Genomic DNA, 144,179 nt, shown 5'->3' with positions numbered 1-144,179 from the left:
CTAGTGCCTTCAGGTGACTGCTGTACTTGTCCTGCATTTCTGATCCCTACAGTAGGGAAGTCCAGGCTTAGTTTACCACTTTGTAAACTAAGCCGGGACTTCTTCTCTAAGACCACTTTTCTAGTCTTGAGCAAGCCCCACTGGCACAACTGAGACGGTGTTGTATTTCAGCATCAATTTGCTTTGGAGGACAGAAGGCTTCAAAGGTATGTGAAGCAAGTGGTCCACATTTTCCAATCTAGTATTGTCAACAGAGATGGTTGGGGGTGCGACAGGAGTGTTACTGTTTTATTGTTCTATTACTGTACTACTGGTCTTATTTATTTTGATAGATAAATTGATTTTGAGAAAGGGAGAATTATGATAGCCAGACCAAGGTCTGGCAATCATAATTCTCCCTTTCTCCCATAGGCGAGAAAGAGAGCCATAGGCATCCAGAATGCACAGTATGTCCTTTTCTGAACGTGCCACGAGGACATTGTCGTCAGCATACTGCAGCTCGGTTGAGTCAGTACTCAGTCAAACCATCCAGCCGGGGGCAGCGGGTAATGTAGGCTACAGAGGGCTAAGCCTTACCTAAATTTACTGCTGACAATTGTGTACATACAGTAGATATAGTTATATGGTTAATCAATAGAATTCATCAGCAGATTGGTGTGCAGGTTGAATGAGTTGATGAGTGGGCGTGAATATCTAAATGATATAGGAGATTGACAGGGAGGGACCAAGAAACACATGGGAGGAGTAAAGCAATAAACACATGCGCAACCACTCACACCTCATGACAGACAGACAGACAGACAGACAGACAGACAGACAGACAGACAGACAGACAGACAGACAGACAGACAGACAGACAGACAGACAGACAGTCTTAGTTATGGCTAATGCCGAAACCAAAGTGATAATGCTACGATTTACTGAGTAAAACCAGCAGTCTTGCTAGCATGTCACCTGCACATATCAGGCGCAGATGGCCTAGTGTAGTGGTTAAGGCGCAAACCACCATAGGCTCTAATGCCCGAGCCTGACGACCTTTGCTGCGTGTCACTCCCTGTCTCTCTCTTCCTGCTTCCTCACTGTAATATCCAAATAAAGGCAGATATGCCTTGATTATGGTATTATTTTGTGTTATTGTTGCTGCAGCCACCTGGTGACAGCTGTGGATTGTATGGAATCCAGGACCATGGACAGTGCTGTTTGTTGTGTGTCGAGCAGGCGACAAGGGTTCGGTCTTGAAAATGAAGCCAACGTGGAAGTAATGAAAAATGCAAAATAAATGTCATTCTATTGAAGTCAATGGGGGACTTGACTCGACTTTTTTTTTTTACCGTAGTAATATTTTTCATAAAGACTTCAATCGCTAGTTTCGAGTCTTCATCCACACATTATGATATGCGTTTGTGTAAGCTATGGTCCCACTCATTTTAAAATGTATGATAAAGTAGAGTATGCTTTCTGGGCTTGTGATTGGGTTATGCTGAGCGAAGACCCACCCCTCACGCACCCTTACCCACCAATAGCGCACTGGTTGTGGTTGCCATTTTTTGCTTCTTTTTTTTTTTGAAGCCCCACTAGGGCTTCAAAACGGGTCTGTAGAAACCAATGGGTGACGTCACGATCCCTCAGTCCCTTTACAGTCTATGGTGTTGTAGGGACAGATGTGGACTGTATGGAATCCAGAACCATGGACAGCGCTATTTGTTGTGTGTAGGCAGGGGAACAGCTCTGGATTGTATGGAATCCAGAACCACGGACAGTGCTGTTTGTTATAAGGGTGCATGCACTGCACACCCATAGTTAGATTGCTCAAGCGGAGCAGAGCAGAGATTGTCAGACTACGTGTGTAGTCTGTGTCGGCCTACTTTTACTGTGTTGCCTTATTAGCTGTGCGTTATGGTTTGAAGAAGTCAGTGCATCGATATTGCCGTAATGAACATAATAACGTTGTCCATAGTCGTTATAACAAGTATAAAAGTTGGTCAAGCCTTTAGCCTTCCCACTCATCTGCCTCACCCGCGGCCTATAACTGTGTCTGAAATGCAGCATTCTTCTCAGTATCTGCATGTATTTGTCTGGACAGCCAATTGTTTTGGACAGAATCAGCCAGAGGGCCCAACAATTCACAGAACAAAAGCTTTTGTTGAAGTCTATGCGGGCCATATACGTATGATGGTTGTTTTGTTCCCACCTGCCATTTTTCTTGTAGTTATGTAGCAATGAAGCACTCTCTCGCGCTCACTCACACACACACACACACACACAGATGCACACGCTCACGCGCGTACGTCCGTCCTTCCGCACGTCACACTTTCTTTTTGATCTCTCTTCTAATGATGTATGTTTACTTATTTCCGTCGAGCTTTCCCCCACACAGCCTGCCTCTGCTCTCTTTCCTTTGAATTCCTCTGCTTCCTTGTCTCCTCACCTTACTTTACCCTGCTTTTCTTTCTGTCTCCCCTTGTCTCTCTCTCTTTGTCTCTCTCCCTCTTTCTTCCAGGGTGTCGGTGTGCGACGAGGACAAGTTGACGCATAATGAGTTCATTGGGGAGTCACGGATTGCCCTGCGCCGCGTGAAGCCTGACCAGACCAAACACTTTAACATCTGTCTGGAGCACCCACCCCCTGTGAGAGAGAGAGAGAGAGAGAGAGAGAGAGAGAGAGAGAGAGAGAGAGAGAGAGAGAGAGAGAGAGGGAGGGAGGCTGAGAGAGGGAGAGAGAGAGAGGGAGAGGAAGAGGGAGAAGAAGAGGGGAAGAGAGAGAGCGGGCTAGACAAGCAGATGAACAGGCAGCCTAACAGATGGACAGACAGTGAGTAGGTCAGAGACACTGACAGGGCCAAAAGACGTCTAGAAAGTGAGTGCAAAGAGCTGCAACCAGAGAGGCAAGAGCTAAAAGGAGTTTGCACAGAGAATGTGAGAGCTAAAGTGGTCATAATGGGGGAAAACGTGGCAGAGTCTGACATGTGCATCCAATGAGAGGATGAAGGCAGGCGACATGGAGGGAGTACGCAATTGAGACAATGACACTCTTAGAGGTGAAATGCCATGTGCTCGTGTAACGTTGAGGGTTTGAGTCCGACTCATGGCAGAGGTCTCCTCGTGTCACCCTGTCACTCACTGTCTGATCTTGGTCATCTTTGACTGTCGCTGCATTGTCCGACGACGACAACCGATGATTGCCAAAAATAATCGGAGGGAGGAAAAGACAATAAAGCAGGGACAGGGCTGTAGGGTAGAGGGTTAGTGACGTATTGTGAGCTTGCCGATCGGCTATTTTCAGCACACGGCACCAGTGTGGAACTGAGTATAAATTAAGCATAAGGGATAAGAAGACGGGAGAGCGGGGAAGAGGAAAGGCAAAAGTTTAAAATACCTTGTTTTGAGTTTAGTAGACCCTCGGCGTGGTCCTAAGAGGGATCCTTTATTATGGGCGGTGAGTGATGATTCAGATTCCTCTGTAAGCAAGCAGCAAGCTCACAGAACAAGATGACGCCAAGGCAGCTTCATATATAAGCTCTGTGGTTTATTAAACACATAGAGAATATATATAGTACTGGCCACACTAGCAGGAGATATGAGTCATGGAAAAGAGCAGAAAGTAATGAGAAAACAACTCATGCATCTCGTATCATTGTGCATACAGTAGGTGTCAGTGTCCTGATAAAGCAGTGACCATGGCCATACTGTAGTGTCACAACAACAACACAAGTATATCAGTATGCTTACGCAGTTGGGGGTGGATTTACTGGTCAAGCAGATGTCAATCCTAAGATAGGTATAGCATAGCAAACACACAGGGCCATCCTGCAACAAACACTCAACCAGCTCTTATAATAAAGACAGAATGTGCACCGTACCTACAATGCATTCGTCAAATGGACAGGGCTTATATTTTTGCCACATTCAGTTTGTCTCTCTGACTGTTAGAGTAGGATATCTCTAAAAGTTATGTTATTATTTGCATGAAACTTTGTGGAAAAGTTTGTCATTGGGCATGGAATAACTCATTATCTTTTTGACGATTGCTGGTTGACCTCCCCGGGCTATGTCTACTTCTGTCTTTAAAAAAAAGAGAATTCTCCAGACCTTGTGGGGTGTCATCAGACTAGGCTCAGAGCTGCCGACTTGCTGGTCCCCCCGCCACACCCCCCACCCCCGACCACACCACACCCATTTCCAGTTAATCAAATGCCTTCAGAGAGGGCCATGTCCTTGTGGGGCGTCCTTGTAAAAGTATGAAATTGCTACTTTTCCCATAAGGGGATGTGGCAGTTTGTGCCACAACCACCACGACACTCTATGGATAAACTGCCTCCTTGGTGGAGGTCTACACTCGCACATTTCTCTAGATATCTAAAGCCATTACTCAAAAACTATCTCATATATCGAAGCTTATCTACTTCCACATTATTTGAGATTTATTCCACTGCCCTCTAAACAGACGTCTATGATTTTTATGCTTCCTATCATACAATCTGAATACCGGTAGCAGCCCCCATGCGAAAGGGAAAAGGGTAGATTTAGACAGTGGTAAAGCAGAGAAGGTAGAGACGAACAGCAGAGGGACATCAATGGAGAGGGAGAGACAAAGTCTGAGAGATCAGAAGCAAGTGGATTAAAAATAAATGAGCGTGGTGGAGAGTAGGAGGAGATAGATAAGTGAAATAGGGAGGTAGCTTCATGCTGGGGGGGGTTTGTTTTCTATTAGTAAGAGCCATAGAGCGGCTGCTGGTATTAGATTGGCCTATCTCGGTGAGTGGCCTGTTGATGATCAAAAGCTAAAGCCCCTTGTCATCCAATAGACCAGACGCTGTCAGGCCTGTATTGTTCAAAGTAGAATTCTCCCTCAGTTCTCCATTTTATCCCCCCCATGCATTCATCCTTTGCGCACCCCCAGGGCTAATTTATACTTCGGCACACAACCGTGTTGCTCGACAGAAATTGCTAATTTATAAAAAATCTAGTTATTTCCGGCTGATACAGTCGTATGACAAAGTAAGCCCTTACCCTCCTCACACTCTCTGTCCTCCGCATTTCCCCTTAGATAGATACAGTATAGGCCTTTATTGATCCTGCGGGGGAAATTCAGTTGGCATACAGTACCACATTTATATGAAACACAGGACCGATGCAGAAAAAGAGATGCAGCTAGGAAGAACAAATAATAGTTCTAAAAAGAAAGAAAGAAATTAATTAATAATAATAATAATTAAAACAATTAAGAGTAAGCAGGTAGTAATTTCCGGGGATTAGAAATAGAGTAGGCTACTAGAAACAAGGAGATTTAGGAATACTTACCTCCTAGGCCCTCTGCACTTGGACTGCATGGGAATTGAGGGCTGTTGACATGAAGCACTTTAACTAACTATAGCTATAAATATATCGTTTTAAAAATGAAGTGGATGGCAGAGTCCACACCACTACTATAACGACAACGGAGGTGACATACGGACATACGGAGGTGAACAATATAGTTATCGTTTTAGTCATAGTGCTTGGTGTGAATGGTCCTTAGCGTGATGCAGGATTAACAGGTGTCGGAATAAGTGTAGTCAAAGTGCACCAACAGTAAAGCTTATCTCTTTCTGTCCCTTCTTCTTCCTTCCTCCAGCTGTCTTCTCCCTCTGCGATGAGTGCCGCCCTGAGAGGGATATCCTGCTATCTGAGAGAGGTAACGACCGCCGTCCGGCCTGGTCACCTCTGTCTGTCCGGCTACGTGACTCTCCTCTCTGTCTGCCTGACAATCCATTTATCCGGCTGTCCCCCATTTTGACCGGTCCTCCTCGTTCAAATTGTCTACCGCCGGCGTGTCTGTCGCTACGTTCTTTTCAGGTTGTCTGATGTGTCTTGTGATAGCTGGTGTGTGTATACTGTAACTGTCTCTTTTCTCCATCTCACTGTGTTTTAACCACTTTCAACCTGGCGTCCCTATTTTGGGGCGCAGATTTTCCAACAGTTTCAAACAATAGCGGAAAATAGTTGATCTACAAGCTCACGGCGTATCGCACTGCAATGCATTGTGAGGAGGGGTCATCATCCTGCCGGCTTGTGATGGACATTTTCGTCATTATCGGACATTATACTTTTTCTAAATTCTAAATCCTCCTAATGTGCCATAATGTCTAAAACGATAGTGTAGTATTTCTATAGTATAGAAAACCTGGAGAGTGGCAAGTCAGCCACTGTATGCTAGGTGGATACAGGCATCAATGTAGCATGGTACAAGTCTATACCTTGTTGGAGATTTCAATAATTGGGTTTTAATCAAAGATTTGCCATGGACATTGCCATGTCTTGCCACGCATATTTTTGCTGTTTTCTCGTGACATCGTCGTACGACGTATTGCATAGCTTAAGTGGTTGAAATAAATCTTCTGTATCTTTGGCTGTTTTTCTCTCTGTTCCATCTGTCTTGGCCATGTGTCAGCAGCAGTGGTTGTAGCCGTTTGCCTGTTTGTCTCAACCTGCCTAATGAGTTACTTCCTATTGATTTATGGAGGTTTTTTATTGCCCACGTAGTGTAGCTGGTGGGAATTATCCTCACTAAATTATTTTGTCTGAGCGTTAAATTTCAATACAGTATTAATCACACCAGATGGTACATTAGCAATTCATACTGGGTAGCCCAGAGAGAGAGAGAGAGAGAGAGAGAGAGAGAGAGAGAGAGAGAGAGAAAGGAGAGTTGGAAATAAAGAGGGACTAGATGAAGAGAGTGAGGAAGGGGAGAAAAGTGGGGCGTGGAGCCTATCGATCCACTTGTCTTTCTCCACCCTTTTCCTCAAGATAAGACTTAATGAGAGATGGAGAGATAAAAGGAGAAGAGATATTAAACAGAGATTGAAGGGATAGGCACCTTATCCATTCTACATGCATGTGCCAAACATCAGAGTGAAGTAGAGGGTATAATCATATATACTACTTGGCATTTAACTTGTGCCTATGAGACGTAAGTGCCACTGCACCCCTTTTGCCGTGATCAAATTACTAAGACGGCCACCTTGTTATTCGAAGAGGCGCACACGTGAAGTGACAAAAACATCTCGGCATATCAGCGGCACACGGTCACTATAAATAACGCGTACTACGTGTGGCGGTGCCTCTGGCCATGGGGGTGAGTCACGGGGCCTAAGAGAGCATCACTTCCAGTTGCTGCTTCCTTGTCTAGCCTACTTGCATCTGTCACTTTTAATCTGTTCCAGCGCTGCTGCTGGTGCCTGCTGTCAGGTGTTTTGATCACACCGCCATATTGTCTGTGGCACACACACGCGGTGCAGCAGGTCAACCACTTCAATTTTGAAAATAACGCTGAAAACACCCAGTTGAAAATACGTTATTTTTGTCAAGCAACACTTTGTCACCGACACATAATAACCAGGCTTTAAAGGATGACGTTTCCCTTTATCTCTGTGACAGGTCTATACTATAAGACTAGAGTACAGAATTGGGTGTCAGTCGCCTAACGCCTCATTGTTATAATTGATGTTTTTTGGATGTCAATTATCTACATCTCCGAGGCTTTGTGGATGGCAGGAACAAATGAGAGGGCAGATTCACTGTGCTCTGAGGGTCTTTTTTTTATAAATAACTTGAGAGCTGTGAGGGATACTTTTTACTGTTGCCTCTGCTGGGTTGCAGATGGAATCGCAGATCAATCAGAACACTCATAAAGAGTATGTGACAAGCTGTCTTTTCACGGTGGATCAAAACTCCTCCTGTTGTACCGTAATAGTCGCGCCACCTGTTTTGAACTGTGGACAAATCATCTCACAAAGGCGCTTAAGTGGTTGAAACCACCTGCAAAACACCCAACAGCTGCAGAATTATGGAGGAAATGGAGCTTGTTTACTCTCTGCCTTTCTAAACATTACTCGGTTTGTCCTCTTGTACGTTCTCTCTCTCTCTCAGTGGGAGAACGAGCAGCAGACAAGCCTGGAGGAGAGGGGCCGCTTGCTGCTCTGCCTGCAGTACCTCCCCCCGTCCGGTGAGGGCGATCTCCAGGGCGAGGCCAAGGACAGGGCCCGTGGCGGCCTTTGCGTAGGCGTGAAACGCTGTGCCCACCTAGCAGCCATGGATGTCAACGGCTTCTCGGACCCCTATGTTAAAACGTGAGGATACCACATTTTAATGTGAAGGTCATGCTGTTTCATGTGTATTGGTTGAATTTTACATGTGATCATACGAACGTGTCCAAAGCAATAGAACTCCATATGTCTGTATTTTGTGGATTAGGCTGTTTGCACAGCAGCCATATTGGAAAGAAATTGGGCCTCTTCTTACTTCCTTAACAGGTGTTGCCAATAATACTGTCTAATTAAGGCTCTGTTCCATTCTGGTCAAACAGAGTCAGGGTGCTGATGTTGTGCATGTTGGTTCATTGGAAACACCAGTGGGTCTCAAAAGTGTGGTCCAGGGACCCTCATGGTTCCTTCAGGGGGTTCCAAATGGCCCCTTACGGGTGTGTAACTCTGAGAGTGTACAAACCTTACGGGTCCATTCGGTTCCATTTGTACACGCTCAGAGTTATGGGGGTCCTTGAAATTAAAAAGTTTGAGAACCACTGTGCTACACAAAATGGAACAGAGCCTTCATTAGCATCATTGGTAACACCTGTGAAGGAAGTAAGGAAGAGGTCCAATTTCCTTCCAATATGGCTGCTGTGCATACAGCCTATTATGAAATGGTATACTATTTTCCACTGGCAGTAATGAATGCACTCTTAAGACTGATGGGGGCGTTATATCTTTCAAGCCCCATTGCACAGCCATTTCAACATGACCTATCTGGCCCCAATCTCCCTCTCCTCCTTAATAGCTGTGTGGGGCAATTGTTGACCAGTGGCTCCGATTGGACCCATGTGACACCTATTGTTGCTGCTGACCCGGTGATGGATTGGTTTAGGTTAACCCTATAGATTAGAAGTAATGGAGATAGATGAGGGCACCTCCCATGTTGTTGTTGGAAGCCCCGTGTCAAGTATTTTACTCATCTGTCAAAGTAATTACAAACGTATTGACACCCTTCTAAAAGTCTGATAGATTGAAGAACACATCCTCATGTGATCTACTGTTGTTTTGTATTCTAAGCCAATGGTGGTGGTGGTGGTGGACTGCAGGACAAATTGGCACAGGGGACACTGAAATTGCAAAAGTATGACAAATGCTGTGATTCATGGCAGAGAGCTGCTCTGTGCAAAAGAAAGTCTGTTGTCTCTGTGGGGGTGGAAACCTCATATGTCCAAAACTGTTACTTTTCAGGATTCAAATTCAACAGCAGCAAAAGTAGCAGATCCACAAGCTCGGAAGCGCCGCGCTTCGAGCTTGTGGATCTGCTACTTTTGATACTTTTGTGTGACGCTCTGGTATGATCGCGGAGCTAACAGTTAGAATATGGAGATAGTAGGTTTCTGCCCGACAGCAACGATATACAGTATATATATATATATATTATGTGTGGGTGGGGGGGGCAGAGAGGAGGCGGAATGAGACATGTTGAATCCATATATCACATAATCCATACAAATAGGCTGAACCGCCCACCGCTTTAATGTTATCCTGAATGTCGCTGATGACCTCGAGAGGTTGCACCAAGAAGTAAAATGCCATAGAATACATCATGCTTTGGCTCGCGCTTTCTGTACACAGACGCACGCACGCACACACACACACACACACACACACACACACACACACACACACACACACACACACACACACACACACACACACACACACACACACACACACACACACACACACACACACACACACACACACACACACACGTAGAGACATTCTTGGATGAAATATTCCTCAACAGCAGCAATATCAGTAAATCACCCTGTGGTTAAAGAACAAGCGCAGCATACAAATAGATATGCCAATATGTTTGTACTACCCCACCACACGCACACGCGCGCGGACATACACACACGTTTGTATTGCTATACTTGTGAGGATATCAACATTTTAGGATGAATGCTATTTTGTACATTATTTTCTAAAACCGAAATTTGCCGATCTACAAGCTCATAACGTGTCGCAGTGCAGGGCGTTGTGAGCTTGTAGATCTGCTATTTTTGGTGTGTGACACCAACTATAAATCAACCATGGAAACCAGGAAAATTGTCCTCTCACAAGTATAGTAAAACAAGTACACACACACACACACACACACACACACACACACACACACACACACACACACACACACACACACACACACACACACACACACACACACACACACACACACACACACACACACACACACACACACACACAGTGCCTCTCCTCTCGCTGTGTCCCTTAATCTCGTATTCATCCCATTTCTATACAGTCACACTTCCCTACTCTCCTCCCTCTCTCTACCTCTCACTCCCCCCCCACACACACACACACACACACACACACACACACACACACACATCGTCACAGTAAAATCCCTTGTGTTAGGCTACGCTACATTTTGACACTCTGAGTGAAAATAACACATGTCAGTTTTACTGTGGACATGCAGTATAAGACAGTGGTTCTCAACCTTTTCTGGATCAGGGCCCACTTGAAAATCTTGAAAGCGTTCGTGGCCCACCCATCTGACCAATTAACATGACAGGTGGTCAGACGGGTGGGCCAGGTGCATTTTTTATTTTAATGATCAATCAATCACTCAATCAATCAATTGCGTTCCGGCTTGGATCAATATAAATCTTAGTGTTTTACCAATTATTTCGGGGCCCACATGTGCATTATCCTCATGGCCCACCAGGTGGGCCCGGCCCACAGGTTGAGAATCGCCGGTATAAATAAGACTGTAGGCTACAAATTGTTTATTGACGCGTATGCACACATTTTCAATCTCTGACCTTCTGTGGGTAAAAGCTTCCTCCGCAGCTGCTTTGTTGTGTCTGAGAGTGTGTGGGAACATGCAGTGCTGTATGTGCGTACACACTATACGAGCTGTGGGTGGCGGGAGGGAAGTAAATGTGCGAGATTCGCTATGCTCTCACTGTGGCTGTGGCTTAAAAATATCTTGAGAAATGAACCGCTGTGCTGTTAGTGCTATTTGCGTATTTCAGTGTGCCATTTTGCTTGAGGAAGGAACACGCTGTACAAAGGACTCATTTCAGTGATCGTGGATTAAACTATAGGGGTGCAGTGGTTAATCGAACAAATCGATTTGAATGATCATAAATGATGAAAATGATCGATTCATAATCTAGCTGATCTACAACCAGATCTATAAGCTCACAACGTGTGGCAATGAGACACATTGCTAGACACATCTGCTGGTTTCGATTCTCCAAAGTAATTGATAGAATAATCACACTTAATCACTAGAATAATCGATAGCTGCAGTCCTTGATTAAACCTAGATTTGTTTAATCTGTGGTGTTAGAATTGTGGTGCCAATTAGTAAAGAAAAAGAAAAAGAAAAAGAAAACGTGTCGGCCGTCAGCCCTTAACAAAGTGGAAATGGTGATTTGCTGTTTGTACCAGACTTTACTGTGACCTTTGACAACATCTCAATGGTATTGGTCTTTACATTTGGATCAAGAACACTCCATGCAGCACTGCTTTAGGAATGACATTGACAATGAATAGAGTTTTCTGCTCTGTTGCCCATAACTTAATGGTATCACATTCCTCTGTCTCAGGTACCTGAAGCCAGACCTGCAGAAGAAATCCAAGCACAAAACAGTGGTCATAAAAAAGACACTTAACCCAGAGTTTAATGAGGTAGGCAACTGTGTGTGTGTGTGTGTGTGTGTGTGTGTGTGTGTGTGTGTGTGTGTGTGTGTGTGTGTGTGTGTGTGTGTGTGTGTGTGTGTGTGTGTGTGTGTGTGTGTGTGTGTGTGTGTGTGTGTGTGTGTGTGTGTGTGTGTGTGTGTGCGTGTGTGCGCGCGTCTGCATGTGTGCGTCTGCGTGTCCATATCCAAGCATATTTGTGTGTCTAGACCCGAGGGACTTTGAACCCCTCTAGGTTTGCAACAGTGGTATGTTGTATAGGAACAGCTCATTTAGGGCTATAGGCGGTCCACAGAGACACCATACTGTATACCAAGTATCAACACCCATTCTCTTGCCAATTATAACTAACTATAACATTCTCTTGCACAATATTGTTCTTTTTTTGCTCCCTTAGCTATTACGATCTTGACATTCTAGACAAAGGGCTCCCAAAGTAGACATCATTAGTATAACCGTAAATTATACTTCTTCTAGAGAAAATGGCAAACAGTTCCACAAGTAGACTTCACATTAACAGATGCCAGCTTTTATCAAAATAGAATTGAACTTGCAATACAATTTCCCCAAAAATATTTTGGACCTTAGAGCTTAAACCATTAGAAAAAGATTAGGAATAAAAAACATTCCAGACAGATAATTGTCGAGGATTTTTGAGAAGTGAACATTTAATATGAACTCATTTATATACTGTATATAAATAGCTGACAGCTGCCTCCTGCAGCAGCTGAGGATGTGTATCGAGACTCACTTTGATCTCTCCTGTTCTCGTGATCTCCTGTGTGTGTTAAGTTTCCTGCTGCGAGTAGGTTCCTGCTTACCTGCTGTGAGAAGTTTCCTGCTTAGTGCCAGGGGTTCGTGCCGAAGAGGTTAAACTCTGAGTTAAACAAAGGGTTCATGACTATGTAGGAAGCCATTGGGGTAGCTCGTATATAAGCTGAGACCATTCAGTGTTTTGTCTACTCGAGAAAAATACGCTCATACTTTGAAATCTGAATTCTTGTCTTGCCTCATTGTGTATCTATGTTTTTGAGCACCCACCGCAGATTCTGAATTGACAATATATCCAACACCGCCTTAGGAGAGGCCGTGAGCTGTGGCCATGAGCTGTCAGCAGTCTGTATACATTTAGCTAATTAGAAGAAACATCCCACCATTCAAATTGGACATTCTACAATATAAACAATATCATATTTATATACTAACATTGATTAATATATACAATTAATTTAATCTCTTCCATAATTCCAATAATATACAAACCGTGTATTAGGGCCATGGACCCTCATAACTCGAGAGTGTAAAAATGGAACCAAAGACCTGTAAGGGTCCATTGGTTCCATTTGTGCACTCTCAGAGTTACAGACCTGTAAGAGTCCATTTGGTTCCCAACTATCAATTTATCTGGGGACCCCCTCCGACCCCACTTTGATATCCACTGGTGTAGATGGGAAAAGGAGGGGTTTAATTTGTTTAAGAACAGACAGGATAATCAGGGTAATTGATGTGTATTGCACTCTCTTGTTCACGGATGCATTTCTTACAGTACATGTTCTAATGGGTTTTATCTCCGTGTGATAAACCACAAGGACAACGCAGCATGTAAACTACATGAGTGGAGAATCAGGTGATTACTCTTTTGATAGGGAACTGTTTGCCTGTGTGTGGATAAAGTGTTTATTCTTGGAAGTCTTGTGCACAGTTTCCACAGGGGTAATTTCCTCAGTGTTGATTTAACTCTGAGAAGGGTACAAATGTAACCTTACCAAATGGAGCCTTACCGTAAGGGTCCATTAGTACATTTGTACGCTGTCAAAGTTACAAATGGGTATATTCACACATTGAAAATGTTACTGTTCATTGGGGAGAGGGCTGAGACGTTGGGCTGAGGGCTGAGACGGCTACTAAATATAATTATATACAAAATGTGCGTGTTCCCCTGAAGTCTTTAATTGCTGGGCACGAATCTAACCATGCCAGATGTCTCAACAGAGAAGTGATTATCAAAACAAAAGTAATTATATTTATAATTATACAAAACCTGCCAAATAAAGGATGAACTCATTATGGGGTTTAGCTGTCTTGTCTCGATTCTGTCCCTGGCACAAAATATTTTCAGATGGGGGTCTGCTGCAGCCTAATACATATAAGTTTGGGGGTCCTTGACATGAAAAAGGTTAAGAACCACTGCTGTAGAGACTCTAATGATCAGTTGCTACTTAATGTGTAAAATGTTGTTTTGAATGTGATCAGACAGGGAATATTCCTATTTGATTTCTACCAGATGTATTATTCACTAAGGATTCATTATCTTCTGATGCCCAGGTACTGAAGTCCTGTTTGTGTGATCTTAGTACATTTTCATTATCGCTAAATCTATATTTTTCTATATTCTTTTTTTCTTCTTAATTTATTCCTAGTCTCTATTTGTACTATTATATGATTGAATGTGGCAATTCAAATTTTTATTTTTTGTAACCTTTTATTTTGAGGTGGGATGTGTCTTCTAATTAGCTAAATTAGGACGGCGCCCTATTTAGGGACATGCATGTCGTGAACGATGCAAGTTGTTCAACTTATACTGCTATGCGGCACAAATGTTATGCGTTAAGTTCTACCGACGGGTCGGGTTAACCAACCAGGGATTTGTACAGGCTTAGCGACACAAACTTGACGTGACGCCCAATCCGTGAGGCCGACTGTTTGGTTGGCCAATCAGGGAAGCCTATCCATACAATCTCCCGTACACACACACAATAAATTCCGCCTCTTTCACAGACCCGAGCCGACATACAGATATACATTTTCTTTCGTATCTCGGAAACTGTTGGTCTGTCTGAATTACCATTCAGCTCTGCACACCTCAGAGTTATATAAGACACGCACGCCAAGTTTGAGTCTGAGTTCTGCCTGGAACAAATTATGTGTGACTGACAGACACACACAGATTCCATAAATCATACTAGTCCATACCCAGGGATGTGTGCAGTCAAAGTATTAACACACTTTGGGCTATGTGCTGTACAGCAATAGTCGCAAACCTTTTTGTCCCCAAGGACCCCTTCCAATATATTCAATACCATATTCAATGAATATGGTATTCCAATATATTCAATACCATATTCAATGAATATCGTTGCTGTCCGCAGAAACCAGCTAACTCCGTTTTGATGCTTTTGCATTTTTTTCCATAAATCAGGGCCATTGAACACCCTTTATGTCTGTGTGTTGGTAAAAAAATATTTAACCAATGAAAAGCATTAAAAAGCACCTCTGACAAAACTAGCTAACTCCATTGGATCCTCAAACTTTCTGCTAAACCAGCTAAATCCACCGGAGTTTGCTGGTTTTGCTGACTCCAGGCTCCACCCCCTTTTGACCTCCAACCTCATTGTGAGCTTAGAGGTCCATTCAGCTGCTCTTATCAATGATGAACAAAACCTCCAACTCCACACTTTTTTTCATTTCCTGAAAAATGTTAGCTGGTTTCTGCCGGACAGCAGAGATATGCTAATGGTCAATGGTCCGTGTGCAAATGTAGATCTTTTGCTCCAGCCATTGAGGAGAACCGGGCAGAACAAAGAGATTTTGAGGACAGGTTTGAGTGACAGGTTTTGGTGACAGAGGTTTGCAGAATTATAGGAGGATATAATAGATACAACAGTACATACACTGCTGACAGCTCATGGTCCGTGGTCCCTGATTGGCCTCACCTGAGGAGGTGTTGGATATCTGTCTGGAATGTTCTTTGTTTCTCATCTTTACACGATGAAGCTCTCTAATTATGTTTATTTAAAGTTGAAGGACAACATGCAGGAGTTCTTTCTTTAATTGCCTTGGATATTTACTACAGAAACTGAAGGCGTGCACAAGCCTTCACTGTCAATATGAAAATGTAATTTCCAGTGTTAATAACGTCGATGTTCACTCTATGTCACTTCTACATTACAGTTCAGCATAACCAATCGAGACCTTATAATTATATGATTCTGATTTGTTTTATATAAATGCCTTAATGTTTTAAAGATGTTGTTTATAGGTCAGTAAATATATATGAAGACACAAAAACTATACTGTATAAAAGCTTGAAACTTTTAAATGCTTGTATTTATTAGATCCTAAATATTGATACTCAGTACCTCAAGACCACTCTGAACATACTGTAGATGGATAGTCTTTTTTTACTTTTATTTTTCGAAGCTCATGCCTTCTATCAGTGCTGATCTGTTGAAGCAGCATTGACCACGTGACGGACCAATGTATGGATACTGGCTTTTCTCCTTTGTGCGCAGGAGTTCTTCTATGAGATCTCTTTCACAGAGCTTTCCTCCAAGACACTGGAGGTTACTGTATGGGACTATGACCTTGGAAAATCTAATGACTTCATAGGTGAGTTGAGAGTGGACGGTGGAAATCTTGTATGTCGAAAACTGTTACTATTCAGTCTTCCAATGGACCCAATGCAGTTTTTATTTAGACACAAGATCTTGTTAATACTTTTCATTGGTCAATATTTATAAAACCCACAGACACACTTTCACTTCAAAAATATCAGATCACGTTTAGTGAGCTTGTAGATCGGCTATTTGTGTTACTTACGTGTGAGACTGTAGTATGATGAAGTAGGGCATTCATTTACTAAAACACTTGGTCATTATCATGTCAGTATCATGGTCAGTATCTGACAATTATACTGACAATTATACTGACAGTATCATGTGAGTATCATGGTCAGTATCATGGTCAGTATCATGTCAGTATCATTGTCAGTATCATGTCAGTATCATGTCAGTATCATTGTCAGTATCATTGTCAGTATCATGTCAATATTATTGTCAGTATCATGTCAGTATCATGTCAGTATCATTGTCAGTATCGTTGTCAGTATCGTTGTCAGTATCATTGTCAGTATCATTGTCAGTATCATGTCAGTATCATGTCAGTATCATGTCAGTATCATGTCAGTATCATGTCAGTATCATTGTCAGTATCATTGTCAGTATCATTGTCAGTATCATGTCAGTATCATGTCAGTATCATGTCAGTATCATTGTCAGTATCATTGTCAGTATCATGTCAGTATCATGTCTGTATCATGTCAGTATCATTGTCAGTATCATTGTCAGTATCATGTCAGTATCATGTCTGTATCATGTCAGTATCATTGTCAGTATCACGCTTCTCTGAAACCCAGTTGGAAGTGTTACTTGATTGACAGCTCTTGAAATCACACATGACATCATGCCCGGTAGCTACTAATAATGCAATAATAGTTCACATACAACAGATTTTGCCAAAGACATTGTCAGAAGACTTCAGATCTTAAACAATTTATACTCTCACCATGAGTAGTGTTCTGTTTTGAAGACCACGCGTGTGTTTTCAATCCTTCGAAAAATTATCTCTGTTCAATAAATGTCCCTAAAGGAGCTTTGGCCTCCTTTAGTATTACAGTATGTATGAATATGTATACGTTTGGTCCTGCAGAATTTGGATAATCCAACAAATATCCACAGAGAACAATCTGAAAAGAAAAATCTGCAATGATAACATAGCAAGCCAGTCACTTCCTTATTGACGGGACCCATGCATCATGTCAGGGATGTTGGAGTGCTCGTTGTGTATCGCTCAACTGACCTCTGACCTGCATACTTCCTCATTGATCAATGCATGTAAATTATGCATTTAGTGAGCCTCTGATTAGCGTTTGGCCTGTGACATTACAGACTGTCCGTGTTGTGATGATTGATTGAATACTTTATTAACATGCTTATTAACACTACAGGTAGTACAGGTTATGCTAAAAGGATAACACAAAAGGGGCTTGTTTCCATCGTGGTCCTTTGTAGTCAATTCATCAGTAATACATATAATACAGACAAAACAATACAATACAAATATACTACAAAACCGGAATAAATCTCAGTAGAATCACAAGGTATATTTACAGAGAGAGTAGGGGAGGGGGCTGGGGTCAGAGGATTCTACTATCAAGGTGTTAAAGGAGTTAAACTATGTTAAACTAGAAAAAGTGCTCCTCGGAGCACAGGTCTCCGCCAGGTCAGGTAGGTTATTGTGACCTCCTGGTGGCGCTATAATAGGCCAATGTGAAAAGGGTGACATTTGCTCCTCAACATAGTGTGAATGTGCGTGCAGTTTGACCGCAATCGGACGCCACGTTCATGATTTGCGGCATATTTGTTCAAAACAAGCCACTACTGCAAACTTTAGATGTCAATCTTAGTCAATCAGGATGGAATATGGAAAATCAAACACATCCGTCTTGATCACATGACTATAGAGATCATGTGTACCGATTTGCGTGAAATTTGGATAAAATCGGAAGGAGTATATAAAAAAAATGGTTTTATATAAGTCGGCCTCCTGGTGGTGCTATACAAGGCAGATGTGAAAAATGCAGGGCAAAGGTTTTTCCTTGACCTCTAGGGGAGTGCGCTTACAAAGTTTGACACAGATCGGTGCAGTTATAGGTAAAAACACGAATCGGCCTGTTATAGCGCCACCATGAGGCTGATTTGAAAATTCAAGTGGCATTTCTTCCTCGGCATAGTGGAAATATACGTGCAAAATTTCAAGGAAATTGCGTGCTGTGTTTATGATTTGAGGCATTTTGTTCAAAACGGAGCACTCCTACAAACTTTGGAAGCCATTTTTAGCCAATCAGGATGGAATATGAAAAATCTGAAAGACCCGTTTCGTTTAATGACTATAGAGATACTGTGTACCGATTTGCGGGATTTTTGGACAAAATCTGTAGGAGTACTGTCAAAAAATATGTTTTGCACAAATCGGCCTCCTGGTGGCGCTAAAAAAGGCCCATGTGAAAAATTTGGGGCAGAGGTTCTGCTGTGGCATCCAGGGAGTGTGTGTGCACAGTTTCACTGCGAGCAAGCCAACGGTGCCGGAGATTAGCTGTCCACAGACAGAATGACGGACGGACACACGGACGGACGGACACACGGACGGACGGACAGGGGGCAAAACATACTCTCTCGCCATGCCTTTCGGCCTGGCGGAGACAACTATGTGTGCCCTGTGTCAAACCTGGATTCAGTGACCAAAGACCACATTTAGTTGTAAAACACTACATTCATGCATTTGAGATATGCAGAGCGCAAGAAACTACCAGCATTGTTCATGGGGAAGCTTCAAAAAGACATTAACCAAACAAAAACATGATTTTTGTAGGACACCATTATTTGTTGTCTTTAAACATATCATTTCTTTCCCTTGTCTGCACCCACTAGGAGGAGTGTCCTTAGGGTGTCACTCACAAGGGGAAACGCTCCAACACTGGATAGACTGTCTGAAGAACAAAGGCACCAAGGTGGAGCGGTGGCACACATTGACCAATGAGCTGCCTGGTTCCACACTGCCAGAATAAGTGCTGCACCCAACCACACCTAACACCCAACGAGATCTATTGACGATTCTGGATGGAGAGACATTTCACCGCATGTTTTGGAGATTTACTGCATGACTCTGAGAGATTTATATCCTTATTTTGTGTTATGAATAATTCCGCAACCTAAGGGAGGGTGGGGGATCCTCATGCACTTGGGATATGAAAAGTGGATTAAAGAATAATTTCTACTCCATTGCATGACGTTGTCGCTTGTTGAAAACAACTGAAAATCAGTTGTGCGTCGTGGGATGGAGTAGGCTTAAGGCCTTATCGATGCAAATCTATCAGTTTGGCTACTGGATTCATAATTATACGCATATTGTATAACTGTTTATGACAGTGGTTCTCAAGATTTTTTTCATGTTAAGGACCCCCAAATGTATTTGGCCGCGGACCCCTATCAGAAAGGATTTTATGCCAGGGACCCTCATACAATATTTGTGATTTTAAAATGATTAAAAACTATTCAAAATGTATCCAATTGTTTTCAGGATTTTTTTGAGCTTGTGAGCTTGTAGATCGGCTATTTTCATATAGCCGTATAAGGTTTAAATGGTTGAACTGATTTTGATGCAATCTTAACCAATTTAGCTGGGGACCCCCTGGAACCCCCCACTTTGAGAACCACTGGTCTATGATGAAGAGTGCTCTTCATGGACAAGAAAGATCCAAGTCATGCCTGTTACATACTGTACAATACAACACATGATGCAAATCTGCGAAACCTTCCACGTCAACAGTATAGCTTTACACAATGGGAATTTTAATGGTATTCATAGAAATCTGTCCATCTTGTTGTTTCAATTTTTATCCATGTCATTTACAGCCATGCTTCATATAGTAGACCCCAAACTGTCAAGCTAATTTAAATCATGTGAAAAGAAAATTAAACGGGGATAGTGACTCATATTATTCTGTAATCTTCAATTTAGCCCTCATTATTCATCCATCCAGTTTGTTTGTTTTTCTAAAATTGGATTTGGACCTTTCATTAAAACCTGATTTTTTCTAACCTGAAAATTCCGCCTGCATAGCCATCTCAGTCACTGCCTATACTTACATCTCCCTTGCAATAACATTATGCCTAATGCTTCCAGAGAATTCTAAGTGGTCTTAATACCAGACATTTTGAATGGATTTATTTGATCTCCATCCAATTGCCTGCAGATGGTAATGCAAGAGAGAGTGCACCTAATAACAAACGGTATGGTTCTTCCATGTTATGGTCTGTGTAAGTAATTATTTGCATGTTTGGTGTAAAATGTGATGAGAATGTGATGCGCCCGTTTTTTGTTTTTCTTTTTTGGAGCAAAGTACGGTAATTGACATAATCAGGGTTTGAATTGTAAAAGAAAGAGAAGGGGGATTTTCTTAACCACTAAAGTCCTATATCTCTGCTGTCCGGCAGAAACCAGCTAACTAACATTTTTCAGGAAATGACCAAAACAAAACAAAAAGTGGAGTTAGGGCACGGTCCCACCGCACTTTTATTTTACCGGGACGGAATCTGCCAATGCTTTGTCAATGCAGATGCGTGGATTCATGGAGAAAAATGCGCAAGAGCATGAATCCACACATTTGCATTGACAAAGCCCCATAGGTAAAATAAAAGTGCGGTGGGACCGTGCCCTTAGGAGGTTTTGTTCATCATTGATAAGAACAGCGGACCTTCAAGCTCACAATGAGGTTGGAGGTCAAAAGGGGGTGGAGCCTGGAGTCTAAACCAGCTAACTCCAACCCCCTTTGGTGGAGTTGGCTGGTTTAGCAGAAAGTTTGAGGATCCAATTGAGTTAGCTGGTTTTGTCATAAGCGCTTTTTAATACTTTTCATTGGTTACATTTTTTTTATCAGAGTTAGCTGGTTTCTGCCGGACAGCAAAAAAATTGTTTGACATATAGGGTGCGTTCGAAAATACAGCACTGAGCGCACTGGCCAATACAAACTAATAGGCGAGTGTGCTCCGGTGCGTAATTTTCGAACGAGCCCTTATATTAGTGAAAATAGCGAATCTACAAGCTCACAACGCACCAAGATGTGTTGTGAGCTTGTATATTTGCACATCTTTTTAATAACTTGTATTTATTTATTTAGAATGACTTTGATAAATGTTGATACATCTTTGTCTCAAATAGGGACACATGGGTTAAAGTGGTTAACATACACTTTTAATTACATTGTTAAATTGTGATATTATTATGAACATAAATATCAAACACACCAGTAGTCTACATTCCCATTCAACCTGACAGAAACAGGAATAAAACGCATCCCCACCGGCAATAACAATGAATGAACAGAGGTGATATCAAATTCAGAGGATAAACCCTATCCCTCCTAGAAAATTGAACCCTGCACATAATGATTGAAATGCACTGCATCAAAAAATGTCTTATGCCTAGGTTTGTTCATTTTGATAACTCTTGGCTCATAAGGAAAACAACTAAACGAAGCAATTAATTTTATGCACAGGTTGCTTTCTTTTTTCATTTCAGTTTCATCACGGATGTTTGTTGTGTCAACAAAAATGTCAAGGTGGCAATTTATTGACTGTTGACACACTGCTATGAATTCAGCTGGGCTTAATTTCCACTGTATAAGTAAACATGGATATGATGATGGAATAATTAACACAGTTACAGTACATGTTTCAAATCAGTATTATTTTATTGCGTTTTAAACATGAACAGCATGTTTAAACACACAACCGAGATATCTTTCAAGGTCTAAATGCTGCCGTTTCATTATGGGTTGTTTTAATCGAGCTGCAGGTCCTACAGTATGTTTTTTCTCTACTTGGTCTTGTGGTAAACAGAGGCATGCTGAAAATATCTGTGGCGTTAATACAGTATGTAAATATCTATTGTGAATCCATTTGCTTCGGCTGTTTGTCTTCAGAACTTTTACTGTGCATGATTCTTTTTCATAAAACGTGTACTGTTCATATTGAGTTGTGTGCAGTCCTGGCTTTTTATGCATTCATTTTTGTTCCTTGGCTTTATGGACTAAGGCTTTCTACTGTACCTTTGTGCCATTAAGCATAAATTAAGCCTGGTGGCAATGGAGTCAGGGCAATACTGACACCTAGTTTCAAAACCTGTACCTGCAGTCTTTGCATTGAGTGACAAAATCCATGATTGTAAAACGGATGAGTACAACATAATATGCTACTTTATGATTATGCACTGGAAAAACAAAATAACACCACAAATGGGGAAATTATTTAAGGTTAGCAATTATCATAGATTTCTCCAAAATGTGTTATAAAATGCCATATTTTAAGTAAGACATAGATTTAATTGAAGATACATAATTGGACACGGACACACACACCCACCCACCCACCCACACACACCCACCCACCCACCCACACACACACACACACACACACACACACACACACACACACACACACACACACACCCACCCCCACACACACACACACACACACACACACACACACACACACACACACACACACACACACACACACACACACACACACACACACACACACACACACACACACACACACACACACACACTATCTAAATATTTGTCAACGTACTAGAATGGGTTTGCTTTCACTGAAGGAATACACACCCCTATAATCATACGAATCATAAAATATGATATAAAGCGTATGATCAACAACACTAATGCTTACTCTAGGGTTGTAATGGCACAGAGCACAGTGTTTTATGAACAAATGATATGGCCACCTAGGAAATGTGGTAAAAAAAAGAAAAGAAAAATCAAATTTCTTTGAGAATAAGCAATGGATGTTGAGCTTCCATTTAAAGCTGAGGCACAGTTTCTGAGGCACAGTTTCTGACACAGGTCTAGATTTTCTAATATTTAGCTCTTTGACTACCAGAATTGTATTATTATGCAACAGAAATGCCTATACTCAAGCAAACACATGGTAATTTTAAATCAAGAACTGGTGTACGTCCTGTACACCTGATCACTACAGAGTCAGTAGATACCACAAGAAACTGTTCTTTGTCCATTTAATACGCTAATGAGGCGATAAGAATAATAAAATATAAACAAGCTTGGTGAGGAAGGGAGATAGAACATAATGCTACTATACGTATAACTAAGACATGTCAAAATAGACACACCAGAACAAACACGTCAAATACTTTGTTACTGTAAGTTATGTTACTCCTGCCTGTTTAGAAGTATAATGCAATGATTTACGTAAGATACAGTCAGACATAACAAGCATTAATATGAGCCACACATGTATCCCGAGTTAGGCTGTTCAAAAGATCAGATGACTAAGAATAAGTCTTATTCCAAGTCATCTGAGTAATCACTCTCTGACGTTTTCTGAATCACTGCTGAGTAGCAAATCACTGTCGCTCTGAGGAGAAAGGGGAAATGTCTATAGCAGAGGATTTTCAAAGGATGGATCTTCCGTCTTTTTTTAAAAGGTTGATCACCTGGGAGGTTTTCTGCACAGGCTAGGTGGAAAGACAAACTGGGACAAAGACCATTGTCTGTCTGCCGCCAGCCGCTCTGGTGGATCATCGATATCTTGCTTAAAACATAGTCTCCAGATGTATGCTTGTAAGTGAGGCCTCTTCAGGTGTTCCTGTGAGCTATATTAGTCAGGAAGAACTTGATTTGTCCTCATATGTACCTTTCCACATGACTGTCTGCATGAAGATGCGCATGTTCTCAAGGTGCTGAAATGAGACCAGAAGAATTTCCATTAGTTGTGTGTTGTTTTCACGACTATGCAGAAAAGCATTCCAGTCTTTGCCCTGTGGCATATACATTATTTACCCTTTTCTGTGATCATAACCTTTCTTCCTGCACAGCCCCTTCTCCTTTGTGTTAAAGGGACTACACCATGAATTTTAACTTTTTCTTCTTTTTTGTGTGTTTTTGGTCTCCCCTACCTCTCTTCTATCCCCAAAAATACCCCAGTTTGAACACTCAGGCTTTCACAGCAAATCTGGGGTTTTGTTGCATTGCTTCTCTCGTTGTTCACTATGGGAAACAGCGCCCTCCGGCGATGATACAGAAGCTTCACATTCACTCCCTCAGGGCCGAAACCCTTTTTGGCCCGATGGGCCTTTCGTCGCTTCCCAGCAGCCTCCTCGCCCGAGGGCATAAGAGGAGCAGGAACGCGGAAGTCATCCTCTTTGTTCCTTCTGCCAAGCGTGTGAAGGAGCTCCACACTGTAAGTATCGAGGTTGCGGGTTTCTACAAGCTCAATAGCGACGGGTTGGATCCCAGTCCACTGAGTTCCCCAACCTTTCTCCCTCTAACTACTATTTTCCCGGCGTGGAAAACTCCGCTAACATTGTTAGCTCTTCATGGATCGACGGGACCGTCCAGCCGTCGCCGATCGCCGACAGCTGGAGACCAGCATGGACCTTCCCCCGCGGCGTTGCGGCTCCCGTTCTTGCTCCCAGCCTCTCGAGGAATGGGACCAGCATGACCACTGCGTTAGCTGCCTGGGGCTCGCACACGCTGAGGACGCCGTCTACGGCGACCCGAGATGCTACGAGTGTGCAGGCTTGCACACCTCCGAGCTTAGGGAAAGGTTCAACAGGGCCCAGAGGCTCTTCCTACCACCACGAGCCATGTTCGAGAGCTGCGAGGACGAGTACGACGGAGACCGCCGCTACTATTCCTCTCGACGATCGGCGGACCGCGGGCCAGCTAGCCTAGCCTCCGTATGGGAAGAACGTCGGCGGCCCCGAGCGGCAGCAGCAGCCGGCTCTGCACGAGCTCTGGAAGCTCCGAGGTCTACTCTGCACCCCCGCTCACGCTCTCCTACATCCAGGGCACCCTACGAGGACAGCGAGCCCCACGTGGATCCCCCTCTCTCCCCACATGATGGCCGCTGCAGCAGCGCAGAGCATCGAGCGGCTCTCCGCTACTACTCCCCGCCGGTGAGTGGTGATGGTGATGCCGATAACGGGGCCATCACCTCTTACCATGACGATATCGAAGAATTCGAAGTCGTCGATGAAGTCCAGGGGGACGGGGAGGTCGTCCTCCACGACGCTGACGCCACGGATGACCGTGGCCCCCCAGTTCTCGGCCCACCTGAAGCGAGGACCCTTCTCCCTGTTACGATGCCTGCGGTGGCGGCTGCGGCTCAGCCTGGCAGCATTCTCCCACCAGCCGAAAAAGGCGAGACCACTTTACTGGAGCTCTACAAAACAGCTACCATTAGATGCGGTCTTAAATGGCCGGCTGACGACACCGAGGAGCCCCCTGCCAACCCGTCGGAGTTCCAGGGTCTCGACTCGGTGGCAGAAAAGGTTGCCAAGAAATCTAAGCTTCCCCTGGCTATGGGTTTCAACACAGCTCTCTCATCGTCGTGGGATTCCCCTTTAACCCCCGACTCTGATCCTAAAAGGCTACGTTTTAACATCGATTGTGCGGGTGCGAGCGAGCTCGGTCTCCTGGCCCTTCCCCCCATGGATCGCACCCTAGCCCTCTCACTCGCCCTTAGCATACCAAAGAACCAGAAGCTCCCCTTCTCCACGGTTAAGGATCCTCCGCTTCTGACCAACGAGAAGGACGTGTCTGGCTCTGCAGCCACCAGAGTTCTCCACAAAGCTTTTACCTCCGGAGCTAGAGCCCTCAACGCCACAGCGCTGCTGCAGGGGTCCCTGAAAGTACTCCTGAGCGAGGCAGGAGACACCGCCACACCTCAGCAGCTAGCAGAGATGAGGCGCATCACACAGGAGCTTATCCTGCTTAACAAATACTCCACAGAGTGGACTGGCAGGGGAATCGGACTGTGTGTTACTCATGAGAGAGCGCGGTGGCTCGACCACGTCAACTTCAAGGGTCCTGAGGACAAAAAGAATCTCCAGAACCTAAAAGTAACTCCAGATAATCTTTTCAAGGGGGGCATGAGCTACCTGCAGGACAGCGCCGCAGTGCGTAAAGCTCAAGACGAGGCTGCCTTGTCCTGCATCCAGGTTCCGACCAGGTCTTTTCCCCCCAAACCCCAGAACCGTCCTCCGCGGCCGGAGAGAGGCAGACCACCGACCCGACAGGACGCTCCGTCTCGCCAGACCCATTCCTTCTCTGCCCCGCCCGCCGCCAGAAGCGAACAGCGGGACCGGAGAGAGGACGACCGTCCTCGCCCTCCACCCAGCAAGCCTAACCAGAGAGGCGGTTACAGAGGTCGCACGTCCAAGCGTGGGGGGTCAACTAGGTGACACCATCACTCCCTGCCAGACGTGCAGGGAGGCTCTCTCCCCCGGTTCCCTCTCCCCTCAGAAGGGGGATCTGCATCGGGTTCTAGTGGCCGCGGGCCTCAGTACCAGGACGACGAGGAAGAGGAGGAGACCTTCATCGGAGTCAGTGGCGACAGTGAACTGCGCTACGAGCCCCGAGTTCAGACACACACACACACATGTCACAGTAGCAAATTACGTGAATGTGCATGCACAATTGAATACACATGTTGTCCTAGAGAATTACTTAAATGTGTATCCGTTAAATGTGAATGTGTCCCGTGCTTTTGTTGCAAATGTTTCTTACTTGACGAAAAATGCTGTAATAAACAACCAAAAACTTCTGCAAACAAAGGTACCCAAAATGAGCCAACGACGTAGTGGTCGTTGGACAGAGAAAAGGCGTTATGGCGGGCCAAAACCGTCATTTCCTACAAGGGTCACGCCAAAATTTTCCTTGGTCCATAAAAGAAAGTCACAAGGTAAATATAAGCCAAATTGCTGTAAGGAAGGTGGGTGTAGCCAAAATGGCCGCCCCCACTGCACAACACGTGTTGCCAATAAAGATGGCCGCTGCTGCTCGCAGACACGTGTTGCCGGCAACAATGGCGGCGCCCACGTGCGTGGCCAGTATTTCCAAAATGGCCGCGTACATGGGCCCGGAAGTAACACCAAGCACGGTTGTCAGGACAACGAGTGGCGCCAAGATGGCGGCTCATGTACGCTCGAATACAATAACAACCCCCCCAAATCCGTTGTCATTGCACATCGAGCAATGGAAAAAATGCAACCCCAACCCCTGGGTGCTTCGTACGATAGCAAAGGGTTACAGACTGCAATTTTCCACAAAACCACCCATGTCCAACAAAGTACTGTTGTCACAAGCGAGTGGTCAAGCGGCGGTGACGTTACGAGAGGAGATCTCCTCTCTACTACGCAAGAATGCCGTAAGGGAAGTGCTACCAGGAGAAAGCCGTCTCGGTTTCTACTCGAGATACTTCCTGGTCAAAAAGAAAGGGGGTGGATTACGTCCCATAATGGATCTCAGAGCTCTCAACAGGTATTTGAAAACTTTTCAATTCAAAATGTTGACGGCAGCAGCGTTACTACGCTCAGTCCGCCAGGGCGACTGGTGGAGCTCAATAGATCTCAAGGACGCATATTTCCACATCCCTATTTACCCACCGCACAGGAAATTCCTGCGGTTCGAATTCGAGGGTCGGGTGTACGAGTACCTGGTCCTCCCGTTCGGGATGTCCCTGAGTCCCAGGGTGTTCGTGAAATGCACTCAGGCAGCGATAGCCCCTCTGAGGCAGAGTGGCGTTCGCATAGCGAGTTACATAGACGATTGGCTTCTGACGGCGGATTCGCGTCAGGAAGCATGTCATCACACCAGTCTGGTGGTGTCGCACCTGACCTCCCTGGGGTTCACGCTAAACTTCGAGAGGTGCGTGCTCACACCGTCCCGTTGCGCTACTTTTATAGGTATAGCACTGGACTCGGTCGCTCTCAGGGCGCGTTTGTCTCAGGAGAGGATAGATTCCTTCCTGAAGTGTCTGGCATTGTTTCAACTGGGACGCAGGGTCCAGTACAAAATCTGCATTTGGGCAGCGGGACTCATGGCCTCGGCCATTTCCTTAGTGCGTCTGGGCAGACTACACATGCGGCCGTTTCAGAGATGGGTGGGCTCCCTCAGGATCCCGGCCACTCAGGGTTTTCGTCACGTGACAGTGTCCGCGGCGTGCATGCAATCCCTTCAACAGTGGAAAGTAGCTTCTTTCCTGTCGGAGGGCGTCCCGATGGGGAGGATCATCTCGAGGAAGATGATCACCACAGATGCCAGCCTGACAGGCTGGGGCGCAACATTCGAGGGCCGGATGGCCAGGGGTCTATGGGACCGCAGTATGAGGAAAGCACACATCAACTACTTGGAGCTGATGGCAGTCTTTCTGGCAGTAAAACATTTCAGGTCCCACATCGGTGGTTGTCACGTTCTGGTCAGGACAGACAATACCACGACCATGGCCTACATCAACAAGCAGGGAGGTCTGAAGTCTCCTACCTTAGATGGTCTGGCTCGGAGGCTGATACTGTGGTGCAACTTGCACCTGAAATCAATCAGCGCCTCTCATGTGCCTGGACTTCTGAACAGGGGAGCCGATCTTCTGTCCAGAGGCAGGACTCATTATTCGGACTGGTCTCTGCACCCCGGGGTCGCGGTCCAGATTTGGACCAGGTTCGGTCGGCCCCAGGTGGACCTCTTTGCCTCGGAGGAGAACGCGAAGTGCTCGCTGTTTTTCTCAATGAAAGGACAGGCTCCGCTGGGTTTGGACGCCCTGGCACACGAGTGGCCGGGGGGGCTACTTTATGCGTTCCCTCCGCTGGAGCTGATCCACCCCACTCTGGAACGGATCAGGCTCCGGGACCTGACGGTGCTGCTGGTGGCCCCAGCATGGGGCACGTGGAGGTCGGAGATAGCTCCCCTCCTATACGAGCGGCCTTGGCCCCTCCCGTTGCGAGAGGACCTGCTGCAGCAGGCGGGGGGCGAGCTTCATCATCCCAGACCCGCAGACCTAGCTCTGTGGGTCTGGCCCGTGAGAGGGCGAACTTGACTGCGACTGGACTTCCACCTAGGGTGGTAGCTACTATTCAGGCCGCTAGGGCACACTCCACTAGGTCTCTCTATGGAGCTAAGTGGGGCGTGTTCGAGGAGTGGTGTATGGAACAGTCCCCGGTTGTGGTCCCGTTCCAGGCGTCGGCCGCAGATATCATGACCTTCCTACAGGATAGGTTGGATCTTGGGAACGCTTTCTCCACGGTTAAAGTGTACTTGGCGGCCATTTCGGCCAACCATGTTGGTTTCCCCGATGGAAAAACCGCGGGGAAACAACCACTTGTGGGTCAGTTCATGAAGGGCGCGTTGCGTGAACGCCCTGTCTCAAGGTCTTTGTTTCCCACGTGGGACTTGGTCCTGGTGCTAGACTCACTCTCTCGTCCTCCTTTTGAACCTTTTGAGACGGTGGAACTGAAGTTCCTCGCGCTCAAGACAGTACTCTTGGTTGCGCTGACAACAGCGAAACGGGTGAGCGATATACATGCCCTCTCGGTGGTTCCGGAGTGCATGAGGTTTGCGGGTGATGGTAGTAGGGTTGTTCTAAAACCTAACCCGGCGTTCATCCCCAAGAACCACCTGACGGTGGTTGCGCCAACCGAGTTGGTGGCTTTTCACCCGCCTCCGTTTGCCTCAGAGGAGGATCGGAGGCTGCACTGTCTTTGTCCTTGCGGCTGTATGTCCAGAGGACTGCGGCCCAGGGCCGGCCTAGCCAGTTGTTTGTCTCCTTGGGCCCCGGGCCTGGGGGAAAGGCGGTGACTAAGTCTACGCTTTCCCGTTGGATTGTGGAGGCTATTCGCCTGGCATACACCAGTAGGGGAGCCCCAGTGCCTGAGGGCCTGAGGGCGCACTCTACTAGGGGTGTGTCAGCGTCCTGGGCCCTCTGCAGAGGGGTGTCTATTCAGGACGTTTGTACTGCAGCAAGTTGGGCGTCGCCGTCGACTTTCGCTGCTTTCTACAGCCTGGACGTGGCGGCGTCTTCATTGGCGCACGCAGTCCTGGGTGTGGCTTCCACCTGAGGGTGGGTGGGTGCATGGAACCGCGGTAGTTTCTGTTCATGCCCCTGTGCCTTAGTGTAGGATAGGCCGATGTCTGGGCCTTAGATTTATAAGGCGGACTTCGGTCTGTCAGGGCCCTCCCCCCACTAGAATAGACAGGCTGTGCCTGTTTTTAGTTTATAAGGCAGACCTTGGTCTGTCAGGGCCCCACTTTTCTCCTGTTCCGTGCCTTAGACCCGGTGGGTCTGTTGGCGCCTGGGTGGCAAGGGTCACGCCCCTCGGGGCGTGGCCCTGGCGCCCAGGGGAGGGCTGGGACAGCAGGTTGTGGTACCTCGATTCTTAGGTACATTCTGGGGGTTTATATCTCCCATAGTGAACAACGAGAGAAGCAATGCAACAAAACTATGGGTTACTTGCGTAACCCCGGTTTTGTAAATTGCGAACGAGTTGTTCACTAAAACACCCTTCTTTTTTGCTTGGCAGAAGGAAGCTGGTGTGTTAAGAGGATGACTTCCGCGTTCCTGCTCCTCTTATGCCCTCGGGCGAGGAGGCTGCTGGGAAGCGACGAAAGGCCCATCGGGCCAAAAAGGGTTTCGGCCCTGAGGGAGTGAATGTGAAGCTTCTGTATCATCGCCGGAGGGCGCTGTTTCCCATAGTGAACAACTCGTTCGCAATTTACAAAACCGGGGTTACGCAAGTAACCCATAGTTTTCTGTAAATTGGTCTCAAAACAGGCCAAACTGATTTGCACCCTAACGTCACGTCACGTCAGGGTACAATCCCTCCCGTTTTTCAGTTCCAACCCCCCCAAATTATTATTATTATTTTTGTTTTGCTTTTTCCACACAGAACCAGGAGATAACATGCATACAAACTGGCTCAATAGCGCCCTGTGCCAAACAGGACATTGTGGTATTGCAGGTGAAAGTGCTTTATAAGCCAGAGAGAAGTTAGTTGGAATGAGTATATCTGAGGCTTGATTTAGGCTCAAACCTTTTGAAAAACGTTTGAGGGACATAAACAATATGATATTAAATATTATTATTATTTTTTAAATTCATGGTGTGTAGATCCTTTAAGTCTTTGATTCTGGGTGCCACATGGGTATCCATTGACTATCAGTGTTTTTGCTGGAATTAACATCTTTAGTGGTGCGCAAAATCAAAGGATACCATCAGCATATTCCCCCAATAGGCTCCTTAGGAGAAACACACTGAACGGCAGCCACAAATATCCAATCTGACCTGCTGGAGGCTTGTACGCCCACTGCTTCAACCTCTGTGTGTCATCATCATCACATGTTTCTGTAGCGGTACTTTTGATCCTTGTCTCAGGTGACCTGAATGGGTTAAATGCAGAGGATACATTTCCCCCTGAGGACAATAAAGAAAAATCAGATCAAAATCAGATCAAACGTCCATGTTGTCAACAAAGGATTTATCTGAGGTTGAAGGTGGTCCAAGACCCAACAGGTTGTATGTTGCATTCTCTGTCTTAATGATAACTTAGTCTCCAATTTCACCAATAATAATAACCCATGCAATGGACACCACTCCATCAAGTAATGTTTCTTTTAGAATCTTCATACTCATGCGTACGTTCCATAATATCATTCTATTGATGCGGACAGTGTATGGTTTTGGTTTTCATCTCTTTGCTGAGATATTCACCAGTGTGCACATTTTCATCTTCAAATTGCAATCTATTCTGAAGAAAGATCGTGTTTTATATGATGCTTTGTGTGTGAACCTGTCTGTTTGTCTTCCATCTGAATGATATATTGTGTCCCTTCACAATTCCAAGTGGAATCTTATGTCTGGACTGGTCTTGCCCTTGCTGTGCCCCTATGTTATTCAGAAGAGACACGCATCAGAATAGGAAACTCCATGAGCACATTTGTTCAGAAGTTACTACAGAAGGGTTACTACTTTTGAGCCATTCATTCCATGTACAGTCTGGATCAAAGCATTACATTTCATGATGTGTAAGCAAGGACTCCCAATCACTAGCAACAGACCATATCTTTTGAGCCTAAAATGTACAAGTTAGTGTGTTGTTCGCCAAAGAGGAATGAAGACCTTAGTCCCGCAAGGCAGCTAGTAGCACAGTGGGTTGAGTCACTGTCAACATGTTTCAGAGATTGTGGGTTCATACCCCACTGACTCTTTACCCTGAAACCTTCCTTTAAAGTTCAGAAATTTACCTCCATTAGACCATGTGTAGTTTTTGAAATATTTAACTTTAAGCGCACAATGCATTGTCAATGGCAATGGCCATTTAAAGGCAAAAATAGTTATTAGACCCGTGGGAGGCAGATTGCTCAGATGCAGAGGTCCCGGTGCTGGGATTCGATCCCATGACCTTCTGGTCTGAAGTCAAGAGGTCTGAAAGAGCTAACCAAGCACACTAAGCTTTGTACATTGACATTACATGAACGTGATGGGTCATTCCCCCAAATTAATTAAAGGCATTTGGCTCATGCACTTTACAAGTGGGCTTATTGTCAGCAACAGCCAAGAACACAGGAATCTATCCCTATTACAGCACTAGACCCCAGGGAGACAGACGCATGCTGATTTGCCATTTCCAGGATCAGAAAAGTGGAGTTTGGATGCACTTAATCTAGTGTGCCTGGGTAGCTCAGTTGGAAGAGCTCTTGATTTCAGGACATAAGGTCGTGGGATCGAATCCCAGCACAGGAAACTTGGCATTTGTGCAATCTGGCTCCCACAGATTTACTAACTTTTTTCGCCTTTAAATGGCCATTGCCATTGACAATGCATTGGACGCTTAAAGTTAAATATTTAAAAAACTACACATTATTTCAAGGTAAAAATCTCAAGCATGTCTCATGTCCACAGTAAGGTGGAATTTTTCAATTGTGAATAAAGTTTATAGGTTAATGTATGAAGGAACAGCGAGGTGCCAAAGTTTTCAGATGTACGTTTTAAAAGTTAAATATCTCAAAAACTACTAAACATTTCAAAGTAAAAAGTTCAAGTACTTGTGTCCACAGTAAGATGAATTATAAAAAGTGTGAATGGAGTTTCTAGGTGAAAGTGTTTTTTTGAGGTGCCAAAAAAATCTTCCATTGACCTCCATTATAAATTTCTGAACTTTTAACACACACACACACACACACACACACACACACACGCACACACACACACACACACACACACACACACACACACACACACACACACACACACACACACACACGGATGACTATACTTGTGAGGACATCAGCATGTGCGGGTGGCAAATGCCGCTTTTAATATGTTTCACAAGGCCACACAGGTAATAGTTGATGTTCTTCCTCCTTGCACACTCAATTGCTGCCTCCATCTCCAGGCCCCTCTTCATGTCAGCTGTTTGTACGGTGCCCCGAGAATTCTCACAGCAGAATTACTCGCTGAAGTCAGCCCCCTAACATGGCACGCCTCTCAGAACCCTGGAGGTAGTGGTGGAACAGTTAATATAATCACAGGTCACAATGTGATGCCTTATAGATTAAGTAGATCAGCTATTTGTGTTAACACTTGATTACCAGCAATTGTAATGATTGAGAAGGCAGACCATGTACAGAGAACACAGCCATGAACAGGCTTTGAACAGAGAACAAAATAATGACAATCACTATAACCCCACACATATATAGCCATGTCACTATGACTCAGACATAACCATATACAAAACCGATATGCCATACATAGGCGTATATGGAGGTCCGGTTGTCCAGAGCCACAGATCCGACCGCCTCTCATTGTCCACACTCAGAGTCTGTGCTTTCTCTGGAAAATGTCTAAACCCCTGTAATGCCGTCTCCTGCTGCTGATGTGGTCAAAGGTCTAGGACCTGGCGCTCAACCTGCCACCTACTATATATATAGTGGAGGTAATATATACTTGCAAGTCCTTGATGCAGCCTTTGCCACTGTTCAGGATGGAGATGAGCTTTTTGCAGTTGCTCAGTTCTTAACTACTTTCCAAGATCGAGATGAAAAATTCTCTGCCTATATCTACAGCGACTACAACTCACCTTAAACTCTGTGGTGAAAAGGGGTGGAATTCAATCCAGTGAAGCAGAAAAACATCTAATTCGACAATTCTGTCGTGGATGCCTGGAGAACTAGTGGAGAACTAGTGTGTCATAATTAAACTTAATGTTGATATGGCACACTGACAAGAAAATGAAAACATGGCAAGGTTAGGTTTAGGCATAACTTCACAGCACCTCAGTAGCCTAAAACTACTGAGGTGCTGTGAAGTTGGGAGGCACACGGGGAAAGTGAATGACCCCTGCTGGTGGAGCAGCAGGGGCACCAATTGGTCAAAGGGGGGCGCTATAGCGATTTTTTGAAAATGCAAACTTTAAACAGGCAAAAGTCATGCCTCGTTTGGCCGACAGCCATTAAACCTGCTTACACATGTGCCTTGACTCATGAGGAACACATGTATCACGTTGACCAGTAAGCTCCGCCCTTAGATTGTCCGCAATTTTGAGCAGTTTGAAAAACACTTAAACCCAGGATTTTTCAGCTATTTGCGTGAAACTGTATCATCTGAGTGATCTCCTTTTTCACAGGTTCTTCTCTGTTGGTCCAATGGCTTCTCCCTTAAACGTGTGCCTCACAACCTGAAGGTTGCCAGTTCAAACCTCACTTGATGCAGACTCATTTAAGTTGAATTGCAAAAAACATGACTGTATCAATGAAAACATGTGCAAACGGTAAAGATAACATGAAATGCTTATTTGAGAGTATGTTTTTTCAATGTATGACGTACTTCATTGTGAAAATAGCCGATCTACAATCTCACAACTTTTCAGATAGCAACGTTTTGTGAGCTTGTAGATCGGCTGCTTTCACTGGTTTCGGTTTCGAGGAGACATACAATTTCTCTATTAGTAAATGGTTTGTGAACGAGTGATCTTAGTGTTAGTGTTAGTGTGAAAGTGTTAGTGTTAGTGTGAACTCTTTTTTCACTGGTTCTGATCTGTTGGTCCAATGGCGTCTCGCTTCAGCATCAGTCTCTGGATCGCAGGGTCGCCGGTTCAAGCATCACCTGTTGCTGGATACTTTTCAATTGTATCGCACAAAACATGACTGTATCAATTAATGCATGTGCAACTGTTAAAGGTAACATGAAATGCTTCTTGGAGAGAGTATGTTTTTACAATGTATGACAAACTTCATTGTGAAAATAGCCGATCTACAATCTCACAACTTTTCAGATTCGTTTTGTGAGCTTGTAGATCGGCTGCTTTCACTGGTTTCGGTTTCGAGGAGACATACAATTTCTCTATTGGTAAATGGTTTGTGAACGAGTGATCTTAGTGTTAGTGAAACAGGGGCTTGGTTCATGACAGAAGGCAAAAGTTTATGATCTTCAACAGACAACTTCAGCCTGCATGAAGCTATAGCACTACAGGTAGTGTCTCAGCCTGTGAGTCTGAAGGTTGAGAGTTTGATTCCTGTCAATGGCAATAGGTTGAGCTGTCTGTTTCGCTCACTTTGTCTGTCTATCTGGCTCTGGTAGGTGGGTCATTCCACTTTACAATTGCATCGTACAAAACATGACTGCATCAAATAATGCATGTGCAATTTTTTAAGATAACATGAAATGCTTATTTGAGAGTATGTTTTTACAATGTGTGACATACTTCATTGTGAAAATAGCCGATCTACAATCAAACAACATCTTGTAGATTGGCTACTTTCACTAGTTCGTTCTAAGGAGACAAAAAAAATCTTTATTGCTAAATGGTTTGTGAACCAGTGATCTAGAGTAGTTCGGGACACAGAGGCTTGGTTCATAATGGACGGAAATAATTATAGATGTCAACAGATACTCTCAGGGAGGCCATATATCTAGCTCAATGAGAAGAGAGGCAGCCTGTGAGTCCGTAGGTCACTAGTTCGATCCCTGTCCCCGACAATGTATTGAAGTGATCATGATTTGGCTTTCACATAGTGTTTCTTGAGGATAGACTTAGGCGTTGTTTTACTGAGGTTAGTGTTAGTGAGGGTTTAAAATGCTCATTTGTTAATTTTATGGTATAAGTCTAATTATAATACTACAATTCATTTGTGTCGTCTAGATGAAATACAAAAATATTTTCATGTGAAATCAACTGGTTGCATTGCATCCATGTTGATAAAAGGTAGTACTTTAGTCAATTAGAACACTACAATCTAATATTTAATTCAAACAATGTGAAACCACATGTTGCTTTTCACTTGGTAGGCCTACAGTAAGTAGCTCAACAAGTTCATGACCCAGTTCAAGTCCTGGGTAATGTGGAATAGAAATCTCAATGCCTACTCAGGCATTGTGTTGTGTGGATTAGAAACACATGATTGAAGAAATGTTTCCATTCTCTTTATAGTTGCCACAATTCACTCTCTATTGTTTTCTCTTTCTCTCTCTTTCTGCCATGTCCTTTGCTGTGTCTGTCCCATGTATGGATCCACTCCAGTGTTGTCCTGTACTCAGCCAAATGATAGAAACTAGCCCTAAATGTAGAAACAGAGCTAGCCCTAAATGTATGTGGTCCTCAAATTGGGTTGAGGGATCTTCAGAGTTCCTTGAAGGTGGTCCAAATGGACCATTACAAGTCTGTAACTCTAAGAGTGTAGAAATAGAACCAAATGGACCAGTAAACTATGAATAAATGCAGTGTGTATTCTTCATGTACTTGACACTGCATTTTTGTTGAATCTCACCACATTTGCATATTTCACAGAATACATTGTAGGTCAGAGAGAATGTAACATTGTTTCTGTGATTATTTTAAAATGTGAATGTATTAGGTCATTATATTATGATACTTTATATTAAGTGATGGTCTCTGTCATGGGGCAACCCGTGCCCTATACATACAGATACTTGGGTTAAGAGCATTGCACGCGCACACGACACACAGCTGCGTCTGATTCTTAATCAAGACCACCGCCGGTTTGGAAGCAACTATTGGAAGTGTGGCAGATAGGTCCTAACCAAATGTCAATACTATAATGTCAATACTGTTGAATGCATTCACAAATTCACAAATAATACACACAAACTTTACAGGGATAAAACATTCAATTTATTGTGTAACATGTGTTAAAAGGAGTTGCTCATTGTTTGTCACCTGTAACTCCTCTGCAGTACGGACACTGTGGGTTGAACTGCCAAACAGAGCATTGACCAAACCATGTAGATTAAGTAGGGGAGGTCCCAGTGGAAGGTGACATGTACTGTAGAGGAGGAGGGGTGTTTCACAATGTGTATGGCAAAGTATTCTATGGTATTCAGAAATGAATTCAAACACAAAATGGTGTTCAGTCTGAAAGTACAATATCTATTTATGTGTTGGGTTATTCATGATATATTTGTCAGCTGGTAGATAAGCTATTTTTGAAGGTTAATTGCTTCCTTTGCTGTGGTAGGATCCTCTCCTATAAAAAGGAGACTGCAGATTCAGAGCTTCAGTTATGCTCGGGCGGGCAGAGAGCTAAGAGCCCAGTCAGAGTTGCCAGGGCCCCAGTGGTGTGTTCTAGATTGTTTTGGAGGGTATAGTATAACAATTCCCCCCCAGTTCCCTGACACACACGACACGCACACGTGTATAATTAATTAATGTGAAAGGATTGCACACACTCCGTGCGTGTTTCCGCCCCACACAAACTCACCCAGGCCCACTCAGGCCCAGATTCACAGTAACAATGAGTACACTTACAATATGCTTTGTAGTATTATTTTTGTTATTCAAATACGTCTGCACTGTATAAAGCTACACTGACTTTGGTGGAGCAGAAGTGGGAAAAATAAAAACCACAAGAGCATTTCTAACTGTTTTTGGAGTCTCGAGCTCAAGTCAACTTTACAGTCTCAATTTGATTTGATGTTTTTTTCCCCCATTTTCTTTAGTAGCTGTGCTTTCTCATTACTATAGTCAAATAAGGCTTAGAATGCTATGCCATATATTGATTGAATACTTTACAAGCAGTTTGTCAAAACAGGAAAGTACAGTTCAATATAAGGCCTGCTAAGAGGATTTTAAATCCAAGAAAGGTCTTTTGTACTGAATTCATAGAAAATGAGATAGATTCCTGACTGGGAATTGAACCTGGGCTGTGGTGACGATCTTTTCTTATGTAGGTGTATTCATTCTGTAGGAAATGTTGATACATTGTACAACTATGTGGTATGTTCTTCTGCCAACATATAAAGTGTAGCTATTTATATAACATTTTAAAGAATGAAAACATTCAATAATCATTGATTTTATTGATTACAAAAATATTACAATTAAAATATAACATAAATGTCATTTCACAAACAATATGTAACTACAAAATAAACAACATTATGAAGAAGACAGATTAAACAAAGCGATGAGGCAGAAGACAATCATTTTGTAATTTGTTGTTCTTTTTGTACTATGTTGCATGAGGGGCATTAGTTGGTCTTGTTGAGTTGGAAGTTGTCATTGTATTTATTGCAAAGACTGCATTGTATTTTCATTGTTATGTCGCAAGCTGTGATTTGGGTGATTATAGTACTGCTCAGTGAGGAGTATGGATAGGTGTGATGTATGATGAACCTTCTTGAATTTCTTGTATTTCTGATCCCCATAGATTTCCATCTTGAACTGGGTTCTCAGCATGGATTCTGCAACAGCCTCTTTCTGCTGCTTGATGCTCTCAATCCTTGTCTGGATAGCAAAGCAAATGGCAATAAAATAATAATAGTCACTATAGTACAGGAGTGGGCAACTTTGATGAACCAGCCAAACCATGTAATGGATTACACTACCTACCAATTACAAACATCACTTTGTAAATCAGTAGAACAAACAATTAAAAAGCCCATTATCATGATTACAACAACAGACAATAAATGCTTCATCATTGAGCAAACTCACCCTGGTCATCCAATGCTCTCCTACTGGTGGTATCTGTGGAAGATGGCTTTAAATGTTTGGTGAAGCCATGTGTCAAGGACCCAAATGACCCACAATGCAAAGCAAGTTAGTTGCCCTTAGCAAAGCCTGAACAAATAAGCAATCCATGCTGTATGATAATTTACCATAGGCCTATATGAGGTCCAATTCTGTCTATCCAATAGCTCTAGCTCAGTCAATACACTGTCTACCTGCCAGTCTGAAGGTCTCTGGTTCAAACCCCAAATTAACCATTGCATTGCACACAACATGATCATTTCAATTAATGCATGTGCAATTGTTGAAGATAACATGAAATGCTTATTTGAGAGTATGTTTTTTCAATGTATGACATACTTCATTGTGAAAATAGCCGATCTACAATATACTAATGCAATTTTGAGCAGTTTGAAAAACACTTAAACCCAGGATTTTTCAGCTATTTGCCTGAAATGGTATCATATGTCTGACCTCCGTTTTCACTAGTTCAGGTCTGTTGGTCCAATCACTTCCTGCTTAAGTGTATGCCTCACAACCTCAAGGTCACCAGGTCAAGCCTCACTTGGTACAGACTTCATTTAAAGTGCATTGCAAACAACAAGACTGTATCAATGAGTACATGTGCAATTGTTAAAGATAACATGAAATGCTTATTTGAGGGTGTGTTTTTTCAATGTATGACATTCTTCATTGTGAAAATAGCCAATCTACAATCTCACAACTTTTCAGATAGCAACGTGTTTCTGAGCTTGTAGATCAGCTACTTTCACCAGTTTCAGCCAGGGGCTTGGTTCATGACAGAAGGCAAAAATGTATGATCTTCAACAGACAACTTCAGCCTGGACGAAGCTGTAGCACTACAGGTCGTGTCTCAGCCTGTGAGTCCGAAGGTCGAGCGTTCGATTCCTGTCAATAGCAATAGGTTGAGGTGTCCATGTGTGAGGTTCTTAACCTGGGATTGCCCCCTGCGTCCTATGTATGTCCACCTCAGCTGGGTCGAGCTTAAAAGTAATTTCACCTGTTGGAATCATTTGCTTTGTCTCAATTTCAATCTATTCCATTTCCATGTCTTATTGTGCTATTATTGCACTTTGCTTTTTGTCTGTCTGTCTGTCTGTCTGTCTCTCTGTCTCTCTGTGTCTGTCTCTGTCTCTCACTCTGTGTCTGTCTGTCTCTCTGTGTCTGTCTGTCTCTGTGTCTGTCTGTGTCTGTCTGTGTCTGTGTCTCTGTCTCTCTGTGTCTGTCTCTCTGTGTCTGTCTCTCTGTGTCTGTCTCTCTGTCTGTCTGTCTGTCTGTCTCTCTGTCTCTCTCTGTCTCTCTGTCTCTCTGTCTGTGTCTCTGTCTCTCTGTCTCTCTGTCTGTCTGTCTGTCTGTCTGTCTCTCTGTCTGTGTCTCTGTCTCTCTCTGTCTCTCTGTCTGTGTCTCTGTCTCTCTGTGTCTGTCTCTCTGTCTGTGTCTCTGTCTCTCTCTGTCTCTCTGTCTGTGTCTCTGTCTCTCTCTGTCTCTCTGTGTCTGTCTGTCTCTCTGTCTGTCTGTCTGTCTCTGTCTCTCTGTCTGTGTCTCTGTGTCTCTGTCTCTCTGTCTGTCTCTCTGTCTGTGTCTCTGTCTCTCTGTCTGTCTGTCTGTCTGTCTCTCTGTCTGTGTCTCTGTCTCTCTCTGTCTGTCTCTCTGTCTGTGTCTCTGTCTCTCTGTGTCTGTCTCTCTGTCTGTGTCTCTGTCTCTCTGTCTGTCTGTGTCTCTGTCTCTCTGTGTCTGTCTGCCTGCCTGCCTGCCTGCCTGCCTGCCTTTTTTTCTCTCAAGTTGAGTGTTCTATGCTTCTATGGCTTATTCTGCAAATTACTTATAGTTTCTTCTTTCTTTTTTCTCTCTGCAAAACCTGGCCCCGTGTTATCGCTGCTTGCAGCTATATTTCAATGTTGTAGTTGTAGAACTTTGAAATGTTCAAGGCCAAAATACAAAAAAGCAAGCCAAAACCACTAAAAGACACTTGCTGAGAAGCAGTGAGAGATGGTGTAATGGGATACTGATCAGACTCTCAGCATAGAGGTTCCATGTTCAAATCCCAGTCATCCCATATTTCAATATTGTAGCACTTTGACATTTTCAAGGCCAAAATACAAAAAAGCAAGTCAAAAGCACTAGAAGACACCTGCTGAGGGCCCAAAGGTGCGTTGGCGCAGTGGTGTGGTGCGCTTAATCGGTTGCCTTTGCTACAGACAGTTTGCAGGTTCAAGTCCCATGCCATCAACTTACACGGAGGACCATCGGGGGGACTGCGTCCCTCCCCTGTTTCCTGATAGTTAAAGGTGGGGGGTTATAACTAAAAGAACTCTTCCCAGCTAAGGTTTTACTAATTAATTAGTATTAGCTTTATCAGCTAATTAAAGCAGACACACAGGGTTATTGTTATTTAAAGGTGTCCCTGAGCAAGACACCCAACCCCTAACTGCTCCCGTTAATTAATAATACATTTAAATTTGTATGAGGTCATATCATTTATAATAATATAATATAATATAATATAATATAATATAATATAATATAATATAATATAATATAATATAATATAACATAATAAGTATAAAAAAACACATTAGTTGTAAAAGACGTGTCTTTTCAACAGATATCTCTTTACCCACTGGGCACACACAATACAACGCCCATACGCTGTGCATACGCCGTGCATACGACGTCCATACGACGTCCGAGTCAGACCTCAGTCAGCAGCTGTTTTGCAAAAAATACGTTGAAACGATGTCTAAATCCTCATGAAGACCTAGGGGTTGTAAACTTTCTAGCTCTCTCTGGCATTATCACCTGTCATCATCACTCCCTCTCTGAAGAGTAATGTGCACTATTCCCTGGAACCTAAGGGAAGAGATGGGATGAGAGTGGTTATTGAAATGTTTGCTGTTTGGGAGGACGAATGGCTTTACCAATATAGATTTTTATCACATGGCCATTCTAGCAAACCATAAAGCAGGTTTTTGGCCATTTTAGCAAACTTGATAAAAAGCTGTGTTTTGTGTTGAGCCTGTCTGTTCTGTGCTGGATACGTTGCAAGGCATTTTCTAAGCACTTGCTGCCACCTTGTGAACATTAAGGGTAAGAGTGTTGATTTGTCAAATTAGGTGCATATATACTGAGGCATTGCAACTCCCACATTGACATATTTATATTCTTTCTTCTATCTATTCTATCTTTGGGGAAAGCAAATTGATTAGTCTATAAGGAATTTAACATGGAAGACAAAACCATTACCATCGCCAGCGGGATGGTGCTTGAGGTAGTCAAGAACATAAAATATCTTGGTGCCTGGTCTGCCTCGATGGAACAGTTTCTGAAGGTCTGAGGGCACTGCCTGGAATGCGTTGCTTGGGGAGAGTGTGGAAATCTGACATGGGAGAGGACCTCGAGAGGCGGCTGTTCGTGGCTACAGAAGAGTCACGGGGCCGAGACATGGATGCTCACAAAACAGGAGGAAAAAGCCTTGGCCTGGATGGTGTCTACACAAGAATACTACAAACGGCACTTGATGTCACATGGGTGGATCACATCAGAAAAGTGGAACTCCCGCAGGTCACAGACAAGGTCAGAGAGAGAGTCGGGTGAGGCTGGCGGGGCACTGAGTCAGGCACGCGGAACTGGTAGCGAGCAAACTGACACTGTGGGAGCCAACCCAAAGCGCAGCGCGGAGGAAAGACTTGATAGGCGCACCACCTACGTAGACACACTGCGGCGAGACAGCGTACTGTAACACTGCAGAGCTCGAGACCCTGATGCTGGACAGAAGAGAGTGGAGGGTAGCAATCCAGGAATCCAGAGAGTTGGTGTTGCCTATAGTCTGCACTCTCGCATCACATCGATTGCATCGCTAGTCTACAAGTGAACTGAAATGCCATGTGAAGTTTTTAGTCTGCAGTCAGTCATGCAGTTCACCAAGTTTTTGGAGTGGTTATAATCAAAATTGAGCCTGAGTTTGACGTTATAAATATGTATTTTCAACAGTTTACAGTTTAGCCATTTAGCAGACTCTTAATCCAGAGCAATTTACTGTAAGCAAGGATACAAGATAATACATCATAATACATCAATAATACATCAAATGCATAGAAATAGTAATCTAATAATAAAGTAATACATAAGTAAACCAATAATCTAATAATAACTTATACATACGTAAACCAAGAACCTATCATCAGCCTACATTGAAACTACATACACTATAGGATGCCAGGTCAACAATGACCTGGCATCTGTCTACATAACATGCTATCTAAGTTACATTTGAGCCGTTGCATAATCCTGCTAGGTCGTCAAGGCTAGGGCAAGTGCTACGGGCATGACTTATCCCTCCAGGATTAGTGGTACAGTAAGAGATCCTCTGAGTTAATAAATTATATAATGCTTTTAACCCTAGAACACTAACCATGGGTGAATTTCACCCAAACAATTGTAATTATGTGATTTTCATAATGTTGCTGATGTCTGAGGTGGGTGGGTCCTTGGATACCTTCAGGATGCTCACTGACGTCATAGAACGTAGTTTCCCTGCCCCCATCCCTCTTTTTTTCTACAGGCAGGTCTTCGGGTGAATTTCACCCAACGTTAGTGATAGAGGGTAAAAAAAATCCCATACTCATACAATGGTCAGCTGATGCAATTAGACTGTGCCTTCACTGGACAAGGCTCACATGTCCCAGGAAAGGAAAACTTTCCAGCTCCATTATTTATTTTTTTGAATATTTTTTTAACAATACCCACAACACAGATTTTGCTGCTTTTTTATAGGGTCCCCCCATGATATGTGTTTCGTTTATTTGTGAAATTTCATGTTGAAATATTAAAGAGGAGTACCTAAATTTGCCATGTATTGTTGTACTTTAATATAGTTGATGTGGAATATTTTATATGGAATTTATTATATCGGGTCAAATATACCCAACGTTAGTGATGGTGTGACTATTTTCAGCATTAGTGTTCTAGTTAAGTACTGTAGTAGTTTAATTATGTTATGTATAGTTTTTGTTGTATATTGACCTGGGTATTTGTGCATCGTGTCTGTATGTTGTTTTTAACCACTGCACAAACAAAGTTCCGAAAGGAAAATAAAGTAATTTGAAGTCGAGTTTCTCAAAGTTACTGGACAAAGGAGATATCTGTGTCTTTCAGTTCTTGTACGACCGTGTAGGCTACATCACTCACCGAAGACTCATTTATAATCCATCACATGATCCTTATGACAAGTGGACAAAACTGACATATTTTCAAAATAAAAAGCATTGTCTAACCAAAGCTGTACATATCTGGTTGTTGTCAATTCAAATCAAACAAACAAACAACAAACCACCAGCAATTGAATTGCCTGCTGGCCAGTATCTGTATTTTCTCTGCTCTGATGTCTGATGTTTCTCTGACCCAGCCAGGCAATCTGTGACCCACTTACTGCATCTGGATGTTAGCTTGTGCTTGGTATTGTTTGTGTGTGTGTGTGTGTGTGTGTGTGTGTGTGTGTGTGTGTGTGTGTGTGTGTGTGTGTGTGTGTGTGTGTGTGTGTGTGTGTGTGTGTGTGTGTGTGTGTGTGTGTGTGTGTGTGTGTGTCTCACATATTTTCACAAATTATTTTAAATAGCAAAAATAACTGATCTACAAGCTCACAGCACATCGCAATGTGATTTTATTGATTATAATATTGATTGATGTGATTACTTTGTCTATATATCATAATGTGTATTATATAATGAAGCAATAAAGTATATTAAAATATACTGTGACGTGTGTAAACCTTCATATATAAATCATAATCTTGTAGGAATATGATTGTTTTCATACTGAACTGTTAACATTAATATGTACTTTTTATGGTTATCACTATATACTATGTTTTTTATTATGCTCTCATGGCATGACATGACATACCTTGTGAAAATGCATAACATAAGCCCATCCACTCTGTCTGAATACCTTCCACACAATCAATTGACACAATTCCATTTGTTTCCGTGTAAAACTGACCTTTTAGCGACTTTACTCACTGTGTCGACACTTGCTGATTTCACAAGCAAGACTATAAAAATGCAAAGCAAGACTAAAGCCTACTTTATAACGCGTGTGAGACAAGCTCAAGGCTCAATGACAAGTGTCCTGAGTCCATGGCAGTGGTTCCCAAACCTTTTAGCTCGAGACCCATAAGAGAAATTAGACGTGTTGGAATGTTGGAATTGTTTTTAATTGATGAAAATAAAAACTTTTTTAAATCTTTTGAAATAATACAGTATATATATTATTATTTTTTACGTAGGAAACAAAAAAAAGGGGATATTTACTCACAACCCATAAAAACTGGTCCGTGACCCAAACATGGGTCCTGACCCACTGTTTGGGAAACAGTGGTCTATTCTATGGCAATGGTGTGAGCCACTGAACATTTCAGGAGGTACAGTATGTAAGAGCCAAGTGGCTCACAGCCTGTGAGGTCAGGTGTTCCAAATTACGTCAATGAGCAAAAAAAAAATAGAAAGAAAAAAAAAAATCTTGCTCAGAGGGGTTGTCTTGCACAGTAGCTAATAGCTATAAATTAGACTTAAACAGCCAAAGATGTGCTGCCTAAACATGCTGAAACAAAAAACAAATGTCTCGTCCCTTTTTTCAAGGACATTTTAAATCAGAATATTATATCTATCTATCTACACATAGTGTACAGTATATATTGTGTATACACACGTATATACTGTGTATATATGATGTACAGAATGTTGATCAAATATAAAACAGAACCAACATGATCATAGATAGACCCTACTGAATCTTGTCGATCTAAAGACGTGAAATAACTTTTTATATATATATATACCGTATATATATATTTATAAATGATGTTTTCTCGAGGGAGGAGAAAACATTGCGTATGTGATATTCCGAGTTAATTTCATTAGTCATTAGGGGTTTTGGCACTCATTACATCCTACCATCATAGTGTGTTGGCCCAGGGCCTTTTTCTCTCTCCCCCTAGCTGCTTCCTCCTCCTTCCTCTTCATCATCAGTTCCGCTTCACTGGCACAAAACAGTAAGCACTCTTCCTCCCTGGAGCTTACATGCTCTCACTGTACAGTATCACATGAAGCGACACATGCTGGCTGTCTATCTCTCGCCCTGGTTCTCCTAGAAGACTGCAGTACATCTCTCTCACACACACGTTTGTATTACTATACTTGTAAGGACATTTTAGCCAAAAATAGCCGATGGCAGATCAGCCATTTTCCGGTGTTCGACACCGCATGCCACTAATTCGGCATAACTCCAACCCCAGCAGCTAAATCTGACCTCTAAATGCCTAATCCCAATCTGAATCTTCTCTTAATTTTAAATCGAACACTAAAAATATTTCTAAAACAACCATTTATCTTGCGCGGACCAGGAAAATGGTCCTCAGAATATTTGTTTCTGAAATTCTACTATACTTGTGGGGATATTTTGGCTCTCACAAATTTAGTAAAACAAGTGTGTACACAGTACACACACACAAACACAAACAAACACACACACACACACACACACACACACACACACACACACACACACACACACACACACACACACACACACACACACACACACACACACACACACACACACACACACACACACACACACACACACACACACACACCCCTCATCTGCTTAACTCTGCCTATCGCTTGCACATTTGACACCCTCTCCATAATCCACAATCCCCGTAATCTCCATTGGCGCTTGGAGGGATTCCTCCATCCCTTCTCAAAGCACAACACCAGGACGGACCACTTTCATGCAATGTGTCTTTATTAAGAATGTGCTTCGGAAGCATACAATAATTCAGTGTGCCTAGTGCCAAGTTGTCCTCATGATTTCAATTTGACTTCATACATCGAGGTTAATCCACAACATGCCAATATTCAGAGATTATAGTAGCCCACTGGTATCACAGTTACTGGCAGGAGGCTAATTCCATTCATTAGTCTATGTTAGAATAGCTACTTAATGCTAACTCATCAGCTATGGAATTGACTATATATACGTTTATATCTGCACAAACAGTTGATTACAATTTAAACATCTAAATGCTAACAGAGGGAAAGATCTTTAATATAATCAATACATAAAATGTATTGTACTGTATGTAATGTAGATCATTGAGGACTTTCAAGATGTGGCATTATATCTAAACATGTCTCAAAAACCAGGAAACATGAAGCAATCATGTATAAAGTTTGCATTCCCAATGACCCCGACCCACCACAATGTTGTGGATCACAGTGAGAATAGCACGTAGATACTGATCAAAACATTTGACTAGGACTCATGGGGCATATTATAAGAAATTCACAGAGTAATCTGCCATTGTGGTGTGGCTTTAAACCTTTGAGGGGTTACTGTGGTTCCAACAAACCATTTCTGGGCCAAACATAGTGTCTCACAAATAATTCATCAACAGACATCATGGTGCAATACACAGCACTCACTCACTCGCACACACGCACGCACGCACGCACACGCACGCACCAAAATCTGTCAACTGTGGCTCAGTACTTCAATAGTATCACATTATGAAATTACTGGTCAAAATCTTTTTTTTCTCCTTTTCTTCTTTTTTACAAACATTATCAAAAGGTTGGCTATATTGGTAGTAGTAGCATTTTAATGATTAAAAGCAACTTAGCTTTATGGAGAACTCATGGTGAATGTTTTTAGAGTAACTCATGGTTTTCAAAACATATCTCGTCCTTCCTGGTTCCCCTTCTGCAATTTATAAAAGCATTTAGCGGTGTAGAGCAGATGTCAACATACAGAGGTCAAACTATTTGATGTTCCCCCTTTACCAACAATTGTGTGACTTTGCCAAGAGCACAGGTTCACTAAGGAGAAACGTTTCCTCTCATAAAATAGTTTGGCACATATATTTCCTTTGCAGTGATGACTTTGCCCTCTGCCCAAAACATTTTAGAATCTCTTCCATTTTAACACCCATTGCTGACCCCTTGGCAAGCCTCTTTTTCATCCCCTCTGTCAGATATACACTCACTCAGAAAAAAAAATGGCTGACAGGACTCTTAGAATGGCAGGAAGCTTACCCAAAAAACAGAAAAAATAATGCATTGAGGAATGGAAAGGGACTCTTCTAGCTGCACGTCTTTCCTGTCATTCCAATGCAATACATATCCCTAAGCCTCTGTGTATCCAAAGGGATTTAACGGCAAGCTGAATGTTTGATTCATTCTGTCGTCAGTGCAATGAAGGATGGACTTGGCAATTTTTGTCACCTCATCACGAGGCGATCCTTCCCGTTTCTTTCACATCGATCGCACACTGTTCCAGCAATCTCCAGTGTTGTCCTCCTCTTTCTCTGCCCCACCTTGTCTCGATCAATTTTGGAATCAACCTTGAGGAGAGCTGTCTTTCTCAAGGATATTTCTTGTGTTGACCAGAATACGAAGGGACAAATTAGTCCAAATGTCTACTCCCCTTCTCCAGCCATCATCACATGGCCAATACCCTGACTCAGAGCAGCATAGTCTTGCATAATTCTTCTTCCAATAGCAAAAGGATATAAATGGTTTACGGAGAAATAAGTAAGCGCTGCATATCAGGTGTACATTTGTTACAAAAATCCAGGTAATGACTAGGTGGTTAAAGAGACAGTGGTGCAGGTATGGGCCAGGCGATCAGTCGTCTTATCCAGTTTCATCCTTAGATGAAACTCATTTCACATTGACTAAAAGAAAAGGAAAGAGGAGGCATATTAGTTCAGCAGCATTATATTTTGTAACTCAATAAGGAAATATACAGTTACACAGACCACAGAGAACACTTATGTAATGAGAGGAAAAGGAAGCGTTATCCAGCCCATGAGCCCTTTAGCTTTCAACGTTATGTGTACAATGTCTGCCTATGCGCAAGTTAATTAGGACATCTCTTGGCTTAATAAGTCAATTTGTCCATACAAACAAGTACCAATAGGTAACTTCTTGAACTGCAGTGATCAAGGCTTGAAACATTTAACTGAGCGACCTTCTCATGTATGTCACTCTAATAATCACCAACAGTAATATTAGGTCTGTCTGTATCTACAGATCCTTTGTGGTCAGATTACTGTTTACAATTTAAAAAAACAATAGGAGCTCAGGGAAACCTATCTCACCTATGAGAGCATTACTAAATGTAGGGTAAAGAAGGAAGACAGGGTTTCAGAGGTCGTGGCTAGTAGGGGACTCACTGGCCAGGTTGACAATGCAGGCAATGATAATGAGTGTCCCTCCCACCAGGGAGACCATAGAGAGCATCTTGGACACACGTCCCAGACGCAAAGCACCGTCAATGTTCCCCTGTTCCAGACTGTTCTTGGACTAGGAGGAGATCAAACAGTCTGTTAGCCTGTGTCTTTTGCACACAAAAAAAGGGAAAATCACAGCTAAAGCATCTTTGAAAAACATCTGTTTAGCTGAAACGTGCTCCGAGTGATATCATGTGATGGCACAAGTACAGCTTCATGAAAATCAGACGCAGCATTCTGTAAGAGAGATCAAGTTTCAGACCGGAAAAACACAGCACCCTTGGACTCAAAGTCAAGCTTAAAGCAGAACTGCCAACTTTGCAAAACTGACTGAGCTGTAAATAAATATTACTCCTCCACTTACCATGATGGAGTAGACAAATCCTACAATGTTGATGGGCCAGACGGGGCAGAAGCAGGCCAACACGGCCAGGAGGAGGTAGTCTTTTGCCTTGGTCCGGTCCAAGGGTGGTTCGGTGGCGATGCTGGAACAACGGGAAAGTGATGGTCTGGGGGAGAAGGCAGTGTAGCCGATGGAGCTCGCCCTGCTTCCCTTCCGCGTCTTGCTGTGATGCGGGTGATGCGAGTACGAGATGGACTGTTGTCTCCGGGGAGGAGTAGCAATAGATGAAGAGGTTGGTTCTTCACAAGATGAATGAATTCCATTACCTACCGTATACATGAGACAAAAATGGGGGAAAAAAGGCGAAGGCTTGTGTAAATGACTGAAATATTTTAAGTTAATTCATTTGACGGGTGCCTGTTCTCATAGCACTTGTATGAAATACTGGACAATACAACAGTATGATAAATTACATGGAATCGGACTAGCCTGTAGTAAACTGACCAAGCAGGTGTATGACTGCATATCTTCTAGTATTATTTTTATTATTTTCTAGTATGACTGCATATCCCAGATTCATCGCCGCTCACCTCGATGAATTGAATACACAGGACCACAATGGAAATGCAAACTGTTAATAAAGTATTCAATCAAACAAACAAACTACGGTAATAGGCTTACCGTTTTCCAGATTCTCGTTGATCACGATGACAAGCTCTCCTTTGGACTTGCTGCGGGCGCGCCGCGAACCCACGTGACTGGTGCCATGGAGAAGTTGCTCGTCTCCATCAACCGGGCATGGTACAGACACTTGGCTTGACAGGGAGGCGTCTTCGTCCAGTAGTGAAGGTTGTTCATCCTCATGCCAAATGGTAGCGTCTGGCATCGTATTAGCAGCCATACTTACAGCAAAGTGTCGTCTTCGCCTGTAGTCCTATCCTGCTGCCTGTAGTCCTGTAGTCCTATGCCTGTAGGTCTACACCCAGAGGCCATTTAGTGGTATAACAATAACTGTAAACAAATGCTAACCTCCCCCCACACACAGTCAATGCTTAATACATTTTCATGTCAAGGAAAGGACCCCCAAATTTATGTATTTGGTCATGGAACCCCATCTGAAAAGATTTTGTGCCAGAGATCCCCAGAAGAGAAGACTTGTTTAAAAAAATATATATTTTCAGGATTTTCCCAACGGTTTCAAAAATAGCAGATCTAAAAGCTCAACATGTCACCATGTGACATATTGTGAGCTTATAGATCTGATATTTTTCCATATCTAATGTATAGTATAGGTTTAGAGTGGTTTTAGACCCCCGGAAGAGTAGCCTTCACTGTGGTGAGGAGTCAGGACTAATGGGGATCCGTAATAAACAAAGTGATTAGTAACAAATTTAGCTGGGGACCCCCACTTTGAGAACTGTCTGAATGCACTGTGACTTCACTTTATCCTAAATGATCGTCTCTCATGCCAAGTCATAAAATAGATATGAGTTGATAAACAAGTGGGCACAAACACATGGTTGACAGATTATTAAACCTCAAACACTAACTAAAGCAATAAATATGTATATATATATGAACTTTATTAAATAAACAACTACATTGTTAGGCCTTATGAACATATGCTTATAATGGATGGGGCACGCTCTTTTGAAATTAGCTTGTATTGGCAATGGTCTGTGCAGGTGTGTACATACATGCGCTAGTATTTCATCATGGGTACACAGGCACTGTCTTTGCACAACGGCAGTGATGTAAAGTAACGAAGTACATGTACTCAAGTACAATTTTGAGGTACTTTTACTTCACTGGAGTATTTCCAATTTTCTATTCCCATAGTGGAAATTTTCTATTTCCACTACATCTCAGAGGCAAATATTGTACTCCACTACAATTATTTGAAAACTTTAGTTACTTTGTAGATTTGTATTATTACATAATAACAGCTCACATCTGCTATTTTCAAAAGATTTTTATTTTGATGCCAATACTTTTGTACTTTTACTCGAGTATATTTTTAATTCCGGACTATTGCTTGTAACAGAGTATTTCTACCTTGCAGTATTGATACTTAAGTAAAGAAATGTAGTACTTTTTCCATCACTGGTACACACGCACTGTCTTTGCACAAAGGGGCATATGGTGGCGGTGACAATGGGAAGGGAAAACATGAAGCAGAAGGCTATGGGTCCAGGACACAAAGCCAAAGGCGAAAACATGGGGAGGACAAAAGGCAGTGAATGACAGTGAAGGATGCGCTTAATCAAGGCTGGTCTAAAAAGCCTGGTTCCTGAATGCCAATGACAAGCAATAGAAGAAAAAACAACATGCTAAATAGCACTTGCATTCAGGGCACACACGGTCAATGCAATGCAAACCAGTAATGATCAACATGGCATTGCATTCCATGATGCATTGATTGATATCCATTCGAATAAAAGCGCAATCAATTGTCATAAAAAAAATAAGACCTACCTTTTTTTCTTCTTTTTATCTAGCCTGCGTTTCAATATACACGTAACGTCGATAACCTTGGCACCATAGTGTTTTCAGCTAGATCGCAGGAAGCAACCAAACATCTCTTTACACCCACTGTGAAACGTGCAGGTATAGTCAACGTTATATGTGCCAAATCCGTGCGATCCCTTTTGTTAAATACATGAAAAGGCGTCTTCTGGAAGCCCTTGCACTGGGATGATAGGAGGGAGATCCCCGATGGCTGGGTGGTGGATTCAAAGCGTGCCGTGAAGTGAATAGTGAAATGAACGTGCGGTGGAGGGAGGGATGCAACCTTCGACGAGTACCACAGAATCAGCCTCCTCTCTTTATATACACAGTGTATATGAGAGATCACATCAGGCAATGGTGACTAATAAACCCCAAGATAGGTAATTACAAACCCACATCAAATTTCTCTCCCTCTTTTTTTTCAAAAACCACCCAGTCTGCACTTTTTTAATTACATCATGATTTTGTAATTAGCCCAATTGGGCCTGCGGTATCATAAGAATAAATGCTATATTGGCATGACAGCGATTCACATATCCCTATGGGACGACTTTAAAACATAAAATGCCACAAAATGTGGCAATGTTACTAATATTTTAATCACATATATATAGGTTTGTAAGGAATATTTTAACCATATTTAACCTGGGTATGGGCCTATGCAATGATGATTAGGAAATGAATACACAACGTTGATTGAGTGAAACGTGTTTATTTAAAAGGCAAAATTGCGCCAACAAGTGGAATATAGTGCCATCTACAAAAACACAGTAAGCATTAAAAAAAATAGCATAACGTTAAAACAGAGAAAAAATACTATAAAACAGGAGAAAAAAGAAACCCTACAATGATGGATAGGATTTTATTGCATGACTATATAAAATAAAACAATCACTTCCCCATGGCACTCAGTATGTTTGCCTGAAAAGAGAAAAACAATTACCATTAGCATTCAAAATATTACCAAACATATCAAAGGAGAGCAAACAAAGGACACATTAAAGAAATGTACCTGTCTAAATCACCTAATTACAATGTTTTTTTTTGTCAAAGGAAATCCTTTAATAATTCATTTTAGACATTTTTAGGAACATTTATTGATAGTGTGACCTCATTTTTTCAGCACATGGGCATACCTTCATGAAGGAAGAAAATCGTTTTTCAGATAAGCCTTCGATGCTGGTCAGATCCTCCACCTTTGCCAAGACAATTTACAATTTAGACATTTGTCAGATGTTCTTATCCAGAGCGACTTACAAGTGCAACAGAGTCTGACACAAACCCTAGTAAACAAAACAGGTAAATGGTTTTGGGAAAATAGAGCGCAAAGAAAAACAATTTAGTGCTACAAAGAAACTAGGATACCAGGTAAATATCAAACCTAGTATCTTACATTCTTAGCATTAGCCATGTCTTATATCTAAATAACATACAAATGTTCTCAATACAGGCACATTTTATCACGTACACCTATAAAATAGGAAAACAAAAGCAGTGCCGTTTGACAGCTTAGAAAATGACATTATATAAATTGTGTTTTAACAGAAATCCAATGAGTCTAGTGTTTATGTCAGTGGTTGGGATCAGGTCCCGCTGGGTTCCTTGAGGGGGTTCCAGGGGGAGCCCAGCTAAATTTGTTAATATAGCATCAAAATCAGTTTATCCATTTAATGCCTATAATCGGCCATTTGAAAATAGCTGATTTACAAGCTCACGTGTCACATTGCAGCATGTTGTGAACTTGTAGATCTACCATTTAAAAGAAATTGTGAAAACATTTGGGGGAAATGCGAATCATTTCTGAAACATGCAGATTTTATATTGGGGTTGGTAACAAAATATTTTCAGAGGGGGGGGGGCCTGTGGCCAAATACATATTCATTTGGGGATCCTTGACATGAAAGTTTGAGAACTACTGTTTTTATGTGGACCAACCTTGGTAAAATGGCCATTGAGCTCCCGCCATCCCAGGATGAGCTTGGCCTTTTTGTCGCCTATCTGCTGCAGGCCTTTAAGGTCCTTGAGGGACCCTGCATTGAGAATCTGCAAGATCTTCTGTCTGGATTGCTCTAGTACAGCTGCATCAATTTGACCCTCCCAGCTTTTTCGATTCTCCTTATCCTCAGGCTCCTAGGAATGAAAACACAGATTCAATATGCACTTAGCAATCAATGAACCAAACTGCACCATCTGGCAAAAGGAATCAGCTTGATTGAGCTAAATACAAACAGGGCATCTGACTACACGAACTCAGTTTAACTAGGTTAAACTATTAGCGACATGAACCATCCTGGACAAAGAGACCCCCAAATGCATAAGATCAGGATGAGAAATACAATTTGGAAAACTTGCATTCTCTCTTTAATTAGTTCTGGATATCTTGCATGGCGCATCATCATGTCTGAGCAACAAGGCTAATCTATTCCACTACCTCAGCTTGTATCGTACACTCACACCCACGACAAATTGTCAAGCTAAGCAGAGCGAGGGCTTGACTGCTGACCTCAGACTGGTCTGAAGTACTTTTCCCTTTCCTCTTGACGCAGACAGATTGTTTTTTGACATTTCCAATATGCTGAAGAGGCTGGACCTGAAGAGGCTGGATTGGCTGGGAAACTGTTGGGGAAGGAATACAAATATATTAAAAAACCACAACATATGCCATTTCTACCACATAGTTGTTTACAAAAGAAAAGTGTATGTATAGTATATACAGTATATATGCAATAAAAGTATCAAACAGCTGCTGAGGGACACAAAAATAACCCCTCATCATTTGATACATCTCATTTCTCCCATATTGCTAACTGAGCCTCTATATCCTTATCAGGTGGGGCTCTAATCAATAACCATAGTGACTCTATATGAGGTATCATAACATCAAGAAGGTGGTGACTGACTGTCAGTGAGCGTTACACTGTACAGGGAAAGGGGGGTAAAAGCGCAACAAAAGGACATTTGACACTTTCCTTTCCTGGAAGATCATAATGAGTCATGTTTCCTAAATTAAGTTGGCACCAAAGTAAGTAAATCGCATCGCTGTTGTATCTATACAGTAAAACCTATTTATAAAACTAGGGTGATTCCCGTTGGGAACACATGCCCCCGCTTGTTGTACTGGTTGTCAGAATAACAGGTCAGAATGACATGCAGTACCCATTATCAGTATACATAATCATAGTACTTGGAGCCAGCCTCTCTCTCATCAGGGATCTCCATTAGTGGCAGATTAATTGGGCCAATGTCGCATTTTTTGATAATTGCCACATGCCTGTGCCTATAAAAAAAAGTCAATTCTGCAGACACATTTTTCTTTTCCAGGATAAAAGATAAAGTGAGAAAGTGATGAAACAAAAAAATTGCTATACATTTGAAGCTGATAAATGGGTCAGCTGATTGACTTTTGGGGCCAGCCCGACATCTAAGGTGGGATAATTGAAGCGGCAAAACATCGCCATCTTACATTCGGCTAGTTTACTGTCGTAGAACTATATTTTGTCGTTCTTGTCCCTATTTTTTACTCGTCAATGCCGGGATACCATACACACATTTCCATGGTCTGTCGAATGATGCTTGAAAATAGAACCCAACTCTGAAAAATGTGTCAGCAGGTTTTGACACATCCACTAGTAACAATGGGTGCACTTCTTGACATGAGTATTTGTCGCTTTCTATCCGTCGGCTTTACGGGTCGATTTGGTTCCAACTGTACACTCAAGAGTTAAATTAACACTGAGGATTTTACTGTATAACTGACCCTGTAATGGCTGAACTACAGCTTGCTGTTTCACAGGTTTGGCTGCAATGGACTTCTTCTGTAGAGGGGCGACGTTCATTGTGAAGAGAGGTTGCTTGTCTGAATTGAATGGCTCCCTTGTCAAGCCTTTGCCAGCAAGCCGTTGTTGCAGCCTGGCCTTGTTCTCCCACTCCTTCTGCTTGTCCTTCAGTGCCTGCAAAGATACGAATTGAGATGAATAGGTTGAACTCCACATCAACACCAAGGATTTGACAGAGTACAATTATAAGACACGATAAAAAATAAAAAAGTCCAGCCTAGTTTTAATTTCCCATATTTCAGTGACAGGCACTGGGTTCAGACAGAAGCAGGTTCAAGTCTTCACCTCAATCTCCTTGCGGTACTTGGCCTCATGTTGGAGCAGGTTGAGCCTCTCCTTCTCTTGGCAGTCCTTTAACTGCTTCTCCAGAGCCGCCAGTCTGTCAAGCACGTCTGAGGGACTGAGACAGTGAAAGGGGGGTGGGGATGGCAACATGGGTTAGCAGGGTGATAGTACAGTCAGTGGGGGAGAATATGGACCTCCTCGAAGGCGTTGTACTTCATTGTAGGGCTGAACAATTAATTGAAAAACAAATTTCTAATAAATAGACTTCTACACCAAGGTAATTTGGCCCATTAATCCAATATTAATTTCACACTTAATGTATACTAAAAGGACCATACATTTTTGCATGTTTAGCTCACACATGCAAGTCATACTTATATTTTACATTACTACTGGATATTTCAAGTTTCCTTGACATTCCAAGATGCCATTTTGTTTCCAATCATTTCAGTATGGCACTGTATGCAAATTGTAGTCAATGGGATAAAAAGGCAATATAACACCAGTGTGGTCCTTTAAATATCAATTTATGTTGACAGTATCAAATGTGGTAGTTGTAATGTTAACAGTAAACAGAATTGAAGCTAAAATTGAAAAAAAAGTTGCGAATTGAATTTCAATGTTCAGCTGAAAATTGCAACGAGATCATTTTCCCCAATCGTTCAGCCCTACTTCACTGTGGCAAAACGCCGACTATATTGGAAGAATCTGTGTCAAAACATTAAAGCAGCAGCTGTGCTGCTGCCCAATGCAGCTGGCAAACACACATATACAACATTACTTGTTTCTCTCTCTGAGTTCTCAAATTGGCACGAGAGCAGCAGCCAATTGGAGTGTTGCAATGAGAGACTCGCTCTAAGCATCTGCTACCAAATCCTGGCCTACTGCACTGAGGCCACGACCTGCTAAAACGCTATCACATAGAACAGTGGTTCCCAAACCTTTTAGCTCAAGACCCAAAAGTTTGCCCGGGACCCAAACTAGTGAAAATGGCAGATTTACAAGCTCATTGACACAATATGTCGCTTTGTGCCTGTGCCGATCTGCAATTTTCACTACTTCTTAATTTATGGCAATTATTAAAATGTTATTTATGAAACAAGTTTTTTAATTGATGAAAATGTTAGATTTTTTTGTTTAAACGTTTTTTAAATATATAGGCCTATGTTTTTTTAGGAAACGGGGGGGGGGGGGGGGGGGGGATTTACTCACAGCCAAAATGTATTGGTCCGCGACCCAAACCCGGGTTCCGTCCCACTGTTTGGGAAACAGTGACAGAACAAACACCAATAGTCTCTATCTTAGGGGTGTCAAACTACCAAGCCATGGGCTGCCATCTGGCCAGTGGCCGCCAAAGGGGACCAATCCGAATTATTTTGGATTAAAAAAAATTACTAAGTACTATGGCACCTGCTTTAACTCTTATTTTCTGCTGCAATGGCAAAGCCAAAGTGTGTGTACATTGAGCCATTTATTCGTCTCACCCGTGCACAAGGGTGAATAATCAGGGACCTTTTTAAGAGTCAACATAAACGGCGTGAAAGCATTTACTGCCTTCTCTATAAACACCAACATGACTCATGAAGCTCAATTGGGAATATTTATTTGCTGACTGGTGATTTATCTTTGACTTTCACTGATGATTTTGTGGAACTGGTGGCGAGGCGTTATGTACAGTAGGCCTAAAAGACTGAAAATGGACAATGTCAGTGTAGTGATTAATACGGCTAGTTTTATTACAGCCCACGGACTCAACCATGGGGAATTTAATAATCTGTTGTCTGAAATTATCATTACACTGTAGGCGGAAATCTCCTATAAAAGTCTAACAAAGTCTTAAGATTTTAATATGTGCTGGACCTGAAATCAGTGTTTTGTCCAAATACTATGACAGCATCTTTGACTTGCAGCAATAGCACACACGGAAAGTAATCCAGCTTGCACAAAGTTGCATTTTGACGAATCATCCAGAATAGTCTACATGGCATTGTAATTTTTTTTGGTCCTGCATGCATTGGCTGTGTGTACAGTAAACAAAACAGAAGGGGGTCCCACAGTGTGTGCGGGGTTCCAACCTGTGTGGGGGTGCTGATGGGGGCGAGGGAGCCCCTTGCTCAGTCTTCTTACTTCCTTGTTTTGGCTTCTTTGTCTGGGGCTCAGACACACTAGAAGCTCCAGCCTCATGGTCCTCTCTGGCTCGCTTCACTGGAGTGTGAAAGCAGAGGGGAAAAACAACAAAATTTGTATTCGGTGCCTTTAGGCACTTCAGCACTCGCTGAGCTCCCTGTGGAGCTTAGAGCCATCCAGATGAAACTGGCACAGACCCAGTAATGGCTGCATTGCAGTGCTTACACATATAAAAAGCCCACTTACACAGTAAAAAACTAACCAACTATTAGTAGTTTTACTGTCGTGAATTCTCAGCTGGAATGCTAGAATGTGTTTATACACAAAGCTTACACAAAGTAGATAATACCTGGGCACTTCAGGAAAGACTACCCAAATAAAATATACTGGGGCACTCGACTGGTGTTTTATCGTTTTGCAGGGGTGACTGACGTTTCGACTTTCGTCTTCCTCAGTCATTTATTTGGGTAGTGTCTCCTGAAGAGCCCAGGTATTATTTCCTCTGATGCAAGTGGTCTCTGTTGAGCACCGACGAGCCCTTCTACTGGCTGAAGTGCGCTGGACTTCTTTACTTACACAAAGTAGGCGTGTGTAAAAACCTTGACTAACATTTTAATATTTAATGTCAAAACCTTCTTTACTGCAGCACTTTAAACTGTATCCTAGCATGCTATGCACACACACCTGGTTTCCCTGGCTCACCTTGCGGTACAGGGACCGTCACGGTTTCGCGCACAAACGGCTTGTTGACGATGAGCTTGGACTTGGCAGCGAAGTTGAGGGCGGTGAAAGTGTCAAAGTAATACTTGTACTCGGGCGCAATGTTTGTGATCATGACTGAGTGGGCCGAACCACCGAGCGAGTCCTGGAGCAGCCGCGTTAGCTTGCTGTCCCGGTAGGGAATGCGGACGCCAGCGCCAGCGTTGAGGGCATCCACCACCTTGCTGAGGGTGAAAAGAGACAAATTGATGGCCCCGCTCTCCTTCAGGCGGATGCCCTCGTTGCCCGTGCGACGGTTGTCCTCAGAGCCTGCCAGGTCCACAAGGTACAACTTCCCCGTTTGCTGGCGGTAAGGAGGGGCACACTGTGTCCGCACGACCTAATGACAAAGGGCAGGAGAGACAAACCCGGGTGAGATTTGGTATGGAGAGAAGGAACTGGACAGCAACTAATTGGTGTATTTTACACTCCACGAAGAAGCGTGGTTCTTGTCGTTTGCCGACAAGAACAGATCTTCACTCCAACAGCGTATTGCAATGAGACACATTGTTGGCTTGAGGAGCACAATAACCCGTCCTCTGAAGCTCTCAGTCCATCATGAGAACAGTCTATTATCATGTCCGATATATTCGTAAAATAAGCCAGTTCAGTTATGGTCACTAGTTACCAAAAGAAATTTTCACGTGACAAGATATACAAATCCTATATTGTCAACGCTGTAGAAACTACAGTGCCCGAAGAGAGAGTTCTCAAGACGGAGAACACACACCTTTAAACCTGTCGTGCTCACAATAGAACGACAGAAATTAAGTTAACCTTGATAAGGAGGATGGCGTGGCTCCGGCTGGACCGCTGGTTGAGCTTGGTGGAGGCCGTGGCGCGGTTGAGGCTGGCTGGGACGAAGAGGGTGTCAAACTCCTGATACGATGACAGTGGTGTGTGAGTGAGGCCAGGGATGAGAATGTTCCTGTCCTTGTCTTCTCGGATGGGCAGGTCTTGTGTGCTGGGTGACAGGAGGTCCAATACCTGACCGGGAAGAAAGAGAGCGAGGGGAGAGGTCAGGATATCGGTCAAGCACACAGGTTATAACCTTTATATATTTGAGGTTGAGGGTTAATTTCCAGTAGTGAAGTGCAGCACAGAACAGAACAGAACATTGAAAATACCTACATGTAATGTCTTACAACTGTAGAAATGTGAAAATAATCATTTGAAAAAGTGAAGTGAACATGACACACCAGTCCGTTCAGTTTACTTGATACATTGCTGGTAATCATTAAAATAAAATAACTGTACTGCGTTCAGTCACGGTAGTGTGGCGCTGCACCTCCTTCGAATGGAGACGTTAACGGGCTGTTTACAAGGTGGGTATATGGAGGTGTGATTATGACCATGGCTGTGAATTGTCTGGGATCGTCACATTATGCTAGTCGATGCATTATGAGAAGAATGGAGAAAATAACACTAATAATAAATCGGTTCATTATGAGACAATGGCAGGCTGCCAGGGTTTCGTTAATATATGGGAAATGCTGAGAGATGAACAAAGGATTGTTACTCTGTCAGCCAGGGCAGGCCAAACCATTGATATCCCCAACAGGAAAAAAAATCACCTTGGCTAGGAGGCTTATACACACGCAAAACCAGTCAGGGCAGTAAAGACTTACTATATGGCAGAATAACTAACAGCAGTATGAAAAGTAAATTAAATATTATAGAAATTCATAACTTCACATTTGCAAAGTAATATTAGCATTCAATATTTCCCTCACAAGGTCAAGAGTGAAGTGGACACAGCACAGGCCCAGAATGGGAATAGGAGGTATAACCAGACATTGCAGGTACAAATCTCAGCTCACACTGTCACTATGCTGAGGGCACAGCCATCCAGTCATACCTTCTCGTTGTAGATCTCAAGGTAAGACATGCCAATGCTGTAGTTCCAACCATCCTCCTCCTTCTCCTTAGCCTTCACAGTTTTGAAGACGCTACGGACAGCCCGAGGGATGACGCCCGGCTGCTCTCGACTTCCCAACATGGTATGGGTCTTACCTAATGAGTTAGGATATGAACTTAATATAGGAAGCTGAACATCAGCAGCAAAGCAGCCTTGTGTACAAAAGACCAAACATATAGCACGTTGCCTAAATGGGGAGAATAGGGCCAATAGGTAATTGTTCAAGATGTTACTCGAATGAAAGGTAGCAGGCTGTGATTTACATGACACAGCGCCTTTGTATTTGTATGTTTATGAAAAATATATAATAAGGAATATATTTAATAAGGAAGTTCCTACCAGCCCCTGTGGGTCCGTAGGCAAAGATACTGGCATTCTGTCCATTTAACACGTGTGATAGAACAGGCTTCACTGATGAAAGGTAAACCTCTTGCTGTGTCGTTTCCTCGCCATGGAAGACATCGAAACTGAAGAAATAGGAACACATACAAATTAACCACAGCATTATGATTTATGGAATGTTAAGTTATGTGTTGAGCACCGGCTCTCAACATGGTGTATGGGGACTCCCAAGGGGTCCTTGAGGGGGATCCTAGGTAAATAATTAATAGGAACCAAATGGACCCTTACAGGTCTGTAACACCGGCCAAGTACAAACAGAACTAAATTGACCCATATGGGTCCATATGATTCCATTTGTACACTCCAGTTAAATAATGAACACTGGGTTTAAATTGAAATTAAGAAGGTTGAGAACCACTGGTGAAGGCAGAGTGTATGGAGTGTGAAACTGGACACGGTACTGACTGGTATTTGACCGTCTCTGTGGCGTTCCTCCAGTTTATGATCTCCAGATTCTGGGTGTCCAGGCCTCTAACACACGGCCCCTCTGCCTTCTCGTCCTGTGCGTCCATGTAGGGTCGTAGGCGAACAGCGACCCGAAGCCTGGACGTCTTCTTGGTTCCACTGTCTTTTAGAGCGACACGTTGAGCCATGTCTGTATCTGTGGTTAATAAAACAGGCCTCTCTAGACAAAAAAAAGACAGACAACGTTAACAGTGATCCTCCAAACATGAGTAAATGTTACACAAGGAGTCAATTAAATGCTCTCATTGTGAAAATGAGTCTAGCTACTGGTGCCATATATTAGTTGCATCAATATTATGTATACATTTTTTTAAGATTTATGCATTTAGTTAATGCATTTTTTGACCAGTGCTGAAAAAGGGAGACCCCACACTGAAATGGGCCATGTGATTTCTGATTGGTAAAATGTTATAAACACTCAGCAGTGGTGTAAAGTAACTAAGTAAAGTACATTTACTCAAGTACTGTACTACAATTTTGAGGTACTTTTACTTTACTGGAGTATTTCCAATACTTTTACTCCACTACATCTCAGAGGCAAATATTGTACTACAATTTTGAGGTACGTACAGTTACTTTACTGGAGTATTTCCAATACTTTTACTATTTTAAGACGTTTAGTTGCTAGTTACTTTAGATTTTAAATTACAAAATATACATTAGCCACTTCAGCTATTTGAAAATAGTCGATCTACAAGGTGAGCTTGTAGGTCTGCTATTTTCAAATAATCTTTATACATTTTGAAAACTTGTGAAAATGGGACATTCTGCATAATGAATACTTTTTACTTTTAAGTATATTTTGATGGCAAAACTTTTGTAAACAGACCTTCACTTGGAACATAGTATTTTTACAATGTTGTATTGATACTTTTACTTAAGTAAAACATTTGAGTACTTTTTCCACCACTGTAAACACATTGCCCACATTTAGTTTAGTTTATTTAGCACATTGTTATAAAAATAATATATATATAAACAATACATATCAAAGAAAACAAGTTTCTGTGCAAGGAAAGGAAGGAGCCGACAGGCTTATTTGGAATCCTTTCCTCATTAAATAACAAGGATTAAAAGTTCAATAAGAATACAAAATAATACAAGTTTACAAGGGGAGCAGCAGTGCAATAAAGAAATACAAACACAAAACCTGCACAAAAACAAAGGCAAAAACGAAATTGAAAAGAGTACTAAATCTATGGACTACAGTAAGGAAGAAATTAGATGTTTCTTAAAAATTGGGAAGGATAGTGATGCATCTAGACTCTAGAGAGCTCCACAACTGAGGGCCTTTAAAATGTGATGACATATTGATGTTTAGAAGTACAAAAAGGTACATTAAAATCATCTCGTTGCCTTGTGGGGTAGGAGTGAAAGTAACATGAAAAAAATGAAAAGAACCATTTCACATTGGGTTTTAAAAGGCCCGGGTTAGAAAACGTCTTATCGGAGATAAACACAGGCCTTCTCCTTCTCTAGAACAAGAGGAAGCTAACGTTAGCATTAGCAAAGATATCACTACATTAGCGTCGCTGTGTAAATGGACAAAACAAACTCAAATGGCTACATGTACGTATATATGTACGCCCAAGCGACAATGTAAAACAGTACACCATATTCTAAAACGTTAACGTAGGGTCCTTTGCATGTTATCATCCAAGTATTATTGCTAACAACAAACATACCTTTAAAACAAAGTCCACAGGGCCTGGGAGGGCCTCTCTTCTCTTCTTCCAACGAACACTTTCAAATGAGGAGCGCTGGAGCAGCAGATAACACTCAGCCAATCACGGTGACGCTTAGTCAGACATCCATCTGGACCATGATTGGCTGACTGTCTGATTATAGAGAGACTAGCCAATCGGGTCTCGCTCAAACGGTCGCTAGCAGCGTTGCCATGTCCGCTTATTATAAGCGACTTCTTATGAGCTTCTTTTTCTGTAAAGTTGCTAGTAAATATTGGTAGTTGTGGGTTGCGTTTTTTGGGCTTGTTTCTTAAGTGAAGTTGTTTATTTAGGCTTGCTTCAAAATGTTTTAATTATTATTTAAACCAGCAGTTTAATGTTTTGTGCCAGGAAGCATTTGTGTTGTTAGAATGTTTCAAAAATATTCCACATTTTATTGAAAATAGCCATTCTGCAAGCTCCCAACGCGTTGTGAGCATTATTTATCGGTTTATAAAGTGCTCATGTGGCCTAGTTGCTTCTTTTGGGCTTGTTTTCCTAGAACTCGCTGCTTATTTCTCTCACAAAACCTGGCAACGCTGGTCACTCGGTTCTCTTTACACTGCTGATCCGGTCTGCAGATACGGAAACGGTGCCTGCATGTATGTGTGCTGCAAATACCGGATACAGTAGGCGGGCTTTAGACCGGATCAGAGCACGGAACAGTAAATAGAAACCGGCTTTCCACAGATACTACTACTGCGGAAAACCTGGTGACGCGAGATTATTTGAACGCTGAAGGGTCGGTTAAAAGCGTAAACTTTATTTGCATGTAAAGTTAATGCAAACTTATTGTAGACATGTACAGGTTATTAAAAAAGGGTATTGCTCGTCCTCTGCTCTGGTCGCTTGCACTCTGCGCATGCGCAGGAAGAACACAGATTTCCATCCAATGTGAACTGGCTACGGCCACTCATTTGTCTCGACGCTCGATCATCCATATGCTTAACGATTCGTTGAAATGAAGGTAGCCGTCAGTGTTGCCATGTCCGCTTATTATAAGCGACGTTGGGCTTCTTTTTCTGTAAGGCTTGTAAATATTGATTGTTGCGGGGTGCGTTTTTTGGGGCGCTTGTTTGTTTCTAAAGTATAGTTGCTTATTTGGGCTGTTGTCTGATGTTGTTCAAACCAGTGGTTCTCAAACATTGTCAAGGACCCCCAAATTAATATGTATTTGTCCACACGGTCACGGACCCCCATCTGAAAACATTTTATGCCAGGGACCTCCATATAAGATTTATGTTGTTAAACTGTCAAATTGTTTTCAAGATTGTTTTGAAAATAGCAGATCTACAAGCTCAGAACGCGTCGCATCGCATGATGTTTCATGTTTAAAGGGCGAAGGGCTTGCTTCTTTTGAGCTCGTTTTCATAGACCCAGTTGCTTGTTTCTCTCTAAAAACCTGGCAACGCTGCCCTCGACCATCCAACAATCCGTTGAAACGAACGTCACTAAACACCAGGCGGTTCTTCTTCTTCAATCCAAAATGGCGCTATGTTTACGTCTCTGTATAATGTTCTTTTAGCATTTCTAACGAGTCTTATGGGGAACTTTGATGGGTTTTAATCAGAGTAAAATAATAATCTTTCAATATATATTTGCAGCAGCATTGATCTGCGATCAAAGCAAAACTGGACATTAGGTAAAAGATCACCGTACGTAGAGACAACAATGTTTGGGTCAATGTGTTGTTTGCAAACAGCCATGGGCTAATGTTTCTGCTATGTAGTTAGCTAACGTTACTGAATTAACTGCGCCCACTACCCTGTAATGTTTAAACTGGTGTCAGTAACACATAACATCATATCCTTAGCAGTTTTTCCCATGTATATCTTTGTGTTGCCATACTAATATGCTTTTCCAATGTACATGTAGTGTTTTATATTTGTGATGATATTGCATTTTTGTGTTATTTTTTATGTTACGTTGATGAATTGAATACATATAGGACCCCAATGGAAACAAGCAAGGCCTTATTTTTGGTGTTATCCTTTTAGATCAAGTGTTTGACTGTACTTGTGCTGTTTGCATTTCTGTCTAATAAAATATACAATCAATCAACCAACCAATAATATTTTGTATTTAACAGACCTGTGGCTATAAGGAGAGATGCAGGCGGAGACTACAGCCTCCTCATTAAGGGAGGACATAGAGGCTCTTGGTTTGAGGGACACAGACAAGATGACAGGAAGACAAGAGGACAACACAGGGGACTCTGAAATTGTACCTGAAACACAAGAGGAGACGCCGTCTAAAGGGAAAGGTGACAACGACATTACTTATATCTATTGGGCTTTACGACAGTCATTCTTAAAGTTAATGCTTTATCTTCAAGGGTTCCCAAACCTTTCAGGCCGTGAGCCCCAAAATAATCATATTCAAACTGAGGACCCCCCCCACCCTAACAAGCACTTGGAATTGTGGGCATTACATTTAGTTTGACTCTGTTCCACTTCCACAGATAAGATCTACAAGCTCACAATGCCTCGCAGGGTGTGAGGCGTTGTGAGCTTGTAGATCGGATATTTTCACAATGTTTGCCTCTTTCTTATGTAATATTTGACAATTTGGTCAATTTGATATTAAAAAGGTCTTAAAAGTCCTTAAATTGTAACTTTAGAAATGTGCAGATACCCTGTGCAGATACCCTGTATACACTTACTATTGAGGTATACTGTGTTGAGTGAGAAAACAATGTTGCACATTAAGCTAATCATCTGGGGACCCCCCCAAAATAATTGGGGGACCCCCAGTTTGGGAACCCCTGCTTCATCTGAATTAAACAACGAGCTGAATAATTATTTTCTTGTTTTGTCAGATGAGGACAGAAATGCAGTGGAGGGAGTGGCACGTGAGGAGAAGATACAAGCAGAGACACAAGTAGTCGGCGGAGAAGGGAAGCAGGTCGAAGCTGAGGACGGTGACTGGGAGCTTGCGTACAGCGATGAGGAAATGGAGGATCCCAAAAATTGGATGCCACCTCCTGCTGAGATTAAAAGACTGTATGATCTCCTGGCTAAAGGGGAAATGCTGGAATTGAACTTTGTGCCCCTTCCCAGGAGGCCTCCCACTCCAGAGCGTACTCCCTCCCCCGAAAGAGATGAAGAGGACGATGCAGCGAAAGAACGGGACAGGGAGGAGGAACGAAAGTGAGAATTATTGACATTTGTCTCCTGAAGACTTCCAGCTGTATTTCAAACAGAAGCCATGTAATAGAGCAAAAGGAATGGGTATGAATATTGAAACATGTAATTTTTCTTTCAGGCCTCTGGCTCCCACCGAGTTTGACTTTAGTGAGGAGCAAGGCACGCCGAAGAATTCTTTCATCAACAGACGTAGAACGCCAGGTACGACAGGAAATCGTCTGTACAAATGTAACAAATACATTGCAATAATTGATTTGACACGTAAAAGGAACCTATAATTGATGAGCATTTCAATCAGTCTGTGGTTAACAGTTCTGTTGAAATATTTACAGTAAACCATATTGACAGAGGAAAGTCCCCCTTTATGTCACTTTCTCAGTGTTGCAACAATTCCCATAATGCATTTTGTGAGCAAGCCATAATTATTACCTAGTAGGATTAAAGTCATGTTCTCCACAGATTTTACTCCAGTGACGTCACATCGCTAGTCTAAGCATTTTCAGCATATCTCCTGCAGCAGTTTAGAGACATGCAGAAGACTTCTCAGTTGTATGGCTGCTAATGAAGATGAATCCCTACCATAGATAGATACTGCATGAACTAGCCCTCTAATCGTGGCAATAATAACGGTGTTATTGTTGGTGGTAAACTATTTTTTCCTGTCACAGGGTCTTCAGCTCGATCCTCAGTGAAACGGGAAGCCCAACTGGACAAGGTGCTGTCGGACATGAAGCGCCACAGAAAGATGGAGCAGCACATTCTGCGTACGGGGCGAGATCTCTTCAAGAGTGACAAAAGGCTGGAAGAGGCCCTGTCTCCCAACAGCCAGAAAGAGCGCGAGAAGGAAAGGGAGCGAGACAGCAACCCCAATACCATCTTCTCCCCAAGGCAAAGGAGATACTGAAGGCTGTCTTATACTCGTAAGACACGTTTCTGTAACCCTGTAGAACAGCCTCATGGGGGTGCGTAGTGGCTCAGCCAGCCAATGCACTGACTTTGTCCCCCTTATGAGTCACAAGGACCCAAGTACGAGTCCAACTCCTGTCATGTCTCCCCTAGGTTTTGTCCCTCTACACACTATATCTCAATCTAAATAAAGCTTAAAAATGCCCAAAAAACTATCATTAAAGAAAGAAAAGGACTTCAGCCAGGAGGAATTAAGGCCAAGAGAGCTTTCCCAGGCTCCCGCTAAAACTTGAATTTTATATTTGATGGACTTTTGTATGTTTTATAAGATGTTAATAAACATTTTACGCTGATGAATGTGATTTACTGGTTTCCCACGGGTGAAAATGGTACTCAGTGATGGCAAAAGTGATCTCTCACACTATCAAGGTCTTCATAAAGTAGAAAGGTGGCCATAAAATAATGGTCTCAGAGTAAATCAAATTAATTTTGAATACTTGATTTTCTTCCAGATGTATAGTTTGTTTGGTTGTGGCTTGATGCTCCCTCTGGTGGTTCATGTTACTTTTACATCAATTGCAGAATCTACTTGTTGGTATAAACATGGTAATTAGAAATGGCAATTTGAAGAAAATGGAGGAAAGACCCGACTTCAACTTCAGGACAGAGGAGTATATTTTAGCTGAATTTGAGTGACAATACAGCCTTCATAAGAGGATCAGAAGCATATAGTAGAATATGTATGCATAAATATGCATTCAAAACCACAAATGAACCAAATAAATAAATAAATACAAATAAATAACAAGCATTTTGTGGAATATACAGTACATCAGTTGAATTACTTTAGAAGCAGTAACCTATTATTTCATGGTGGAACAGAAGGTAGATTCAATTCAATAACTTGCCCATTGTTGGGCATGAACTACCCATCTTGGTTTCTTCTGAACCTTAATTTAAGATTGATTTTCATAACATTTCCAGATAAGTGTAGCTTCAAATTATTTTGAGAATTTTCAATATATGCGGGTGGGCGAATAAACTTTCACAATTAAAAAAATAGGGCTTAATTAAATAATATTAGGAGCCAGGTCATCTTACTAGCTTAGGTTACATGGAACCATTGGCTCAGGGTGTGGTACAATTCAAACAATGTAAATGGCTCAATGGTTGATACAATTCATACACACAACAGTAATTACAAAAAGACAAACATTTTAAAGAAACACACGCACGGCAAGCACACACACGCAAACAAACACAAGCACTCACACAAAATAAGTTGCCCTGGACAGGTGACCCCAAAGTCAACCTCAAGTGAATGCTGCCATATGAGTACTGTTCCATTAGTATTTCCCTTCCAATTGCAACACTGACTACATCTCGATTCGGGTCTCGTAATTAGCAGCGGCTGCATGACCGCAAGAAAGAGAAAGAAAAAAAAACATTGACTACCTCTACATGTCCCTTTAGTGTTGCTTAAAATACTCAAACCTCATGGACCCCTTACTGAACTGTTCAAGCCAAGTGGATAGCTATTTTGAGGATAAGTAACACCAACACAGAACCTACATTACACAGAAGTTCATTTTAAAGTGACATTGCTATCTTTCATTACATTTTATGCAAAATGCTAAACACCTGTCATTGCAAATCACTACTGTGACACCAGTACATGGAATAAGTCATATCTATATTGTATCAAACACTACAGTACAGCTGGGGGGTGGTTTGTGTACATTAAGCAGAGTTGTGACCTTAAAACCCTGTCATATTAAATGACAAATGGCTATAATTTTTGTACTACAGTGGAAAATGGAATTAAAAAATTCTATATGCAGAAATGCATAACCCGATAAAAAAAAATTCCAACATTAAACCTATACCGACAAGGAAATGGTGACAGCAATTTTACATCGACTATGTACACGTCACATTGTCTGTCCAAGGAAAGCTTTCTTCTCTCACATTGAGAAATGAATGAAAAGAAATGGCAAATAATTGAGAAAAGGGATAAGGCAGCATAATACAGTCTTATGACATCATCTCCCTTCTAAAGATGAGTCAGTCTGTGGGTTACATTTTGTTAGAGTGACAGTGACAACATAGAGGATACAGGTAATAACACTAACAATTCAAAATACTGTTTAGCCGGGATGTTGCTTTCTTCTTTGTTACTAAGCTGAATTAGGCCATCTATCTACAGCAAATGTACTAACACACAATATAATACATTCCTATTTCCTGTGCTGCCCTACTGTTGAGGCAGACCGGATTGAATTTGATCTACACAAGGGAAATTGATGCCTTTCGCTTGCTATACTCCCAGGCAAATTGCTCTCTCAATTCAGTGCATGTTTTCTATTTATCACAGTGCCCGATGACATCCATGTGTGCTTGAATGTGCTAAATGTTCCATTTGTTTCCAAGACACAGCAAAAGCCAAAGCCAGATAATGCCATTCCCCAAATCCTTTGGCTGTTGGGGTTTGGCTACTGGCCACAGTGACTTCCAACACAATTTGAGGCATTTCGTGAAGCCTTCTTTGTACTACTTCTTGTGTCCAGTCTCACCATTCTTTTGTACCTTCCATTCCTTTACAAGCTCATGGGTACATTCTCCCTCCCTCTTCCTTTCTCACTCTCTTGTTCCGTTCCACAGACCACCCTCCCCTCCCCTCCCCTTCACGCATCTCAGTGAGTGGCCGACTCAGGCTCTGTGGAACGACTGCTGTAGCCGTTGGCAGGCTGTGGCAGTGCATGGCCGTCTGTCTGGTCCTCTTTGGCAGCTGCCGATGTTACTGGCGGCCGTCGGGAGCGAGAGGTGCCCCTGAAGAGCCGCACGGCGCCCCTGAAGATGAGGGAGAACCAATAGACCTGGGGGCCCATGAGCAGAGCAGTGCCGAGGTTAACCTGCCAGGGCACAGACAGTGGAACCAGGTGGAACGGAATTGACGCGTACCTGTACGGAAAAAAACATGTATAACAGACTTGTTGTGATCTATTTGATTAAAAAACAAAGACTGCTCAACAACATACAGTCATGAGGGATTACAATTGCAAACATATCTTCTGAATTTCAGTAGCCCGAAACAGATCATTATGTATCTCACCCAAGCTCAGCAAGAAAACGGAGCGTGGGAGAAACAGAGATAGACAGAAAGACATACCTGCCATAGGCGTAGTAGAGGTAAGGGAAGAGAAGTACTCGACAGATGAAAAAAGTGATCAGCATAAGAGCCCCATTCACTTTGTGCAGGAGAGTGTGTTGCTGTTTATACTGAGAGGGGGGGGGGAGAGGAGAGGTCGAGATAGATGAAGAGAAGAAGAAAAAAAAAAGCAAGCAGTACAGGTTGGTGAAAGCTGAAAGTGTTAATCCAGCACCGAAGTTGCATGAACAATACAAGTGGATATAAGACGGCCATGTATGTCATGCTTCTCTCTGGACTCTGGCCACTTTGGTTGAAATCTACGCAAGGCAGCAGAGAGGGCGACAATGGACCAATTCCTTTTAGGCATTCTTCTCATTTGTTTAAACCAGCTCGCAGTACGCTGTTATCTGGGACAGCCAGCTTGCCTCAATGAGATAACACTGAGTGGATGCTTGCATAGGTTCGCACAGAGGTTTTCCTCTCACCCATTCACCCACAATGTACCCCACCAACAAATAACCCCCTTGTTTTACTCTTTGAGGTCACAGCTTCAAGACCAGTGCTGATTATCAAATGGCCACATGCACAGAAGTGAGGGAAGGGAAGAGGAGCGGTGATACAGGCTGAGGAGGAGGGGAGAGGATATAGGCCGCTATTGTATCCCTGTTAAAGCCAGTGTAAATACTGGGGGCTATATTCAGAGGCCAACAGCTGTGAGAGCCTCAGATTGGGGGGCATAGAAAGCACTCAAAAAGCACATACATTAACTCTGCTTCTAAACACATATGGAGGACAGCAGCTCATACGTGTATTCAAGCAAACTGCGATGTACCGTAGACGAGGAGATGCATCACGCAGTTTCGTTCACGTGAGGGATACATGACACACAGTCAACATGAGCCAGTGCACGTGACAGGCTGCATGCGAGGAATGGCCATAAATGTATTCAGTTAAAACAAAAAGGAAAAGAAAGAGTAAAGAATGCAAGAGAGATTTAATATGACACACACAAACACAATAACAAATTTCCTTTTAGGCACAACAGAGACAGTTACCTGGATAAGTATTTTCCCCAAGCAGACAGACGGAGTGCTGAGTTCAGCCATAAACAGAACGCCTTGGAAATAGTCACCCTTTCCCTGCCGCCAGAACTAGGGAGAGACAAAGGGAAAGACTGTCATTGTACTAGTCCCTCTGTATGCATCCATCTATTACAGTACACAGTGAAATACCCAGTGTAAAATTAGATCCGAGAGTGTGCAAATGGAACCCAATTAGGTCCATTATATGGGTCCAATATCATAATTTTCCTCATACCAAATCAGAACTCTACCCATGAGTGCTCACTGCTGGCTATTGGTGATAGTTACCACGGAGACGGGGAAGCATACGGCAACCATGACAACGTGGTGCAGCACCATAAGGAATTCACGGCGCAAGTAGCTGGTAAGTGCAGCGCTCATGTGCTGGGGTGCTGCCGAGGCTTCTTCGTGTCCCTTGACCCGCAGCTTGTACCAGTAGCACATGAACATGGCATAGATGTCATATATGAAGTAGGGAACAGCAAACACGATGTAGGCGCTGGTCAACCAATGCCTGGGTAGAGAGAAATACAGTATAATGCCTGATTTATACTTCATCGGACAGCGGATGTTGCAAGCTTGTAGATCTACTATTTTAGCTCGCGGCATGTACGACTATAAATTAAGTAGGTGTCTGCTTTTGGAACAACGTATGGGAACAAAATTCATTATCTTGTCATAACCAACACTTTACAGTAATATCCGTCATAAGATGACACCTGGATGTGCGCTCACAGGCTTTCCCATTTTTCTTGACATGGGACATATTTGACTCCAAGCTTTTCAAGTCCCGCCTAAAATGAAGAACAATTTTATCTCGTGTAAAGCTAAAAATTGTACATGAGCAGCTGTTTTACTGTTCAGCAATCCATGAAGGACAAAAAGAGTACCCTTATATAAACAGAATCTACTGCAGCACAATTTACAAAAGGATTGGATTGATTAATATGCTTGGTGGACTGAAATAAAAGGACCATTATTCTGATAATTATGGTGATGCATTCTCAAGGCATTTTCACCACTTCTGTGAGGAAATAAAAGGCATTTTCTTTGCTTTTTAATGTCTCTGCCAAAGTAAATACAGATTGTTGTATTGGAATTTGTTGTGTCGTTTTGCTCAGACAGTATTGAAAATGAATCAATAACAATGCATGTGCATTTTTGGACTTACCCGTCCTCGATGATGTCATCACAGGAAGAAGCAATGATGTAGCCGGCCGAAGAAGCCATGACTGCTTGAACTGAAGACACCAACCTGAGAAAAGACAATGACAAGTTAAATCCCAATAGTGTTTTTCTCAGTGTATGATGATGCGTTTTAAGTGACGGGATATTAGCCTATGTTGTGACAGGGAATGTCTCACCTGGCAGATACAATGACCGCATCGCCCTCGCTCCACCTCAGCGCAGGGATGTATTTGAGACATCGTTTAGACAGAAGGAAAAGGCCTGGAAAGAACACAGACCCAGCAGCTAGGATGGTCAACATGGTCCCTAGCTATCTGTCCGAGAAGTACGTTCAGGAGACGATCTGGTCCTTGAGGTCTGATGCTCTTTCCGCCCTCTGAAAAATACAAAGCATCCACAAGTGAGATCACACTTCACACAACTTCAGCTAATCATTTGTGAATCTGACCTGTATTCATTCCAATCTACATGGTAATGTATTGCACCTTTCCCTTAAGTACATTCTAAACACAAGATAAAGTCACAAAGAGATTTTTTTTTTAATCTTGTCAAGTTTGGCACAGAATGCATAAGAGGGTATTTGTTAAATTAATTAAAGGCGAGGAAGCCTATGCAATGCCAATGGTGGTGGTGAGGCGAAGTGCAGAGTACAGTGACTGGGACTCATTTTCATTGATGAAAACATGCTGCTATATGTATCATCACAAACCTTATGAATTACTATCCTGTTTGGGTTTACTCTACGGCACAGGCACGCAAGCTGACTCGTTAAAATGTTTGAATGCATTAGCAAAATACGCACTGCGCTATTAATCCCTATGGAGACATTCTTTTTTGATATATGCAATTTAACATGCACCAGCATAACCCTTACATGGCTCACAATACTATATTTGATCTGGATTGGTGTTTTTGTTGTTTACATTTTATTTGTATTATTATTGTGAAGCACTAACAAGGAATATGATTATTTATTATTATTATGAAAATCATTATTATTGTTATTATTATTGTTAAATATGACATTTTAGCGGCTTTGGGAGTGCTAACAAACGTCCTCAACCTTTACTTTTTGCTGGACAAGAAGACTGTGACACCCCACAGTGCTAGGTCATAATCAATTCAAAGATAATCCATATTGTATTCTTATTATGGATTATGAGCTGTCTGGTGTTCCATATAACGCCACCAAGGGGGTGAGACAGAAAAGTTTAACATTTTCTGGACATAACACACACACACACACAGAAAATGTAATCCCAATTTCCCAAGGGACACAACAAGACAACAAAATAATATGTATGTATGTAAGTATGACAAAAATGACGTGTGTTCAACAGCAAAAACGTGCTTTTTGTTGTTGTTGACAATACGTTTTATTTCCTTTTGCAAGGTACAAAAAGTATAAAGTAATGAGCCATTATCTGGATAGCGTCTATGAATGGACAGAACACAATCCCTGTGTTGACTAACATTTATGGATACCAAGTTAACCCATTAATAGGGTTAATCCAGTAGCCCAGCGGCTAGTGAGAGCCAAATGATTGTGGCGAGAGAAACGTTAACTAGCTGAGCTCGTCCAGTGTTTGTTACGTGACTATTATAGGCTTGTTTTCGTCTCTCTTCCCCCACACATCGTATTATATCACGTTTGCGACCGTTAGCTGCTAAGCTAACTGGCCGGTTAGCTAGCCAGCTACCAGTGGTGTAAAGTAACTAAGTACATTTACTGAAGTACTGTACAATGTTGAGGTCTTTTTACTTTACTGGAATATTTCCAATTTATCTATACTTTTACTCCACTACATCCAGGAGGCAAATATTGTACTTTTACTCCACTAGAATTATTAGAACACTTGAATTACTAGTTACTTTGCAGATTTTTATTATTTATACAAAACTTAGTTAGTTGATCTACAAGCTTAATCCATTTTTTAAAATATATATATATAAATCTTAGACATATGATAACTTGTGAAACTGCATAATGTGTACTTTTACTTTTGATACTTCCAAGTATATTTTGATGCCAACACTTTTGTACCTTTACTCAAGTACATTTTGATTACCGGACTTTTTACTTGTAAAAGAGTGTTTCTGCGTGTCAGGTACTTTTACTTACTTAAGTAAAAAAAAATGTGAGTACCTTTTTCCACCACTGGCTATAGCTACCTAGCTGGCTAGGCTAACGGGTAGCACACACACAAACACAGCACAGGTTAAAATGAATGAAACGTCTCCAGCCACATTTACATATCAGTGCTGCCAGGTGTTCCAGTCAGCGGCCCGTCGAGGCCCGTGTCCCGCAGAGAGCGATCGGCAGCGTTAAAGACGTCCCGGGGCTCTCCGCCTCGATGATCCGCATGTTGGTGTGGCTGCCTGCCACACTGTGTCGGAAGTCGGAACCTCCAGCAAACAGCAAGCTAATGCTATGCTAAGCTAGGCTAAGGCTAAGCTAGCTTGCAACAACTTGGATCGAAGTGTGTGTGTAGCGAGAGAGAGAGAGAGAGCACCGAGAGGAGGACACCTCGATCGCCCGATGTAGCCGTTAATGGTTTTTACCTCCACTGTTTGTGCATGATTAAGCCTGCTGGTCAAATCACTTTGACCATAGCCAGTGGTGGAAAAAGTACTCAAATGCTTTACTTAAGTAAAAGTACCAATACTGCAATATAAAAATACTCTGTTACAAGTAAAAGTCCAGAATAAAAAATTTACTTGAGTAAAAGTACAAAAGTATTGGCATCACAATGTACTTAAAGAACCAAAAGTAAAAGTACTAAATATTTGAAAATATCTGATCTACAAGCTCACAACGCGCGTTGTGAGCTTGTAGATCTGCTATTTTCAAATAGCCTAAAATAGGTTTAAAGTGGTTAATTATATAATAATTTATATCTGGAAAGTAACTAGTACAGTAACTAAAGTTTTCAAGTAAATGTAGTGGAGTAAAAGTACAATATTTGCCTCTGAGATGTAGTGGAGTAGAAGTAAAAGTATTGGAAATTGGAAATACTCAAGTAAAGTACAAATACCTCAAAATTGTACTTAAGTACAGTACTTAAGTAAATGTACTTAGTTACTTTCCACCACTGGTCATATGTCAGGCCATCATGACAGCCTCAGCCTCTCTGAGTGAGTGACCACACCACACAAGGGCTGCTGCCTACAGGTCCTACATGATGACAACACACACCAGCCTGGTTATTACTGGCTCGCTCATTAACATGTTATTGTACATAATTACTTATTTGACCTAGGGGTTGGTTCATGTCCTAATGTAGGCCAGTGGTTCTCAAACTTTTTCTTGCCAAATGAATATGTATGTTTTGGCCACGGACCCAGATCTGAAAATGTTTTATGCCAGGGACAACCAGAAGACAAGATTTAGGCTATGTAAAAACATTTCAAATTATTAAAACATTTTTCAAACACTTTGAAGATGACCCCTTCTATAGGCTACAACACCGACTGGCTCATTTAACATGTTGTACTGACCCCAGAGGTTGATTCCTACAGACCATAATGTATTACTGTTAATAAAGTGTTTATGTTAAGCAGCAAAATACAGGCAATACATACAGTCCACATAGTTTAACCTACTGCAGTGGTTTTCAACCCTTTTCATATAAAGGTGAGGTCCATTATTTATTCGGCATTTGAGCCACAGACCAGTATTTGATGAGATTTAACCTCTCAGACCCAAGACATAGAATATTTTGCTATCGTTGGATAAGATTGTCAATATAACAATTCTTCTACATTCTCTATTGTGTACACTTATTGTACATTAAGTAATGCAGATGTTTAACAATAATGTTACTCTTGCAAACGTAAAATGAAACCATCTGGACCCGTAAGGATCCATTTGGTTTCATTTTACACTCTCAAGAGTTAAAGATCTATAAAAGGGTCCATTTGATTACCAACTCTCCATCATTTAGCTGGGGACCACCTAGCAACTCCTCAAGGACCACTGGTCCCCGGACCACTAGGTTGAGAACCACTGGCCTACTGCAAACATAAATGTAGCAATGCCATCTGCAATGTATTTATTTGATCCAAAAATGCATCGAGTTAAAAGGATTGGGCTGGGTTGTTCATCCGAACACTTTTGTCAATTCCCTTCTCTTCTTATTTTATTGTATTTTATTTTAATTACATTCAATGACATGTAAGCTACATTTATTGCTTGCATGATTTAGGCAGTTCATTAATAAGAGGGCCACTACTTCTTCTTGTCAATATGAGTAGCTAGCGTGCGCACGTGATATTGTTGGAATGAAGCCAAGAACATGGAAGAGTTCGTGTCAGGTTGCCTATTTGACCTTCATGTGCAGTGGCGGAAAGTAACTAAGTACATTTACCTAACCTAAGTAGTACTGTACTACAATTTTGAGGTATTTTTACTTTACCGTTTCCAATTTTCAGTACTTTTACTTCTGACTTTTTCCTCTGAGGCAAATATCGTACTTTTACTCCACTACAATTATTTGAAAACTTTAGTTACTAGTTATTACAAAACATACATTAACCTTATACATTTCGGCCATTTGAATGTGTCGCGATGCCACCATTGTGAGCTTGTAGATCGGCTGTTTTCAAAAGATTTTTATACGTTTCATATTTGAAAACTGCATAATGAGTACTTTCTACTTTTGGTACTTTAAGTACATTTTGACACCAATACTTTTGTGCTTTTACGCAAGTCAATTTTGAATTCCGGAAGTTCACTTGTAACAGAGAGTATTTCTACATTGCATTATTGATACTTTTACTTAATTAAAACATTTGAGTACTTTTTCCACCACTGTATGAAACATTAGCATTACGTAGGTAGGCTATCATATTTCCCTTGGGCGTGTATGCTGGCCTGCCAATCAGAACCCTGCTGTTATAGGCTCATATATCAGTGTTCCTTGTGCTCATTTTGTTTGAAAAAAAAACCCATGTGTGTTTAAAATAAATGAAAGAAACCTAACATAAAATTAATTGTCCCTTTGGTCAGATTTTATGTATTTATTAATTATTATTATTATTACTACTACTAGGCTACTACCAGTGGTGTAAAGTAACTAAGTACATTTACTCAAGTACTCTACTTAAGTACAATTATCTTTACTTTACTGGAGTATTTCCAAGACTATTTCCCGTCTCGGATCAGTAGGGTTTACCATGGGTTATAGGTGAATACATGTAACCTTCATTTGACAGGGTCTTTAGAGACATTCATACATAGGCTAGACTAGGCTATATGCATTCATATAGAAATGCATTGATTTCTTGTAGTGATGAATTTTGAATGTTTTCTTTTTGCAAGGGTTTATGAAACATGTGACACTTACAACTAGCCATTAGGAGGAGTAGTGAGCAAGTAAACATAGTGTTATATGATGTTTTCATGTCACCTTGGCTTATACAATAAACATAAAATACTAAAATAACAGATGTGCAAGTATGTGCTTTGTTGAGGAAGAACATTACTCATCATGATTAGGCTATGATACATTGGATATGCTATCTGTATATCTTTATTTGTTTAATTTAACCTGATCTATCTCTTTCCCTTTGCTCTCAATTGACCTCACATAATACTACAAAATGATGGAGGCGCATGAAAAGAATTTCATCCACTTCTTCATCACCTGTGATGATCATGTGACAAATAAAACGGATTCTGATTTATGCATGGGAATTACTCACTATACCAAGAAACAGAAGCACAGCCTACTTGGCCAAAGCATGATTATGAAATAGGCTACCGATTGTGGTTGCTTTCACACAAAGCCTATTTATAACCATAATTCCATGCATTCTCTGTATGTCCCAATGTTGTTATTGGTCTGTGGAACACCTTCAGTCCCATTGACAGCACCCATACACCTTCAGTACCATTGACAGCACCCATACACCTTCATTAATTTATGACAATGTTAAACACTGGAATCAAAGCAATAAGGTTTGTACTGTGTTATGTGGCACTGACACTGGTAGAATGGATTGTTGGGTAAGCTTGTAGATCTGCTATTCCTGGTGAAAAGATATGGTGTAGAAGGAAACAAGAGCAGACCAAGTGCTGAGCAAATGGTTAACATCACTCTAAGGAAAACCCAACAATGTAATTGTGAGACGCAACTGTTACATTTGCACATTTATTGCCACTACCTGTGAATATTGCACACCAGGAATGGTTGGCTGTTGAAGTGGATAACACAATTAGAGCCCTGACAAGGTCCTTTTTTGTGCAACTGTCATTTCATAGAGCTTATTCTCTTACTACAAGTAGACGCGCGAACGCTGGAAGCGAACGCAGCTGGAAAATATTGTGTATTTACGGACTTGTAATCCGTGTTATTTCACTGTGATGGGGAGAGAACAGTGTGTGTGTGTGTGTGTGTGGTGTTGCATTTAAATCAGAGCATTGTCTAAATTCCTGCACTCTGGCGCCCTCTACATAGGTAGTGCATGCACACAGACACACAGACAGACAGACAGACAGACCCACAACCTGAGCAGGGTTACATAGTAAGCTCCACTTGGTCGGAGGCGCGGCTTCGCAGCGCCTCCTTCCGCGTTCGCAAAAAGAACAGTGGCGTAGTTGGAAAAAGTGTTAGCATGGACGTTTTTGTAAAACAATGTGGTTCTTAAAACATTTTCATGCCAAGGACCCCCAAATTCATATGTAGCCTACTTGGTCACGGACCCCCATCAGAAAAGATTTTGTGCCAGGGACCCCATTAAGAGATTTGTATTATAAATACTAACTAGAAGGTACTGTTCCTGAAGAAACAGTGTGGGATCGCTAAGAATGTTGATGGTATTGAGTATTGATAGTGTTAGTAGAGTTAAAGGTTTGAAAGGTTTAAAGGTTTTAAAGGTTTTAAAGGTTCTAAAGTTTTGAAAGGTTCTAAAGGTTTGAAAGGTTTAAGAGGTTTGAAAGGTTTGAAAGGTTTGAAAGGTTTGAAAGGTTTAAGAGGTTCTAAAGGTTTGAAAGGTTCTAAAGGTTCTAAAGCTTTGAATGGTTCTAAAGGTTTGAAATGTTTGAAAGGTTTAAGAGGTTCTAAAGGTTTGAAAGGTTTAAGAGGTTCTAAAGGTTTGAAAGGTTTAAGAGGTTCTAAAGGTTTGAAAGGTTTGAAAGGTTCGAAAGGTTTGAAAGGTTTGAAAGGTTTGAAAGGTTCTAAAGGGTATTTACTTTAAATTATTTTTAGTCACTTTATTTACTTTAAAGTATTTTTTACTAATTTTTACAACTTAAGTATTTTTACAATTTTTTTCAACTTTTAAGTATTTTTACTCATGTTGAGTACTTTTAAGTATTTTTACTCAGTATAAGTACTCTTAAGTATTTTTAATCAAGGTACTTACTTTAAAGTATTTTTAGTCACTTTATTTACTTTAAAGTAGCTTTTACTAATTTTTACAACTTTTAAGTATTTTTACTCTTTTTTTCAACTTTTAAGTATTTTTACTCATTTTGAGTACTTTTAAGTATTTTTACTCAATACAAGTACTCTTAAGTATTTTTACTCAAGGTATTTACTTTAAAGTAGCTTTTACTAATTTTTACAACTTAAGTATTTTTACTCTTTTTATCAACTTTTAAGTATTTTTACTATTTAAAAAGTGAAATATCTCTAAAAGTACAAATCATTTCAAAAAATTCTAATGGTAGCCAATATGTCCTAAGTAGGCTGAACGTTATAGAGTTGGAACGGAGTTTCTATCTAAAAGTATGAATTTCTCCATTGAAATGAATGGGAGTTTTTTAGAAGTAAAAAGTGAAATATCTCTAAAAGTACAAATTATTTCAAAAATTCAAATGGTAGCCGACATGTCCTGAGTAGGCCGAACGTTGAAGAGTTGGAACGGAGTTTGTAGCTAAAAGTATGAAGGACTAGTTAGGGGTCAAAAAACGGTGTTGACAATAACAGTAGTGTGATCGCTTTAGCGATCCCACAATTAATTAATGACATTTAAGAATAATTTAAAACATTTTCAAGAACTTTCAAAACTTTTCAGAAAACAGCAGATCTACAAGCTCACAACACTGTGAGCTTTTAAATAGTATAAAGGGTTATAAAGTATATAGGGTTAAAGTGATTTTAATGTTATATTACCTGATTTAGAAACCCCCTCAAGGACCCCTGGGGGTCCCGGGACCCCACTTTGAGAACCACTGAAGGAGGTGAACAACGGAACACGCAACACCCTGCCTGTTTCCTCATTTTACTTTTAATTGTCAAAATTACAAAATAATAACATGATCTCTACTTCATCTACAAAATAATAACATAATATTCATGACTGTGGTAAGCATCATTGACTTTTTTTTTGCTCTAACAACTGTTTATAGACATGCATACTGTTGAGAAATATAAAAATATAAATATAAATACATCCCATTAATATTCTTAATGAATCCATGACTAAGATTTAAAATATTTTAGAATAAAATAATTAAAATGCAGTTGAGTACAATAAGGCATTAAGATGTATCGCAAGAGCTGTACAGGATCCTAGAGTAGAGGTATTACTTTCTTTTAGTGTAATGCAGAAAACCTAAAAATACTTAATCACTACTTTTCTCAACAGGAAGAAAAAAAAAAAGAGAAAAAAAAAGAAAACAAAAGGAAAGAGTTCTACAAATTTTAAGATAACATACTGTACCAACACTTAACCAAAAAAAATAAATGAAGCACTCCAGTACAGAACCAGGATCTGTTTAGACGAGCATATCAGGCGATGTTGTCAAACATTGGAACCTCCTGGATATACTTCTCAACCTGACCTATGACTTTATAAGCCCTTTTCTGACATCACACATCAATCACAATATAACAGGAAAAAAAATAAAAATAAAAAACAATCAAAGATACCCAAAGGACAAGTGATCGTTCCTCTCATGATTCATGGGGAGCGACATGACCCGCGTTTATAACGCTATGTAGTACAGTATGCGCTGTCAAATCCTGAGTGTTAATTTAACTCTGAATGTGTACAACTGTTGGTTTATACACATTCAGAGTTAAATGAACACTCAGGATTTAACAGTGAATTGTTAACATGACTAAATCTAACTCATGAGTGTCACACATGGTACTGGTACATAGAAGAAAACAAAAGGACTATGGCAATGACAGAAAGTCAAATGAATGGCCAACAATGATACATTTCTTTTTGTATAAATCAACACTCGACTCTCTCAAATATCTTTGTTTTTACGACCAACTAACTTAATGGGACTGCTAAAACTTTCATTTGTCATGACAGCTCCCGAATTATAAGTGTGACTTACTTAGCTTACTTTCATGCAAAAAGGTAGTTTTCAGGCGCAAGGAGAATTTGCTGGCTCAGAAGCTGAGCTGCTGGATAGCATAATGACATTTGTTGTTGTTTGTTAACCATGGCTGGACTCAAGAGAGGAAGACGAGTTGTAAGACTATCTAAGAAACCTCAAATCTATTTTGACTTGCATCTTGAATTTCAAATCTTTTTGACCTTCACTGAATTAAATATAAACACGTTAAGTTGCCTCATACTCCTTAACATTTCTCTATTTTCTTTTTTGTGTCTTGAACCTTTAAGAAATAAATCCACAATAAGTCCCACAATTGTTTCTACAAACCACAATGTTGAATATGGTATTTTCCCCCAATTTAGAAACAGCCCTCCAGAGACTCAACAAACTAGTATTACAGTTCAAATGTGATTACTTTTATCAACAAATAAAAACTAGCAGGCTAACATGCTAGAACAGCCCTGACTGGTGCACATCAATCTATATTTATTTTCCTGTCCTCTGGTTTGTCTTATTAATTATATTTTTCCACGCTTTGTTATTTTTTGTTTAGTTTTTTTTTTAAAACACAAGCCGTATGGATTGTCAATAAGTAAGCTGAAAAAATGGGGGTAAGATGAGAGCTGGTGTGAAATATACAGTACTTGGTGCATTTGCAGAGAGTAGCCATTGCCAGGATTGACAAGAAAGAGTAAGGACTCGGAGAGAATGAACAAAGAGAGGGAGGAGAAATACAGTAGATGCTCACAATACCACAGTCCCGAAAACATCAGAGCACTCAGGAATATTTGGATGACAAACCTGACTTGTCGCTGTTACCGTCTATGAACCTGCCGTGGTCATCATAGTTCCTCTTGTCTTTACTTGAATGTCACATTAACACACAGTGTCTTCACTGCTCAAATAAACATAACTCTACCCCTTTACTCCTCCCTTGTACTGACACCTGCTAGTCATTGCTGCTCTTGGGGTAGCACTGCCCTTGAGCGTTGATTAGTGATGATCTCACTCGATCCTAATCCTAACCGTCCCCATTTAGCAGGGAAATAACAAAACTAAACCCAGAACAGCATCTAGCTAGCAACTTAAACCCCTCTGAAACTGTGCCCTCCCTCCACCCCACCCCTGTTTATGGGACTGAGGTTTATTATTGCTGAGCTTTCTACTGCTAACTCTGGGTCTGTGGGGCAGCAATGCTAGAGCAGTCTGTGACCAGCAGGTCCACCACTGTATTACCAGTGACATAGACAGTGGGCGCTGTCACCATGCTGCTCAGCGAGATGGAGCTGCTGGGCCCTGTGCTGGAGGTGATGGAGCCGGCCTGGCTGGTGCTGTGAGTGCCCATGTGGCCCTGGAGCTGGGTGGGTGTCTTGCAGTGTACGCCACACAGGTGGCACACGAGGATGCCACCAGAGGCCGTGCCGCCAAAGCCACCCACACTGTCCTTCCACTCTTGGCCGTGGTGCTTCTGGGCATGGACACGAAGGTATGTCAGGGTGGTGAAGCCTGGTGGAGGAGGGGAGAGAAGGTGTTGAGTGTGGAAGTGAGAATGAAAAAGGTGTCACAAAGTGACAAAAGGCACGCACATCCTGTCCTGCTGGGCTGGGTGCTGGATAATTTTTTTTACATGAAATAACAATCAAATCTGCACACCAGAATGCTGCTCCCATCGTGGGGACCTCAGACCTTACGTAAGGTCTGAGGAAGAGCGTCCCGGCTCGAAACGCTACCAATAAAAATACCCACGATGGGAGCAGCATTCTGGAGTGTGGAAGTGAGAACACACAGAAGATACAATCGCTTTGCAATAAGGTTCACACTGCTCCTCCGGGATTTAACACAGGTAGTGTAAATATTAGTTCTATAGCAAATGTTGAAAACAAACAATACCACAACATTATAGCTGCTCAAGCAGATATGTGTATGTTGATGTCAAAGATTATGGTCACCTATTTAGGTCGTATTTTGGAAAGAATTGCATCAAACGTGATCATGAAAGTCAACCAAAGAAGTTTTTTGTGTTATTCTTTTGGCATACGGAAGGGTTTTTAACTGTAATACCGTACTGTTTTCAAACTTGTTAATAAAGTATTTAATCAATCAAAAGTAATGAAAGGTTGCCAATGCCATACACTACTAAATGTATCCGTAGGTCCTCACTTCCAGCTTTAAAAAAATAATAGTGCATCTCTGAACCAGTGTTTAAAGGAGGGAAGGGTAGTCTGCTTCCAATTAAGTAAAACAAGTCTTCTGGCTAAAAGAATGACATAAGTGATGCAATTTGACTGTTCGCTAGGCAGATGATCGTCCTCACACCGGAAGGCAAACATGCCGTACAACTATCTCTCTCCACTGTACCTCATCAAATAAAGGCTCAGAAAAAGAACCTCCAAAATAAATAAATAAACAAGCAAGCACAAATGTGCTATCGATATACACACCTTAGCTCTGAGCTGGTCAAATGAGGCAAAAACATCTGCTATGTATTTAAATGTGACTATAGGCTTCTCACCCCAGACCAAGAAGGAGTCACTAAAGTGAGGGGGCAAACTGATGATTTGGGGCACAGAGTGAGCTAGCCTGCCAGCCGAGTGTTACCACACCTGAGCCCATACACAGTACATAGAGACTGATGGGCTATGGAAGTGTGGTGCGATAGACAATGCCGAATACAACAAAGCTGGGAGGGATGTTGGCAGGCAGGCTGCATCAGCCTCCATCTGGACCCAGGCAGGGGCCAAATCGTTGGCATACGTTGGAAGCCAGTATGCCAAAGCTATCAGGTTACCTGCCCAATAGTATAATTGGAAATGTGATAAAGCCATACCACCCACTGATCTCTGTCTTTGTAAAAAAATCCTTCAAATACGAGGCGGTTTCTTAGTCAAAATAAAGTCAGAGATGATGCTATTGAGATGTGTTTTGGGCAAATTGTTCATATTAGAATAATTCTGCCTGCTAATGAGAAAGGAAACAAAGACCATTTGTTTGAAGGTCACTTTGGTGACAACTCTATTGGTAATGTACGTGGAAAGATCATTGAAATATGCTGCTTAAATGATATAGTGGTCAGTGACATCAGTGAAAACCTCATACTGTCTGAGTACCCAAAATGTAATCATTGTGCATGTGTAAGCAAATGAACAAAGAACATTCACTGCTACAACATGACTTTATTGAACTGTTTAATATACTTGGCAAAGTACATGCTCTGTCATTCATCAGGGAACCACTACCAACAGCAACCAACAGAGACATAAGTTTAGCGGGCTTCTCTGAGCCTATCTAAAACTAGCTGAACTACATTTCAATCTGTTCTGGGGCTGCAGACACCTCTTCAAAGCGGATGGCCACCATCCAAACAAGTTCAGGGTAAAGCTACTAATGGGAAATATTATATTTGTCCTCCATCACCCACCCGACCTCTGCTTTGATACTCCCCATTGTGACACACCACAGTCCCAGCAGCAATCTTTACCCCACAGGAAGGACACGGTAGCACAACAAGGACCCAGCATCAACCATGATGCTGTACCGCAGCCACGCGGCAGTAGTGAATGGAATGACCTTCTACAGACACACCCTCAGTCATAGTCTCTTCCTTATCGCCATTATTCTTGTTTTCCCTCCCTCTCCCCAACCCTCATTTGGAGTTCACTGATAGGAGGGAACAACTAGTAAAGACTGGCATTAAACTTATTCCCCGAGCAATTCCCTCTGTCCAACCCAGCCCAGAAGCCCGATTATGCTCAAAACGGCTTAATCACCTTCCCCCTCCACTGTAACTCCCCAGAAACCACCACGACCTACACCCCACAGAGTCTATGGCACCATGATTGCTGATAGCAATGCTAAAAAAAATGATATTTTCAGGGTCCCTGCTGCGGTAGATTTATTATTATCCTCCACAATATGCTCGGACCGAGGACAAATCCAGCTGGCTCCCTATCACCTCTAAGAGATCCAATTGTGCCTGCAACCCTTCTTGTTGTGACTAGCAAAAGACTAAACATGGTGCACTCAACTCGTACTGCAAATCTTTCTAACTATATAGCGATCTATCTATTCGCTGTCAGCGACTATCTGTTTTAGATGCAGCTAGTACTATAAACCTAACTCTGTTCAATGATCTCTAGCAAAGAAATCATTTTTAATTATATTATATTATAGTTAATTATTAATCTTATTTACTTATAAACCTGGATAGACTTCAATCTTGAATAGCATTGCGACACTTATGGAGGCATGTCCGTGAGGGTCTGAGACAGTCAGTGAGAAAAAAAGTGTAGGTGGAATTGCCACAATCTACTCACAAAAGTTTAGCTGTATAAAAGGTCGACTTGGGTATAAATATCTTGAGCTGCCCCCAACTTTCAGGGAGCAGCCCTATCAATTTGTCTTTAGGCTACTTCTATTCAGTAATACAAGCCACGCTATCATAACAACTAAACATAGTTTCTTGTATTTAAGGATGAGTTAAATATGCATTACTTTTCATAGAGACTCCCCATGATGATACTAAATGTCATTTGTACTTACTGCGGTTACAGAGATGACAGGCATGGTGCTGGGACTGGTTGTGTACCCTCATATGATCTGTGATGTAAGCAGCAGATAGGAGCTTGCCACAGATGTGACAGGGGACCTTCTCCTCGTGGCGAATCATGTGGGCACGCAGGCGGTCCTTTGTAGCAAAGCTAGATTCACAGGTCTAAATGAGAACGTGATAAATGGCAGATTAAAACGCAGAACAGATAGACCTTGAAAAATGTCTTAGACTCAATAAAGTCAAAAAAATGCCTGCACAGAGTAGAGGTTGTTTGGCATAAAGTCAAATTCTGCATTTGATTATATCGATTTTAGTTGAAATGTTTAAAATCATATGCCAAAAGGTTAATTGCAACAATCGCAAACGAGTACTAACAGTAATTTTCAATTCTATCCATCTCTACAAGACCCATTGAGAGCTTGGAAACTCACAAAAAAGGATTATCAAATGTCATCATATACTCAGAAACAAGTTTCTATGTTGAAGCAGGCAACAGTTACGACAAATTAAAATAATAACCTGAATAATCTCTTATCCTGATTATGAAAAAGCTAAATAGCTTAATATCAATATGTTAATATTCATATTCTGAACATTAATTTGTTGATTTATAAAAGGGATGAACCTAAATTAGACATTAGCCACAATATCAACTTCTATCAGGGATACTGTGTGCATGTTAGTGCAGGCGTTGCTAATCTTATGGGGGCAAAGAACACATTTGCTAAATGAGTATTATTACTGTTATCATTATCAGGTAACTAAGTAAAGTACCGGACACTTGAAGGGTCGCTCAGAAGAGTGCACCTGTCTTACATGACTGTTGAGATGATCAGGCCTGCGGGAAAGAGGACACACAATCTGTTAGATAAAAGTTGCAAAAGTAAAAAATCTTTCATCTGCACACAATGGATTAGCAAGGAAAGGATATAAACTTGCTGATACATTAGTTGATGCGGTAACAATGTAACGACATAGGCATGAATAATGCTTAATTGACACACTCACAGAAAACAGCCAATCTACAAGCAATGCAATGCGTTGTGAGCTTGTAGATTGGCTATTTTCGGTGAGTGACACCGCTATATGACAAAGTATAAATCAGGCTTCAGTGTCAAGACACTTCCGACTGAGACACATCTTTAGAAATCAGATTTGAATCACATTTCAAACCACCTAGGAAAGTGGTTCGAATCTGATGAACAAAAAATCTGTTTCCATTAGTTTTTCTGCTGTTCAGACTTCATAAAACCAACCCCTTTGTAATCTGGATAGGCAGAAATCGGATTTGGGCTGCCAGTATGAATATGAACACAGCCTTACACTGATTCAGGCCCTGCAGAAAATGGCAATGAACGAGAGAAAGCGTTCCCAGTCTGTTTCATAGCTTCACCTGGAGAACGCCTTGGCACAGTGGGGGCAGACGTAGGGTTTTTCCACCCCTCCCTGGTGGGAGCGGACATGGTGACTCATACGGTCCTTCCTCTTGAAGCGCTGCTGGCAGATCGGACAGAAGAAGGGCTTCTCATCCGAATGTGACAGACGGTGGCGGTTGAGGTGGTAAACATCGCGGAAGGCCTTTCCGCACGTCTCACAGGCATGGTTCTTCCTCACTGGGTTAGGATTGGGATTTGCTGGTCGCTGAGGCAGACAAAGACAGGGAAAGGGAGACTCAAGCTACATGGTTTTGATAGGTAGGGACTCTCTAGTACAGTGGTTCCCAAAACGGTGTGCCGTGAGGCAAGCCCAGGCTATTTCGCACGGATGTAAGGCATGCCTTGAGATTTTGACTTGCCCTGTGGTGTGCCTTGGGCACGAAAAGTTTGAAAACCACTGCTCTAGTAGCGTACATTCATTCTTATATGTCCTATCTCCTGGTGAAACCATGCAAGTCCACAATAATAATTTTCCTGATGTTTACGTGTAATTGTTTCCTGAAATGTTGTGCTCTATTGTAAGATATTTCCAACAGTTGTTTGTTTCTCATGTCATGGGAAACAATTCCCAATAGATGCAAGTCTTTTTCTATCTCTGAGAGCATGCAGGGGAGTTTGAGGGGCTTCTAGCACAGTGCTTCGCAAACTCAGGACCTGGGGACTGATGATGGACCTTAGATCTTAAAGATGGGCCCTTGAACTTGGTTGGTTGAACTCAGTTAATATATCAAGAAATATAAAAATATTGTTTTTTACATAAAAAGGGTTAGTCTCAATTCAAGTGATCGAGGGCAAAAAAACAAAACAATCATTGTGGTCCTTCCCCTGAGAGTCCAAGCGGTTTGTGACACAGTGTGCTAGAGGTTTGCTCTTACGTTGGGGCCAGACGACAGCCATCTCCACAAGGCCCTGACCCACCTGTACTGTCGCCCCAGTAGTGGCCATGACGACAGCAGCAGGAGGCGGAACAAGGGGGTTAACACTAGCCACTATGCCCGTCATGGCAACCCCTTGGCCATCCTGACTACCCATGGGAGGAGGCTGAGGCTGCTGGACCCCCGCCAGCACGCCGGGAGGGGCTAGAGGGGGAGGCACGGAGAGGTGGAGAAGAGAGAGGGGAATCGTGTGCCTCTCCATCCTCCCTCCTGCCCCAACCGTCATCACCGATGGGGCTGCCGCCGCCACCACCTGGCCATCTGCTCCCTCCTTTGCCCCCTCCGCCTGCTCTCTGGCCCTGTCCTTCATTCGTACCCCGGTGTGAACCGACTGGTGACGACGTAGGTTGTAGTTGTTCTTGAACTGCTTGTTGCAGATGGCACAGATGTGGGGGACACGTGCCGGCCGAGACGCTGGCTTCACTGCACCGTCGGCGGGCAACGACACCAGGAGGGGAAGGAGGGAAGGAATTGAGAGAGAGAGAGGTGGGAAAGAAAATGATTGTTAGAAATGTTAGTCTTGAAGGAGGTAATTTCACAACAGCGTCAAATGTGACATACTAGACCAGTGGTTCTCAAAGTGGGGTCCAGGGACCCTCTGGGTTCTTTGAGGGCGGTTCCAAATGGACCCCGGCCTTACAGGTCTGTAACCCTGAGTGTGTAACAAATGGAACCAAATGGGTCCGCAAGGCCAGGGTCTGTATGGTTCCATTTTGTACACACTCAGGAGTTATTGGGGAGGTCGTTGAAATTAAAAAGGTTTGAGAACCACTCTACTAGCTAGACAACAAAGACATGTTCACAAAGGGAATTGTTGTCCTCATTTCACATCCAAATCCACATGTTAGGTCTACCATTCCTCACCAGGTGTAGGATCTTCATTGAGCGCAGCAGTGTCCACCGTTGAGGGAGGCTGTGCTATGTGGTCTGTGGGTGGGGTCTGGGGAGAACTCGTATGCACTGGCATGAGCTCTGATTGGAGGCTCCCCTCCACTTGGTTTTGGGTGGGAGTATTCTGGAGAAGTAAACACAAGGCCATCATCACCCAAATGTAAATAGAAGTCACTGTCTGCCATTGTCTCTTGAGGTGGTGGCACTTTTTTAGTATATCACAAGATGATGCTGAAGGTATATAAGGACTATTGGACAGAGGCGATCATAGGCCCTGCGGCCAGAAAATGCGACCATAAACAGATCTACTACTGCAATTGTTTCTTGTTAAGGCCTACCTGGAAGAGGAAATTGCTCCAAGCAGCATCCATTTTGCACCAAAGCGATGGAGATTATAAAAGTCAGCTAGTCCTGATTGAGATAGACGAGTGAGCCGTTCGCATTCTTTTGATCGCCCCACCGACGATTATACTCGCCTATTACTGCAGCAAAAACGAAGAGCTTCTGGGGGTTTTCTTGAAAAAATAACTTGAATGAATTTGTTTGCAAAAATATGTTGTTTTCTCATTGAGGTAGATCTATTCTATCAATTAAAATGCACGGAGCTGTTTGACTGCAGCCAGTAGTGGAGCTAGTGGCCCGGGGTAACAATAATGGCCTATTTCTCTTTGACTTTGGTTTCTTTAGTTTAATTGATCAAAGATCAATTATACAGAAATGCATATATATATATATTTATATATATAGCAACAACAAAAAATATATTTCAAATCAAACAAATCGCACATCATCAGTTTTATGTTTGTTTTTTTTAGCTGTAAACGTAATACATTCTACGTGAAATTATAAAATGCATTTTTTTTTACGCACAACTATAAGTATCAAAGGAGCTTAAATACACCGCATCTGACAAGATCTGATCTGATTTTAATTTATGAATCTATTTTCTCCTGATCCCCCCACCCCCCCCCAATAGGCCAATCGGGTGTTTTGTCGAAGCCTCGCTGTTGGATTCAAGCCGTGACCCGGGCAGGGAGCGCTCTCCGCGGGCCGCAGCCTTTCGCTCCACCTCGGCGGTTGGATGGCGAGGAGGATGTCATCTTTCTTTTTTTATCGCTCGCTCTCCCTCCGCCTCCTCCTCCCTCCCTGTCCTGTTTCTTCCTTTTCTTTTTTAATTCCTCTTTCTTCTCTCCCCCTCCTCTCCTTTTTTCTCCTCGCCACCGCTATGTCCCACTCGCTCTTAAAGGGATAGGGTTTCTCTCTTTGGACAACCCCCCCCTCTTCTCTCTCTCTCATTTCCGTCTCTCTCAATGGTAACCGCAACGCTCGTCCCAAAACACACTCGCCCCCATTTTTTTCGCTGACCGCTCGCCTCCAGCGGTTCTTGTATTATTGTGTTTGACTGAGAATGAGGTTAGAAATAAGTTAGGCATAGTTTTACCGAGGTTACGTTTAGGAATAGGGTTAAGTTTAGGCATAGTTTACTGAGGTTACGTTTAGGAATACCAGGTGGCGGCCGTTCCGAGGTCGCCGGATTTGCCTCGGGGTGACTGTGTTTTGGGGCGAGCGTTTTGGTGTTCTGGGATCCAAGCCTCCTCCTTCCTTGGGATTTGTCGGCCGACAGAAAATGCAGCAGCGCCAGCAGCAGGCAGCGTTGGTGGAGATAAATAGAACAGTACTGGTGACTCAAAGAGGGGTCCGGGGACCCCCCAGGGGTCCTTGAGGGGGGGGGGGCTAAATTAGCTACAGCATCACAATCACTTTAACCCCCTTAACCTTATTTTATACTTTGGCTATTCCAAAAAATGTCAATACAAGCTCATTATGCACTTTGAGCTTGTAGTGCTATTTATTTTATTTTATTTAAGTTTTGAAAAATGATATATATATATTATTATTTTTTTTGGGGGGGGGGGGATCTTTCTTTTTACGCAAACCTCCTCTGACTATGAGGGGTCCCTGGCACAAAATAATTTCAGATATAGCCAATGTAGCCCGTGGCCTATTAAATAGCCTACACAACAATTAGAGGGTCCTTCAAGAAAATCTTTGAGAACCACTGAAATAGAATATCACTAGGCTAGAGCATAGACTGTATAAAAGGGGCTAGAGCAGCATTCCCATCCCACCGTCACCGTGTAGGGAACGTAGTCGGGAAACGACGACAATGACATAATGACAGTGTTGCCAGATTGTGCGAGAGAAATAAGCAACCAGGTCTATGAAAACAAGCCCAAAAGAAGCCACATGAGCACTCTAACGGTAACCTCACAACGCGTATCTACAAGCTCACAATGCGACGCGATATGAGCTTATAGAGCTGTTATTTTCAAAGAAATTTAAAAATTTAGGAACATTTTCGAATACTCAAAATCTTGTATGGGGGTCTCTGGCACAAAATATTTCAGAAGGTTGGTCTATATATATTAATTTGGGGGTCCGGTCCTTGACATGAAAATGTTTGAGAACCACTGGTTTAAACAACATTAGAAAGCAAGCCCAAATAAACAACTACACTTTTGAAACAAGCCCTAAAAATCGCAACCCGCAACTACCAACAATTTACAAGCAACTTTACAGAAAAGTGCCAAAAGTTGCTTATAAGCTACAGCAGCATTCCCATCCCACCGTGTAGGGAACCAGTGTTGCCATATTTTGTGAGAGAAATAAGCAACCATGTCTAGGAAAACAAGCCCAATAGAAGCAACTAGGCCACATGAGCACTTTTAAACGGTACAAGCTCACAACGTGTCGTGTTGCAACGCGTTGTGAGCTTGTAGATCTGCTATTTTCAAAAACTCTTGCAATAAAATGTGGAATATTTGGAATATTTTTTAAACATTCCCACACCAATGCTCCCTGGCACAAAACATTTTCATGAAAATATTTGAGAACCACTGGATTAAATAATAATTAAAACATTTGGAAGCAAGCCTAAATAAGCAACTACACTTTAGAAACAAGCCCAACAAACCACAACCCGCAACAACCAATTATTTCAAAGAACTTTGAAGAAAAAGAAGCCCAAAGTCGCTTATAATAAGCTGACATGGCAACGCTGACGACAATGACATAATGACATTCCATTAATAACGGCGAGCGACAGTACGCTACGCATCTTAAAGGGTAGTGGCACAGATTCTCTCCAGTAAGCCTTATAATGATGATGTCAGAGACAGATAATAAACACAGGACAGTAAGCACAAGAAAGACACACTGTCAAAGAAAGCCACAATAATTTAAAGGAGTAGTTACCCCAAAAATGACTTATTTTCTATCAATTACACACCCATTAAGCCTTGAATTCATGGAGATTTGTTTTTAGTTTTTGTCGCATTCCTAAGTCAATAATGTGATGACTGACGACTCAAAGAGAGACCCAAAGAGTCTCCTGCCAGAGGAACTCAAAGAGTCTCCTACTGACCAATTAACTGGTCATCAAATTATTGGCTTAGGAATGCAACAAAAATAAAAAAATCTCCATGAATTCAAGGCTTCATGAGGTGTGTAATTGATAGAAAATAAGTATTTTTTGGGGTGAACTACTCCTTAACTACATGAAGTTAGTGCCTACTAAATATGTATACTAAATTTGTACCTGCTCAGAGTTGTTTTTGTTTCTAACTGTGCAATAGACAACAAAATACAGTGGATAATGATAACCTGCTTAGGCTAAGTTATATTTCCTAATAACCAATATATATATATATATATATATATATATATATATATATATATATATATATATACGGGTTAAATAATGTGATATGATTACTATACAAGGCATTAAAATGATAAAGACACATTAACATGTGTTAATATCAATTTATTATCATTTTGAATTACTTTAAATTACCCTTCTTCCCCCCCCCCCCAATACATCTTTAAAGACCATCATTTCCACTCCTCAAGCTTGGAATTGCTTGATTTGAATATTCAATACGATTAAAGATTTGTTTGTTTTTTAACCCCAAATGTCCCCCCTCTGCAAAACACAAACATTTTGTCCACACAGATGAGTCAGCGTCATTACTTATCCTTCACCCATTTTAACCACTTAAACCCCATATGGTTGCTCAGGGCTCTATTATAGGGTCTTTTCAGTTTAAAGACCCTAGTCTAGCAAAATAGCAGATCGACAAGCTCATAACGTTGTGAGCTTGTCGATCGGCTATGTTCTGCAAAAGCTTTACCCACAATAAGGATGCTGGGGTTTAGGTGGTTAACATGTGACACAACTGGGATTTCCCTGCTCTAACCACAGTCCCCTGGCCTTTCCCCCCCTTTTGAAACCGAGAAGAACAATCCAATCCTCACAGGAGAGATTAGCAAGCGTGTTGCCATTGTGAAACCTACCTCTTCACACCATCAAATAGCCACTCCTAATAGTTTATATGAGCTTATGCATGCACTGAGATTCCAACCAAGCATAAAGTATTAGGTTGTAAACAGGGAATTGTCTTGAGCTGGTGTTTTCATTTCAAAAAGGTACATTATTCCAGTCAAGAGCCCCATTTCAAGTAAACGGCAGCCTTGCAGGAAGGAGTGAGGGGGAGAGAGAACCTTCAGGCCTCAGAATCATGGGCAGCATCATCATGCTCATGAATCATTGATTGACCTCTATTTAAAAAATAGACAGGCTGCTCCGGTCACTGCCACAAGAGGGCGCACGTTCACAGCAGCTCATTGGGGGGCCAAGTCCCTTTCCCCAGTCTAAAAACACCCCCCCCCCCCCCCCCCCAGTTCAGTTGGTTGCACTGCTGGCCTCCTCCTTGTCCCTGCTCTTCATGCTTCTTTGAGAGGTTCAGCGTGAGCTCAAGTAGTAGAACAATTAACTTATTTCTCAGTTGAAAAGAAAAGGAAACCCGTCACTTTCATTCTAGTATAGGCAGCATTTTAACAAAACAAAAACAATAATAATAATAATAAAAAAAAGGATTGTACAGAGGAGGAGGAAGGGTTCAAAGTTCACCTGAACCGATGTTGCCTCTTTTGAATATTTCATGTTGCTGAGGTGTCCTACCATTGTAGAAGGGTCACAAGTGTCAATAAAATTACGTTTTGTTGTCTACAAAAGTGGCAATATAACTAGACCGTATACCGCTCAACACACACACATACATAAATCCTTCACAATCATTAATAATCCCTTATTAATAATCATTAATTCCTGTAACCCACCCCGTACCTGGCGATGCAATATTTTTTTTAATCAACTATTATTTGATTTTTTACAACCTTCCAACCCCATGGTCAAAAGTGGGCCTCTTCTTATGAGAGTATGAAAAATGTGAACATGATTACAACAACAATTACATCAGGATTGGTCATGGTAATATTGACACCTATAGAAAATGCAGTTGGCTTTGTTGCTCTAAATCTGGAATTCAATACTCATTTGAATATATCAAAATTACTATCATCCTCTTTGTTACTATATAAAACCAATTACTTTCATTTGGATTTTTCATTTCCCATAAATATTTACAATAAAAGGTCAAAAATGTGGGACAGGTGATTTTTAGATGCCAGTGAAACTTGGACAGGTAACTATTACCGTACATTTCAGATGCGTTTGGTCATGTTTACAAATGTTTTGTACATTTATCTCATGCATTGCAGTGACTTCCATAGACACTATGTTGTTTAGATATGCAATATGTCAGGGAATGCCATAAAGCTTTTTTCTTTTTCTTTTTTTCCATGTCTTTTGTACATGTCCACACAAATGTTTCTTGTCATTTCAGGGTGCTTTTTTCTTTCTTTTTTGAATGGAGCAGTGTCTCTTGCCTTTACAAACATTCGGTGTATTTAGGTTTATACCATAATAATTATCTTGCAGTCGTCAAATCAAAATCTTAATGGCACGACATCCCTTTAAGTACCCCTTAAAGGCATCGGTGATGTTCCAAGCAACTTTTTTTTGTCTTTTTTTCTTTTACTTTTTACACTTAAATACAAAAATCAACAAAACATCAAATAACAGTTGTAAATCAATAATAATAATAATTTAAAAAAAAATCCAATCCACAGCCATCTCTCTGAACAGAGACTAAAGCATCCCATGTTTTTTTTTTATTCTTCCCTGTTACGAGTGCTTGCTAGATATATCTGGACACCACACACTACATACAGTACATACACAATGCAAAGGACTCATCTATACTTCAAACTGTCCTCTCTCTTTCTCCATTCCATCACAGAATATCATAGAAGAAGACATGGCTATATGACTACCCTGTCGCTTTGCAACTGTAGGAAGAAAATAAAGAAAAAAGGTAAAATGTCCCTCCTCTTGTGCCTCCCATCTCACTTTTGTACAAGTAGTAGTGAGGATAAAAATAAAACCAAAAACCTTTTAACCCCCCAACGGTACGACGGGCGATTTACATTCCTCCGTCACTCCTTCCTGTTGTTCCTCTGAGAATGGGAGGAAACCTCTAGCCTCTGCCCACCCTGAGTCTAGAGAGAAAGACTGTGCCTCAGTAGTCTGACGGCTGGCCTTCTCCCTCGCCTATGTGTCACGTATGCCAACGTGCGTGATTTCACCCGTCCCACGATTTGACATCAGCCTACACAGTAAAATCCTCAGTGCTCAAAGGGCCCTCAGACCGCCTCACAGGTCCATTTGGGTCCATTTGTACGCTCATTGAACACTGAGGATTTTAACGTGTAAAGGCAAGTAAGGACACAAGGCAAGGAGGCCATCTGAGAGTATTGAGATACAGTCTTTAATAGCTACTTTCCTAAATGCCTCTCCCCTCCCTTTTCTCTAAATCTAAGAGTGCATTGCCATGCCAGCCCCTAACCACTCCCTCCTCATCCTCTTCCCTGCTCTAAGAGTAGGAGATGTGTGAGCCATTGGAGATGTGCGAGGTGACCGAGGTGCTCCGGCTCAGGACGCCATCGCTCCCTCCGGCCCCTCCAGGGCCTCCAGACGCCGTCCTCCTCAGGGGCTGGGGGCTGTTCCTCAGCGCCATAAGAGTGGGGCCACCACGCACGACCAGCCCCCCACTGGCGCCGACATATATCCCTCCCTGCGAGGAAGAGGAGGAGGAGGAAGAGGAGGACGGGCCAGAGACGGAGGGGGGGGCGGGCGGAGGAGGGGGCAGCATGGCTAGGGACTGTGAGGACGAGCGCGACGGCAGGTGATGAGCAAAAGGGTGGGGGTGCGGGTGGGCCAGGTCTCCCCCTGACCCCCGCACCCCGGCACTCCACTCCCTCTCCCTCTCCTTCTCACGCTCCCTGTCTCGATCCCTCTCCCGCTCGCGGTACAGCTGCGGCGTGCTCTGGTGGTGGTAGTGCTGCGGCAGGTGATGCCGCTGGTGATGGGACGAGGACGATGACGAGGAGGAAGAGGAGGAGGCGGAGGAACGGGAGGAGTGGTGTGCCTCCCTGCCGTCGCGCCCCAGCCCCAGGGCCATGCTGAGAGCATGGGAGGAAGAGGACTCGCTCCTGCGCTCCCCTCCTCCCCCTCCCCCACCGCCACTACTGTTGTGGCTGCGGCGCGAGTGGGGCTGGGGGGTGGGGTTCTGAGGGTGCATGCCGTGGCTCCAGTGGCTGGAGGAGCGCGAGCCGGGCGGTGGCGGGACGTTGGGGTAGCCCTGCTTCGGGTAGGCCTCGCTGGGGATGCCCGTCAGAGCCATGTTGCTGAAGCCAAGGCGCAGGCTCTCCGAGTCGAACGACTCGATCTCGCTGGCCTGTCTCTCCAGGAGGGTGCGGATGCGTTCTGAGCGCTCGTTCTGCAACGACACCATCTCCTCCTCGATCTGGGAGGGGGGGGGGTGCATGAAAATACTGGGGAAATCTTTTAACATTACATTACCATAGAGTATGCAAGTCAAATGGGGAATAGAGTTTCTGCTTCCTTTGGTGTAGTGGTGTAACAGTTAATTGAACTAATTGATTTAATCGATTATAAGAAATAATCGATAATAATAATCTAATGAAAGAATCGATTATTAATTTCACCTAGCAGTGCTGGGTTTCAACAGCTATTACATGCTCTGATTATGGGGTCAAACATGATGCGCTATATAATGCTAAAGAGCCACTTCATTACAAATTGTCTGATGATGATGACATGTGGCTACACCATGTATTATATTCTCAGGCTAATGTACCAACATTCTAACAAAATGTGTTAGTTAGGTCTCTTTTTAGAAATTTAGAGCACATTGCTTATACTTCTCTCTATACTACCCTCTTGTGGAATCAGTATGGAACAATAGTCTGAAATCTTATTATGTTAGCAATAATCATCATCTATAGCAAAGTTAATTTTCATTAACCAGCTTAAATGTGCTGATCAGTATGCATATCAAAATGGACTGTGCATGCTCACCAGCGTTTCCAGTACAGAGCGCGGATGTTTGGCTGCACAGAAGATGACTTATTCTTGCAAATAACATGCTCTGCATACTGTATATCTCCTCATATTCAAGCGTGGTCCATTTTTCCATTTGCACCACTCAGGACTTGACTACATGTGTGCAGTGTTTAATGTTTAATACTCTCACCCTCTGCTCCAGCAGGGCCCGGCGGATGGACACCCTCTGCTCCAGGTCCTTGGCCTCTCTGTCGTGCTGCGTGTCCGTGTGGATCTTGATCTTACTCTGGTACGCGTTGAGCAGCTCCAGCTCCTGTTGGAGCTGCATCCGCAGCACCTGGTACTCGGCTTCCTGAGTCTCATCCAGTCGCAGCTGAAAACGAGACGGAGAAAAATAGGGAGAGGGCGTGAGTAAAGAAAATGGACGAGGCGGCGGGGTTTGTGTGAGGGACCGGCTCGTTGTTCGTTTTGCAGGGGTAGGAGAGAGGTTTAGAGAGAGGTCAACAGTTGCGGAAGAGCAGAGGTGGAGCAGAGAGATGGAAAAGCAGTGGGGTGAAGATCGTTCAGGTGTGTTTGGGTGTGTTCAGTGGGATGACGATCGTTCAGCCATACGTTGGTCGAGTGTATCGAGTGGGTTGCCATGATTCCACAAGTGTGTTCAATGTGCTGGAGTTGATTACATTTTGACCACACTTAAGAAATTGAGAATAAAGTTAAAGTCAAAGTACACATTTGAGAATAGATATAGAAATAGAACTGTTGTGCAACAACCTGAAATAATCTTGCAATGATGCATGATGTAGGTGTAGGACATGAACGTCAAGTGTACAGTGTAGTGAAACAACTTTTAGGGAAGATAAACTACTTTATTAACAACCTTCAAGAATAAGCTTGTGAAACTAAAACGTTGTGTTTGCAATTTTCATTGTGTACAAAATCTGTTGAATTAAACTAAATGTAGAACAGCTGTACACCAGCAGTGTGTATGTGACACCTATCCCAAACTGTTTAGGCCAACATTACATGTGCTCTCAATGGACATTTATTGTCTAGGAAATCGGCCCAATGACACTTTAACCAGCAGAAGTGATGGCAAACAAGGATACGGGGGTCGGCACGGTGCCTTATGAGGACATTTAGTCATTTAATAAAGCCTAATGTCACATTGCAAGAAAAAACGTAGTTTCACTTTTTAAGACTTTGGTTTAAGAAAGTAATGTGACTTGTAAGTCAAGATTTGTAAACAAACCATTCAGGAAGAAAGATTCTGTGTCTGTCCCTCTGGACTTTCATCAAAAGGGCCTTCAAGACACTCTTGATAAAGGTCCAGTAGTATGTGGGATCTTTCATCCTGAATGGTCAATTGATACTGTCCAAAGCACCTGCACCTGAGTTAATTGGATGTGTGAAGATTTGTAAACTGAAAACATACCTGATTTCCTTTACATTGTTCCAACAGATGAACCATTGATCTTAGATGTCACGTTTCATCAACGCTTGTATTCCACTGCTTAGTTCTCATGCATCGAGTGATGCTAAACTGACGATTTCTCTGAGAAATTCAACAGCTAACAGTGTATTTGAAGAACATTAGTCATTAAGGTGAAACAGAACAAGGGGAACAAGACTTTCACTAAAGAACAGGACTAAAGATTAATTTACGGTATACTGTAATTCATTACATGATAGTGTCACTTGCCAAAAATATCAGATTCTCAAGCAACTTTTATTTTGTGGCTTGAAAATCAGGTCTTTCCGGCAAGGAACACCATCGTGTGGCAAAGTATAGATTAGGCTTGGGTGCAACAGGAGCGGGCCGGATGGCAGACAGACAGCTGGGGCAGGGTAGGTACAACCCCCAGGGCAGGGTAGGTACATCTCATGGGGCACTTGGGGCAGGGTAGGTACAACCCTAGGGTCATGATGGGTACAACCCCCGGGCAGGGACAATCCCCAGGGCCAGGCATTGGTGTGGTGCGAGTGTTTAGTGAACGACTTCTCCTTGCCTTACTCACAGCCTGTGTGGACAGCATGTCATTGATGGAGTGGTCATACTGCTCGGCCAGTATGGCCAGCTTACGAGTCTGCTCGTCCTTCAGCCTCTTCAGCACGGCCTTGTGGTCCGACTTGGGGGTGTTCTCCAGTAGGTGGTTACGCAGGGCCTTGTACTGGCGCGTTTGGATTTTGCAGGTGTCCTGGAACTGGCGCTTGATCTGCAGTTCTTTGGACTAGGGGAGAGAAAAGAGAGACGGACCCAACTTTGCTGAAGCGCTCCAGAGTTTGTGTAGCATAAGCTGAACTAGCACAAGCTCAATGTTCATCTTTGAGGCTCAAAAGATTTGTAAAACCATGATTTCTTGGCCATTAACTGGTATAAAAAAAACTGTGTTCAGAACTGGAATAATAACTAATGTGTTCATATCAATTCAACATATTTCTCTGGGACGGTTTTGCACAGGTTTATATAATTTTAGTTAGTGTAGGCTCCATGTCTTTACCTACATTTGGTCAGATCTGTCTAAACCAAGTCTGAAGTCAGTCAGTACTTTCACATGGACGATTTGGAATATAATACATACTGATAAAGGCAATAGCTATTGTAAGAGATAATGGCTTCGACTTCGAGAGGAATGTTAAATCCCCTCTGGATAAAATTTCTCATCATCCATTTCTGCTTTGCCAATAATGTTATGTGTAGTATGGGGGGGTGTGGTTCAATCTTGGGATTAGATTTCTCACATTCTTAAAAACACGCTGACTAAAGGCTAATTTATAACTCTTCCTACAATCATGTCGCACACCGAGAATGACAGATTGTCATGATTTTCACTGAAAACATGAATCGTCTAAGAATGAAATTAATGGAAAAATTCAGAACGATTACAGTTGCCATAATAGCAAAAAAATGTTTAAATGTATGTTTTTAAAATGTGTACATCCAAGACTGTGGGAGGAACTAATACATCTTTGGTCACAAGAAACAGATTTTGACAAGTGACACAATAATATTATGAAGTATAAATTAAGCTTTATCATAAACTTTTCTGATATTTCAGGCATTGAGGATGTGTGATGAAATGATGAAATGTGTAGTATCTTGACTATTACATTTCAAACTGCAATTGTTAAAGGATAATTTCACAATATACGTTATTTAAAAAAGTTGGTTAAAATGTGTGTTATTCTGCAGATTCTGTAGAATTCCTTTTCTCATTCTCAACCATTTCTAATACATTCTGCACCTGAAATAAGGCTGCCTAAACCACTAACATCGTTTCTAATGGAGTTTGCACCTGAAATCAGAATGATTAAACCACTAACACAAAGTAACAAGCTGCTGGCATCAGGAGTTGGTGATGTTAGGTTAAGAGTGCACACAGGGGAGTCATGAGGCATGAGTTAAGAGACAGGGGAAGCAATGAAGAAATTAAGACAATAATGAAATCTGGGACAAAAATAACATTCGACAACAAATTAGGAAAGGGAAATGGAGACAAATGGAGACAAATGAGGACAAGGTAGCTAAATAAAATCATAAAAACAAACAAGACAATGATTTCAACACAAAATAATTTATTTTTCTGTGTGGAGAAAAATCTTAAAATATGACAAAATATTTCTCTATACTTTGGAGCACGCAGCCATACAGTACAACACTCGTGCACTCTCAAATGAGGATGAAATTGGAAAAAAAGGCTGCCAAACCATATGCAGTACTATCCTTACTGCATAAATAAAATATTCATATAAAACGAGGTGATAAAACTCTGTGGAAATCTCACACGCACAAAGAACACTCACAAACATGAAAACGTACAAACGTAGACAAACAGGAAATAACTCATAGGAACACAATGGAAGAACAATTGCAAATCAAAAGTTACATTCAAATCAAACATAAGGGTGAAACCTTTTTTTGTGTGATTCAGAAATATTTCTCTTTAAAAGAACAGAGTAGAACAGTATCCCCTTTTCTTTAAGGAGGTTATGTATTTGGCAACTCTTTAATACAGGTCACCCAGAAAGCAATGCCCTATTTTCTCTTTGGGTCAAAATACAGTCGAGAGAGTTCCTGTTTAGTTCTTCCATTCAGTAATTAATTTCTATTTCAATGGCTCAAGTCCACTCCTATGACAAATATAGTCACTCTGTGGCATACAGCAGGGCACCATTTTCTGGGTAACCAAATATTTAGCAGCACTACTTCCTGGTATTCCATTTAACAACAGCTCCCTGTCAAGTGTGCAGTATTTATGATAATTCCAAAGAGGCACTGTGTGATCAAAGCTGCTAATTGTTTTTTATCTCATGGCCACTTCAATTACATGTGCACAATAATGCAATTTTGGTACATGCTTCTCTCATCAGATAATACCATGAAAGTTACTAGCCACTATTAGCTTCTTCAAATTATATTTGGTCCAAGCCTTTGAAATATGCTGTTGGCTTATAGTTAAATCTTGAACATTTTACTGAGACAGTGCAAAAACAATTAGATGCCTGGTTATTCTATAATTTCTTAATAGGATAATCAATTGCTTGCTCTAAACGTTCACATTCAGTAGTTTTGCCAATCTTTGGGACTTAATTTAGTATGGCATGTCCTAAAAGATTGTCTTCATGGCTTCAGATATATTAGCTATAATGAAATATTCAAATATTAAATACGTATTATACTGAGTCAAGTCTAAACTACATTAATGGTATGTCACCTTTCAAGAATACAGAGATGAACATATTTCACTTCACAACAGAGCATAATCACTCATGCAACCAGCTAACAAAGCAGACACCTGCAGTAGACTTACATTTAACGCTAAAACAAAACAACAGATGTTTACATGGTAAATCATTATAATATTATTGCTTAAATCGCAATAATATAATTTTAACTACAGGCTGTAAGATAACACTAACAATCTCGACAGCCATCATTGTTTTCTAATGATGTTGTTAACACCAAACAATGAGAATTATATTTGGTGTAGGCTACCCTACACTTAAGGTCACTTCTTTGAATGCTTTGGCTTATTAACTGAAATGGCCCCAGGGCCCAGTCTCATTGTTCATGACCTGTATAGAAGACTTTAGCTACACCTCTTCCAGTTGTTGGTTCTAAATATCGAAAGACCTCAAAATCTCTACTCATGGTCGATCTCTTATTGCACTTTTGCAGACACTGTTATGCTAGTGTTCAGGGAGGATTTTAGTAATATGTAAAGAATCCTATTTTCACAGTATACAGAGCCTTTGGGAGTGAAATTTCAGCTGTGTGTTCAGCAATGTGGTCAACGTGTAAACGTTGTTTTAAGAGGCCATTGATTAAAGGCACCGACAAAACCAAAGACTTTGTGAAATTATAAGACCCCAAAAAACACACAACACAGATTGCACAGACATGGTCTTCACAATAATTTTGTCTTACAAATTAAGAGCAAAATAATAAAAAGAGAATAATATAAAACAAAACTTTTACAAAAAGCACAATAGTGTAAGATACTAAACTTCACTGGGTGTAAGACAGTGACAGTGATTTGCTGGCTGTTCGCAGTGATTCAGCAGCCATAAAAAAGCCCTTGATGCAACAAGCATGACTTGTGTGCATGATATAACTGGCTGAACTCAAAACAGCCAATCACATTCAGCCGATGCACACACATCCACCTAAATACAGATTGTGTGCATTCAATGTTACTTAGTTGACTAATCTTTAGCAATATTGACGTGGACCAAAAACCATGTCGGAATTATTACAACAACAAAAGAAATTATAATAACACATGGACCTGAATAAAAACAAAAATAAAATAAAAAACATAACACATAACAATGGTGAGATAATGGAAGATGGAATACATTTACACTGTAAAATCCTAAAGTGTTAATTTAACTTGAATCAGTGTGTCGAAAATGGACCCGTTAACACTCAGGATTTTACATGAACACACACATACCACTAGCAAATAGTCCCTAGTACTTCCACTTTCTTTCAATGAACAACATTGTCACTATCTCTATCTCCACGGCCGAGCTTTTCCCCTCACAAATCTCCCAGACGAGGTTCGCCTCAGCCCACACTCCCACCTCCCCTCCATCATCCTTTCCCTCTCTTCCCTCTTCTGTCTCTCCCTCTCTCTCCTCCTCCTCCTGCCCTCCCTGACCTCCCAGGGCAGTAGGCGTGGCAGCCTGCTCGGTTTCTCCTCCCTCAACAGGCCCAGCGTGCGCAGTCTGACCAGGCAGCCGGGCGGCAGCTCTTTCAACACGCGGCCGGCTAGCTTCAGCACCACGGAATTAGCCAGGTCAGCCAGGACCCCTATGGGGCGCCTGACGAAGCGCTTCAGCCAGAGCAGGCCCTTGGCTAGAGGAGAGCCACGGCTCTGCTGGGCCTGGTGCCGGGCCTGGTACTCCAGGGGAAGGCTCCGGAGGGGGACAGGGATTTGGGACTGGCGCACGCCCCAGTTGCGGCCCGCTTTGGGGAACATCTCGTAGAGGTTGCGCTCGGCTACGCCACCCAGGACCGACTGGCAGACGGCGAACAGGGGCCGGGGAAGACGGAAAAGGAAACGCATGCACAGGCGGTTGACCTTACGTGGGGCGTTTTGGAAGAAGTCGCGGGCAGGCCGCACCACAAGCACCACCAGAAGGTAGAGGGAGAGGAAAAGGGAAGGCGAGCTGAGAAAGGAGACCGAGACCAGGACGACAGGGACATAGTAGAGCCCCAGGCTCAGGGACAGGCCCAGGCTGAAGAAGCCACACGCCCAAACGCTGAGGGACAGGAAAGCGGACAGCGAGAGAGAGATGCAGGAGCGGAGGAAGAGGTACGAGAAGAAGAGGGCCAAGAGCGCCAGCTCGGCGGAGAGGAGCAGGGAGGACAGAGAGGGGAGCGGGGGGTTGCGGCGGAGGGAGAGAAGGAAGACGGAGAGGGCAAGAAAAGTGAGGTTGGAGGGCTGTGCCGCCGCCGACATGGAGAGCAGGAGGCAGAGGGTGTGAGAGAACAGGGAGGGGAGGGGGGAGCTCTGCGTGGGGTCGGGGCTGGCGGTGCGGGAAGGGGACACAGGGGACTCCTCATGCACTTCGGGGAAGTAGAACTCGGAGAGCTCGTTGAGCCCACAGAGATGCCGCCGCCTCCTCTCCGGGGAGGACATGAACTCAGACGGGCAGCCATCGGCCACGCCCCTGCCCTCTTCCTCATCATCATCAGTGTCTGTTTCAGCTTTACTACCTTCATAGTCATCATCATCATCATCATCCTCATCCTCCCACTGCACTCCCTCCACCTCCCTAACCTCTCCCTCTACTGTGTTAGGCTCCTCATCTTCTCTGTCCCCTTCTGGCTTTCCTTCACCTTCATCCTCGTCTGACTCGTCCTTTGCTCTTACGCCAATCACCTCCTCTATTCCTACCATGTCTCCTCCCTCATCCCTGCTTTCCTCTGCACCTCCCTCCACAGCACCTTCTTCCAGTTCACCCTCAACCCCATCTTGTCTCACCTCCCTGACCGCCTTCACACTCTCCTCTTTGGATTCTACCTTCTCGCCGTCTTGCTCCTCACCCTCCTCTACCTCTCCTGAGCCCTCTACCCCAGCCTGGGTACCTCCCGGCACCGCCTCGGCGTCCTCCCCCTGACTCTGTTGGGTGGAGGAGGCGTCGCTCTCACTCACTTTGAGGCTCTTGGGCTGCTGGCGGACCTCCACGGCATGCTTCTGCCGCAGCTCCTGCTCGCGACGCTTGTTGTACTCCATCTGGTTGGTGAGCTCCGTCTGGTGCTGCGTGCGGATCAGGTCGGCCCGCGTGCGCTGCACCAGGCCCAGCTGCCGGAACTCCAGCTCCTGGGTGGATTCGTGGTGCCGCAGCAGCATGGCACACTCCAGGTCCTTAAGAGTCTGCTTCTTGTTCAAGTCCTGGTTGAAAGGTAGAGGGGTAGGAGGAGGAGACAAGATAAGAGAATGAAGGCAGCAGAGAGAACAGAGAGGGAGGTGGAGAGAGAGAGAGTACATTTTAGTTGTGAAGAACAAAAAAGTACTGACAATAATTTTGTATTGGTAAGAAAAAGCGTTCCCAATAAATAATAATGTTTATCTGAGCCAGTCTTGCATCCTTAATTTTGGAGTGCCGCCTTTTCCACTTCGGTGGTATTTGAATCTAATCATTTTGGATTGTCAGTACATACATAGTTATATTTTACCCATCCAATAACAATATTGCATAACCAGTGGCAATTCCCCATGTGAATTGCGGTTTCTGAGACTATCAAAATCAGTTTAACCACTTCTATATTATACTTCAACTATTCGAAAATAACCAATCTACAAGCTCACAACGTGTCGTGATGCGACTTATTGTGAGCTTGTAGATCTGCTATTTTGATATATATTTTTTATTATCTTATGGTGGTCCCTGGCTTTTCAAATGGAGGTCCGCAGCCGAACATGTATCATATACAATATGTACCTTGACATTAAAACGTTTATGAACCACTGGCCAGTACCTCTCGGAGCAGGTCCTGTTCCAGGTTATGGCGGGCCAGCAGCATCTTCCTCTTGTACTGGCGACACTGCAGCTCATAGTACTGTCGCTGCCTCCGCAGGAGGCCTGCCTCCTCCTCTGCCTGCAGCTGCTGGAGACACTCCTTCTGGTGCACCAGCCACTCCTGCTTCTCTCTCTTGGGTGTCGACTGGTTCTCATTCAGCTCCTGGGGAGGAAAAGTGTCAAAAGAATGGTTGGAGCATCACACTGGTTGACTATTGGTTGGAGCATCACACTGGTTGACTAGCAAGCTTAAGAGTAGGGTGGCAAAGAACTATTATTTCCATAAACAAATTTATCTGATCAAATGTTTTAATTACTTTTTGAATTAATATTTATTGATTGATTTTTGATTGAATACTTTATTAGCAGCAATTTGAAAACGGCACACCAGTACAGTAAAAACAAAAAGAAAAAAATAGAATAGAATGACACAAAAAGCCCCAGTGGGGCTCGTTTCCATTGTGGTCCCTTGTAATAATTTTAATGCTTTATTTTACTTTATTTAGACCATAAAATATTTTTTAAAAATATATATGTTTCTCCAGCCGTGAAAAACATAGCTTTTCATTTTATGACATGGAACAAAGACAATCATTCACATTATGGGGAAGTTGTGAATAGCAAATTATAAATGTTCAAAATTACAAAACTCTCATTCAATTACTCTTCTAGACAATTCTTTCGTCCCTAGCTTAGAGGTCCAACTGCAAGAAATGAGGGCAGGTGGTTCAACGAGTAACAATGCATACCATTTAAATAGGATATAGTTCTTCTTGCAGCTGATTCCGGTTCAAAATTAACCCGAGGGACTTTACTGTATGTTTTGTTCTTTTATGAATACACAATGTTTTATGCCCTGCTGGAACCATTCTTGATCTCAATATAGAAACAGTGGTGACAGACGACAGGCTGTAGACCTGCACCTCTTTAAGCTGCTCCTTGCGCTGACGATACTGCCGTTTCTGGGACTCCAGCAGGCTGGTCAGCTCTTTCTTCTGCTGGGCCAGGATGTGTTGCTGGAATTTCTTTTCCTCAGCCAAGGCTGCTTTTGTCTGGACACAGGCAAAGTTTACGCTTATCTGGGATCAGTACAGTGTAAACAGCGGGAAAAAGGGGTAATGAGAGCAAAATCATAAAATTAATAATCAGTTAACAGGAGTTGGGTGTGTGGAGGTCAGTCCTAGTTCATTTCTCGGTCAAGCCCCTTCTGCTCACCTCTTTTTCAGCTCGGACCCCACTGACCTGCCGGTCCCTTGTTAACCCCCACGTTACGGCTGGGCAATTAACCGATATTTAGAACCAATAACTTAATCTTTCTCATATAGATTAATCGAGAAGCAGGTCCTTTTTTCCTTAGAATCTACACGAAAACATTTGAATAATTTCTAAATCGATTAGGCTTATTAACCACTTAACCCCGTGTTCTACTTCATTGTACAATGGTGTACAATAATAGCGAACATCTGATCTACAAGCTCACACTCGTTTTGAGCTTGTAGATTGGCTGTGCATTTTTTTATTATTAATCATTATCGACGCAAAGGTTTGAAATAATCGTGATAATGATTTGAAGTCATATCGCCCAGCACTACCCCACGTCACAAACCTCTTTCTCCAGGATGGCCTGGTGTTTCTTGGACAGTTTGTCTCCCTCCCCTGAGAAGTTGTTCCTCTGGTTCTCCAGCTCCTTGTCCAGCCTGAGCTGATGCTCGTCCATCTCGGACTTCAGTTTGTTCTCCAGACCCATTATCTGCTTCTGGTGCTGCCGTCGCATGCGCTTGTACCTGTGAGGAGATGGATGGTCAAAGGTTTGCTGTCAAAGAGGTGTGAAAACACTGAGAGGTGCCAATTACAATTTCATGGAAACATTTCCTAGGTGAAATAGCACAGGCAGGAAACAAAATTAACACCAGCCAACCGTCAATGCCGTATAGATTTCCTCTTTGGCTGGCAAATTACGGAGACTAACAAGCTTTTTAAGCCAGCATCCTTAACTCTTTGACTGCCAGAGTATTTTCATAAAGTACTCCCCCAGTGCCAGCAATTTTCGTGTTTTTTTATTTTTATATTTTGAATTTTTCTCATGAAAATAATTTAAGGACACATAATGTAAAGACCCAGCACAAATCCGCCACTAGAGCGCAGCACATGACAGCTTTGATCATGTCGTTGGGTCTCTCTCACCCCTCTTCATAGATTAGACAAGGAAAAACATGAAAACGGATGTGACGTCCCCCCCATTGTTTTGATCGGCGAAAATTACGTTGTGATATACGACGGCGATGACTGATCGTCACCCAGACCATAGATTATAGAAGAGAAACTGTCCGTTTGTCCGTCATACCGTGTGAAAGACCGTTTATTTACCTATTTTGGACGAAAATGACTGGGGAAAAGAATCAAAAACCGGAAACGGAATCCAGGTCATGAAACCGGATGCAGATGTCCGTGAAGTAAGTGGAACTCGAGAATAACATTGAATATTAAGCAGCATAGCGCAATCAGAGATTAAACAATGAACGCGCGTCCAGCGCGTCGAGCGCGTCGACGGCCAACTGGACAAAGTAGCACTTGACGCGTTATCGCGTCGTCCGCAGTCAAAGAGTTAATTTGGCAATTTTCATACATGTTATAGCTTCTGTTAGCGATTCTGCCTAAAGGGATACTTTTGTTTTAAGCGGTGTGGCAGCTTATGCTTATTAGCTTATTTATAATTTTTGACTGGTAAAACACTATGCCTCCAAGTTAAGTTTGTGTTAGACCCCATTCCCGTTGGGGTCTCACTCCCCCTAGTGGCTCAACCAGGATAACGGCAAAGTCCTGGGTTTGATCCCTGCCTGGGGGACCTGTGCTGTGTCCCCCCAAAGCCCCTCTCTGGGCCTCTTGTCGTGGTGAAGCAGAAACAACCCTAACCTTTCATAAGTTAAGGGTCCTTACCCGGTCATCTGCTCCCGCAGGGCCGAACCCTGCTCGTGTTCCTGGATCTGTCGGGTGACCAACGAGGCCGTCCTGATTGTGGCAAAGTGGTCCCTGCCTCGCCGGCGCCTGCCCCCTCGTTCTCTTTCCCTTTCTCCTCCACCACCACCACCTCCTCCTCCTCCTCCACCACCATCACCAGCCCCTGCGCGTGAAGGCTCCACCTCCACCTCCGGCTGGTAGGGGTCATCATAGATGTTGTCATGGCTCTGTGGATGACGGAAGTACCAAGAATGGAATGCAGACGGGGAAATGGTGTCAGGTGTCATGAGTTAAAGTTTAACTTGACTGACATGATAGTTGTAAGATACACCTAGATTCTGGTCTGGTCTCTTCGACCCTCCATTTCATGTCAAAGAAAACACCCACTTAATCCTCTTTTCCCTGTATGTGTTATGTTGATCAGTCTTATAGATATGCACTCTATCGTTGGTATATTTAAAAAATACATGTGTATTATTACCTGCCTAGTTTATACTTTGACGCTGGCTGAAAATAGCTGAATTACAATGTAAAATGCTTTTTTCTCCTGTAAATCTATTTTTGGTGAGAAACACAAACATGGGACAAAGCATAAGGTAAGCTTCAGTTTTTGATTGGAGTGTGCGTGCTGCTGGTGAGCATCCATTTCAACCTGGCGATTTTGGGCATGTCATTTTATTTTTTATAAGATTTTCCAAAATAGAGAAAATAGCAGATGTACAAGCTCACTACACATCGCAATGAGACACGTTGTGAGCATGCATATCGGCTATGTTTGGTATTCGGCGCACAATCATATAGGGCTTAAAGAGGTTAACTGCCGTGCTTCTAAAACAGGCCGTGTCAAACTGAAGGACTATGCCAAACTGTGCCAGTGAGTGGTTAGGGAACTTTTAGAGCAGACCATGTCAGAGGTCTGCATAGCTCCTTCACACCTTACACACATAACCCCCCCCACACACACTCTCACGCTGTGTTTGGACTGACCAGGGGCTTATGCAGGACGGAGCTGTTGGAGGTGACGGTGTGCTCCCCCTCTTGCATCATGGCCATCTCACAGCTGTCGTCCGAGCCATCCGCCAGGCTGTTGACCGAGCTACTCTGTGAGCTGGCGCTGATCGACATGGAAGGCAGCGAATGGGAGCTCTCCATACTGTTGACAGTGCCCGTACGCAGCATGTACTGCTCCACATCCTTGGGGGGGGGGAAGCAAAATAAAGCAGGGGAGGTTTTAGTGAGTCCATTTGTTTTGTTAAGTTGTACTTTGGTGCCCTGCCCGTTTTCTTTTTGTATTTCATGGAATGGTAATGTTTTTGGATAAGCATGTACAATAAATGTGCTCACATACTCAAGTCCTAGCCTGCTATAAAATACATTTACCGTACTAGAAAAAGGTGTGAGTAATGATGAATATCCTAACATTCTATGAGGAGTGTACTCTCTCTACTAATAATGAAATGCATTCAAAGCCTGGCATTCCCCAAATTCCTTCATTTCCTTTTTTGAGGCAGCAACCGACTGCAATTAGATACTGAGTGGAACAAAGCTCTTTGTACGTAGAGGAAGGAGACCAGAGTTCACACGATGTACAGAGAGACACAATACAAAGACAGGATGGATGCAAGCACTGTCTGTGTTCCTCACTGTATATACTATATACGCTACTTCCTCTAAAGGCAAAAAAGACCAGTTGGGCTTTTTCTTCTTTTGGTTGGAGTCTGATTCTATCCTCAGATAGAATGTAGGAACAAAGTGCTGAGGTTTTTGCTAAGCCAACAGCTTTAGAAAGACACATAGTGTGCAAGCGAAGGCCTTGCACATGGCATACATTGTAAATTAGAGCTAGAAGAAGGATGTGTACATCCATAACAGCAGCAAATAATTTCCCTAAGGAAGACCATTTTGGGTAAAAAACTTGCAAATAAAAGGGAACTTTAATTCCAGTGTGCGGATATACAATTGTAAATTCCATTCCATTCTGAAGTGCAATAACAATTGACAATATGCCATTATAAAATGAGAGCTTGAGTAAAGACACTAGATGCTCCAGTGATATACTGCAGAAAAGTTTCTCGTTTCAGACAATAAAAAGGAATATCACATTATACACACCTGTCAGATATTATCCATTTAGACCTGAGGCTGATTCTAAAAACTTTTTCTAAATCCCGACCCAAGTTTTCTGAAAATCTTATTCAAAAAAGGTTAACAAACTACACACAGGTGTTCCCGGCTTGAAAGGTAACAACGTATAGGTGTTCCAGGTCTAAATGGGATTGTTGCAACGAGTTGTGAGTATAGATAGGCTATTTTTGTGATAGCCTCCCCCCCTCTCTCACCTCCTCTTCCTCCCCTCCCTCAGGCGCAGGCCCGTTGTGGGCCTCGTGGAAGAGGATCTTCTTCATCTTGCGGTACTGCAGGTTGTCCAGCTCACGGACAGCATCCTTGGTGCGTGCGATCAGGTCCATCACCGCCGTCACGGGACGCTCTCTGCATACGAAATGGTGCTGCATAGTGGAAAGGTGGGTTGGGGCGACAGGAATGAGATGGTCAATTTGTTCATCTTCATGAGGTTTTGAGGAGATCTTTATGTTTCTACTTTAAAGCTGCACTATGTAACTTTCCTCTTCTACCCCGGATTTGAACCCGGTTTCCTGCCTATGTCCTGACATTTTTATTTTTACCATTGAGCTAATAGAGCCTGCCTGCTTGCTCAGGGGATAAATTGAATCTTGTGATCTTGTGAATTCAAATCCTGTGTCTAGGTGAGACATGACCTTGACACAATCTAAGATGTCTCAACAGAGGAGCAGGGAGACAAAATGTAAAAGTATTCATTAAGAAAAAGTTACATAGTGCCGCTTTAAGGTTATTAGGTGTTAAGGTTATAGATGATTGACATCATCATCTACAAAGAACCAAAGGCTCACGGAAAAGATGCTTTTTTTAAGCTTTAGACTTTGGTCACATGTAAATAAATATGTTTCAGTATTATCATGCAAGATTTTAAATGTAATTTCTGAAGAAAATATTTGAGATTGTTAATTAATTTGCTTTGTGCGTTCTGGTGTGTGGTAGAAAAGAATTATGGTTCTAGAGACCTTCAGCAGCACGTCAGAGGTAGGTCTGTCCTGGTGAATCTTTTGCAGACAGGAGTCCACAAAATTACGGAAATAATCTGACCTGGAAAGCACAAGAAGGCGGCAATTACACTTGGGATATGCATGAATGATCAACATCATTTTAGAATATTCTGCTGATTTGACACTTCTTTGTATGTGAACATTGGTAACTACCAATAACCAACATTTTAAAGCATTTTCTTATCAGCACTTTTCCCAGGGAATTTCGTCCCACCTTAAAAATTTACTGTTTAGATTACACCAAAACCCTTAACAAAGGAGGACTGTGTTGTATAGCTTGATAAAATAAATCCACTACTATTTGAGATACATATCCTGAGTAAATGTCAACCAGTGGGCCTCATTAATTAATTAATTAATTCAGATTACTGACCAGTGATTGGACTGCAATACAGGGCTTTCATTCTGGGCGATGTGGTATAAGGCACTCATAGCATTCATGTTGAACAAAGGCGGTTTCCTCTCCGCTACAGAAAGGCAGAGTAAAAGAAAGAGCGAGAGAGAGACAGTGAAAACAGAAGAGGGGTAAAAGGAAAAGGGTGGGTCAGTGCACACCCAGCACAGTAAGAGGCTGAGAAAGTTTAGGGTCTGTTCTAGAGCCTAGTCTTACCCAGCTCTATTGCGGTAATGCCAAGTGACCAAACATCCACCTTTCCGTCGTACTGGCCCTCATCCATCGCCAGGATCACCTCGGGAGCCATCCTGCATGGAGTGACAGCACACACACATTCAGTAACTCATGGCTCAGTTATTTTGACCCACAGGGAGGATCAAAGGAACAAACAGCATCTGCTACCACACTCCAACCTGTATTTTGTCGCTGTCTGGCAAAAACCATTGGATCTCTATATTTAATGTTTTTGTTTTGTCATAGGCCTATTTTACACGTCGCATAGCAATGCATTGTGAGCTTGTATATCGCCTATTTGTGCTATTTCTGACTTTTTTAAAGCCTATAATGACATTGCCAAAATAGGGACGCCAGGTTCAAAGTCTGTCTGTGTTTTTTTTTTAATATATTTAATTGATGACAAAATAGCCTGTGACAAAATAATAACTGCATTGGAACCACTGGAACACAGTTTTTTTTCCTCCCAAGTAGCAGTTATGGACATACAGGGTTTTGGCCCAACAGCGATGACGTACTAATTGAAATGTTTGCACACTACGTTTTCTTTCCACAAAGGTGAGTGAACACTGTGAGGAATAGGCTATGTCAATCAAAATCCATGTATTAAAAGTTTAGAAAAAGCCAGCAACAATGGTCAATACACACTGCTACGGTCAACTGAATGTCCATCGTCTAAATGTCGTTGTGGCAGTTGGTAAGGTCTATTGTCTTAACCAACTCCCAGTGTTCTAGCTGTATGATTCTAAATAGGGATGTGCATGAGTGACCAAAATCTAATTAGAAAATACTGGCTAAATCAACTTTGATTATTCAAAGAATATGCTGTGCTGTGACTTCTAAGCTCTCACCAGTATGGCGTGCCCACAAAGGAGTTGGCAGGGGCAACGATGGAAGCGGAGCCAAAGTCCCCCAGTTTCACCTGGCCTGGCTCAGTCAGCAAGATGTTCCCAGCTTTCACATCCCTGAGAGTGAGAGAGTTAGATGGAAGTAGAAAATGTAAAGATGGAGGAAGACAGGAAGATGAATAAAGAGAGATGGAGAGATGGGTGAACAGTAAAGTGGGTGGAGAGCAGAGCCAGAGACAAAAAGGCAGGAGGGGTGAGATGCAATAAAAGTGGGTTACTGCACAGCATGCAATCCCCAACACCATTGCATAAGCGTTATCGCAGCAGGGAAGACTTGTGCCTGCTTGACAGGTATGATTTAAATGTTCCTCTTGTCTGAAGTAGGGGTGCAACAGTTAATCGAAAAACGATTTTTTAAATAATAGATAATTGACTAAAATAATCAATTAACCCATTAACTGCCAGAGGTATTTTCATATTTTTTGGCCAGTGCCAGAGTTTTTCATTGAAAAAAAAATAATACTCAGGAGCCGAGATACAGAATTTTTAAGTTTTAAGTTAACAAGGAAGTGGATAGGAGTCTAGATCTTCAAAAAATCATATCTCCTTGGTCTTTGGGTCAAATTGGATTTTTATTTTATTTTTTAGTTCACGTAGATCTACGCGATTGGCACGTGGCGGCTTTAAATAGGTTCGCGTAGATCTACGTGATTGGCAGTGAATCAGTTAATAATCAATCCCAAGCATGTTATTATAGGCAAAACCCTTCAAATTTTTTTAAAAGAATAACACAATAGTGAAAATAGCAATCTATGTTGTGAGTTTGTAGATCTGCTATTTTCCCTATTTTGGCACAACACAATTGTGCGACAAATAATGCTGATGCTGAAGTGGTTAATCGATTCTTTGATAAATATATATTTTTTAAACGTACATCTCGATTATTCAATTGACCAAAGTAAATAATCAACAGTTGCAGCCCTAGTCTGAAGTGTGTGTATGTATGTGTTGGAGGAATAAAGACAGGTAGAGAAAGACTTACCTGTGAATCATGTTGTGAGAGTGTAGATACACCAAACCCTGCAATGCACCATGGACGATGGCAGCTATTTCCACTTCCTGGAGGGGTTTCTTGTGGACTGCATGGGGGGTAAAGAAAGTGTTGGGACACAATTCACTTAAGTGTCCCTGCCTGAACTCTGTGCTGCAAATTATGAAAAATATAACTCCAAACTCACTATGACACCTATAAAGAAAGACTTCATATTTTCAATTTCGCATAGAGAAAATCTAAACAACCCTTTTTCGTATGAACAGTTAACAGTTCACTCCAGGCAATCTTCCAAAGGCTTTGAAAACTGCAGTTATTAGGCCCCTTTTAAAAAAGTGTAGCCTAGACGCTTCTGTAATTAGCAACTACTGCAGAACTGTGTCAAATCTACCCTTCATAAGTAAAGCCAATGAGAGACTTAGCAAGTAGCAACTTTTTAACATCAATAGATTACTTTTCTGATGGGGATTTCACCCCATCACAGCACTGAGACTGCTCTTCTTGAGGTACTAAATTACATTCATCTAAACATTGATTCTGGCAAAATTTCAACAGTGTTACTAGATCTTAGTGCTATGATTGACACTGTAGTTCATAGAATACTGCTAGACAGACTGAAAAACTGCCTTGGATTTCCTGGCACAGTCCTTATTTGGTTCAAATATCATCTTGAAGGGACAGGGACTGCTTTGTCTCCATTGGCAACTATGCATCAGAGTTAAATAACATGACATGCAGAGTCCCCAACCTAGGTCAATACTGGGGCCTCTTCTATTCAAACTTTACATGCTCCTGTTAGGCCAAAATATATAAATCAAACAACAATGAACAAGCTAACATGAATCGCGGTGTGACATGTTGGTAGCTGTGATGCTAACCAGAGGGGACTGTGTTGCACAATGCAGACGTCAGGACAAACGGTCTTCTCTGTTAGAGCCTTCCACCACTTGAATGGAGGCTGGGACAAACGATAAGTTCAAGCGGTTTGATTAGCACTTTGGCACAAAGAGTCTTTCGTGTCACGAGTCTTCCGTTAATTACTGAGAAGAAGACAAGTAATTAGAAATGAATCTGTGGCCTGGGCCGTAGCGTGACGGTCCAGGCACCCTAGGCTGCAATGCCAGCCCGATAGCGTGTCGCGGGTTCGACTCCCGTTCCCGACGACCTTTGCTGCGTGTCACCCCCCCCCATCTCTCTCCCCATTTCCTGTCAGCCTACTTTCCCTATCCCTCTCTAAAATAAAGGCATAAAAAGCCCCCCAAAAAAAATCTAAGAAAAAAAAAAAGAATCTGTGATGGCAATTCAGGCTTTCCCCCAGGAAGACATTTTGTGTAGGTGGTAAGTAGTAAGTACCGGAGAGGGGCGCATGTACACGTGCAGCTCTCCTGTGCAGGCGCATGATGGGTTGGTGTCACATTCATGATGAAAAACACAACTACAGCCTCCATGAACTTTAATGCTAAATCTTAGTGTAATAGAGCAATGTGCAATAAATACACAAGCAATGTGCAAGGAAATGTTCTCACTTACCTTCCAGGAGATCAGAGGCTGAGCCCAAACAGTACTCCATCACCAGCTAGGAGAAAGAGAAAGGCAGCATTAACAACCTGAGCTATATTAGGGAACTCAACATGAGTGCAAACGCTGAATGTACACACATGCGCACACACACACACACACACACACACACACACACACACACACTCACACTCACACTCACACACACACACACACTCACCCATGCTGTGTGCTCTCTCAGGTAGCAGCCACGGTACTCGACGGTGTTGGGGTGGCGCAGCTTCTGGAGGAACTTCACTTCCTTGATGATATCCTGCCATTTCTGGAACATGAGAAGGGCCATGAATATTGATGAGTGCCCACAAGCGACAGAGAAACCGAGCCTAAATGTGGCTCAAAAACAGGGTGCATTTGAGCACTGCCAGCTCCTACCTCATTGGACTGCTTGCCGCTATAGGACATCTTCTTGATAGCCACCACCTCATTGGTGCGGATGTCATGGGCCTGAAGTGGAAACAGTGGGTTAAAAGATATTTTGATATGGGATCAAATTTGATCTTCGAGAAGAAGTAATCCACAAAATGTTGTTGGAACAAATCCCAACATCATAACAATGGTGCTGTCCCACCTTGTGAACAAAAGAAAACACACTTCAGGAGCGATGATGCTGTGGCAGCATGCAGGAATTGAAAAGACTAAAAAGGGACCACAGCATTGCAGTCATGTCAGTGCCATTAATACCCTTGCATCCACGATGAAGACACTCACTTTGTTTTTTTTTATCTGTCCAGCAATGAATTATAAATAACAAACAAAATTGCACAATTTTAGGAACGTTTACAAGCACTACCTTGAACTTAACATCCAGTCAACCTCATAATGGATCACTACAGCACATCATCATTTTCTAAGATTTGACAAGCATCACCTTGCCACTGGCTCCTTGGGGAGAAGCGCTGCGTTTCACCAGCTGAGACCCATCGCACCGCAACGCTGGTTCACTAGAAGATAAACTGACCTCTTTTGCTGAGCCTCTGTCCTTCCACTCTCTTCGTTCATCCCTAACGTTACTTGTTCACCCTTCACTGAACGTGCTTTTTCATCCACCATGAGCCACTTGTCCTTCGCTGATCACCATCACGCTTTTGTTTTAATCTTTTCAACTGCCTTGACACCTTTCATGCTACGCTGGCTCTTTGATTGAACCTTGGGTTCTTATTATCATTATCATGTCGATCCTTTTTCTAAATGATGTCCATCACTCTTTTCCATCCTCATTCATCCCTCAGGCATACTACTGCTGTACCTTTCTTTTCCATCCCCCACTTGATGCTGGCCGGCTTCAAACATATTCTGCACATCTCTCAATCAAGTGACCTCACTACTGAACTGCATTTTTCAGGCAATGATGGCCATACTGTTTACCTATCACAGCAAGAAAGTTGCACCCAGTGAACAATTACTCAAGAGATTGGTCAGCTGACACTGTGTTGCACAATTTATTGCAATACTGGAAAAGTCACACCTTGTGGGGCTGAAGAAAACAAGCACACATGCATGCCATCACTTGTTCTGTCACAGCTAACTGCATTTCAACATCAACCACAGTTCTAGTATTACATTCTTATAATTTATAAGCTGAGCAATATGCATGAAATCGTATGGTGAGAGTCGTCATTACATTTCTCACAATGTTTTCATATCTTTATGTGGAACAAACTAACATTATCAGGAAATCAGGAAGGAATGTGTATGAGGACTCTCCACAGGCCCATATATCATCTACAAATCATATCTGGTGTAATAAAACTGTTATCAACAACAGTTACATAATGTAGATATATTGCATAAACTCAATAGCACATGCAGCTCTGAGTCACAACACCTTTCCTCATACAGTGCATTACAATTGTAATAAATGCCTACTAATGTTGGATGAAATCTCTCTTTGGCAGGCTGTGTTACAGTACATACACTAATACTCTCTTAACATTGAACTATTTAACATTTATTATCATTATTACTGAAAGAATATGCACATCACTTTTCGGGGTGCTGTATTTAGGAATGATCATAAGAGAAGAAAAGAACCTGCATATGCTCCAAAAATACATTTATTGACAATGTTTCGAGCCTTGGCTCTTCAACGTTTGACCTAACGAAGAGCCTAGGCAAAAAAAAGTCAATACATTTATCAGTGGAGCATATGAGTGTGCAGCTTCTATTATTTTTTCTTAATATTTAACATAACAATTACTAAGATATACTTATACTTTATATCAACAAAAGTATTTCTGCTGGAGCAGTAAGGAACGTAGTTGCATACAATTCTGTAGACTAAATCTAATGGGCTTAAACTGACAGAAAATCGGGTGTTAATTCAAGTAGGTGCTCACAGTTTTAAGACTTTTTTGGAGCTTAAAAAGGACAGCTAGATCCTGTTCAGCATATCATATTGACCATGGGAACATATAATCTGGGTCTTGAAAACGGGGTAAATTAAATTAAATGATCGTTTTAGACCTCCAAGATATATGAACAGCTCCATGGTGTGTGACACCTCACTCAGAAGGTCTTTTTGCTTTGGAGCATCACAGTGTTGACATTTGCAGTATAGGAGAGAAAAAACAACAGCAACAAATGGGCCAGATAACACGAGAGACTTCATCAGCAGCCACCACGTGTTCACTTAGACTCACAAGTCAGTCTCTAAACGCCTCGCTCAACTGTAGACAAGAGGACAATCTCCCAGCTTTCATTGTTAAAACTAAGTGGAAATAATTTTCAAGTTTGTTAGCGGCTGTTCTCGCCGCTGTTCTAGCAACTACCTTGCAGAGACATCAAATCGTCTGGCAATGTGAGACTAGAGTTCACTTGATTTTTTTATCCCACTTAGGTACCAATAAAGAACTAGGGGAAACGCCAGTACATTTTAGGTACTACAATTAATTTGTGGTCATATTGGCAGAATGAACAGGCTGGATTCAAGTGGAATGATAATGAAGGTCTGACTTTGGACCAATGGAAATAAAAAAGCATCCATCTTAAGGTGGCGATTCAACTGCAATGATTTGGAATGTCCAAATAAAGTGTAATACAATATGGCACTACCCGAGATTAAATGTTCTGAGAACTTTAAGTTTGCTGTATCATTGTTATTATCTATATTTCACTAATACTACTGGGTAAATCAGTTTCTCCAGTCAAATTTGTAGATGCAATGAAACTTCCATCCTGAAGATTCATAATCTAAACAAAGTGTGTAAAATAAATACATAGAATCAGTGTGACTTACGAAGTAAACGGCTCCGAAGCTGCCATGGCCTATCTCTCGCAGGTCTGTGAAGAGCTTCTCTGGGTCGTCCCTGAAGAAAAGCTCAGCCACCTCCGGGTCCTTCAGGCTCCCAGCCCGCACACTCGATGGCATGGCCAGCGCCTAGGGCCATTTGTGGGGGGAAATGGGATACACAGTGGGTTACAGTCTGCTATTTGGAAGGATTATAGACATTCATGCTGGTAACATAACCTACAGGTAGTACAGGTACTACAGACTGTCTCAATGCGCGCACACACACACACACACACACACACACACACACACACACACACACACACACACACACACACACACACACACACACACAGCTTAGTATTCTATCTCAAAGTAATTCATCTATATCAGGAGCACGTCTATGTGCAGAAGCTGTGCTTATACACAGAACAACAATAATAATCTAAGAATGTATAAGAAAGGATATCCAGTAGTAGAGAGACGTCTTTGAAAAGCACCTGTCCACATCGGGATGATTTTCAGAGAACAAAAGGTAAATCTACAGTGCTCTCAGCCAATGCAGCAGGCCCATAATTTGCCCCTATCTGGGCAGTGTCACCAATGGTTTTACCCTGACTGCAAATCATGGGCAGTGAGCAACCATGAACAATAATGTACTCTGTATAATGTATCTCATTGATCAGGGTGGTTCATTTCAAGAGACTTCTAGAATGTCACAAGTAGAGTAAGGTTTGCATAGACCAGAGATGACAAACCAACCATATGGCTATTGGAAACAATTAATTAGCTCTAAAAAGGTAAATGGCACAATTGTAAATCACTGAGAACATTAAATGCAGGGAAAAGTTGTATTTCCTTTAGGTGGCCAGACAAACATGTACTATGCTTCCTAATGTCACGTGTACAAGGGAAAACTAGGAAATAGTGGATTGGGATCCACATAGAAATGGAATGGCTAATGTGGGTCTCGGACTTGGCTCCGATGTGGATCTCGGACTTCATGTGAACAGCCTGAGACATCAGTCATCTATGTGACGCATGACTCCAAAATGTAGGCAAAGTTTCACTGTGATCAATCACAGCCGCATTGGGTTCCATTATAAAATGAAAGTGAAATACTTCAAAAAAGTATAAAAAGAGTGGGAAACACTACTGGCAGCATGCGTACAAAGTTTGGAACACACACACACACACACTCTCAGGTGGCTTTACAGCGTGAGCCACGCTGTAAACAACTGTGAGTATACTGGAAGAGATGCGAAACCTGTATTTCAAAATAGCCCATATGCATTGACGCAGGGAGAACTGGTCAGTCCTGTCACTTGCACGGTGATGGTGCAGTGGTCAAATTCCCATCCCTGCTCCATTGGCTACCATCTGCTATACTGGAAAATCAACATACTACTAGCCTAACCAACCAATTGCAGTTACTCTTATAGATAACCAAACATTCATTGCATGGAAGTCCTTTTCCATTCTAAAAAGGAGGGTGGCAGGTAAAATAGTGACATATAGTGGCTAACCAATTCTAAAATATAGCAACCATTGTTGCAAGTGACAAAAAAGGTTAACAAGCCCTCCTGCCCTGCAGCACAACACTGTTCCATAACCACTGTTCTGATTCAAATTATTATTATGACAAAGTATACTTCTCGATTAGAACCTACAGATTACATATCTCTTTCATACAGTCAAATTACAGGACATTTGTACCATTAAAAACGAATTGCTGTTCACTTTTTGGCAAGATCCCAAATCCACAAAATACACATGAACTGATTGACACATTTATAGCTACCTTGCTCGGGACATTGTGCAATTTCAGTGAGGAAGTATGCACTTCCCTTTTAAAATGAAATGAGAAGCTGCTCAAATGCAGCAGCCAGCTCTCAAGCAGCATTCACTGGTGGTGATGTGCACATTCCCAGATTGTCATATGCAGGAGGACTCATCCAAAAGGCTCTATCCAGACACAATGTAATTTCACGAGACTGGTGCACAGGAATTATATTATGCACGCTCATATCTCCTCATTTTTGCCTTGGATCAAACCTATCATAGATAGAATATCTATAGATACGAAAGTAAAAGTCAGACTCGGTCAAATACATCTATGATAGCCTTGATCCAAGGCTACTACTAATTAATGGCTAACAAGGTGTCCAACTACATTAGTGTTTAGTTATTTTCTGACCATGGACATCATAAGTAGTGTGTGTACTACTGTGTACATCTCCTCAACAAGCAAATCTAGACGGGTTTGCACATGGCTGGTCAATTAGGCTATGTCAAAGAAATGCAGACATGTATTCTATACACACAAGACAACAACAACTCAGGCTTGGCTGGGATCTAGGCAGTCACCCGTTCGAAATGCAGGCCAACAAGTCCATTATATAAAATAATAAAAAAATCAACAAGCTTGGACAGCCTGTCCACGTTAACAAATGGATCCCATTTAGCAGGCAAACGTTGACCAAACCCATTAATGAGTTTGGCCAACGTTTGCCTGCAAATGGGATCATGGGATCCGATTCCAATTGGGATCAGATGTTATGGTGATTTGTGGCATTCACTCATCATGATGTCTTACCGTGACTTCTGGGATCCACTGTAGCTAGCTGGGGAGCTAGCTACAGCACACTGGCCTGGATGGAAAATATGAGTCTCTCCCTCCGTCTCCTTTTCCTCTCCTCCAACAGGAGCCTATTCAACACGACCGAGCCACACCATTCTGCCTGTCATGGGTTTTACTCAAAGTCCTCTCCATCATTCTGCATTGGGGCTTGGCTAGCACGTTAGCATCGGTTATATTATGTCAGTCAGTCAATTAAACCGCAGACAGGAAAGCACAGCCAGCTAGCTTACAGCCAGCCAACTGACTGACTGACGTATCTGTGGCTAACGCGGCTAGCCGCTCCTCCCAACGAAACCCAGTGGCGAGTGTTAGCTCGGGTTAGCTACGATGCTAACGCGGCTAGCCGTCTTCCCAACGCAACCCGGTGGCGAGTCGTAGCTCAGGTTTAGCTTACAATGCTAACGTTGGTTGGCTGCCGGGGACCCGGAGAGAGAGAGAGAGGGTTTCAATGGAAAACCGGACCATGTATTATTTCCACTCGTCCGCTCCGTGTTCCACTGCGCGCTGTCATTATTACAGTGGTGTTTATTGTCGTTGCGTTTCATGTGTCACTCCCCCGGTTGTCCATTTTTTCCTCCTCCTCGTCTCTATCTTCCCTTTTTTTTCCCTTTTCTTTTTTTTTGTGTTCAGGAGGACTTCATCATGGCGGAGCGGGGCGCGAGCCGAAAGGAAACCGGAAGTGTTTTCTTCTTCGACGCTCTAGAGCAGGGGTCTTCAAAGTTTGCAAGATGCAAGGGTTTAAGTGGTTAATATAAAAAATAAAGTCCCCATCACACAAAGATTTGGCGACCCCCCCTAGTAACTCTGAGAACCCCCTAGGGGTCCCGGACCCCCTGTTGAAGACCCCTGCTCTAGATTCCAGAACAGAGGACCAGATTCCTGAACCCCCCTTTTCAGGAAAGTTGAATTATTAAAAGTGGGCTAAATATGTTCATTCATAAATGACATATGCTCCCCTAAGAGCAAAAGGGTTTAAGTCAAGTTAAGTCAAATATGTTCTTCCCACTTCCAGAGCCTGACCCTTAATTTCAGGTGTCAGCTGTCCATTGGCACACCCCAGAACCTTACACATGAGCCTCCATCTGAGGGGTCTCTAACCTACCTGACCTTTGCTTCCCAAGGCTCTGGGCCTGCGGACGGTGTCCCAGGACCCAAGGATATCAGGTGCAGAGGTTCGTTCCTCCTCCACCTGGTTCTCCTCTGTGCTGATAAAATTAGGTGCCGATAACGTACCAGCCCGTACCAATCTGGAGAACCACCTTACGGTCCTCTTCTACCTGCTAGTCTACACATAACCGCTGCACGGATACATCGACATGGGGGTCACAAACACAGACAGGTTTCTCAGAGAAAGCATATCTTCTAGTTAGATACTAGTTCGTTTTTCAGTTGAAAATCAGCTATTGTTGGTTAGCAACAAGGTCATGATGAGAAAATCAGCTATTGTTGGTTAGCAACAAGGTCATCATGATGAGTATAATTTAGTTTTTAATCTCATTTCGAAGGTTTCAGGGGTTTCAATTCATCAACATATAAAATAGCACCAAAACATTCAATATCATCACAAATGTAAAACACTATATGTACAGAGTAGAAAAAAAGGGGGGCGGGTGAGGGTAAAGAAAGGGGGGGGTCGCCTGTCTAAGGGAGAAGTGATAACTACATGTACCTCCTGAAAGGTGAATTTTCAGGGCTGTTTTAAAGGAAGCCAATGATCTACATCTTTTGAGGGATGGGGTCAGGCATTCCACACTTGGGTGGCAGTGCTGTAGAAGGAGAATGTTTGTTTTATGGGTGGGTGGTACCAGATCGTTGTTTACGCTCCCTCTAGTATTGTGGCTGTGGGTGTCGCTAATGTTTTGGAGGTATTTAGTCAGATATGCGGGTATTGAGGGCATTGAGGGCAAAGTCACATTGACCATTTTTGGTTGTTTAACCCTGTCGTCTACCCTGAGCCATCCTAGTAGGCTAGCAAAATGTGTGGGGAAAAGGTGGGTCATGGGCCCCAGGCCGAGCAGTAGTCGAATTAGTTTGTTTTGGGAGGTTTTATGTGATTGTGATCACACTGTATTCCCACATGGACTTAAGGGTGCTTTGGCAACCTCCCCCGTTGTGTCAACAAGAGGTGCTGCAGTGTTGTTGTGTCCGGTGGCGTTGGTGAAGGTGGATAGGGTGACACCCATGCTGAGATTCTTAGCCCAAAGAGCAACTTGACTGCGATCGGTGACAGGAAGGCCCCTGCTGCAAAGCTGGAGAGCACGGCCTCGCAAATGACTTGAATGCCATGTGCAGTCCATAGGCCTATACAGTATATGGACATATGTGTGCACTGTGCATCCACCACAAACAGACACACACGCAGATGTGCAACTTGAACTTGAACTTGAACTTGAACTTGAACACACACACACACACACACACACACACACACACACACACACACACACACACACAGCTTAATCAGGAAGTGTAATTCTTATGTAATCATCACTGAGAGATAAGGGTTCTGCTGATATGTTTTCATCATTGTATAATCTTTGCAAAGGAAATCAGATGCAGTATCAAAGGATCATACATGAAGAAAAATCCCACACCCTGCTCTCATCAAGTTTATTCAAACACTGGGCAAACTGCTCGTTTGCGGGATCTTTCTTCATTTATGGTCATCTTTGACCATTACAAGTATTAAAAGTATCAGTAACAGCATCAGCATTGCAATTCGAAATAATTCATTTTGACCAATTTTACAATATAGGCTAGTAATTGATTCTGTTAAAAGTCTACCAAGAACACTGAGTGACAGCATACCAGGAAAATGATCAACATGAAATGTCATATCCATATCCATACCCCCACACACGCACGCACGCACGCACGCACGCACGCACGCACGCACGCACGCACGCACGCACGCACGCACGCACGCACGCACGCACGCACGCACGCACGCACGCACACACACACACACACACACACACACACACACACACACACACACACACACACACACACACACACACACACACACACACACACACACACACACACACACACACACACACACACACACACACACACACTGGGGACTCCATGTGTGATCATGTGACCAAGTCGCTTCTTTTGGGCTTGGTTCCGTAGTAGACCTGGCCGCTTGTTTCTCTCACAAAATCTGGCAACAACATGAATGACCTTTTATGTTCCATAACAAGATGTCTATGCATCATCATTGACTGGTACTATATGCACAAACGTTATCTCATACACACAAGCACACACACACACACACACACACACACACACACACACACACACACACACACACACACACACACACACACACACACACACACACACACACTCACACACACACACACACACACACACACACACACACACACACACATACACACACACACACACACACACACACACACACACACATGGCTGTTTGCCCTCGCCTTTGCTCTTATAATCCATTCAGTATAATCTCTGTTGTGCAATGCTAGCCGCAAAACTATAAAAAATACTCACAATTACGTAAATACACTGAAAAGATGACATAACCCTAGACTAGATACCTCAACATTTAATTTTCTGTTTTCATTGACTTAGTCCAGATGTCAATATAATGCACAACCAAATTCCATGGTTTCCACAGAAGGTTACTTTACTCTGTTACAAGAAAAACAATGGCCTTTCTTTCCCTGTCCATTTCTTTCAGTGATTAAATCATAGCCTGGGACAAAGGATGATTAAAATATTTGTCTTCCCTTTAAGAAGTGGTATCCTTCATAATGTTATTAACTGAGTTTGGGTCCCAACACATTTTAAAAACAAAAAAAAAAAGAATCTTAATAAACCAGCATGTAACAATAAAGGTCTGACAGTTACTGTAGTCCACACTGCTACATAGATTTTGGAGTGTAACCATTGACCCAAATGGACCTGATTTTGATGCTATATTAACTCATTTTGCTGGGGACCCCCTGGAACCCCCGGAAGACCCCTGGGGGTCCACAGACCCCACTGTGAGAACCACTGCTGTAAAACAACAACCCAAATCTGAACTCAGGAAGTAGAGTGGCCCAGTTCGCTCCTCTTGGCTTTGTGTCAAAGCGTCCTTGAGCAAGACACAGAAGAACCCCTAACTGCTCCTGATTGGTGCCTTGCATGGTTGCCTGGTTTAATATGGGTGAATGTAACGCACATAAAGACTTCTATAACTATTTGCACACATGTGAAATGGGGCCACATCCTTTCATCTTTTTTCATAGCTCCCTCATCCACTCCCATGCCTCCACACTCCCACATTCATTTATAATTTTTCTCCCTTCGGGCTGTCCCAATTAACATTCACATTCTCTTCCTCCAACCCTCAAATCCTCCATTTTCCAAGGCAGTGGTGGGAAATAACTAAGTACATTTCAAATTTACGCTGATCCCTAATACTATTATTAGTTATAACTTTTGGTTTGGGTACTTCTTGAGACTTGCAATCAATGGCAGGGAGGAGACACTGGGGTTCACACTGGCCCTGAGGAAGTCTAGGCGAGTAGTACATCCCATCACAATTACCAACCTCGACAACACAGATGACATTGCCCTAGTCTCAGATACAGCAGAGAAAGGAAGAGAACTACTACTGGTAGTAGAAATAGAGTGCAGGAAGATCGGTCTCAAGCGCAACTTAAGTATTGGCATTTAACACGGAGGACAAAAACATTGTCACTGCCGATGGGACGGTGCTCGAGGTAGTCGAGGACCTCAAATATCTCAGGGCCTGCTGCTTCAACAGAACAGTATCTGATGGAGGCAGCTGTTCGTAGCTACAGTGGATTCAGAACTGCTGTGTGGGGTCACAGCATGGACACGCAGCACAGCAGGAAAGGGCCTTGGATGGCGTATACACGATTCAGGGGTCCTGAGTTGGTGTTGGCTAGTCCGCACTCTTGCTTCGCAAGTACTTCTAATCTCAAAGGAAAATATTGTACTTTTTACTTCAATATAATTATTTGACAGCTTTAGGAAGCCTACTAGTTACTTTGCATATTTAGATAGGTAGGGTAAGTGATTTTCTCTGGTTAAAATAAGTGTTAAATAGCTCTATATTGTGATAGTACTCAATCATTGCCATAGAGTGTTTGTTCAGTAACAGGAGTCTCCATGTCTCTCCAGCGCTTTATTAAACAGAAAATGCATTTTCAAGTCAGGATACCAATTTTATACAATCAGGATGGAGAACTCAGTCAGGAACTCAGGATGCAGATTAAACAAGTGAAATTGGAAGTGATGACACAAATAAATGAGCAGACAGAATTGTAACTGGAACACTATAAAAATGAAGCTGATAAATGGGTACTCTCTCCTGATTGGCTGACATTTTGTCACCTACCTGAAAATGTGTTTTCTGTTTATTAAAGATCTGGAGAGACAGGGAGACCCCTGTTACTGAACAAACACTCTATAGCAATGATTACTATCAGAATATAGAGCTTTAACCTTTTAATAAAAAACGTTTTGTTTAACCAAATAAATAAATATCACTTGATGATGAATTATTAAAGGTTAAGCTGCACAGCAGCACAAAAAGTTATACAAATCAGCCCCACCTTTACTAGCTGCAGTGCAGCCTGCAACATTAAAAGAGCAGTTCACCCAAAAAAGTGACTTATTTATTTTCTATCAATTACACACCCCATGAAGCCTTGAATTCATGGAGATTTGTTGTCTCCAGACTTCTGGTGATTAGTAGTTTTCGTTCCCTACCTATGTTGAATACACTTATTGTAAGTCGCTTTGGATAAAAGCGTCTGCTAAATGACTGTAATGTAATGTAATGTAATGTTGTCGCATTCATAATAAGCCAATAATTTGTTAATCATCTCCAACTTGTCCAATGTACTGCAGCTAGGGTTCTTACAAGAACTATAACAAATGACCACATTTCCCCTGTTCTTTACTTACTCGTGGCATTCAGAATTGGTTTCAATTGTATTGTTTGTTTTTAAATCACTTAAACAGCCTTGCATCTGCTTACATACCTGACCTTCTGACCCCTGACAACCCTTCCTGTAATCTTAGATCTGCATACAAGCTGTTACTCTTGGTCCCCTGGACAAGGCTTGTAATTGAAGGAAATAGGGCATTTGCCATAAAGGCTCCATCCATGGAAGGCTACCTCAGTGTCTACTTTTTAAACTCTTTTAAAACATTTTGATAAAATGGCTTTTAACTAGAGGAATGGACTAGACTAGACTATGCTTTTATTCCTCTTTTTTGCTTTATTGTCCCTTTTATGTTCGTATTTCTTAATTGAACTGCATTTTCCCCCACCCTTTTGCTTTTTTGCTGCTACGTGCTTACTTGTACTATACAAATAAAGTTTACTCAAATACAATTTGGAATACAAGACCTTTACTTGTAACAAAATACAATTTGGAATACAGGACTTTTACTTGTATTTCTATTATATAAGATATTGAATACTTTGTCCACCACTGCCAAAAGGAAACCTTTCCAAAAGGAAAGTATTGTTCTTTTTCTATCTCAGCCATCTCTCCACCCAATCACCTTCATATGTAGCAATCTAACACATTGCCTTTACCCTCTAGTCAACATCCTTTTATGACATGGAGCTTACATAATGCTTTCCCCAGTGGAATCACCAAAAAATGTTTAATGAAAATTGTTATAAATTCCTGATGTTGGCGCAAAGCCCCTAGGGGATTATACTACTTATGCAAACAGATTTTTGATCAATTTACATAACAGGGAGACTGGCAGAGGTGAAAGGGTCAAACGGGAGGGAAATATTCTATCCGAACCTTGGCCTGATACGCTTTAGCTTAGCCAGTTAACACAAAACCTATAGTTATTATACCATGGTTTTAAGAAGGAAAGACTGACCGCATGAACCCTTATCCTGGATGACATTGGCATATTTCAGAGCAGAATTAATCCTTTACAGTATGTCAGCAAATGTCATAAATACCCCGTAGATTATTACACGTTAACTGTAATTGGTCACGGTCTGCCTACATCTGATTCTTTTTAATTGTCATTTGCATGAAAGAAATGGGTAGATAATCTAAATGGGCTTCTAATAAGAAGGACTTTCTTTCTTAGCCTTCTGTGATTCAAATAAACTGGTTCGAAGATGTCCTTCATCTGGGATGTCTGGTAAAACAAAACAAAACAGTAAAAAGAAAAAGAAAAAACAACTACCATAACAGTATACAATTCTGTACAATCACATTATAGAAAATATTACATTTGTATAAACCAGGTCAGTCAGGTCCTATATATTTAGTTAATGGTGATGATACAATTATGGAGAATATAGGAGAGAATATTATTTTCTTCAAAATTCTATTGGCAGCCTGACACCCACGTTATGTGACATACAGTAAAGTATGTCATTATGGCCTATGGGTAGAATGAAAAACTGAATTAATAAATGAATGAATGAATAATGATTAAATCACTGACTAACTAATTTTAAGAATATTTTAAATTACTCAGTTTTATTTAAGGATGATAATTGTCCGGTAAAGTAATATTTTCAGCTTCTGACCTAGCCTATCTGTTAACTTCTAATCCCTTCTTTATTATTGTTTACACTGACTGCAATCTGACTGTGATGCTTGACTGTTGGAGTAACATATTATAATATTTACATCTGTATGCTGAATAGACTAATCCTATCCTACAATGTCCTCTCCAGATGTGGTCTAAACATAAACAAATGCATTTATATTCAGTGCTCAATTGTGATGTAACTTATAAACAGGGAAATGTCAAACAAAGGATTTGTTTGAAAGTTCAGGAGCCAGAATGAGTAGGCGGCGGAGCGCTTTTACACTGTATTGTGTTTTGCACTCTATCATATTGAATATAGATATACTGTAGATAAAGAAATTGCAGTGTGTTGTTTGACCACATGGCACTATGTTCACATGACTACATTAACAACTTTCAAACAGGCGTCAAACCATCATAATTTATCCCCCCCAAAAAATGCAAACATTCAAAGGCCAGCTTTCAATGTCGGTTAAAAAAGGGTTAGGGTAAGTCTACTTGTGCAGATCTGACCTGAAAGCCACAGAACAGAAAAGTAAATAAAAAACAAAGTAATCAAGCAATTCTACCCTCCAAACTGTAAGTTGATATCTGTAAGTATTCCGTTCATTTTCCTAGCAGGGGTATCACGTAGCTTAAAACGAACCCCAGGCGCTCTCCCATTAAATCATGCATGACCTGCCCTCCTCCAGTCCCATGCAGGGATAACTCCTCCCTCCAGCAGCATACAACTCCACACACAGCCACACCTCGCTCCATTCATTCAGCATCCCTGCATCCCAACAGGTCGGCCAGGCTGGCTCGCTGCACACACACAGGCAGGGCTGTCCTGTAGAGGAGGCTTGTCAACTGATACGGAGCAAGAAGAGGACTTCCTCCTGTGTTCTACGGACAAAACCACTGGCTGTAGGACCATCACCATCTACTTTAAAAGTTGTGTTTATACATGAATGCCGTTACATTGCTGGGAAATAAATTAAGATAGACTTTAAGCCTTTTGCAGCTGAAATTATAAACAGAGAGGACGGTGAGTGGAATACTTTTATTTCTATTGTGTCTTGAAACTTTGGTAAAATTGTACAGTATCATTCATTGTCATATTTATCTAACGTGATATCATGTCATGACAGATTCAGATTCAGATTCATTTTATTTGTCATAATCCCTGTGTATTTGCGTCCAATAAATTCATTAAAAAAAATCCCCAAGCTATAAAATCAAGTACCATTAAAACTAAATAGAAGCACTGTGTGTTAAACGTATAAGTTATATTTTTGGTTAAAACAAAACTTTTTTTTGTTGTTGTTTGTTTTTGTTAAAAAGTTCAAGCTTTATATTCTGATAGAAACCATTGTTCAATAACAGAGGCCACCCCATTTCTCCAGCTTTAAAAAAAACAGAAAATAAATGTCAGATGGGTTGCCAATTTCAGCCAGTCCGAAGAGTGTACCCATTTATCAGCTTCAATTTTATAGTGTTCCTGTTTCAATTTTGTCTGCTCGCTTCTTTGTGTCATCACTTCCAATTTCACTTGTTTATCCAGTCTCCTGTGTGAGGTTTCTCTCCTGATTGGATAAAATTGGTATCCTGACCTGAAAATGCATTTTCTGTTTACTAAAGAACTGGAGTGACAGGGTCTGAAAAAACACTCTATAGCAACGATTGCTATCAGAATATAGTTATTTAACACGTATTAAAAACAAAAATCACTATCCTGCACCTTTACAACAAAGATAGTGCAAGGTCAATGTATTTTTATATATATGAGATATATGCCACTGAAGTAGATTTGGTATCCTTTACATTTTATGTTTGTTTTATGTTGTTTTATGCTTGTTGCCTTTTATGATTATTAGTAATAATTGCATGCAACACACACACACACACACACACACACACACACACACACACACACACACACACACACACACACACACACACACACACACACACACACACACACACCCCCACACATACATACACACACACACACACACACACACACACACACACACACACACACACACACACACACACACACACACACACACACACACACACACACACACACACACCCCCACACATACATACACACACACACACACACACACACACACACACACACACACACACACACACACACACACACACACACACACACTCTCCCCCCCTCTCTCTCTACTCAAGCTCATTCTCTTAATCCTGGCTCTTTGGCAGCACCAGGGAACACTAGACAACTCTGTACGCACAGTCAAATCTGCAGTGCTAATTTAACTCTGTGGAAAGTGTATCTTTTCATTCATAACTTACACTTATTATTATGACCTTGTACAGGTATGAGCTTCGGAGCAGCATGCATTTTCCTGCGAGGAGGAAAGAATTCTGTAAGTATAGAAGAATAATTGGCAGTTTATGTGAGGGAACTTGTATAATACTTGTATTTGTAACAGATGCATAACAGGACAAAAGCCAGAGGTAAAGCTTATCATTTTCCATGATAGCAATATTGGCACAGTTGAAGAGATAATGACAAAGGAGCATCCCGGGCAATCTGCTACGAACGTTTTTAAGTTAAGGTAACTGCACGCGTGTCACAGAACAGTATGCATCTTCCAAAAAATAAATGAAATAAAACAAATACATCTGCTAGTCAGTATTGTTGGGCGTGCTTTTCAGGTTCTCCACAGTTGAACAGCTCCATACAAAACATGGGTGTTATCTGCCCCGGATGCAAGAAGGTGCTGTTTAATCTCTTCACAACAATGGCATTTCATCTTAAATGAAATGAAAAGTGTACAAAAGTACACTATGTGCAGTGTGGTGTATGCTAGATGTGTAGTTAGCCTTTTAGGTATGGAGCATTTTGAATTTGCTATAACAGCACCACTCTTGCCAACAGCTGTTTTGCTTTTAACTAAATGTAAATTGGCCAAATGTTTTTCTTGATTGCAGCAGAGAGAATTGGCCGAAGAAGAGATTGAGGGTAAATAGAAGAACTATTCTCATTGTTTCCTTTTATTGTGAAGTCATTGTACATACAATGTTAAAGAGTTCAAGTACCTTCCATCTTTACATTGTGTTAAATATACACCTATTATACCTATTATATGATTTGTCCATTAATCGTGATCAATTGCTTTACATCAATTCTTAGTTAGATTTCAAGATTAACATTGCACTTAGGGAAACGCACCAATAACCACGTGAACCCTAGCATCCCTATTCTGGAGAAAACATTCAGCGTAAATAGTTGATCTACAACGCAACATGTGTGCTTGTAGACCGGCAGTTTTCGGTGAAGAGATTTGGTGTAGAGGAGGAAAAAAAGGAGAAGGCCTGGTACAGACCCCTTGGGGATTTGGGTAAATAGGGTATAACACTTAAACCCTATATACCCAAATCTCCCAGGGGTCTACGTGGTTAATTAATGCGTTAATATTAATGAACCACTTAAACTTTAAGTTGTTAATGCATATTATTAACATGTTCCTTTGCTAGAAGATGCTACGTGACCTTTTTTCTTTGTTGTAATTGCAGAGCTAAGGGAGGCGTTTAATGAGTTTGACAAGGACAAAGATGGGTTGATCTCCTGTAAGGACCTGGGTAACCTGATGAGGACCATGGGATACATGCCCACGGAGATGGAGTTAATTGAATTGAGCCAAAACATCAACATGAACCGTAAGTGGTAATTTATATGCCATTGTTCGGCCGACGGTGTCATTTGCCCATAAGAGCTGATTTTGAAATCAGTTCTTGTCGTACTGCGGACAATAAATTTGTCTTAACGAGTAAACACTGACCGATCATGATATATATGGCTGTTTCCATGCACTGTGTCGTTCCTGACGGTCTCACCTTCTCTCCAGTTGGTGGCATGGTCGACTTTGAGGACTTCGCAGAGCTGATGACCCCCAAACTCCTGGCAGAAACTGCGGGAATGATTGGCATGAAAGAGCTGAAAGATGCATTCAAAGAGGTGAGAGAGAAATACCCATCATTAACAAAAACTAAAGTTTTATAGTATTCACATATATTTGTATGTAGGCGACATCTACATTTGGTGTAAATGTATCCATTTGTAACTTATGGGTCCATTTGCTACTCCATTTGTACATATTAACATGAACTAGAAAGGTGCGCTCATAGGAGCGCAGGTCTCCGCCAGGCAAACGGTATGGAGTAGAAAAACAGTTTGACGGCCATTGTCTCCACAGTTGAACAGTTCATTACAAAACATGGTTGTAATCAGCCCTGCGTTATTTAGAGGCCCCTCAATGTGTGATTCAAATTTGGGGCAGATCTGGCGCTGTATTCATGATTTTTGGCATTTCTTGCAAAACAGGCCCCTACGGCAAGTTTTGGAGGCAAATTGTAGCCAATCTGAATGAATATGACAAATCTGACTAATAAATCTTGATCACATGACTCCAATGATAATGTTTACAGATTTGTGTGAGCTTTGGACAAAATCTATAGGAGTAGTAGCAAAAGGTGAGTTTTGAAGAAAATGCTAAATGGCGGAAAATGTTGTCAGAAGGAAATGGGCGTGAGTGATGTGATGATATATATATGGGAACACGTTTTTTTTAATCATACAGCCTACGGTTAGAAAGGTGAAGCGGCCTGTTAGAGCATCACCATGAGGCCGATTTGAAAAAATCTGGGGTGGAGGTTCTTACTTGGCCTACTGGGAGTGTGCATGCAAAGTTGCTCTCCAATCGGCAGAGTGGTGCCCGATATTATCTGTACACAGCCAAACAGACAGATAGACACACACACACACACACACACACACACACACACACACACACACACACACACACACACACACACACACACACACACACACACACACACACACACACACACACACACACACACACACACACACACACACACACACACACACACACACACACACACACACACACACAGTTTAGGCATAATCCTGCAAGGTCGTCAAGGTGCGCACGCACACACGCACACACACACACACACACACACACACACACACACACACACACACACACACACACACACACACACACACACACACACACACACACACACACACACACACACACACAGGACAGGGGCAAAAACAATGGCGGAGATAGTAATCAAATAATTGTGTTTGACATGAAACTGTTCCCCCTGGTTAGTTTGACGTAGATGGAGACGGATCGATCACAACAGAAGAGCTCCGGTCAGCCATGATTAAGCTGTTGGGAAAACAAGTTAACCCACAAGAGATTGACGCCATAGTAAAAGAAGCAGACAACGATGGTAATGGCACTGTAGATTTTGAAGGTAAGTATTCTAACTGTTTAACAAACAAATGTAAATAACTGTATACAAGCAGGGTTCGATTTGCTGGGGGGCCCGTGGGGATAGGATTGTATTGCTGTTGGGGATATGTTTTATCCCTGCTTCTGGGCAGACTGAATTAAACACATGCATTTCTTTTGGGAAATGTAGACTGTCTGATAAGTTTGATATTTGACCAGGGTCCACACGCTCAGCAAGAAATGACAAAATGGTGAAGGGAGTACACTATTTTATCACAGTAAAATCCTCAGTGTTAATTTATCAATTTGTCACAAGAGTGTACAAATGTAATCAAATGCCAAATGGAGTTAGTACTTGTATAGTCTTTACTCCTCGCATGAGAACTGATTAAGAACTCACTTGCTAAGATGGCTGGTAATGTGTGGACATTATCAAAGTTGTTATTCACGTTCTTGACAACTTGTGGTCACTTGAAGACTGGTCGTTCCTTGCAGGGACTCTCTGTATCTCTGTGTCCACGGGCCAATAAGGTCATACTTATACCCATTCTCACCCAACCTCACTCAAGTATATTCCACACGCTTGCGTAAGAGATATATAAAGGATACAAAGTATTACAACATCATATGATCAAGCTGTTTATACTGTTCTTTTCCTCGTTTCTCCTCCTACAGAGTTTGTCAAAATGATGTCCGTCTGAGCCAAGGAAGATTTCACATCAGAAAATAATACTTCTGCTGACAATGTCCATGTCACTCAAATGGCTCACAGAGACAGACACACAGGGACAAACACATTTATGGTCACACCCAACAAATGCATTATAATGGACACTCAAAACATATAGTTCTCAACAAGAATATCAACAACTATGAAAAGACTGACAATATTGTTCTCCGCTGCCCCTCTTTCTTTTTGTGAAATGTAGAAAGTTGTTAAACAAATGTAAACATTTTGTTTCATTATATGATTTGTAAGTTTGGAAAATGGGACATTTTGGAATGTTTTATTTTTTAAATGTATTTATTCCTTGATGAATGTATTTATTCTTCATTAAATGATTCTAGTAAAACGCTGTTGTTATTATAACTGGAGAAAAATTACTACAAACATGAATGAGTCTGCATAATTTGGCATAACTTCTAGGATGACATAGATGATTTATGAATGGAACAAAACCCTGATTATAGACATTTTCTTAAATCTGTATTTCCTTGAAAAAAGCATAGACTACAAAACGGGAGTTTTCGTTCAACAGATGGGCAGAGTAGATAGCTCAGGAGAGTCTGCCAGAAAGGTTTGAATCCTACTCATCTGGAATTAGAAATAGGATTTTGTGGCTAGGTGGAGCGGAAGGAATTACTGAAAATGTAATCAAAGTCCTATAAACTACAACATGCAAACGCTTTCATCCCAACACAACAAACAAAAAATAACAAAAAACTATATAAATATATGCGACAAATTCTGCAATATATTTTCATATTGATATAGTTTGCATAATAAGTCTTTACTAGACATCTGGCGACAGGCGGACTTGGTTGTCAAAAAAAAAAAATGAAAAAATGATTACACTGTGCCATTTGAATGAAGGATTGAACAACAATTTGACCTAATGGAAGACAGTAACATTAAAAGCAAATCTGTCACCAAAAATGGATGTGGGACAGTGATTTAACAGAACAGCTCTCAGGCAAAGTCATCTGAAAAACGTTGACGTCATGTAGAAACACAAGATTAAGAGCTATTTAATGCATTTATAAATGAGATAAAATTCCATCCCCTCTGCAACAAAAACTAGGCCTACCTCTGGGAGAAATAAGTTGGTACTGTACCCCTTTCTGAATTTAGCATCTCTTTTGGGGTGTTTAAACACCATGGGAATTTGTTAACTATTTGTACAAGGAGCTTTTAATAATAAAAAACTCCTCATTTTGTTTCACACTCCAACAACACTAGACATACCACTTAAACAGTATTCAATTTCACATGAAACTACTTCACAAAATGTACCCAGAACAAAATCAGTGTGGGTTACTTAAAACACTTCAGTGACCCAAAATTGTGTGAGATGTTGAATAGTATGTACCCACAATTAAATCACATATTATTGAGCTTATCGTGAATTCATATTGAATCCAGCCTTCACTGTCATCATTGTCTACCCTCATTGACAACAGGATCAAAGCAAATACACTGGAAATGAAACGACAAATATCTGAGTGACATAACATGTATTCTGCAGAGGTCACAATCCTGGCCAGAGAATCATTCAGTACTCCATGACAAAATGCAGCAAGTATTTAAAATTGACAGACAGCTGGGACACCAAGGCTTATAGTACCAATTTCCAAACATGAACCCAACCATACCCTCTACAAACCGCTGAGCAGACCCAATAACTCAGTGCACATCTGTCAGACTGGCACACTATGGCTTGGATACAGCTGTTGCAAAGTGCACAGATGTAGTCAATACAACACCACATTTGAGCATCATGTAACACATTTTATTGGTCTTTTTCCATACACAAAATATCTATATTGTTTGTCTTCTGGCCAATTAAAAAAGCAGGAGGAATGAGTGAGAGGGACATAGCAACAAAAAGAGAGATTTTACATTTTCTCTCTGCTTCTATTACACTCCTGTCAATAAAAGGACAAACAGTTATGTGCCAGGAAAACAATAATTCTTTAAAGAAACAGTGTGTGTGTGTGTGTGTGTATGTATGTGGTTACAGGTATGTGGACAACAGATTTAGTGCACTCAAAGAGCTCACAGTCAAGTCCTTAGTGTTAATTTAACTCTGAGGGTTTACTAATGTAGGGTTACATGTGTGTACACTCTATGAGTTACAAATTTATAAACTAACACCTAGAATTTTAGAGAGACATTTAAATGATGTAATGCTCTGGCATGACCTTAGACACGAATCAGCCCTGATCCTTCTAATGTCCGGTGCATGCTTACTGTTCATTAATCCAAAATAATCTCTCTCTCTCTCTCTCTCTCTCTCTCTCTCTCTCTCTCTCTCTCTCTCTCTCTCTCTCTCTCTCTCTCTCTCTCTCTCTCTCTCTCTCTCTCTCTCTCTCTCTCTCTCTCTCTCTCTCTCTCTCTCTCTCTCTCTCTCAATCCCATTGCAGCCACAGTGCAAAGCAGCTCATTGCATCAGCAATGCACTTTCGGGCGACTGTGGTATTAACAGTTTGATCTCATCGTATGCATATTCAACGCCCTGGCCTCTCCCTCTCGTTGTGCTTAATTGCGTCCGGACCGGATTTCCTTGAAGTCTTCCTATTGTATTAAAGAGAAAATCCCTGCTAATCCTTCTGGGAAGAGGACCTGTCTACCTATATCTGGTGCCTGTTGCATACAGTAGGACCATCTCAGAGCTCCTTAACCTTTCTGTCGTTTCCTGTTCATCTCAACTCAGCTCAAAGTTATTTATTTACACCCGTATAGGGCCATCCACACCAAAAATGATAACTATTAAGATACAGTAACTATAATGATAATGATGTGAGCATCCACACTTATGAACATAATGTTACGTAAACAACAATATTGAACATGATACCCTGTATATTCTGATGGATTTTGATTGGATGTCAGTGGTTCTATCATTCATCAAATTGCTCTGAAAGTAATCCCAAAGATATCGTTTATCAATGTTGTTAAGTCCACTTAAGTTAGAACGATTTTTTTTATTTGAGCTTTCGTTCTATCAGACCTTCACCAGAGCATCAAATACTGTGCACACAGCTGATAAAGTGCACTTTCCCTAGATTGCCCAGGTAGAGTTTCGGCATGACTACACTGACTACACTGGAAGTGATGAGCAATCTGATGGTGCACTGGAAGTCAACCTCAGATGACAGATGTAGGTCTCTCTTATGAGAGACCTACAGGACCCACCCCACCGGGAAACTTTTGTTAAAATCAATGACCCAACCCTGACCCCTGGTTGACTGATCCAACCCGGTTGACCCAGCCACCCAAACCTGCGATAATTGCATCAGAAGGTGAACCGGACCCGCCCGACCTGCGGGTCAACACATCACTAACATGCAGGGGATCCAAATAGGAAGGTAACTGCACTAAAAGGTCCATACATTTAGGTAGGCTACCCACCATCATGTTCTTATGTAGTCTACTCATACATTGCCTTCGTTGGAAGACATTTTTATTCCGTTTAAGGTTGAGAACATTACTGAACCACAATTAGATCATGACCATGAGAAATAAAGGCAATTTAGGAACGGATTAAGACTCAAGGAAGCCCCTGGGCCAGTTATTTTTTTCCCAACCCTTACCCCACACTACCCAGGCCAGAACGAGCAATTGGGTGGGCACGCAAAAACACTACTTGAGTTGTAAGGCATGTGTGGATGAAGACTTGTACACATTTTATGATATTCAGGATTTAAAGTCTGTAACCTACAGTATTTACATATTTATTTGCATGTAAAAAAAGAGAGAATAAATAAAACATTTTCAAAATACTTGCCAGGTCTGTTAGTCAGACATAGTCCTGTTAGTATAGATGGTTATATACTGTAGGAGGGGACTTGTACTCATGTACACTTGTACACAAGCAAGAGAAAGTAGAATATAATCTTCCAAAGATAATAATAATATACGATACAAAGAAAATAACTAATCAACAGAGAACAGTTGTGGCAGATGTTCTGAGCTTCAGATCCGGACAGGAGACATTTTCCATTAACAGAAAAAGAACAACAACAACAACAATCTGTAGCTGCTTGTACTCATATACAGCAGTTACTTTTAACTAAATTGTTGATGGGTCTCGTGGCTACAGAGCCCCGAAGGGCCCCTCACTGACCGCATTGGCCCAGTTCATAATCCACCCATGGATGACATGAGTACAAGTTCCCACAGTTAAGAGTGTCTTCTTCATTTACTCTCTGAGCAGATTGAGTTACAGACAGTTGTTGTTGTGTAGAGGGCTAGAGGCTGCATACATTGACATACATTGAGCGAGCAGCTCGAGTAATGACTGACTGACTGTCTGATGCCCTACTCTGTTCCCTGGCACTGCCAGGGAACAGAGTAGAGCATCAGACAGTCAGATCTGCCAGGCTGGCAGATCTGACTAGGATGCATGATCCTAATTTATGTGTTCAACTTTTGTCATCATGATTACTTACCTGCAACTTGCAGGCTAACAGCATTTTATATAGAATGCCAGCAATGCACCATCAATTTGGTACATCTGAAGGGAAATGGAAAATTATCTCAGCTTGCCTTTGAGTATGCAAAGCGAGTTCAATAAGTGCAAATCAGTTTGGATATACACAATAAGTAATTAAACATACCAATTGAGATAGGCAGCATAGACACAGCATGAAATAGTTGGGACTTGGGACTTGTAAACGTACTGACATTTTTACTTAAGTACAGTACTTGAGTAAATGTACTTTACACCACTGGAAATACATTTATTTAAATAAATCATTTAAAATGTACGTCCTAAATATCCTCTATGCAAATGTCAAATGCGTGACGTGGGAATCGGAACCCGGAAGTGTGTCGCAGTGTTGTGTCGTCCGTCGTCCCCACTGCTTCATTCACACTGACTGAGACATTCATTTAATAACGTTAAGTCCTTGAAAGTAAAAGGTATGGTGACATATAATAACTCTATGACGTTGCTGTGTAATAGAAACAGTATATATGACTGTGTAATGTTTTGCATGCATGCATATAGCTAGCCATGGTTCACATGACGCTTGTACAAGCGTCATGGTGCCGAGTCCCCCTGGTCTAAAGTTGTGTTCGATTTTTTCACATTGCCATCTCTCACATAAACATAAACGTTCAGATTTCAAATATAAAGTGCTTACCACCGAGCCACGGATGTTACAAGGCGATGCGGACCGCGATGAGTACCCGTATCTCCCGTATTGTTCAATAAAAAGCATTTTAATCCCATCGCCGGCCATTTTCTCCAAATTGTCTCCGATACTTTCAACCATGCGACACTAATGGTTGGGAGGTGTATTGCACTCTGATACATTACAAAACAAAAAAAAACAAAAAAAGAAAATGGCCGGCGATGGGATTAAAATGCTTTTTATTGAATAATACGGGAGATACGGGTACTCATCGCGGTCCGCATCGCCTTGTAACATCCGTGGCTCGGTGGTAAGCACTTTATATTTGAAATCTGAACGTTTATGTTTATGTGAGAGATGGCAATGTGAAAAAATCGAACACAACTTTAGACCAGGGGGACTCGGCACCATGACTGTCATGGTATGACAGTCATGTTTCAGGGCTAGCATATAGCGTTAGCATGTAGCTCTGTCTGCAGCATAGCTCTGTAGTCAGCCTGTTACATTGACAGCACAGCTGCTTGTTGACAGTGGTGGTAAAAGTACTCTTTAAACAAGTATTGTTTACTTAAATAAAAGTATCAATACTGCAATGTAGAAATACTCTGTTACAAGTACAAGTCCGGAATTCAAGATTGACTTGAGTAAAAGGACAAAAGTATTGGCGTCAAAATATACTTAGTAAAGTAAAAGTACTCATGCACAATTTCCCATTTCACATGTTTCCTAATGTATCCAAAACCCCTTTGAAAATAGCAGATCTACAAGCTCGTTGTGAGCTTGTAGATCGTCTATTTTCAAATAGCTATGGCTGAAGTGGTTAATGTATGTTTTACAAAGTACTGTAACTAGCAACAACACATAATTGTAGTGGAGTAAAAGTACAATATTTGCCTCTGAGATGTAGTGGAGTAGAAGTTAAAGTACTGAAAATTGGAAATACTCCAATAAAGTAAAAATACCTCAAAATTGTACTTAAGTAAATGTACTTACTTTACCACCACTGATTGACAGCACAGCTGCTTGACGGTGCTCGCGCACCCGACACAGTTATGACCAAATTGAGAAGTTCATAGAAGTATACAAATAATTCTAAAAGATCAAAGATAGCACACAGTCAAAATATATATTATCAAACTGATTGTAAACATATATATTTATTACCTAGGCTACTTATGTTGTAGAGATGTATGTTGATGAGTGTGTGGATGAGAGGTTTATGGTTTTTTGAGGTCAGTGGTGCACTGGTGCGAGTGGTGCCAGTTCAGAGTAATTGAGAGCAATTATCAAGGAGTTGTGTGTCAACCACACTCATTAGTAATGAGTGTGCTTGTCATTTTCACTAGCATCTGAGGTCTTGTTAACTTAAGTGAACTCCCCATGAGTACTCTCCCATCCTTTAGTTTAAATAACCTGCTTATCTCGTAACTCATTCTGAAATGTTTGCTTTTGTGTGCGCAGGTTTACACAAATGTTGACTGGATGTAAAAATATCTCCTGGAGATTTTTGTCATTGATTCCTAGAAGAGTTTGTAACAGAAGGAATTTGGCATCTGGTTCTCGATCTCCTTGCTCTCTCTCGGCTACTTCTCTAACTCCCACTCACGGCTGCTTCAGAATCAGGAGTCAACATATTTCTGTTGCTCTCCGTCCTTCTCTTCACCTCGCTTCTCTCACTCGCTCACTATCTCATTCTGCTCATCTTACCAGCACAATGGACCTTAAGGAAGTTCTTCAGGTGCTCGAGCAGCTTGCTCCCCTGTCACTGGCCGAGTCGTGGGACAATGTCGGCCTATTGGTGGAGCCGAGCAAAGCTCGCCCTATCAAAACCATCCTGCTGACCAATGATCTCACAGAGTCTGTCATGGAGGAGGCAGAGACCATGGGCTGTGACCTCATCATCTCATATCACCCTCCGTTGTTCCAGTCAATCAAGCGGTTGGTTCAGAAAAACTGGAAGCAGCGATTGGCCATCCGTGCCGTGGAGGCGGGCATGGCGGTCTTCTCCCCTCACACTTCGTGGGACAGCGTTAAAGGGGGGGTGAATGACTGGCTTGTCGGGGGACTCGGTAAGAGGTCACCTTCAAGTGGAAAATGTGTCATGCATGCCAACAGTATCTGCATATTTAATGAAGCTAGTACAGACTAATCACCTTTGACACCTGACACTGGCTCAAGTAGTTTGTACAAGTGCCTTCCATCTGATCCTCTGTATCTATTTTTCCATCACTGGTGTCTCTCTTTCTTTCTCATTGTTTCTCTCTCTGTGTTTCTTTCTCTCTCAGGTAGTGGCCAGGTGTCAGTGCTGAGTCAAGCCTTTGGTAGTGCCC

At 42.1% G+C, this 144,179-nt stretch overlaps 9 protein-coding genes across 16 annotated transcripts in view; 4 read left to right on the top strand and 5 right to left on the bottom strand.

The window, feature by feature from the left end:
- Positions 1-20,062, top strand: part of LOC308104133 (double C2-like domain-containing protein alpha) — a 57,019-nt gene extending 36,957 nt beyond the window's left edge. For both annotated transcript variants that reach the window (XM_080454447.1, XM_080454446.1), the window contains exons 6-11: positions 2,501-2,627; positions 5,614-5,673; positions 7,908-8,107; positions 11,656-11,737; positions 16,039-16,135; positions 19,015-20,062. In XM_080454447.1, coding sequence (XP_080310573.1) covers positions 2,501-2,627; positions 5,614-5,673; positions 7,908-8,107; positions 11,656-11,737; positions 16,039-16,135; positions 19,015-19,151 — 703 coding nt within the window. In that variant the 3' untranslated portion in view covers positions 19,152-20,062. The remainder of the gene's footprint in view (positions 1-2,500; positions 2,628-5,613; positions 5,674-7,907; positions 8,108-11,655; positions 11,738-16,038; positions 16,136-19,014) is intronic.
- Positions 20,063-48,554: 28,492 nt separating this feature from the next.
- Positions 48,555-50,467, bottom strand: prrt2 (proline-rich transmembrane protein 2; the record flags this gene model as incomplete). Its single annotated transcript, XM_080455640.1, has 4 exons — positions 48,555-48,680; positions 49,182-49,311; positions 49,603-49,907; positions 50,263-50,467. 4 exons carry the CDS (start codon positions 50,465-50,467, stop codon positions 48,667-48,669), a joined length of 654 nt encoding a protein of 217 aa, XP_080311766.1. The 3' UTR covers positions 48,555-48,666.
- Positions 50,468-52,859: 2,392 nt separating this feature from the next.
- kif22 (kinesin family member 22) lies at positions 52,860-63,637 on the bottom strand. The gene is made up of 13 exons (XM_080454445.1): positions 63,567-63,637; positions 61,822-62,041; positions 61,354-61,481; positions 60,955-61,109; positions 59,874-60,083; positions 59,040-59,436; positions 58,286-58,415; positions 56,211-56,325; positions 55,847-56,039; positions 54,593-54,705; positions 54,025-54,219; positions 53,226-53,285; positions 52,860-53,010 (listed from the first exon to the last, which is right to left on the bottom strand). The coding sequence occupies exons 2-13, from the start codon at positions 62,007-62,009 to the stop codon at positions 52,981-52,983; spliced, it is 1,914 nt and encodes a 637-aa protein (XP_080310571.1). The 5' UTR covers positions 62,010-62,041; positions 63,567-63,637; the 3' UTR covers positions 52,860-52,980.
- A 1,219-nt stretch (positions 63,638-64,856) lies between these two features.
- On the top strand, positions 64,857-68,004 carry pagr1 (PAXIP1 associated glutamate-rich protein 1). Its single transcript, XM_080454991.1, has 5 exons — positions 64,857-65,247; positions 65,695-65,868; positions 66,424-66,754; positions 66,870-66,952; positions 67,420-68,004. Exons 2-5 carry the CDS (start codon positions 65,715-65,717, stop codon positions 67,653-67,655), a joined length of 804 nt encoding a protein of 267 aa, XP_080311117.1. The 5' UTR covers positions 64,857-65,247; positions 65,695-65,714; the 3' UTR covers positions 67,656-68,004.
- Positions 68,005-68,308: 304 nt separating this feature from the next.
- Positions 68,309-75,514, bottom strand: tlcd3bb (TLC domain containing 3Bb). 2 transcript variants are annotated; one of them, XM_080454455.1, is made up of 7 exons: positions 75,225-75,514; positions 73,255-73,454; positions 73,062-73,145; positions 72,179-72,404; positions 71,864-71,959; positions 70,827-70,936; positions 68,309-70,618 (listed from the first exon to the last, which is right to left on the bottom strand). In XM_080454455.1, exons 2-7 carry the CDS (start codon positions 73,377-73,379, stop codon positions 70,351-70,353), a joined length of 909 nt encoding a protein of 302 aa, XP_080310581.1. In that variant the 5' UTR covers positions 73,380-73,454; positions 75,225-75,514; the 3' UTR covers positions 68,309-70,350. The 2 variants fall into 2 exon arrangements, with proteins under 2 accessions (XP_080310581.1, XP_080310580.1); XM_080454454.1 differs by having other exon boundaries at positions 75,332-75,514.
- Positions 75,515-81,288: 5,774 nt separating this feature from the next.
- mazb (MYC-associated zinc finger protein b (purine-binding transcription factor)) lies at positions 81,289-91,421 on the bottom strand. 3 transcript variants are annotated; one of them, XM_080455219.1, is made up of 7 exons: positions 90,526-91,421; positions 90,161-90,311; positions 89,280-89,719; positions 88,319-88,566; positions 87,700-87,763; positions 86,916-87,087; positions 81,289-83,882 (listed from the first exon to the last, which is right to left on the bottom strand). In XM_080455219.1, the coding sequence occupies exons 1-7, from the start codon at positions 90,556-90,558 to the stop codon at positions 83,545-83,547; spliced, it is 1,446 nt and encodes a 481-aa protein (XP_080311345.1). In that variant the 5' UTR covers positions 90,559-91,421; the 3' UTR covers positions 81,289-83,544. The 3 variants fall into 3 exon arrangements, with proteins under 3 accessions (XP_080311345.1, XP_080311346.1, XP_080311347.1); XM_080455220.1 differs by having other exon boundaries at positions 87,742-87,763; XM_080455221.1 differs by having other exon boundaries at positions 89,613-89,719.
- A 5,560-nt stretch (positions 91,422-96,981) lies between these two features.
- taok2b (TAO kinase 2b) lies at positions 96,982-123,775 on the bottom strand. Of its 3 annotated transcripts, XM_080455146.1 has the most exons (20): positions 123,077-123,775; positions 120,487-120,627; positions 117,624-117,695; positions 117,412-117,513; positions 117,204-117,249; positions 115,665-115,761; positions 114,626-114,739; positions 113,757-113,848; positions 113,520-113,613; positions 113,105-113,186; positions 112,343-112,510; positions 110,991-111,197; positions 109,983-110,230; positions 108,652-108,829; positions 107,969-108,097; positions 107,005-107,208; positions 106,178-106,417; positions 100,532-100,744; positions 98,707-98,889; positions 96,982-97,956 (listed from the first exon to the last, which is right to left on the bottom strand). In XM_080455146.1, the coding sequence occupies exons 2-20, from the start codon at positions 120,616-120,618 to the stop codon at positions 97,024-97,026; spliced, it is 3,534 nt and encodes a 1,177-aa protein (XP_080311272.1). In that variant the 5' UTR covers positions 120,619-120,627; positions 123,077-123,775; the 3' UTR covers positions 96,982-97,023. The 3 variants fall into 3 exon arrangements, with proteins under 3 accessions (XP_080311272.1, XP_080311270.1, XP_080311271.1); XM_080455144.1 differs by lacking the exons at positions 96,982-97,956; positions 98,707-98,889; positions 100,532-100,744 and having other exon boundaries at positions 102,076-106,417; positions 107,969-108,124; XM_080455145.1 differs by lacking the exons at positions 96,982-97,956; positions 98,707-98,889; positions 100,532-100,744 and having other exon boundaries at positions 102,076-106,417.
- Positions 123,776-133,035: 9,260 nt separating this feature from the next.
- Positions 133,036-136,691, top strand: cabp5a (calcium binding protein 5a; the record flags this gene model as incomplete). The annotated part of the gene is made up of 6 exons (XM_080455638.1): positions 133,036-133,083; positions 133,652-133,682; positions 134,237-134,380; positions 134,569-134,678; positions 135,865-136,012; positions 136,666-136,691. 6 exons carry the CDS (start codon positions 133,036-133,038, stop codon positions 136,689-136,691), a joined length of 507 nt encoding a protein of 168 aa, XP_080311764.1.
- Positions 136,692-141,534: 4,843 nt separating this feature from the next.
- The window catches only part of nif3l1 (NIF3 NGG1 interacting factor 3-like 1), a 5,282-nt gene continuing 2,637 nt past the window's right edge, over positions 141,535-144,179 (top strand). Inside the window, exons 1-3 of one of the 2 annotated variants that reach the window (XM_080454676.1) lie at positions 141,535-141,634; positions 143,560-143,918; positions 144,135-144,179. The exon at positions 144,135-144,179 is cut by the window's right edge and continues 112 nt beyond it. In XM_080454676.1, coding sequence (XP_080310802.1) covers positions 143,564-143,918; positions 144,135-144,179 — 400 coding nt within the window. In that variant the 5' untranslated portion in view covers positions 141,535-141,634; positions 143,560-143,563. Of the gene's footprint in view, positions 141,635-143,310; positions 143,919-144,134 lie in introns of both variants that reach the window. The other variant, XM_080454675.1, reaches the window with a different exon arrangement.

Source organism: Gymnoscopelus braueri, assembly GCF_963280865.1.
Source record: "Gymnoscopelus braueri genome assembly, chromosome: 17".
NCBI lineage: Eukaryota > Metazoa > Chordata > Actinopteri > Myctophiformes > Myctophidae > Gymnoscopelus > Gymnoscopelus braueri.
The sequence above is the reverse complement of the archived record's forward strand: the minus strand, read 5'-3'. Positions and strand labels throughout refer to the sequence as shown.

Coding starts and splice junctions, on each gene's coding strand:
- taok2b (XM_080455144.1), bottom strand. CDS start 120,618: ATGCCATCGAGTGTGCGGGCTGGGAGCCTGAAGGACCCGGAGGTGGCT. Junction 113,187..113,519: donor GTATTGCAGTCCAATCACTG/GTCAGTAATCTG, acceptor TGTGCTTTCCAG/GTCAGATTATTTCCGTAATT. Junction 107,209..107,968: donor GCAAGGAGCAGCTTAAAGAG/GTGCAGGTCTAC, acceptor TTTCCTCCCCAG/GAGCTGAATGAGAACCAGTC.
- mazb (XM_080455219.1), bottom strand. CDS start 90,558: ATGGATGCTGCTTGGAGCAATTTCCTCTTCCAG. Junction 87,764..88,318: donor TGTGCCAAGGCGTTCTCCAG/GTGAAGCTATGA, acceptor TCTTTCCCGCAG/GCCTGATCATCTCAACAGTC. Junction 83,883..86,915: donor CTGTCATCTCTGTAACCGCA/GTAAGTACAAAT, acceptor CTCCTCCACCAG/GCTTCACCACCCTGACATAC.
- tlcd3bb (XM_080454455.1), bottom strand. CDS start 73,379: ATGTTGACCATCCTAGCTGCTGGGTCTGTGTTCTTTCCAGGCCTTTTC. Junction 73,146..73,254: donor GCGGTCATTGTATCTGCCAG/GTGAGACATTCC, acceptor GTCTTTTCTCAG/GTTGGTGTCTTCAGTTCAAG. Junction 72,405..73,061: donor GATGACATCATCGAGGACGG/GTAAGTCCAAAA, acceptor CTCTCTACCCAG/GCATTGGTTGACCAGCGCCT.
- kif22 (XM_080454445.1), bottom strand. CDS start 62,009: ATGGCTCAACGTGTCGCTCTAAAAGACAGTGGAACCAAGAAGACGTCC. Junction 61,110..61,353: donor CTACGGACCCACAGGGGCTG/GTAGGAACTTCC, acceptor CTAACTCATTAG/GTAAGACCCATACCATGTTG. Junction 53,011..53,225: donor GATTTTCTTCCTTCATGAAG/GTATGCCCATGT, acceptor TTCTCTTTTCAG/GCAAACATACTGAGTGCCAT.
- pagr1 (XM_080454991.1), top strand. CDS start 65,715: ATGCAGGCGGAGACTACAGCCTCCTCATTAAGGGAGGACATAGAGGCT. Junction 65,869..66,423: donor GACGCCGTCTAAAGGGAAAG/GTGACAACGACA, acceptor TTGTTTTGTCAG/ATGAGGACAGAAATGCAGTG. Junction 66,953..67,419: donor CAACAGACGTAGAACGCCAG/GTACGACAGGAA, acceptor TTCCTGTCACAG/GGTCTTCAGCTCGATCCTCA.